Source organism: Neoarius graeffei, chromosome 20, assembly GCF_027579695.1.
Source record: "Neoarius graeffei isolate fNeoGra1 chromosome 20, fNeoGra1.pri, whole genome shotgun sequence".
In the NCBI taxonomy this organism is placed as follows: domain Eukaryota; kingdom Metazoa; phylum Chordata; class Actinopteri; order Siluriformes; family Ariidae; genus Neoarius; species Neoarius graeffei.
Window position 1 is genome coordinate 11,160,013 of NC_083588.1, and position 144,179 is coordinate 11,304,191.

Here is a 144,179-nt window from a genome sequence, read left to right on the forward strand (position 1 = left end):
ATGTACCTGAAGAAAAGACCTTAATATGGTCAATTTTTGAAGGTTTGAGGGAGAAAAGATAGATACCGTAGATAGATAGATAGATAGATAGATAGATAGATAGATAGATAGATAGATAGATAGATAGATAGATAGATAGATAGATAGATAGACTGACTTGGCTAAAACCTTCCTTTCATAAGCATTGATGTAATGTAAGAAGTGACACAGAGGGACAGATGGAAAGAAAGAAGGATGGCAACAAAGATGAAAAAGTGAAAGTCGGGTGGAAAGGGAGAGAAATCAGCAGACAGGCGAACAGAAGTATTGAAAGAGACAAAGAGCGAGTGATTGGGGTGAGAAACATCCTTCACTTTTTCACTCCAACTGAAGGTTATGAAAAATGGATGCTGTGTGTGTGTGTGTGTGTGTATCAGCATGGGGCCATGTCCCAAATTGATGTGAGTAGTTTCCTGTCGCGAGAAGGAGATTAAACTGCATCTGTTCACCTTTCACACTCCACTGACACACACACACACACACACACACACAAGAGCAATCTTCTCAAATGAGACAAAATGTCTCTTAGGATTAAAAGTATTATGAATGTACAGTGCTGAAACAGCTGGAATAATTACATAATACTACATTAACCTCTGGGAATTATAGTGATTATGAGATGACATCTCAGCGCTGTTTATTTCCTCTGATTCAGAAATGAATCGTTTTTGTAACAGCACTACAGCGATGATCGCTAGCAGTTAGCTGAACCATATTTTGAAATCAGCGTCTGGTTTGAGAACGAGAAATGCTCCAAGTGAAAAAGCTGCATCACACTTGACTGTTTATTATAAAGTCATGACAGTAGGCGTATCAGACGCTCGCTGGCCGTGGTGTCAAAATTGTGCATGCAGACGCTCATCTAAGTTTTCAAATCTGCCATTGCTTAACTCCAACTAAAGATGACTGAACCACATCGAGTATATTATGTAAACAAGGATAAGTGAAAATATTAATAAATTATGAAGTTAAATTGAAAATCTTCCCAGTAATTTATAGCAAGAATTGAAATCTTATTCCTTTTTGGAGTGTTCTTTGTTGTACAAAGGTGTTGCAGATTTGGCACTAGCTATATCATCACTGCTTGGGCAGCAGTTGTAGCTCCTCATCACGGTTCATTTTAATTTGCAGATATGCAGTTAATGTGTCTGCAGCCATATTTTTTCTGTACTCAGGATGAATTTTCCTAACCGATGAAAAAGCCCTCTCGCTATCTCCATTGCTTTGTGGGAGGCACAGCAAAGCAGTAAAAAGTCATTTCAGCATTGGAAACCTGGCAACACCCAGAGCAGTTTTTACATCAAAGACCTTTCCCCAATATACATCTATTATTTTCCTGGTCAATAAAAGAAAATCAGAGCACGGCAAACATGCAGATGGTGTTACATTAAATTGCTTCCATCCCCTACTACATGTTTTGGAGACAGGTTACCAACGGTCGTTACTACCATTACTCTTCATTCAATACTTTTCCAGTTTACTGACGACTGATGGTAGTAACGAGTGTTGGTCATCTGTGTCTACATATTATGCCTATCAGCAATTAAAATGTTTAGGGAAGGGAAACCAGAAATTGCTGGGTAACTCCAGTTGCCGTTGTATAAACGGCGACTCCCAGTATCGCCTCCCGAAATTATCATGATAATGGAGGAAGCGTTCCGACATGCAAACAGTAAAAACTTCACGACAGTTTCATAGAAAACTAGTTAAAACCATTTTATTAATCCACTAGCTTGTTGGACAGTTGAGAGTTGTAACCAGACAATGATTTGATATCAAGTTTGCAGCTCAAATCCTTGGAGCTCGTACCCTGTCTTCAGTCGAGGAGTGTGTTTCCCAGTAGGTTTTGTCCTAAAAGTTTATATCTTTGCATTATGTTACATATCTTTGCATTGTATGCTTTTTTACCTGAACGATTTCTTACGTTTGCATGAGTATGCAGAGTAATTATTGTATCGTCCAATAGCAATTATGAGCATCTTTCCTGAGTGTTAGATAATCTAAAACTACCATGGGCCGATATCGATTCGTTCTTATGTCCGATAATATTTGATCATAACTATATAATAGTGATATAAAGTGAAAGCGCTGGTTCACTGCTGTCCACCAGGCACCCAGCAGAGTCACACCAAAATAAATGTCGTGGTGGCAGGGCCGTAACTACCATTGAGGACACCGAGGTCATGTCCTCGGCATTTTTTTCCCACGGTATTTTTTTTTTCCACTCAGAAATGTGAAATTAATATATGATGAAAATCGTTCTGACTTTGATCGGTGGAAAATTCTAAATTCAGCTTGCATCCCCCTGTTCTCATTTGTTTGTCTAAAAATAAAGTCCACATAATCATTTTTAAACGAAGCTGAAATATCCGAAATTGGAAACATTTTTCCAGATTGAATGGAATACTTGAATGATCGGATGATACACGGACCCCTCACGATAGTCAGCTAAGCACCACGGGATATACAAGAGTTGAGAAGTGTTCTCATCAAGGTCCAACTCCGCAGCCAGTCAGTTTGTCAATTAGTCGTGGAATCTGAAAATTGACATAAGATGAAGAATTCTACTACACTAAAACAAACCAAACTCAGCTTTGGAAAGTCAACAAGTGAGAGAAAAGGAAAGAGAGAAGAAGGTGAGTTAATTTTGCCAGTCACTGACAGTTATGTGCCGGAATGCTTATGATCATTAACAGTGCAATTTTAATTAGCATTTCAAGCAACAACAGTCGAAGCCACTTAGCTAGATAGGATTTTCGTTTTCCAGGCGGCACAAACTCTTTTATTCTCTCTCTCGATTTGATTTGGCGCGTTTCAGATCAGAAAAGGCTGGACAGTCGTGACCTGTTGTTTATGAAGTTATTGGGTACTGACGAGACTTGAGCTATTTTGCTAACTTACCAGACTATAGGCTAACGTGAACACAAGACACTATTGTTTTGATCATTGGTTGTATTTTCGAACGGAAATGAAAACGGGTAGCAAACTTATTATGTTCACATTTTATTTACAACATGATGTACCACCTCTGACTGCTTTCTGTCAATCATGAGCAGCCCAGCCGCGTTCACAGCTCCTCCTCCGATCACCAGCTGGAGATGAGCCTCCTCTCGGGAAGTCTTGTCCTGCCCCTCTTATTGACTCCCATCTCCAGTGAGGCTCTGAATGTAGCGTTTTAGTCGGTTTTGTCCAATAACCGTCTAGTATTTTGCTATTGAAAAGGGCATATATATTTTTTAAAAAGCAATTGAAGTCCATTCAGGCTCGGCCAGATTGCATTGTCACTCACTCACGCACAAAATACTTTTGTGATCGTGCAGTTTTGAAATTGTTAAAATAAACATGTTCACCTACATGTTCATCTTGTTGGGCTTGTGATTTTGACTCGTTTCCAAAATGTATGAAAAGTCACCATATTAGGACATTTTTTTTTGGCAAATAAGATGTATCGCAATGTTTGACCTCGGTATTTGAAAAATCCTGGTTACGGCCCTGCGTGGTGGTGGTTCTGGCGCATGGGATGTAGTGTCAAAGAAAGGAATAAATACGTATTCGTAACTGCGATGCATATCTCGTTATTGGTATCACTGTCACAGGACAATGCAGCAATTTATTGACGTGAAATACATGACACAACACAATTCGATGGTTCGTTCACGGTGCGATAATATTATTATTATTCGATTCAGATTGAGGGTGGGACGGTGGTGTAGTGCTTAGCACTGTCGCCTCACACCTAGAAGGTTCTGGGTTCGAGCCCAGTGGCTGACGGGGGCCTTTCTGTGTGGAGTTTGCATGTTCTCCCCGTATCTACATGGGTTTCCTCCGAGTGCTCCGGTTTTCCCCACAGTCCAAAGACATGCAGGTTAGGTTAATTGGTGGTTCTAAATTGACCGTGAGTGTGAATGGTTGTTTGTCTCTATGTGTCGGTCCTGCGATGACCTGGCGACTTGTCTAGGGTGTACCCTGCCTCTCGCCCATAGTCAGCTGGGATAGGCTCCAGCTTGCCCGCGACCCTGCACAGGATGAGCGGTTAAGGATAATGGATGGATGGGTATTCAGATTGATTTTGTTCCCTTGCAAATATTTTGCTCATACACTCATCAGGAGCTCCACAACTGGAGTGAAACATCCAGTTAAATCCTGACATTCTACTATTTCTTTCTCTCCCACATTCTTTCTCTCTCATAAGTTAATAAGACAAAAAGCTTCTTATAATTTGTCTGAACCAACAACAATACTTCCTCTGTGTCAGAAAGAAACAGCCAGCGCTGATTTGTCAGAACATGACTGCCAAAATAGTCGAAGTAAACGTGTTGAAATGTGTGTTTCTTGGAGGAGTGTGTCTTTTCTTTAGGACAGATTGCATTTTTGTGTCTGTGTCTGTGCATGAATTTATCTTTAAAGAGGGATAAGATGTCCTTTCGGTTATATGATCATTTTGGCCATACGGAGACATTTATCCACACCCAGAATATAAAATAAGAGTGAAAAGATCCCCTTTTCGTGACTGAGCTTAAGGTTTGGTACAGGCAAAGCATTATTTAGCTACAAACAAGTCAATGAAAATACCTCAAAAAGCTTTGTATATACAGTATGTGTCATACATGTCAACCTATACGGAATGTCCGTATTTTATACGGATTTGATTCAATAAACGTAGTATACGGGCGTATAAATAAAGTTATACGGATTCTTTAAAACACCTTCAATATTTATTTAGAGCTATAATCAATTCCCACAATGATAAAAGAGCGCATAACATTTACAAACGTACTGTACGCCACAGAAAGCACAGCCAGCCAGTAAAGAGTCTTATGAAATCGCGCGTTATCTTGTGGTAGCGAGACTTCGTTCCACTTTTGATCATGCACACACCGCATTGCGAGAATCCCACCAACCGTGAAGTCATAGACATATAAACATAGACGCCGCATTCTGCGTAGAGTCATACGGCATCCTCGCCGCCATATTGGATGTGGCAAAATGGAGATTCTTCACCCGTCTCTGGTATAGCGTCTAGACAGTAGCCGAGAATAAAGATGCCTCATTCATGTGCTGCGTTTAACTGTACCAACAGGTTTACCGTCCAAACGAGATCACATGGGATTACCTTTCACAGGTGAGACTGGAAAAAATACTTTTCACTGTATTTGGTCATTATAATGTAATTTTACGAACAGATTTTCCTGACTTTGTGGCTAATATGAAGTCTCGTGCATAATAGCCGCTCGGTGAAACCTGTCTCCAAACAACGAAGTATTTCCTTCGTAACTACGCTGATAACACTTTGTGTTTTTGTCAAACATTGGAGCTTTGTATTCATTCTGAAGGTTTATTGTTATTAATATTGAATAAAAAGTAACTGGGATATATCAGTGTTAGTTATCATTCAAATTTTAGGTAAATTATTTTAATTTGCATCTTATACGGATTTTATAAGGGAAATACGGATTTTGGAGGTTGGTTATACAGGTTTGATTGACCAAAGGTTGACATGTATGATGTGTGCGCATCAGTGGGTGCTTATGTAACTGAAGTTTGTCCAAAAGACAGAAGGATGAATAGAATAAAGACATTTGATCAGCCATTTCTGCACTGTGACATTCAGAAAAGCCTTGTAATTATACACTTAGACACACATTTTCTTCCGGATGCATCTTTTCTTGTCTCACCTGTGCATGACTTGCTTCCTGTCGGGATTGGGTCTCTCAAACTGGTCCCTCATACTGAATGAGTTTGAAAGGACCATGCTGTGACATAATCTAAAGCTCAGACACGAACGCAGGTGTGTTTGTGTGTGCATTCGGGGTATTTAGGGGTAGTTGACAGAATTCCTGCTTCGTGGAATTGTGAGAGAGTAGGTACTGCAGCCATGACCACCACCTTTATTCGATGCATTTGGTGATTGTATTCAATTCTGGTCTGCACATCTTGATGTATACACCTAAACTTCTCCAAGCAACATCTTTCCAGAGTCTTATCTACAAATAGGTTTGGTGGTCCTCCGATTACTAACCAGTACTCCTTATTTCACAGTTGGGGGCTGGTCACAGGACCTTGAAGATCTGGCACACCGACTTCCATTTGAATTCAGTTCACCTGGAAGTGGGCTCTATGCAGCCCCAATAGATCAACTTGGGCCCCAGTTTGAGCCCAGCTCTCATAATAGTCACCCCCCCCCACTAGCACTTGTTGCATAATGGCCTGCCTCAACATCACAGTAGCCAGTCCAAGGTATACCATGAACTGTAGAAGCTTCTTAAATGTGACCAGGAGGTAGGTAAAATTCTTGGGGTGGTGAAAATGGTACAATGTGTTTCAGGGTCCATGAACATGTTCCTGGATCCATGGTCTTTGGCTAGCCAGATGACTTCAGGCAGAAGCACTGGACATCAGGCAGTTGGTGGCCCTGGACCCAGTCTGAGGTGGCAAACTGAGCCTTTGAGGGGAACATGTATGGCAGGTCCACTTCTTCAATGCCATTAAGCAGAACTGCCAGTGGTCCTCTGGGGACAACCTGACCTACTCGAGCATAGCTCTTCTAACTGCCAGTTCAGTCTCTCCAGTCAGTCGAGCCTGCATACAGAGCCACCAGTTACTCTCTGGCCAGCTACATATTCTGAAGCGGTTCCCTTGAGCATAACCAGGTATGGCTTGGACTCATCAACATATTGAGGGTATCACAAGAGTAGAGGAAAGGATTATGGGACATTTTAGAACTGGTTGATCCACAACATGCTCATCCAGGATTCTAGCCAATCCTTACTTGAATTCCAGGGTAAGACCACAACCTCCATCCATCCATTATCTGTAGCCACTTATCCTGTTCTCCAGGGTCGCAAGCAAGCTGGATCCTCTCCCAGCTGACTATGGGCAAGAGGGGGGGTCCACCCTGGACAAATTACCAGGTTATCGCGAGGCTGACACAGAGACAAACACTCACATTCACACCTACGGTCAATTTAGAGCCACCAATTAACCTAACTGCATGTCTTTGGACTGTGGGGGAAACCGCAGCACCTGAAGGAAACCCACGCAGACACGGGGAGAACATGCAAACTCCACACAGAAAGGCCCTCGCCGGCTGCTGGGCTCGAACCCAGGACCTTCTTGCTGTGAGGCGACAGTGCTCACTCCTACACCACCATGCCACCCTGTAAGACTACTCATTAACTTTTAAACATGGCAACATTCCAGCTTGCTAATCAGTGTTCCGGGAAAAAGAGAGAGAGAAAACATTGCATTAATACTCTGGGAAAACAGGGCACAAGTGTGCCATGCCAGTCATTACACCTGAAGCTCATCCCAAAAAACACCACCCTCCTGCTGCAAAGTCATACTCAACCACGTCCTCACCTGCTCCACACCGACTGAGTCAATATCAGGTGTTGGTTGTTCGCATTGAGTGAAATACTCTTGTATGGTGTCAGCACATTATGTGACACATTGGTCCTACGGCAAGTGTATCTCAGCCTCATAGTTCTTTGCAGACATGTTCAGACACACTCACAAATGACACACACACAGCTTTGAATCAATGTACAACAAGAGGAAAACCACAAGGACACAATGCATATGTGTTGCAAGTGTGTGTGGGAGTTGATCTGTAACGAAGCATATTTTGAGGCTGTCTTTACTCATTGTTTCTTTCCTTTAATCATGACTTGATAGATCATAATTACACATACACACACCCTGGGAAAATGTAAAAGAACAATGATGGGGAAAATCTTATGGACACAATGTTCCCCTGTATTAGCCAAGACATGTTTGGTGTCTAGTATTTATTTCTAGTTTTACACAGGAGCTATGAGGCTAACATAGCTAATAAGTAACAGAAAACTGGAAGACTCACCCAAAATGCTTTCTGTCGGTGGATGAAAATATTTTCGATGTCTGCCAAAGAAGTGTAAAAAACAAAAACAAACAAAAACCCCAAAACAAACAGAGAGGCAAAAGACCGGTTTGACTGCCTATTATGATTATGATTATTTTCTCAATTCATTCATTCATTCACTCTTTCCCACCCAAAGAAACCATAATCCTACCTTCTTATTTTCCACCGGCTCAGTAGGCCAATGCACAGATCGTTGTGTATCGATATAAAGTCAGCACAAAACAAAAGTACAACCCCGATTCCAAAAAAGTTAGGACAAAGTACAAATTGTAAATAAAAACGGAATGCAATGATGTGGAAGTTTCAAAATTCCATATTTTATTCAGAATAGAACATAGATGACATATCAAATGTTTAAACTGAGAAAATGTATCATTTAAAGAGAAAAATTAGGTGATTTTAAATTTCATGACAACAACACATCTCAAAAAAGTTGGGACAAGGCCATGTTTACCACTGTGAGACATCCCCTTTTCTCTTTACAACAGTCTGTAAACGTCTGGGGACTGAGGAGACAAGTTGCTCAAGTTTAGGGATAGGAATGTTAACCCATTCTTGTCTAATGTAGGATTCTAGTTGCTCAACTGTCTTAGGTCTTTTTTGTCGTATCTTCCGTTTTATGATGCGCCAAATGTTTTCTATGGGTGAAAGATCTGGACTGCAGGCTGGCCAGTTCAGTACCCGGACCCTTCTTCTACGCAGCCATGATGCTGTAATTGATGCAGTATGTGGTTTGGCATTGTCATGTTGGAAAATGCAAGGTCTTCCCTGAAAGAGACGTCGTCTGGACGGGAGCATATGTTGCTCTAGAACCTGGATATACCTTTCAGCATTGATGGTGCTTTTCCAGATGTGTAAGCTGCCCATGCCACACGCACTAATGCAACCCCATACCATCAGAGATGCAGGCTTCTGAACTGAGCGCTGATATCAACTCAGGTCATCCTTCTCCTCTTTAGTCTGAATGACACGGCGTCCCTGATTTCCATAAAGAACTTCAAATTTTGATTCGTCTGACCACAGAACAGTTTTCCACTTTGCCACAGTCCATTTTAAATGAGCCTTGGCCCTGAGAAGACGTCTGCGCTTCTGGATCATGTTTAGATACGGCTTCTTCTTTGAACTATAGAGTTTTAGCTGGCAACGTCGGAATGCACGGTGAATTGTGTTCACAGATAATGTTCTCTGGAAATATTCCGGAGCCCATTTTGTGATTTCCAATACAGAAGCATGCCTGTATATGATGCAGTGCCGTCTAAGGGCCCGAAGATCACGGGCATCCAGTATGGTTTTCCGGCCTTGACCCTTACGCACAGAGATTCTTCCAGATTCTCTGAATCTTTTGATGATATTATGCACTGTAGATGATGATATGTTCAAACTCTTTGCAATTTTACACTGTCGAACTCCTTTCTGATATCGCTCCACTATTTGTCGGCGCAGAATTAGGGGGATTGGTGATCCTCTTCCCATCTTTACTTCTGAGAGCCGCTGCCACTCCAAGATGCTCTTTTTATACCCAGTCATGTTAATGACCTATTGCCAATTGACCTAATGAGTTGCAATTTGGTCCTCCAGCTGTTCCTTTTTTGTACCTTTAACTTTTCCAGCCTCTTATTGCCCCTGTCCCAACTTTTTTGAGATGTGTTGCTGTCATGAAATTTCAAATGAGCCAATATTTGGCATGAAATTTCAAAATGTCTCACTTTCGACATTTGATATGTTGTCTCTGTTCTACTGTGAATACAATATCAGTATTTGAGATTTGTAAATTATTGCATTCCGTTTTTATTTACAATTTGTACTTTGCCCCAACTTTTTTGGAATCGGGGTTGTAGACACTAGTAGTCGGCAGGTCAGGTGAAAATTTAAATTAAATCCAAATTGCTTGAAACTGCTCTCACTGAATTCAGAATTGAACGCGGAACAACATACTTTTTGCAGAATTAAAATATGTTCATCCGTTCTTGAAATATTATAAATCAAAGATTGAAAAAACGGCTTAATTTTTAGAAAACTGCTGTAATATTCTGTCTGAGGATCACATGGTCCAAAATGGGCCTCATTAACTAATGAGATCAAATGTTTTTTTTCTTAATAACTTTTCTATTTTTTGAGATATTTACATGGAAATTGTCATGCACATAGATGGTTGTATACTGAACACAATGTTTGAACAATTAGTAAAAAGACATAATGCAAATTAGTATTTAATGAGTATTAATAATGTTAATTATGTAAAAATGTTAAATAGGTACACTCAATAAAAAAGTAATAAAAGATTATTTCTAATCCCCTCTTTGTGCTCTGTAGGCCTTTGTATTTGTCAAAAGTAGGGCCTACTCATGTTTATATTAAAAAATATAAATGATAATATTCACAGCGTTCAAGGCGAACCTTCGAAAAAACTGTCTGATCCACATCCAGTAAACAATTCACATCAACTGAATTGAACATGACACTTGCGTTTCTGCCTTCCGTTTTTTTAAATCTCATTCTGACCACTAAGATCTCAATATTTTTTCATCAAAACAACTACAGTTATATTCTAAAATAGTTATTTATTCATATGAATCAGTTTCATTTGAAAGAAATAAGTAGGTAAAGCTATGAAAACTCACTTCAAAGTCTTCCGTGGATCATAACGTCAAAACCGGCAGACAGAAAATTTTGCTGAATCCTTCAGAAACAGTGAGAGCGAGAGAACATCCTGATAAAAGTTATCTGATTGATATTCATGAGTAATCCGGTCGGAAACCAATCAGAAGAGAGCGAGAGAGCCCGACCGCTTTCCTGTGACTCAAAAAGAAAAGCACCGGCAGTTTCCTGACGTCCCGCTAGCAGAGAGTGAACTCTGTTGTGCCAACTTCAACCTACTTTTACTCCCAAAGTACTGAACAGATCTTAACGAGATAAATCTCTTTGGAAAGCAAAGATAATAAGCTTTTTAATGATAGTATTCATGATAGAAAATATTCAAGAATTAAGCAATGACAGATTTGAAAACTTAAATGAGCATCTGCATGCACAATTTTCACACCACGGCCCGCGAGTGTCTGATACGCCTATTAGGAGAAGCGAATATGTGGATTCCACAACCTTTATCCAGAGCATGGAAGTTGACGTTTTATGCTATTGAGACTTTTTTTCTCATTTAGATGAATGTTGTCATTTCTGTTTGACATTTCTGAAGTGCTGGATGTGGTTCAAGGTGGATATTTATTAAAAATTCCATAACTTTTCTTGATTTGTTCAAAGCTCCGGTACCAAACAAAAGAAGCAAACATCGAAGTGTAACAAAGCGACTTTTAGGGGGGGAAATGTGATATTTCTTGATTATTTGCCAAAGGCAAAGTGAGTATCAGTGAATAATAACCAAGATGAAGTCGAGGTTATTATTCACCGATATTCACTGAGCCTGAGGCGGATCATTGTTTTTGCATAAATATGTGGTGATTAAAAAAATCGTATTAAAAAAATTTTCATTTCAAACTTTCAAAGCGGGATGCAAACGCAATAATAGCTCACGCAGACTCGTGTCACTTATCTACACCGACTCACGTAAAATACTTTGTTTTGAAATCGATAAAATTAATCACAATTCCACCTTCCCTTTGAATAGTTTTCGACAAAACTTTGTTGCATCTTTAGTGCTTTTAGGAACAGCATTTTCTTTCATCATTTGTAATTCTTCTTCACGTACGGTGACGAAGTGATCGGCCGCCATTTTGCCGAGTCGCTCGAGGTGATTATCGATAGATTGTCCAAATTTCTCAACCAATCAGCGTGCGCAATTTTCTATCACTCTGTACGTATTTATACGAATCCTGTTTATTATCTGTCTGTCTTACTGTTTTTCATGATTTATATGGAGTTTGTGATTCTGTGTGGTTGAGTACAGGAGTGGGAAGCATCGACCTATTGTCCTGCATGCTAATGGGGAAGACATGCGCTGTAATACTCTGTGTTTGTGTGTGTGTGTGTGTGTGTGTGTGTGCACGCTCTGATTGAGCTGAATAGGCTGTCAACAAGAAGGTCACCGGGGTTAGAGGTCAGTCACACACATGGTTCAAGAGGTGATTTACACACACACACACACACACACACACAAACTGAGAGAGAGAGAGAATTTTGTATTAATGGACAGATAATCACAGGAATTGTTTTGAATGAAGGATCTGAACATGGTCCTTCTGAGCTCCGCCCTTTCTTTCACTTGTGACATCACTCTTGGGTTGACACAGTAACTGGAAGAACAGAGGCTTGTCCTTAGTTGAACTACAACACACACACGTATACACACACACACACAAAAGTAGGGTGATGCCAAGGCATTCCTAAAAGTCCCTTGATAACACACACTCACTCTCTCACTCACACACATATGCACACACACAACTGTGCAGTGGTCGATGAAGAACATACACAGTTTCCATGGACACAAACAGGGAAACAGAGAAAAAAGATGAGTATGATCAGAACCAGCTGCTGGCTGCTTGATACAAAATGTGTGTGTGTGTGTGAGAGAGAGAGAGAGAGAGAGAATGAAAATGGAGCCAAGTGCTGAAAGCTGCTTACTGTGCTCTTGGCTCAGCTTCCTCTGCAAACATATTAGTGTTTCAAAAGTAGAGCACATACACAAACTTCACTTGTGTTATTAACTATTCATATTTACACACACACACTTGTCTGCATACTCCAAATCACCTGCTCCGTTTCACTCTGGTACGGGTGTGTGTGTGTGTGTGTGTGTGTGTGTGTGTGTGCCAGCCAAGAAATAGGAGATTATGCGTTACAAGGGTGTAAATACTGTTGACAGATGGGAACACACACACACACACACACAATTTGCAGTGATCATGTACTTTCTATACCGTATAAGCCACACCCACATTAGGAACCACTCTGTAGTTATCTGTAGACAATATCCCACAGAGTTCGACTCATATAACTCCATCTCTCTCTCTGTCTCTCTTCTTGTCTTCCTGTCTCTCTCTCTCTCTCTCTCCCTCGCTCTCTCTCTGCCACGTGCACTCCAGTGCCGAGGAATATAATTATGGCTGCTGCCACAAAGTGGGAGAGCGAGAGAGGGAGAGGGAAGGAGAGCTGTATTTGTTTCAGAAATATCGTTCATAATTCGAGTCAATTATTTATTTATTTAATTGCATTCGTCATGTTTTCTCTGTCCTCAAAAAATGTAACTTTAAGATGTCTTTGTTGTTGTTGCTGTTCTTCTTCTTCTTGATGATTTCTTTCTTGTTCCCATACAAACTGCTGCTGTACATACCAACAAACGTATTCGTAAAATTGTTCGTAGGAGCATTTACTCAAATAATGTGGTATTCGTGAAAATCCAGTTCATTCAGAAACAGTGTTTGTATCCTACGATCACTCCTGAGTTTGCGTTCATTTATGTACACTGAGATTCACACGTGAAACTTGATCGATTGGTGTCAAATTGTCCGACGAGCAAATTTCTGCAAATTTCATTTCATGATAATGACGTCCATTAATCCATAAATGAAGACAAATAAAACTAGTCGTTCATTGCCGTTCACAAAAAATCAATCAGAAAGTTTTTGCTTCAAAATATGATGCTGTGTTCAGGCCATTGTAGGTTAAAAAAGTTGAGGGAAGGAGTAATACTGTATTCTGTTAAAAAAACAAACAAACTTGGAATTTCCAAGATTAGTGTTGTAAATGTAAATAAACACAACTCGAATATTCTCTGAGATTAGAATGTAAATTTGCAAGAAAAACTCAGGAATTTGGAGATTAAAAAGGTACAAATTTACAAGGAAATAAACTCAGATATTCTCTGAGATGACAGTCACATGCTTCCCGGCTGCAGTGCATTCTGAGAACTGTAGTTGGTGCTTTATTCTTTTATATTGTGCCATCGAGGATTTTATTTCCTATAATTCTCGGCTCAGCTGCAGCATCTGTAGGGTGATGACGTGGAGCCAGTGTTGCAAAGTGAAGCGATCTGGTGGCCTGACAAAACAAAACACACACGAACAAACAAAAACATATCCACACAATTTTTTCAGGGTTTTTTTTTCTTGTAAATTTGTGAAATTTTAAACTCTGAACTTCTGAACCTTTTTTTCTTTTTAAATTTATAATTTTATAATTCCAGAGACTACAGTGGTGCTTGAAAGTTTGTGAACCCTTTAGAATTTTCTGTATTTCTGCATAAATATGACCTAAAACATCATCAAATTTTCACACAAGTCCTAAAAGTAGATAAAGAGAACCCAGTTAAACAAATGAGACAAAAAATATCATACTTGGTCATTTATTGACTGAGGAAAATGATCCAGTATTACATCTCTGTGAGTGGCAAAAGTATGTGAACCTCGAGGATTCGCAGTTAATTTGAAGGTGAAATTAGTCAGGTGTTTTCAATCAGTGGGATGACAATCAGGTGTGATTGGGCACCCTGTTTTATTTAAAGAACAGGGATCTATGAAAGTCTGATCTTCACAACCCATGTTTGTGGAAGTGTATCATGGCACAAACAAAGGAGATTTCTGAGGACCTCAGAAAAAGCATTGTTGATGCTCATCAGGCTGGAAAAGGTTACAAAACTATCTCTAAAGAGTTTGGACTCCACCAATCCACAGACAGATTGTGTACAAATGGAGGAAATTCAAGACCATTGTTACCCTCCCCAGGAGCGGTCGACCAACAAAGATCGCTCCGAGAGCAAGCCGTGTAATAGTTGGTGAGGTCACAAAGGACTCCAGGGTAACTTCTAAGCAAGTGAAGGCCTCTCTCACATTGGCTAATGTTCATGAGTCCACCATCAGGAGAACACTGAACAACAATGGTGTGCATGGCAGGGTTGCAAGGAGAAAGCCACTGCTCTCCAAAAAGTACATTGCTGCTCATCTGCAGTTTGCTAAAGATCATGTGGACAAGCCAGAAGGCTATTGAAAAAACGTTTTGTGGATGGATGAGACCAAAATAGAACTTTTTGGTTTAAATGAGAAGCGTTATGTTTGGAGAAAGGAAAACACTGCATTCCAGCATAAGAACCTTATCCCATCTGTGAAACATGGTGGTGGTAGGATCATGGTTTGAGCCTGTTTTGCTTCATCTGTTTTGCTTCACTTGCCATCATCGATGGAACAATGAATTTTGAATTATACCAGTGAATTCTAAAGGAAAATGTCAGGACATCTGTCCATGAACTGAATCTCAAGAGAAGGTGGGTCATGCAGCAAGACAACGACCCTAAGCACACAAGTCGTTCTACCAAAGAATGGTTAAAGAAGAATAAAGTTAATGTTTTGGAATGGCCAAGGCAAAGTCCTGACCTTAATCCAATCGAAATGTTGTGGAAGGACCTGAAGCAAGCAGTTCATGTGAAGAAACCCACCAACATCCCAGAGTTGAAGCTGTTCTGTACGGGGGAATGGGCTAAAATTCCTCCAAGCTGGTGTGCAGGACTGATCAACAGTTACCGGAAATGTTTAGTTGCAGTTATTGCTGCACAAGGGGGTCACACCAGATACTAAAAGCAAAGGTTCACATACTTTTGCCACTCAGAGATATGTAATATTGGATCATTTTCCTCAATAAATAAATGACCAAGTATAATATTTTTGTCTCATTTGTTTAACTGGGTTCTCTTTATCTACTTTTAGGACTTGTGTGAAAATCTGATGATGTTTTAGATCATATTTATGCAGAAATATAGAAAATCCAAAAGGGTTCACAGACTTTCAAGCACCACTGTATCTGAGGTTTTTCTCATAAATTTATGACTTTAATCTCAGAAAATCAGAAGTTTTTTCCCTTGGAATTATTCCCCTCTCCCCCAGCTCTGCATTTCTTTTTTTTCTTTTTTTGTTTTCCTTACTTACAATGGCCCGAACACACCTTCATATCAAAAAGTATTTCCTCAACCAAGAAAAAAGGAGAACGACCTCATAACTGCTATCCGTAAATAACTTGAACGCCTCCTGATCATCGACAGAATTGATTTTAAAGCACCTTTACTTCTTCACAGCTGCTTCCAAATACATTTCAGACTTGTTTAATGCGTAAAGAGTGAACAGAGCCTTTGGGTTAAAGAAGACTTCCAATCGGTGAGCAAAATATGAAAGTATGTACGCCATTATCTGTTGATCTAATCACATGAAATCGTTTTCACTTCTTTTTTTTATTTTTTTACCTGTGTAATATGACGCTTTGTTTTGAACGTTTATGCTTCATTTTATGTCTAATGTAACTTAATTAGGCCTCCTACTATAAACAACATACTGTACAATTCATCATCCAGATAAATCCGAGACGAATCAATGGTTGCTAGGTGCACAGGTATGTGTGGGATTGTGTGTGTGTGTGTGTGTGTCAGAGGTTTATCAAGAGGAGATCTGGCTCAGTTGAGAGAGGCAGAAGAAAGGAGAGACAAGCAGAAAAAAAAGAAGCCCAATCGGACAGAATGGAAAGGATGTAGTGAGGAAAAAATAAGAGAGAAAGAAAATACACAAGAAGAGCCACAGGAAATGAAAGGGGGAGAGAAACAAAGACGCAGAAAGAGAAAAGGCTGAAAAGTGAGAACAGAGTGAGTCAGACAGAAAGAGTGAGAGAGAAAATTCCCCATGTGCATTTACTGAAGATATCTGCAGATCCTTTGTGTGTGTGTTTGCCTAGGATTGAGGTTCAGAAGGTGAATATACTGTCACTGTGCAGTGTTATCACATCAGCCTCACACTCTTGTTACACACACACACGCTTTTGTTTTTTACAACACACATCTCTTACATTTTCACCTTGTCCGAACAAGTCACACAAGCGTTTGACTCCTTTTATTACATTCTACACACAAACACACACACAAAACATTTCATTCATGGTACCTTCGTACAGGGCCACGTTAACCCTTGCCAAGGCCCTGGGCAGACACCCCCCCGAGGCCACACCCCCGCCTGTTGTCAACTGCGCTCAGCAAATTCACCCCCTCAGACGTGCCTGTCTAACTAGACACAGAAACTTAAATAATGACAGTGGCACAATTAGAAATACTATTGAACGATAAGACTTTATATCCATCAACACCTATTTAATCGAGAAAAAGCAATGGTGAAATAGGCAATTGCATGGTGAAAAAATCCATCAGACATCACGGTTAACAAGTCTGGTTAACGAAAGTTTAGCCTCAAGAAGCCTTTGAATGAGTGAGTCAATGAACAACATGTCAAGAACATAACGTAGGCCTACAACAGTTTCTTTAGTCTTCAGAACAAGAACATTCATTTGGTATATAACCGTTCGTTTTCATTTTGGAACCCAGGCGACTTTTAACTTGTGAAAACAAAGAGCGATAACAAAGAAAGAAAAATATCTTGCTTCTCAGAAATAAATCTCAAAATGTTAGGCTATGTGAAACATTTCATCCTTTCACACACGTAATGTCCCAAACAGCAGTGGCACACAGCTTTGCGCATTCAGTTTGACAGCCATGGGTCAACTTACAAGGGCACTTTCCTACTTTTCAGGAAAGCGAAGTCATTAATTAAATCATTGAACTCAAGCTGGCGTAGCGTGTGAAGACATGGTGGACAGTGATCATATTGACAATGACGGGTGATTTATGCGACAGGACAAGGTGGGCTTCCTTACGGGTGGCGAAATGCATCAAAAATGTTATCAATATGATCAAAACTTCTGAAAATATCGTTTCATATTTTCCGATCTCGCTACCGGTACCTCCGAGGCCCCCTAGTGGCCGAGGCCCTGGGCAGCTGCCCATGAAGCCCATTAGGATAACGCGTCCTTGCCTTCATAAGCCCTTGAGAACCCATTCCCCCAGCGTGTTTTGCAAACATCTTTGACAAAGCAGTGTTGGAGAACGGATGAAAAGGCTGGAGTCAAAACTTCTTAGGTGACACTGAGAAGCTTTATGTGATGATGTAACACGGCGTATGAGGGCCGTTGTAGGTTAAAAAAATACAGTGTGTGTACATACTCGTGCATCTCAGAATATTTTGAAAAAGTTCAATATTTTCCATCAGTTATTTCACAAAGTGAAATATATTGTAGAACTCATTATGCGTAAACTAAAACGTGTGACAGTTTTCCGTTTTAATTTTGATAATTATGGCCTCCAGTGGAAAAAAAATGAATAAATAAATGTTGACCACTGTTCTTATAGTTTTATTCAAGGTTCTAAAATTTCACTTCCAGTTGTTTCCTCAAAAGGTTCTGTGGTGTCCCTGTACAGACAAACGGAAAAGATCGTACCGCTCCACACTCCTCCCTCTGAAAAGAATGAACTCCACCCAGAATTATGACATCATCAAGCATTTTGCACATTTCAAAGTTGTTTTTAAGTTTGTGGATGTTAATTTTAAAGATAAAGGCCCTACAACAGCAGCATTTTCCTGTGCATGTTGGTGGTTTTCTTGTAAAGCTTTTTCCTGCAGCTTCAAAGGGTGTAGATTCAAATCTGTGACAAAGACTGACTGAAAAACAATCACCTTTTTTGAGTCTGGCTTTTGACCAAAAGTAAAATCAAGTGGTAAAGATAATAACTAAGAGCCAAAAGTCCAATAAGCGATTGCAGCTCCTGCCCTTCCATAGTGTAGTGGTTAGTAATGTTGGTTGTTGTGTCTCAAGTACCTGGTTCAATTCTAGTTGAGTGCTTACATTTTGAGCAGGCTTTACATATACACAGTTGAAAAGTTATATTAGAGAAGGTATGAGTACGAGATCCTGTGGCTCAACTTGATGAGTGTCACCTCTGGTTGTAGAGGTTGCTGGTTCAAACCCCAGCTAGGTCTCCTGGATAAGAGCTGGTAAGGTTTGGGAGTGATGAGGCCAACTGGAGTTGTGGAAGGTGCAGGTGGGCCGAAGGGCGTTCCCTGAGGGGGGGTAATATCCGGGCAGCTGCCCCCCCCGGGCTCACAGTTGACAAACAGAAGGGGTTATGGAGTTTAAAGAAAGGAGTTCGACTTAGTTTTTGCAGAAATCCTCTATATTGCAAAAACTATCACTTCACCTTTCTTTGAGAGGCTTTAAGCATTTCTTTCTGCTGTACTTTCATCTCTACCACCAGCTCTCCTGCCATCTACTACTTCACTACTCACTCATCCAGTGTGGGGACAAGCTGGATTTGAACCAGCAACCTCTGAACTCAGAGGCACGGCTTTTCCCACAAAGCCACACGCAGACCTGTTGGGGGTCATAGCGCTTTTGTCTTGTAAAATGAGAAGGGGGGAGAAATCCCACTGTGTTTTGCCCCCTAGTGGACAAACAGATACTAGTTCGTTTTTACCCCCAAATCTTTGAATTCAATGAAGAGCCAAATTAATTGGTCACTTTGAAATGAATTTGGTGGACTGGATTTGAACCTCCATTGGTCTGGAGGCCATTTGCTTGACATTTATGATTGAAACAAAATTTGGTATTTCGGACAGACGAGGTTCAACCTCCATTGAGTGTCCGTTTTCCATTGGTCATTGACTATGAGTCCGGCGAAAGACCGAAACAAGACACACACAGATGTCAGGTTTTGAAATTTGAAGTTTACTGATAAAGCATGAGTACATGTCGAACTCTTCTCAAGCAGAGTGTTTACAAACGTATTTTGAAAGAGGAGGTTCGGCCAAGCCACACCGGTTTTGCGGTATGCAGAGTATGTCAGAGACAAAAAGCACAATTTAACACCACCAGATTGTTAAGGCTCGTCAGCAATGGAAGATTAAGGGAATATTAGGTTCCTCGAACAAGATGACATTATTCTGACATGATTATTGACTGCCTCCCTCTCCTGATTTGCCATGACTCTGACCAATCAGACTTCTTTCCTGCCTTATGTTGCGACGAACACAAATTCCCAAATCAAGTCTGACTCTTGACAGAACATGGATTGTGAGCGAGTATTCCAGGACCATTGATGAGTCAGAGCAGCTCAGGAACATGAGCTTGTAGAGAATTTTTTTCATCCCTGACCCCATCAGCAAAATGAAGAGCGAAGCAGCACAGGGTGTCTGAAGTCCAGAGTGAAGTTTGCGCAGTCTGTGATGATTCGTGGTGCCATGTCATCTGCTGGTGTTGGTTTTATCAAGTCGAAAGTGATCAAACCAACTGTGTTTTATCAAGCCCAAAGTCAATGCACCCATCAACCAGGAGATTTTTGAGCACTTCATGCTTCCATTTGCTGACAAGCTTTATGGAGATACCGATTTCCTTTTCCAGCAGGACTTGGCACCTGCCTACAGTGCCAAAACTATGACCAAATGGTTTGCTGACCCTGATATTACTGTGCTTGACTGGCCAGCCAACTCACCTGACCTGAACCCCAGAGAGAATCTATGGGCCATTGTCAAGAGAAAAATGAAAAACACCCGACCCAAAAATACAGAGGAGCTGAAGGCCGCTATCAAAGCAACCTGGGCTTCAAGAACACCTCAGCAGTGCCAGAGGCTGATCGGCTCCATGCCACGCCACACTGATGCAGTAATTTGGGGTAAAGGAGCCCCAAGTAAGCATTGAGTGTATAAATGAACATGTTTTTCAGGAGTTGGACATTTCTGAATTGCAAAAATGCTTTATTGGTTGATCTTATGAAATATTCTCATAAGTTGAGATCCCGGATTTCTGATTTTTATGAGCTAGAAGCAATCATCATCGCAATTAAAACAAAAAGGCTTGAGATGTTTCACTTTACCCATAATGAATATGTTATATAAATCGATGAAAGTTTACCTTTTTGAATTAAACTACAAAAAAAAAGAACTTTTTCACTCTTTTCTGATTGTTCGAGATGCACTTGTGTCAAGTGTATATACACGTATTCCTTCAAAGGTGCCAATAATTCTGCACATAAACACTGCTGGATTCAAAGACAAAAACTAAATCAAGAACAAACAGCTTCAGCAGTAAAGCAAATATGTTTATTAAGCACTTTAATATACGTCAGAAAAAAAAAATCGCTTTTATATAATACAAGAAAAAAAAAGTGAAGTGTAAATGTACATGGTCAAGCTATTTACAATCTCCAATCTCAGACTTCTTCCATCAAACCCCGAGGCTGCGATACTCCACAGGACAGACAGACAGACAGACAGACAGGACATGCATGGTGGAGGAACAGAAAATAAAATGGAGCAACACTGCAGGTCAACAGATGGCTTAGCATTTCTGAATACTGTCCAGAATTCTTTCAAAAGACTCTTTCTCTCTCCTCCCTTCGAATGAAAGGCTCTTGTTCAGACATCCTGAGCTTTCAATGGTCTTTGTTAGTCTTTTCTTCTTCTTCTTTTTTTTTTTTGCTCTCACCTTTCTTTTCTTCTTCAGCTCTCACTGCCAGCAGCGTAAAACGAAGCGCTACACACACACTCGACTCGTATAAATTCGCTCACTCTCCCATTACTGTTTCAACTTTGGCATGATGGGAACACAATTTATATGATGCCCTGAAACCAAAATATGAACATGTTACTTTAATTTTAATGCAAGATAACAGCTCCAGCCTCTTTGCCTTGTTTTTTTTTATTCAAGTTGATAATGTAATGAAGAGAAATTTGTCTATTTCGTCAGCCTGAGCATCATGATACATACAACGATCAGCCACAACATTAAAATCGCCGACAGGTGAAGTGAATCACATTGATTATCTCATTACAGTGGCACCTGTCAAGGGGTGGGATATATTGGGCAGCAAGAGAACAGTCACTTCTTGCAGTTGATGTGTTGGAAGCAGGAAAAATGGACAAGCGTAAGGATCTGAGTGACTCTGACAAGGGCTCATCGATTTGCCGCATGGGGCACGATGGCTAGCGGTTTTTTCTCCAGGAGCTCTTCCGTGGAATTGGACCATACGAGCTCGCCTTTGTACCCCATGCGAATCAATGAGCCTTCGACACCCGTGACCCTCTCACTGGTTCTCCTTTCTTGGACCACTTTTGGCAGGTAATGACCACTGCATATCGGAAACACCCCACAAGACGTGCCATTTTGGAGATGCTCAGACCCAGTCATCTAGCCCGGTGTTTCTCAACTACTGGGCTGTGAAGCGCCATCCGCGATTTTTTTCCAAGTTGAAGCTAAGTTTTAGTCGGGGACAATTTGAGGTTGTTTGAAATGTCGGGGAACTCAACGGATGGATAATTTCCCAACTCGTCGGAAAAATTCTTCTTTGTTTGCGTGTAAGGATCTATCCCATTGAGTGGGTTCTATATCCACTTCTTTTGAGCATACTTCTTGGTTTTAATAACTTGCTTGCTTGCCGTGCACAAACACAGTAATAAGTTCTTGTGTTAATCAACCAGACTCCACTTTTGGATCATTAATCCCTTTTGACTGAGCATACATGGTTTTATGTTGGCTTCTGGTACATCCATACAGTTTTACATCCATACAATACAGACAATTAAGAAGTTAGTTTTTACTGCATTTATTTAATTCCTGGGTTCCCATCTGTCACAGGGAGTGATGTTGCATCCCTTTAATACACTTTACAATTGATTATTACGTTCTAAGAGAACAGATGAGCCAAAATTATTGGGGATCTTTTTTAATGGGCCCCGACTCGTTACAATTTGGCCCTCCTCAAAGTCACTCAGATCCTTACACTTGCCCATTTTTCCTGCTTCCAACACATCAACTTCAAGAAGTGACTGTTCACTTGCTCTCACCCCTTTTACAAGTGCCATTGTAACGAGACAGTGTTATTCACTTCGCCTGTTATGGTTGATCGGTGTAATTGTCAGGACAGACGAAGCCTCGTCAAAGACCGAAAAATTGTTTTTAACTTGGAATTCTCACTGGATACATCAATGTGGACAAGAATAACCTTACTGTATTTTCCGTACTATAAGACACGCTTATTTGAGAAAATAAAATCTAGAAGTTGCGCCATTTCAGAAGTCACACTGAAGGAATAATGTGATGAACAACAAAAACCCAAAATTAGCTTAAAGATATTCAATCGGAGTCTTTGCAATATTTATTTCTTTTCGGTTTGCACTGTAACTCTGAGGCGAATGTAGCTAAACATGCAATGTTGATCAAGCTCACCCAAATATTTTTCAAAGATATCATCCTGAAACCTCATCCAGTTCTTCACAAAGACTTTCACGTAGTAGGTTATCGTACGACAACGAACAAAGCTTATTTACCTCTGCAAAGCAGGTAATGGGTTCAGGACTGTTTGTTTGTCTGACCGGAAGCAGGATTCCGCAAAATCTAGCAGGCTGATTTTCATGAAACTTGGTGGAAAGGTGTAGCACGGGCCAAGGAAGTATCCATTAAAATTTTGACCGGATCCAAATCATAGGGCAGATCCATGAATTGAGTTTCACTTCTGCCAACTTTGTGACATTCGGCATTTGGCCTTCGCAGAAGTCTTCGCTCTCGGAGTGACCTTCTTGACAGATAGGTCTCAATATTAACTTTCTTGTTCAAGTCTTGACTCTGAGCATGTCTTCGCTCCCTCAAGTACATTTATCTCACAGGTATTTAGATTTTACGTTATCAGACGTGGACAAATCCGTAGCCCAGACACTGAACCTATGGACGATTAGGTTCAACAACCAGAGAAAGAAAAAAAAAAACCCTCTCAACATTCGAGGTTTTATTTGCCTGATAATAATTTCCTGATTTGTCCACCAATGATGAACCAGGTGGTTCAGTCCAATCAAGTTGAATATTCGGTTCAAAACCAAACAAAGCATTAGTAATTTGTGCTTGCCATGATGACGTGTGTAAATTCACTTCATTTATTGATTGGATTTTGTGGAGCATACGTTACCTGGTACAGATACAGATCACAGTACATTCTTGAGAAAAAAGAAGGTGTCTTATAGTCTGGAAAATAGATGGAGGGGGGGGACTGAACCTACAGTAAATAATTTTTAGAACAGGAAACGGTTTTGTACATACTGTAGCACCAAATTCTATTCACGTTTAAATATGACTGTAAATAATTCAACATAATAATCAATGGCATTTAAAAAATAATTAAAAAAGGGTCCCACAGGGACTAAATAAAAATGTGAGGCAGGGTCAAACAAAGCCCCGCCCCTCAGGGCACAGCTAATACTACAATAAACATGATATAAATTTAAAATAAGACAATGTCGGTGACAAAGTTGAAAAATAATCGTAATAGCAAATACAAAAACACAGAGCACCATGAAATAGGATGACAACTAAAAGTGACTTTAAAAAAAAATAAATACGATTGACTACTCTGAGGGGGCGTAATTAGTTTTCTGCCATTACTATTAAACGCATACTGACTGGTTGACAGAATCTGTGATACAACAAGATTCGGAAGGAGATCTGCTGTGTTTCTGATTTTTTTTTTTTTTCCTCCAGAGGCGATTATTGATATTCTTGATATTTTCCCTGGTCAGGTGATTCGTTGCTGTCAATTTTGCTTGTTTTATACAGGTAGAAAAGTGAGAAACACTCAAACCAATTTTGTTCATGGAAAATGGAAAAATCAACAAATTAAAAATAATATATATTCAAAAAAACAAGCACCATAAAAATGAAGGAAAAAAGAAAACCGAGCATAAGTGATTAGATTTTTTTTCATTGCAGAAAAAATAAAAAGTGCATACATGGCTTATTAAATAGCAATACATTAAATTAAAATGATGGTGTGCATGAATATGAGTAGGCTGTAACATCGGTAGGCACATAGATATTCAGTTCATATGATTTGCCATATGCTGCATTCAGGATACTTCCCTTGGGTTTCCACAATTTATTTTTTATTTTTCTTCTTTTCATTCTAGCTGAGGTGTTTCACTGAGGGCTGAGTAGCAATGGTTTCTGAGAGCATATGTATACATTTCAGGAGTTAAGTACCCATCTGAGATCAGTTCCTTTCTGATAATTTCATGTTGTATCCAACTTTGTTAGGACATACAGTATCAAATCTGATTCCAGATCAAGCACTTTCGATCGGAGAATATTTCATACATACATCCCCTGACACTTTTTTCCCGATGAAAACAGCTGCTTTGGCACTTTCTCCATAACATCTGGATGAGGGTTTCAGTTTAAGATGCCTGAAACAAAATCATTGGAGTCAGTATTCGGTTGGAAAAAGTTTTCCTGGCACAGCATGTACATTTGTTTAAAAAAAAAAAAAAAAATTGCATACTTCTATTACAGTCACTTCGATGGCTACACAGTTCACTAAAGCCCGATTACCCTGTAAATTATCAATGGCTCAGAGCCATATAGTATTCAAAGACTACATCTACGTATTTTTTAATGATCCGTTTCAAATTTTCAATAAATTATGCAGTGCGGGCAGCGCTAACATCTTAAATAAAATGGAGTTCGGGTCAAGTACTTCGGCTTACCGGTTATAACGGCGTTTCTTTCTTGTAGTTGAACCCAGGGTCTGATCCTTCAATCTGCAGTTTCAGAGCTTGTTTAAGGCTTAATTCAGATTCCCCTAGCGGGTAGTTGTCGAGAACTTCCTGATGTCCCCTGTTGTGCAGAGTTCTGGGTACTGAGACTCTCCCTAAATAGACTTGATTTCCCTGTAGGTGATAGTTAGGGTTGGTCATAATCCCATTTCTCTTTTTCTCAGCACAGCTCTGCTGTTGGATATAATATGGCTCCTGCGACTGGCCAGAGTCCAGAGTATTGGAGCCTCCCAGCACAATCTTGCAATGAGTATCCTTTCCTGCAAAGTTGGACACTTGCTTGTTGACAGCGACTCTTTTATCAAATTGGGTCATCTCGTATTCCAAAACCTGACCGTGTGGAAGGGCGCTGCTGTTTTTAGATTTCTTCTTGTCTCCAGAGCCTTCCTTTCTGGTGCAATAGTTGGTCCCATTCCCACCCTTTCCTCCTTTCGAGGATTTCAGACCTGGTTTCACTTGACTCCAGTCAAATTCACCAGTAGGAGATCCCGGCTGTGGGCCGACGGACTTTGTGGTCGAAGAAGGGGAAACTATAGACTGCCTGCTGCGACTTCGAGGCAGAGAGTGCTGCTGGATTTGCTCTGTGAAGCTAAGTCCGTGGAAACTATCTATGGGCACCGTCTGGGCTGTCGAGGTGGACGAAGTAGTCCTCAGCGACGAGTTCTTTGAGCTTTTCAGGGAATTGTTGGAGAGGGAGGACTTCTGTCTGTCCACTGTGGAGTCTGGAGATTCAGAAGGGGAGCTGAACGCATGAACGGGTCCATTAGATAACCCTCGACCCGATGGTTGAACATCTCCGGCTCCTGTACTGCCAGAACTACTGGATTTGATAGTAAGTGACTGCATCTTTCCTGTAACCGAGAGTGGGGTTTTCTGCTCCATAGTATGTATAGGTGAGGGATTGCAGCCATTCAGACTAGTGGCACCGTATTTTTCTAAAAGTTTGATGATCGTCGAGTGGCCTCCTTTGGCCGCCACCCTCATGGCCGTACGACCAAACTGGTCCGCGTGGTTCGGATCCGCGCCGTGCTCGAGAAGGATCTGTACTACGTCGATGTGACCTTCTTGAGCTGCAATGCCAAGCGCGGTGGCTCCCTGATTGCAAGTGTGATCGACGCGAGTGCCGTTGTCGATCAAAAATTGGACAACTTTTGTGTGACCTTGCCATGCAGCGGACTGAAGAGCGGATCGCTTTTCGTTGTCGCAAGAATTCACATCTGCATGGAAGCTGATCAGCAACCTGACCATTTCCACGTGTCCTTGCCAACAGGAAACATGAAGGGCTGTCCTGCCCTCGGTATCGCTCGCCTCTACGTTCGCTCCGTTTTCTAAAAAATACTCAGCCATTCCGAGCTGATTCTCCAGCGCCAGTATGTATAAGGTCGGGCGGCCGTCGGCGTCTTTGTAGTCTATGTCGGCTCCGTGACTGAGCAAAAGCTCGACGATATCTCTGTGCCCTTCCATAGCTGCGACCCTGAGGGAGTTTCTTCCGTCATACCCTCTCTGATCAATGCAGGACTTGTTCTCGAGAAGGATGTGCACACAGTCATAATGTCCCTCCTGAGCAGCCAGGATCAAGGGTATACGTCCATCGTTATCCACCTCCGAGCATCGAGCACCTTGTTCGATTAGGGCATCGCACACCTGCCTGTGCCCCTCAAACGCTGCCATGTGTAAAGGTGTCCAACCAGCATCATCTCTGTGATTTTCATCGAGGCCTCTGTCCAGCAGAGTTCGGACCACCTCCACGTTCCCTTGAGCAGACGCGATGCTGAGCACAGTCCTTCCTTCGCTATCGATACTGTCGACGGCCGCACCCCAAAAGAGCAACGTATTGACGACAGAAGCATGCCCCATGGATGCTGCAGCGAGCAAAGGTGTTCTTCCGTTATTGTCTGTATGGTCAACGTCTGCCCCTCCTTCTAGAAGCAAATCCACTACGTCCACATGCCCTTCGTAGGCAGCAACCAGAAGAGGAGTCATGCAGTCTTTATCACAGTGGTCCACTTCTGCACCACGGTCAATCAGAAGACTGACCACCGAAGCGTGGCCTTTGCTAGCAGGGACGCAGAGGGCCGCAACAGACAATGCTGTCCTTCCGTCAACATCCTCATGGTTGACCTCAGCACCGTGGTCCAGCAGGTGCTCGACAATCTCTCTGTGTCCCATGTAGGCTGCTGCGATGAGTGCAGTCCTTCCTTCGTTGTCAGCCTTGTTGACTTCTGCTCCATGCTGGAGAAGGTTAAGGACGATATCCTCGTGACCTCCCCATGCTGCAGCCCTCAGGGCAGTTCTGCTGTCAGCGTCTGCACAGTCGACCTTCGCGCCTGCATAGAGGAGTGCCGAGACCACTTCAGAATGACCGCCCCAAGCTGCGGATCTTAAAGCCGTCCACCCGTCATGGTCCGTGTGGTTGATGTTGGCGTCGCAGCCGATCAGGCAGTTAACTACCTTGGTGTGTCCTTGTCTGGCAGCGAGCGTGAGCGGCGTCTGTCCGTGGTTGTCCTCGAGCTCCATGTCGGCACCTCTGGAAATAAGCAGGTTAACTACATCTAGGTTGCCGCTGTACGCCGCGTTAGCCAGGAGAGTTCGTCCGCTGGAATCGCTCTGGTTTACCGAGGCACCGTTATCAAGCAAAGTGCGAATGGAATCCTCTCGCTCCAGCGCTTGCTGAACAATGCACGAAGCATGGTTGTCCTCGTTGCTGATGTGAGCTCCGGCTTTGACCAGAAGCTGCAAGACCTCCTGCTCTTTGGGAATGGATGTAGAAAGAGAGTCTTTTGCAGGTGTGCCATTCCACACCATCCACAGGGCCAAGTGAAAAGGTTCTATCTGCAGGTTGGAGTTGATCAAGTGAAACGCAAACTCTTGCACCTCCAGAGGTTTGAGCTGCTTGGCTCTACAAGTGTAGCTCATCGCCATCATCCGGTGACCTTCAGCGGCGTTGCAAAGGTATTTCTGAGTGCAGTGCTTAACATCAAGAAGCCACTCGGCAAAACTGTAGTGGAAAAGGATCTTGGTACCTCCGAGTCCATCCACAAGCAATTTCGAGAGAATGTCCATCTTTTTCTGAAACTCCTCCATGGTCAGGGTCATGTTTTTAGTCCAGACGGCATGGTACAACTCCTTCACCGTCAAAGGCCTGCACGCGGCAAGAATGACGTTCAGGATGGGTTGCACTTTGGCAAATTGCTTTCTGACGAAAAGTCTTTGGCAGAGCCACAGGTAGAGTCCGTTTAGCGTTCCGGGGATATCGCGGATCTCACGGAGCATGATGAAGTTATCGACCACGCCGTCGAGGACGCGCTCCAGGTACAAGAAACAGCCGCTGCTCTTAATGTGGAGCTGGTTCAGCATTTCTGCTGTCTCCTTGGTCAGGTGTTGCCGTAGTGCCTCCTCCTGGTCTAGCCTGTGCAGGATGTATTGCTGAACATCCTTAACAATGTAAGCCTTGCGCAAGTCATCTAGACTGATTTTGCGGAAACCTGTAAGAGAGGAGAAAGAAAGAAATTGAGTTTCTAAATCAGGGTAAGTATCCTCCGAACAGTTTAACACAGACGTTTTTCAATGACGTTGCGTATTACACAAGATGTTCAGGAGACAGGAGATCTACAGGAGACGAGCATGTTTAAAAAAAAAAAACCTACTGGAATGATCTTGGAAATAAACAAAACATAGTAATCATGCTTGGAAACACCCAAGCAAGTTCATCTGTTCAACAGAACTGACCTATATTATATACTGATCATCGTGTTTTAACTCGAATGCACCCAATGACTCTTCTGACAAGCTGGATTATAACGGTTCCCAGATGTTTACCCATAATAGTCCAACAAATTATGGGACACACACACTCACAAAACACACAAACATGTTCAAACATTACAGCGCTGATAAAAGCAGACCTTCCAGGGCAGACAACACGGTCATGGTCATGTTCAAGATACAAAACACGGTTCCAGTTTGCCCTTAAAGGATGAAAGATCTATTTATAATCACAGGGATAAATGGAATTCTTCTTCTCACATAAAATAAACAGCTCAAGAGCCAGAGCAGTTCCTGTAGCTGAACCGTGAAACATGAAGGAGTCTGAAAAGTTCTTCGATTTACTACACGCACTAAACATGCATTTAGCAATAAAAGCCAAAATCACTATGAACCCTGACGTTTCTTAACCACTATTTCCAGCAACAGAATCGCCATGCTTCAGCAGCTCGTTCCTGATAAGTGCAAAATTCATACTTTTATCTCTGGCCAGGCAAAATGGGAGAACACTTTCCCCGTGGAAGCACATCTCAGCATGTCTGGAAGCCCGAGGGCAATTGAGGCATTTGTGCATGGATTATATTTACTGTTCCCATGGACCAACACTAGCTCAGGCTGGGGAAAAAAATAAATAAGCCATGCATTGCAAACTCCTCCAAAGCTGTGAGCATATTTCTCAGCCCTTGTCCAGATTGAGCTGCTGGGAAAGCAATGAAAGGAATTCTTTGCTTTTAATTAACTGCATGTGTGTGTGAGATAAACTATCAGAACTGTTATATTCTCTGCCAGGAAGCCAGATCTTAAGCTGAGTGTTTTCGACTCGGATCTGACGAATTGTGAGTTTTAAATGTAATCAAGGAAGTACAAACTTAAAATCATGTACCTTGACGTAAATTGTTAAAGCTGTCATAAATATAACAAGACCAACTGTGATCTCACTAACGTATCCCCCCCGCTCTCGCTTATATCAGAATGCAAGCAATCGAAGGAATAGGACGCTCATTATAAATGTTGACTTCAACAAATAATTAACCCTGAAACAACTAAGTAAAGAGCAGTGTCTCTCCCCAGGGATTTCAAATAGCATCCTGGGAAATGGTCATTCTGAAAGAGCATTTTGCTTCTTGAAAGAGCATAAAATCCACCCTAGATGTTTCGTAAATACATTCAGTCGGTAAACAGCAAGTCTGTCGCACATCGACTTCAAAACGGTAGACACGGTATAGAACCCCAAGCTGAAGCTCGGTACCAAATATCAAGCTGTTGTGATTTGTAGTTGCTGAGAAAAATGTTATGAAAAATGTTGTAAATCCATGCTATATGTTTTGTCAATACATTCAGTCGGTAAACAGGAAGTCGATGTGTGACGGGCCTGAAAACGGTATAGAACCCCAAGCTGAAGTTTGGTACCAAGTGGCTATGATTTGTGGTTGCTGAGAGAAAGGGTGTTTCGGACGGACAGAGATAAACCAGTATCCCCCCCCCCCCCTTCGGAGTGGGGGTATAAAAAAGAAGCACTATTCAAACATGCATTGGCAGATTCTCATCTCATTATCTCTAGCCGCTTTATCCTGTTCTACAGGGTCGCAGGCAAGCTGGAGCCTATCCCAGCTGACGAAAGGCGGGGTACACCCTGGACAAGTCACCAGGTCATCACAGGGCTGACACATAGACATAGACAACCATTCACACTCACATTTAGAGTCACCAGTTAACCTAACCTGCATGTCTTTGGACTGTGGGGGAAACCGGAGCACCCGGAGGAAACCCACGCGGACACGGGGAGAACATGCAAACTCCGCACAGAAAGGCCCTCGCCGGCCACGGGGCTCGAACCCGGACCTTCTTGCTGTGAGGCGACAGCGCTACCCACTACACCACCGTGCCACCCTTTGGCAGATTCTGATCGTTTGAAATTTAATATGTGATGGTGGCATGCGAGTTTTGCAGAGTTGCTCTTTATCCTCTCTGAATAACTCGCCTGGCAATATCTCATCACCTGCTGTTGAAAAAAATGCAGACAATAAGTGAAAAATTGGTCGAAGCGGCTAGCTTATTACTAAAACTAATTCTCTTGAAAGGGTTCGGTTTACTGTGTTTTTTTTTGGAGCAATTTTTGAAATGCCTGTTCAACAGAGAAAAGGACTTCGAGCACTTTCAGTTGGACGGGTCATGTTTGCTCTCTTGCTAGCAGTTGTTTTTGTCATTAGATGGGTATTTTCCATGACACGTCCCATCGGACCGTATCCGTTTCCAGTCTCGCTGACCTAGACCTCCACCTCGACCCGAACATACACACTCACAATTCGTGGGACAGAGTGTCTGTGTGTTTGTCTCCAGGAAGAGGAAGAGGCCTTCTAGAGGTAAGAAAAGGAGGTGATGGTTGCTGGCTGACCCGTTCTCTTCACGTTGGCCAGCAGGCTTGTTTGTAACAATTTCCTTGTCTGTATGAAGATGCTGTCTGAATGTTTAGCTTGGAAGTCAGCCATGAGTTACAGGGTTCATCGAGTTGAAGGGAGGATTACAAACTTGGTATAGCTTTCTAGTAAACATTCAAAGCTCCTGAGGCAATAATAATTAATATATACATGACACTGTATGAACTAGCACCGATCTAATGGGACACCGATGTCTCAAGTTTCAACCCGAGACACTTCTGAGGCACAGTGTGTTACGTTCTTCGTGGGCTACCATAAACCAAAGATGCTGACCTACAATTTCCACTTGAGTCATCCACAGCGCCATGGATTACATGAGGCGTCTGAATTGCACTTAAATGCAGCCTGATGCTCGTCACATCCACACCGAACACGTCCAGCCTTTTTTCACTCTGTGCCGTCAAAAGTCTTCAAACCACTGAAGAATTTAATGACATTCGACAGAATAAGTCCAATTGCAATTGCAGTGTCTTGTTTGTTTTTCATCAGCTTTCACAATGTGCAATTCAAGGCGATTTTTTTTTCTATTACATTTTAGAAAGTGCTGGTGTGTTAACGAGTGTGTTTTTTTTTTTTTTTAGAGGTGTGCCTGCCTACAATGAGGTTTCCGAGTGTGTGGATGTCAGAGGTTTTTATTTCTGTTACCTAGCTACCTTGATGAGTGAAGTAACAAACAGCAGACTGGTTATTTTAATCTTTTAATGTAGTCTGGTCGCGATTTGATTTTCAATCACCAAGAGCACAGAGTCTGGGAAACCATCAGCCAAATGACCTTTACAATCACGCGGCAAGACGGAGCATCATTTGCAATCAGAAAACAGCATGTTGGCTCCTGAGTCACAACCGATCGGCGCTATGCGACTGAAATCCAGTTCAACTTTTTTCCCGCAACTGATTTGTTGGGAATCAGGTTCTCGACGCTGGCCATCTTTTGGGGATTCTTCAATGAACATGAACTGCTGAGTTTGTGTTCATTGTGTGTTTGCGTGTCTTTTCGAGACAGTTTCGTGTTCTCCTCCTCCTCAACTCGGTTAACACAGACTTCGGGTTCTTCAAATGGGTGTGTTTCAGCAATAAAGTACTGGGAAACTGAGCTCTAAACCCAACACTCCATATGTTCTAACACACACGTGAAGGGTGAATTACTGAGCTGAGGAATGGAATGAGGTGTGTTCGTGTCGGAAATACTCCACTCCATACTAACATGCTTTACCACCACAGTATAGTCCTGGGTATGACTTTAAAGTACATATCCTGTACCACATTCGTTTTTTTTTATATGAAAGAATGTCTCTTTACACACTCATCCAGAAGGGTAATTTTGCACAAGGCCATCTGTCTACAGCAGAAAAAAATAAAACAACAAAACGCGTCTGGAAAAACCCCAAGGGAGTCTGGAGCCAGATTCGTGACGTTACCTGCGGAAGCGCCAGCAGGCTGCGAGAGTTTGCACGGTTTCAGTGCACAACCTGTGTAGAGCAAGTTTAGCAGCTAGTGATTTTGCATTGAAATATGGAATTGCTGCCTGAGCGCAATGTGGGAAACGATGAGTACTAATCCCATCAAGACTGGTGTTGCTACACCCTCCGACGATACATCTGTTAACCATTTTAATAATTACGTGATAATGTTGAAGAAATTTGCAGAAAACCACCAGGTCGTTTCCTCATAAACAAACCAACGCTGACGTAGGATTCAGAAGGAGGCATCCCGCACGCGACGTCACGAAAAATCAATGTTTACTGGGAAATCCAAATGCCAAGTTTTTTCAGAGGCGGACCAATTCGCCTCAAATGGCTTGATTTCAACTGAATTTTTCTGGTATTGCGCAAGGTAAAAAAAAATTGCACAGAATGCAAAATGTGTCAGATATTTGACCAAAGTTTAATATAAAATAGGAGAATTATATTGATCTTGCTCCTGAATTTACCCGTGATATGCACTTTAAACTGCAATCGGTGGTGAGTTTCAGGTCTGGGAGGACTTGAGTATTGGGGAAAGTGGAGTTGCCCCTTAATCACCATTGCTCCCAGGTCCGCTCTGACCCGGAGTGGTAGCGCCTGCCTGAGTTCCAGCGATAGGTTAAATCGTACATCACCAATAAGGTGCTGGCAGCAGGGCGCTTTTTGGTGCAATATGGCAGATGAACCTAACAGGGTCAATGGCACACAATCAGATGGCATGCGGAAGAGCCACTCAAATGGCCAACGGATAGCATCACTCGGTTAAGTCAGTCATCACTGTGGGGCAACTTCCATACCCGTCAGGTCTGTGGCACTTTTGTGCACCACTTGGCATCAGGTCTGGAGGTCCAGAGAGCCAACACGATGAGGGCATGACATCGTTTGTCTTACCTTCCTGTGCAAGGCGCTTCGCGAGGAGAGGAGAATAATATACGAGAGCTCAAGCGGCAGCCCTGTGATGACCTGGCGACTTGTCCAAGGTGTACCCCGCCTTTCGCCCATAGTCAGCTGGGATAGGCTCCAGCTTGCCTGCGACCCTGTAGAACAGGATAAAGCGGCTAGAGGTAATGAGATGAGATGATTTCAAGCGGCCAGGCATTCCATGGCTATGACGCTCTGGTGCGGGCCTCGCGGCCCATCTGCATTTCTGCGCATCCTAACGAAACAGTCATCGCTAGCGATGGACAGCCGATGACGACGACCACCACAGTGCTGCTGAATTTGAGCATTGGATTTGTCAGAAGGTGTTTGTTCATTTTCTATAACAGCAGCTCTGACAGTAGTTCCGTGATGCACTCGTTTTAACGATATCGTTTCTTGAGTAACGGCTCTTTCAGTGTGACCTGTATGGCAATCTTAGGCTAATCTCATGAATATTTAACAGTTATTCCACGAAATCGAGACATACATGAACTGATAGCTGATGAGACGCGGAGCACCGAGCTGGCTATAAGCCATGTACAATGGCATTGAGTGGAATAACTGTTTTATTCTATCAACGTTCGTTGGATTTCCAGAAACGGAGCATTTTTATTTTTTGCAAATTCGATAAATAAAAAAAAAAAACTTTCTGCAAAAGGTCTGACAAAATTTCCGCTGAGAGTGTAAACAAACCAGCGAAATGACAGTCGCAGTTTGTGGAAAATGCTAGAATAATAATTCTTGAAAAATAAAAAAAGACACATTTTGACCATCAAATACTTCTTTTCCACATTTTGTTGCTTTTTTGTATTTTTGGGGGTTTTGTTTCAGAGTAGAGTTTTTATATTGTCCTCGGTTGCTTCAGCAACATGCTCCACCATTTTGTTTTATTCCACTCAAGGTACATGAGCTGAGAGCCTCGCACTAGAGTAGCCAATCAGAGCTTGCGATTGCTCATATCCAATGAATGTGGATCGAATAAATATTGATACGGTGACGTTTTCCGTCAAGTGACCTTTATGGAAAGACTAAAGGAGTCTCCAGTTTCAGCACATTTTCCACCATGTCCAAAGGCATGAGATTCCATTTCCAGAAAGTCCAGTTTCTTGGTAGCAAGCTGCATTTTCTTGGTCAAATTAACTTAAATGTGAGTGATTCGAGTTGTCGTGCCTGAACTAGCTTGTTTCACGGATGTTCCACAGTGTTAAAAGTAACTAGAAGTGGATAAAAAAAAGTATGCTTCTTGATTGAATTAAAATCTCAATCGTTTCTGTAGTCTTAGAGGAATCAAACACTTGGCTGTTATTGCGTCTCACCGGCCCGTCGTGGATTTTCTTCCTAGAACGGCATGCATCAAGATTTTATTCCTTACATAATAAGAGCGAAGTAAAAACCTTTGTCTTTGGGTTGAGACGTAGTACTACGAGAACGTACGACCTGACTATCTGCAATGCTTTAATGCACAGTTTATCCTCGTGAAAGGTGTGCGTGAGTGGAATCACATTCATTAAAGCGACATGGCTAATCGACTTGTAAGAACTTGACAGCGTGTTAATGACCTGATGAACAGGAAACATGTTATAATGCGAAGCCCAGATGTGCACACAGCGGCTCTTGTAAAATGAAGTCCGCTAAAAATGGCTATAAAAACGGTGTGGAATGAAAGAGTCCTGTTGTGTTCGCGCACCTGAGGACACAGCTGACTAATGCCCTCGAACAGACTGAGACAGGTGAATCCAAAACACAGTGTCTGACTCATATGGTCAGAGACGAGGAGGACAAAGCACGTTTCTTCCCACCATGTTCATCCTCCTCGCATGCTCACCATACTCCTGAATCATCAAACACCACCCACCATCAAACACGGACGATGCGATACTGCAATTATACTCGACTCGCTCCGGGCTTTACATGTGGTGTGGTCCATTCTGAAAACACGAAGCCCACGAAAGGGGATGTTGAAAGGGGAACGCCCACGGCAGCCATCTGTAGGGTCGCTCCAAACTGAGGTGTTGAAAAGCAATTATATCAAAGGGCTCTTCTGAACAAGAGGTTAATAAAGGGACCGAACGATGGACACTCCAACAACATCATCAGCAACAAAAAAACGGTTGTGGTGGCTGGTAAACCGGACTTTGGTGTAGGTCGAGATCAAGTCCAAATCATAATAAGGTCACATTGAGTCATAATAAATCTATCTTTCGGTGCCTTCATGTCTGTGACCATGTGTGGTTGTCCTCCACGGATGTTCACGTAACATGAACGCGTGGGCTACTTGGCAGGGTCATGTGAAATGTACGGAAAAAGGAAAAAAAAAAAGGTTTGTCTTGGGCCTCACTATCGTACAGAGAAAAGGAACAAGTAAATTAAAGGATTGGACGTGATAAAGAGTTGTTTAAACTGTGCTTAGGAACATGAAATTTGTCTTATTAATGGAATGACTATTTCGAGAACTGCTATAACCCTCTTTTTTTTATTTTATATTTGTCTTTTGGGGTCGAAAACGACCATGACTTCAATTTGGTGGGTGGCGATTGTGGGTCCGGAGGTGACCGATGAAACCAGTCTGGGCTTTGAAGGTACGTCCACATGTCGGGCACGCGTGGGTAGGTGTTGTATTAGGGGTGGTGATAGTTCGAGGCTTCCGTGCAGCTCGTTTCTTCTGGGCCTCGGCCACTGGTGAGCTTTGCTCGCCACGCTGGACGATCCTGAGCAAGCAACTCCCAGGAGCCGAGACTGATTTCTAGGGTTTTGAGGGACACTTTGAGATTGTCCTCGAAACGTTTCTTCTGCACCCCAAATGAGCACTTGCCTTGGCACAGCTCTCCATACAACAACAACAACTGTTTGGGAAGTCGACTGTCTGGCATCCTGACAACATGACCGGTCCATCTGGCTTGGGCTTTCTGGGAAGTCCAGCCCATTTTAGGACCTCCGTGTCTGGGATTTTGTCCTGCCACTTGATATGAAAGAGTTTGCTAAATCCTAAGTGATATCTCGCAACATTCATGAAGTGGAAACTAAATTCGTGGATCCGGCCCGTGACTCAGATCCGCTCCAAAATTTACAGAGTTCTTTCTTGCCTCATGCGCCACCATTCCACCAAGTTTCATGGAGATCAGGTTCGTAGGTTCTGCGCAATCCTACTTAAAGTCAGACAAACTGTAACAATAACCTTCAGGGTGGTAAGAGTGGTACGGTATCTCTGCTTCGTGCCAAGCCATTGCACACCACCGTGATTGATTCCTGACTCATAACACACACCAGGTATGAGCTGATATTCCTTCTACATTGTCAGATTGTCAATGGACGTCCTCATAAACAATTCTGAAAAGGTTATAAAAATGGCTGTCAAACTGTCTTGTTAGTAAAGTACCAAAATATTTCGTACTTCAGCCGGTATGTTGAGGCAAACTTAAATATCAATATTTAAAATCATTTCATTTGGACTGTACCGTAGGCGGAGACCTTACTCTGACCTTAATGAAAAAATATCTTGGCTCTTCTATACACACACACACACACACACACACACACACAAAGCGAGCAGCTGCTGTGCTGATTGGAATGAGAGATGGAGTTGTGTGTTCAGCCACACCTGCTGCTGTTTAGGCAAATGGATCCTGAGATCCTGAGCTACACACAGGCACTGTTCAACCCTCACAGTGATCAGATGACAAACTAGAGACAGACGGTGTGTGTGTGTGTGTGTGCCATAAGGGAGCTCAGTCTTGGATGTCAGGGGCGCATTTGGAAGCGGCAGCATCCCAAATGGACCTTGTTTTTCCTCAACAAGCCATCTCAAGGCCATTGGAGCCAGAATGAAAACAGAAACACTATCTCTCTCTCTGTTCCTCCCTGGTCCTTCCTGGCATCTGTTACACATAAATACGCGGACAGAAGAAAAGTCAATGTCCACTCAATGCATTTATTTTATTGATTCCCAAAATTTTGGCCCATCATACTGCTCTAACGAGACTCAAGTCATCCTAATACCTCAGACTTTCTATTCGGAATGAACATCTCCATCATTGAATCCGATGCAATACACATCTTGATGCGTTGCCAGTGTTCTGATACATTCAACATGAACTCCTAACGCAATATTTCACAGTTATTCCACAAAATCGAGTCGTGCATGAGCCGATAGCGAGTCGGCTGTCAGCCATGTACGACAAGATTGAGTGGAATAACTGTTTTATTCCATCCACAATCACTGGATTTTGAGAAAACAGAGCATTGTTTTTTTTGCAAATTTGATCAATAAAAACCTGACGCAAAACGTCCGACAAAATCATTTCTGCTTAGAATGTAAATGAAACCGGTGAAACGACAGCAGCAATTTGTGAAAAATGTGCTAATAATAATCATAATTTTTGGGGGTTTTGTTTTCGAGTAGAGTTTTTATTTTGTCCTCGGGTGGTTCAGCAATACGCACCGCCATTTTGTTTTTCTCGACTCACGGTACACGAGCTGACAGCCTAATAGCAGAGTAGCCAATCAGAGCGTGCGATTGCTCATCTCCAGTGAATGTGGATAGAATAAAATACGATTCACCCCATCATAATGCAGCGTGATCCGACACGATTTGATTCAACATAATATGATGCATTGCAAAAGAATATGGCCGCTCTTCCTCCTCGATGTGACTCGAGGAGAGGGGACTGTTATTTTGAAATCCCATTGGTGCAATGGTAAAGGAGCCACATGGACTTATTTTTAAATCCCACTGGAGCCACGGTGAACAAGCCACCACGACAGCCATGGCTCCAACTCACACATGGCTTGGCCGAGAGACTTGGCAAGGATTGGGCAGTCAATCAATCCATACTTAAAATTATTGGTCACGTTTCTAAATAAATAAATAAATAAATAGAAAAGCACTCGGAGAGCGCAGACCTCCGCCAAGAATCCTTTAAAAAAAATCTGGGATCCAGAAGGTGATCCGGATCACCGCCAAAATTTAATGGATTGTTACTTGTGCCCAGTCACACCTCTGGAAAAAATTTCAGAGCAATCCGTTCATTACTTTTTCCATAATGTTGCTAACAGACAAACAAACAAACAAACAAACAAACAAACAAACAAACAAACAAACGCTACCGAAAACATAACCTCCTTGGCGGAGATAATAATAATAACTAGAATGCATTTCCGGAGAAAATGTGAAAGTGTGCTTGCTCAGGTGCGCCACCATGGCGACCTGGCAAGAGAGGCAACCGCACGCCCACACGACAAGTTTCGTGTCAACACGCGAAAGTTTGGCCAAGACACAAGGTGGATTCTCATACGGAGATGACAGGCTGGCAAGGTTCTTTACAGGGACATCCCAGAGCATCACTAACATGAAAATGTAGATGTAATTCTAAATCCGTAAAGAGATATGACCCAAAACACGGTTTTGCTCATTGTGGCGCCCCCTAGTGGCCAAATGACACCAAATTTGATGAGGGTACATGACCTGGTGCCGAAAGTAATCTCAACAAATATGGCCTTGATACGTCAAAGCATTTGAGATATGAGCCAAAATACATTTTTGCTCATTGTGACGCCCCCTAGTGGCCAAATGATACCAAATTTGACGAGGGTAGTTTGGATGGTGTCCAAAGTCATGCCACTAAATATGGTCTTGATATGTCAAAGCGTTTCCGTGATATGAGCTCACATCCTGTTTGGTGGCTTCGCCATCGATTTTGATTGGCTGCCACGGGCGAACGCTTCGACGTATGAGAGCGAAACGAATATCATTCATTAGGCATAGACTGGAGATCATGTGTGCCAAGTTTCGTGATGATCGGACAAAACATGCAGCCAGGGTCACTCTACCTTCACTTTGGACACAATTCAAAATGGCGGAAAATCTAATGAGGCGGAGAATGACGTCATAGGGAGCGTTGGAATCGTCTAGCTCCAAGGATTCCAACGGCACCAGACTTAAGGATCAAAAGTTACGTGCATGAACGCATGTAAGACTGTGATCAGTTGGTGGCGCTACAGCATGAGACGTACCAACATGAAACTTGAAATCAATCAGGGTCCACTCCTCTAGCAGTGTACCAAGTTTCATGACTTTACACCTTACGGTTTGGCCTACAGAAGGAAAAAGCTGCTTTTTGCGTCGCGCGCCCATTCATTTCAATGGGGAAAAAATGAATCCTTTAAAAAAATCCGGGATCCAGAAGGTGATCCGGATCACCGCCAAAATTTAATGGATTGTTACTTGTGCCCAGTCACACCTCTGGAAAAAATTTCAGAGCAATCCGTTCATTACCTTTTCCGTAATGTTGCTAACAGACAAACCAACAAACAAACAAACCAACGCTACCGAAAACATAACCTCCTTGGCGGAGGTAATAAAGGCGTCAGGCCTTTACGAATAATTATACCTATACACGTATGAATAAATCAGATTTCGTTCAATCGAAGTTCATCCCAAATTGGATCCAGAGCACTTTTGTCATCAGGGCAATCGCATCGTGATTCTTACCATCGCGAGTTTCCACAGTAACTTGCACACGGACTTGTATGGCAGATGCTCCAGCTAATTCGGACCAATAACAACGGATTAAAAATACGTGCTGCTGTTTAACAAAGTCAACCTTTGATATTAACTTTTCCGTTCGGAGACGTCGATTTCAGTCATCGGAGTCTCCGGTATCGCCGATTTGAGGTCATGCTAAAACTAGAGGTTTTCCGCCATGTGAAAGTCTTCAGGACAGACAGCTTTGTTCCTTAATACTGTACTCTCAATTCTAAAATCAATCCTCACACTGTGACCATGGCAACAATTATTAAAACCTAACAAACAAATCTCAGATCGTTTAGCTTTGTCATCACGATGTAATGAAACGAAGCGTTTTAAGTATGTCGAAAATGCAAAAAAGTATTTGAAGGTGATAATTTAAGATAACAAGCTGAATTCAGTCAATCACATTTGAGCATGTCTTTCAATCAAAATGAAAGAGAAAGATGGAGAGAGACTGACTCACTGTACAGTATTGAGATGTTTCTTCTTTTTTTTTTTACTCTTGCTGATGCAAGCACAGTGAAACAGGACAGATTTGCTCACATAACCACAAATTCTGTCAGAAATTCTGTTGCAGAGCAATTTTTCACACATCTCTTTCTCTCTCACACACACACACACACACACACACACACACACACACACACACACACACACACACACACACACACTTCTCTTTCAGTGTCAGCATATTATATTTATTCCATATTCTATAAGTTCTTGTGTATTTAATTCCTTGAAACGTCATTTTCCAAGTCAGTTTTATTCCTGCTGTCAATCAGTCTCCTCGGGGCGGGATCAGCGACGATTGTTGGCTTGTCTACAAGTAAGACCACAGTAATTCCTCTATGGTCAGTCGCAGACATGGAAGAACTGTCCTTCAACCGTAGACCTTCTTCAAAGCGCCAAGATAGTGAGTTGAGTCGAGCTCCAAGCTCTCGGGATAACACTATAAGCCTGTGGGTGCGGTCACGTTAACTAGCTAACGTTCAGTAATATAGCTAGTTAAGCTGGTATAGTGCTATCTATTGTCTTAGTTTAGCCTTGATTGTTTACTCTTGGTTGCAGTGCTTTCCATGGTAGGACCTGGATTACGCAGTGGCCTTTTGTTCAGGGAATATCGAAGGACACATATTGCGTTCTATTTACTTCGGAAGTTAGAGCTGGGAATGACGTCACACCTGAATTGACCGTACTCCAGTACAACAAGTCGGAAAACCGAGATGGGCACCATTTTTAGCCAGTGTTAGCAATACCAGTTGATAATCACGCTTTACATGGTATTTAGGTGTATCCTAGTGTTGTGGTCAAGACCACCTAAACCAAGACAAAGTCAAGACCAAGGCCAAAGTGCATCATCACCAAGACAAGAGCAAGACTTTCAAGGGTTGAGATCAAGTCAAGACCAAAGTGTATCGAGACCAAGACAAGAGCAAGATATTGAGGGGTTGAAATCAAATCAAGACAAAGACCAAAGTGTGTCAAGACCAAGACTTGGACAGATTGAGATCAAGTCAAGACCAAAGTGTGTCGAGACCAAGACAAGACGAACATGTTGAGGGGTTGAAATCAGGTCAAGGCAAAAAACCAAAATGTGTCAAGACCAAAACAAGGCCAAGACTTGGAGGGGTTGAGTTCAAGTCAAGACCAACGCATACTGAGACCAAGACAAGACCAAAATGTTGAGGGGTTGAGATCAAGTCAAGACCAGTACCAGACCAGTGTGTATGAAGAGTTGGGGGAGGGGCGACACCTGTGAACAAAAAGAAAAATTTCAAATTTCCAAGTGACTCACAATCCTGGTTGCATTTGAAGCAGGACAATGTACATCCAATAACAGTAACGATGTTCACAAACAAATCAGCCAATGCACAGGCAATTTAGTGAAATCCCCACGGTTGTGGTCTTGACCGGTCTTGAAATAAAATCTGGAGCCTTCTATATCCGAGACCGACACAAGGCCGAGTAAAAATGCGTCCGATTCCGAGACGAGACCGAGACCTTCAAAAAGTGGTCTTGAGACTGGTCTCAAACCCAAGACTGGTCTCAAGTACGACAACACTAGCGTACACAAACAACGTCGCTCCATGTCCACAGACAGAAGTAGAACAGTACTGTATGTACGACTGATTTAACGAGACAGAAATGCTAATAAACAGTATATTACGACAGCTTTGTATTGTTGATGCGCCGAGCAGCCATCTTGAATTTTGAGGTCAGGGTTGGTGAGGTTCTTCACACTTCCCGAATCAGAAATCTGATCTGTTCCAGTTGAAATTTCCGACTTCCCCGACTTCAAATGGAATGCACCAACAGAGAATACCTCATGGTGTCGATTGGTTAAAAAGGTATGCAGAAGGTCGAACGTTGCGAACAAGACAAAATCGAGCAAAGCAGAAAGAAACGCGACAGATTCATGAGCATAACCTGCCTTTTTTTTTTTTTAAACCAAAAGCCCCACTTGCTTGTTTTGTATTGGCTAAGAAATACCTCTGAGGCTCTGAATGCACAAGTGATTGACAGCAAATGCGACAATAAGCAAAGCCATAAATATTGGCACCTTTGGAAATGCTCGACTTCAAGAAATCATGTCTTACACCAAGACTGCATCATAAGGCTTCTGTCTCATCCCAGAACCAGCATGTATGCTTAATCTCTTCACATGAGCAGAGCGAGAAACTGGAGCACACACTAATTCACGTAAACCTGGCAGTGTGTGGGATTTGCTTCGCAGTGCGAGACAAACACTTTGTTTAATCACTTGTTTTTCCACAGGTTTTGTGCTTGGCTTAAACGCTAAATCCTTTTAATAAAAGCCCTTTGTGCGCGTGCGTGTGTGTGTGTGTGTGTGTGTGTGTGTGTGTGTGTGTGTGCGCAAAATGAACTCTATTTCATATCGAGACAGTTTTATCAGCATGGCCATATGGAGTTTCAGATTTGCCAAATCACACAAGTCAGTCTGTATCATTGTCGATCATGCGTGCGTGTGGATAATACAGTAATCGTGTTCTCTGCCGTTTCCATTCATGTTCAAATTCAGCGGGTGTCTGGACAGCAGGGCGAGCATGCTCGTGTGGGTGTGTGCCAGCAATATGTCTGCAGCTTAACATACACCTGCAAATTTATTCACCTAATGTGAGAGTGTGAGGTAGCTTAAAACATCACCTTCTCCCTGACACACTGGTGTGCTTAATCTCATGCCAATACGCTTTTAGTCCATGCCAGTCACAACTAAAACATATTTGATAACCTGCTATTAAGGACGGGTGCTGGCACGCCCGACATAAGACCACAGGCTCGCACTCGACGACTCCTGCAGCACGACTGAGGCAACACCTCATATACATTTCAGTGATTTTTTTCCAACTAAACCTAATTCCAAAACTGTCTGCCTGTGCAATTTTTTTTCATTAATCCTAAATCTTCCTAAGCTTCTCTTCCCGAGCTAGTCTAATAACATCAGGGCTCAATAGGCGCCTTTGGACCGGAGCAACTTTTTCAAAGTTGGAGGAAGTTCGCCCTTTTTTGGTGTACCCGCACTGCAGGAACTGAGGACGATCATCGTTCTCGGGACAACGTTTTAGCTCCGACTTCAGGGTAGGTACTCTCCAAGCACACGAGGAACCATGAGTGATGCAAGTGGACGCTGATTGGTCGAACACACGAGCCAGTGCAGCACCAACAACCACCATTTTGAAAAATCCGCGTAAAACGAAAGAAAAAAATATGAACAAACGGGCCAATGTTGATGTCCAGGCTTTACTGAGGTCATATGTGATGAAGGAAATACGGCGTGATTTTGATGCATCTAAGCCAAATATAAAACAGAAGGCACTGGTCTAAAGCGGGCCACCTTGCGCAATAAATGCTACAAGCTACGGTATATACAAATGATATCCACCTTAGGAATACGTATCTATTTACCAGAAGGAATCCAAAACGGCGAGGAATTGTCCGAGAAGAAGCGATTTTGGTTGAACTGCTCATTAAGGCTTAATTAGTCCATAACTTCATTAATAATTGTAATTGAGCAAATCTGGGTAGAAGTTATATGCACTCTAGGTACCAGAAAGAATCAAAATCTGTGAAAAAATTGAGGAAGAAGCAGCGATTTGTGTGGAAACTGCTCGTTAGGGCCGAATTACTCCATATCTTCGTTATTAATTGCAATTATGCAAATTTAGGTAGAAGCTATGTATATGCACCCCAGGCAGACCTACCGGTACCTTCCTGCCAAAAAGAATAAAAATCGGTGAAGAATTGAGAGAGAAGAAGCGATTTTAGCTCCCGATCTGACAGAGTGAAGGCCATCATGCGCTTCCTCCGAGACACGGAAAGCGCTATCCGCCCCCTTCTACATCCACGGCCTCACAGAAGCCCATGATTGGCGAGTTTCACTGCGATTGACAGAAGACAGAGTATCCTCCAGGATTCTAATTCGTAACCTTGAATGCTTTTCGACTTAAATCGGTTTGGAGGATATAGAACTTTCACATTATACAGGAAGTCCCTGTCCAAGTTGCTTCTGTCGAAACAACGCATCCAAGCGAGCACGTTAATATAAACCTGTGACAAATCTAACATTTCGCATCCTTCTGTATCTTAGCAACAGTCAGGACTTTTAACAACTAACCAGCATTGAGAAGCCTTCGAAGATGTGTGGTTCGGGATGTTGATGCTGATACGGTGCTGCAAAGACAAGTCGCCCGACCATGACTTATTAACGTACTAGACGTCCGCAGTGCATCATGGGTAATATACACGGTCTTACAGTCACTGAGAATGAGATAATATGCAGTCAAGATCGCACTTTCATATTTAAAAACATTCAAAATGAAAAGAATAACCTTTTCTTGTGTGTGTGTGTGTGTGTGTGTGTGTGTATACACACCTCTGTAATTTACCTGGTCATTAGGCGACTCATTTTAAATAACAGTATTTAGTCATTAGTCTTGCACATAAAGCCATGCACAAAGACACACACACACACACAGGCGTCTGTCATCACAGATACATTACAGGGTACAAGTGCATGAGAGATATGAGGGTTGTAATATTCCCTGTCTCTCACTCTCACACGCACACACGTGCATGCACACACGCACGCACACATACACGAGTATGTCGGGTGGGGGACAGAACAGAAGGATTAATAAGAAGGGACAGATAAAGGAAAAAGGCCGAAATGGAAAAACACAGAACAAAGAAAAAGAGAGAAGAAAAAAAGTAAAAAGGAAAGGATGGATGGAGGGATGGAAAAAATAAGTACGTATGGAAGTACATAAAAAAAAGGGACCTAAATCTGTAAGAATGTCTGGAAGTAAACAGGTTAAAACAAGATGAATAATAAGTCGTCACAGAACCAAGTCTGGAATGACGCAAGAAAAAATAAACGATGCAAGAAAGTGAAAAATAAAATTAAAAATATCTAACGAAGCAAAAAATAAGAAGCTAACTATATAAATAAATAAATTCTACAATTCAAGTCAACAAGTAACAGATGAAATCAGGAAATAAATAGGCGAGGAAATGAGTCACAGTGCAATTTAAAATATAACTGAGTAAATATGAAAGTGATGAAGAGAGTGCATAACTAAGTTAATCAACAAGTAACTAGGTAAGCAAGTACATATAAATAAAAAGTATGAAACAAGTAAAAGATTAAATAAGTAAATAACCAAGTAAATAAATATATGAGAAATATTAAAGTATGTACAGAATTAAAAGTACATAAGTAAATGAATAAACAAGTATTGTCAGTAGGTAAATAAATAAGAATGAATGTTGGCAAGTAGGCAAATAAGTAAGTATGAAAATAACTAAGTACACACAGTATGTAAATAAATAAAAAAAAGTCAGTCAAAAAGTAAAAGACTCAATAAGTATTTGAGTAAGTGTGGAAATATGAAAGTAAGCAAAAATAATTAAATACGCTGGTGAATAGATAAGTAAGAATGTAGGCAAGTAAGGAAATCAGTAAGTACAAAGACGACTATATTAATAAATTTTGAAAAGTAAGTAAAGAAGTAAAAGATGAAATACGTATTTAAGTAAGCAGCTAATTAAAGAGCATATTAGTAAGTAAGTAAATAAACAGGTAAAGAGATAAGTAAGCAAATACATATATCAAATTTTGAAAACTAAGTAAAGAAGTAAACTATTAAATATGAATTTAAGTCATAAAATAATGAAGAAAATAAAATGGGAAGTAAGTCAGACAGTAAATAGGTGAGAAATATGAAAATAAGTCAATAATTAAGAGAATTCATAAGTTAATAAACAAGTAAATAGACAAGGAAGCACTTAAATAAATAAAATAAAAAGTCAGCAAGTAAAAGATGAAATAAGTATTGAGGTGTGTAAATTTGAAATGAAGTAAATATGAGTAACCAAGTAAATAAATAGATACGAATGCTGGCAAGGAAGTAAATTAAAAATTTCAAAGAGTAAGTCAAAAGTAAAAGATTCAATCAAAACTTAAGCAAGTCAAAAAAGTAAACAAACATAAGTCAGAGAGTAAATAAACAAGTAAATAAGTGAGAAATACGACACTAAGTAAATAATTTAGAAAATTTATAAATAAGTCGGTCAACAGATAAGAATGAAGGTAAGTAAGTAAGTAAGCACGTTTATAAATAAATGAAAACGTAAACGAGTAAAGGATTAAATAAGGAAGTGTGTAAATCTGAAAATAAGTTAATAATTAAGAAAGTACATCAGTAAGGAAGCAGATCAACAAATAAGTAGGTAAATAGATAAAGAATGTAGGCAAGTAAATAAATAAGTACATCTGGAAAAAAACAAGTCAAGATATAAATAGGTCTTTATGTAAACAGGAAAGCAAGTAAACAAAAGAAGGTACGTACGTCGATAAATAATTAGGTCAGTGAGTAAGAAAGTGTGAGTTGACCCAAAGTGGCCGACCGGTCAGCTCCTGTTGCGCCCAATATGACCTCCTCGAATCGGAATTCAAACTCAAATCCCCAACACTCCGAAAGTTGTAGACGTGCATCAAAAAAATATTTTAAGTGCAAAGAAATCCACCGAACGCCACTTCCTGTAATTATTCCCCAAACGATAACAGAATGAAGTCTGGAAATTAAATGGCGCTCAGAGAAGGAGGAGGATGAGGACAAACACACACACACACACACAATTTCTGACTGTCTGTTCAAATCAACAAATCCAATATACTGTACACACAAATAGATAACCTCGACCTCCCTCTCTGTGACCCATTTGACTTTAGATGGGTTAACAATTACACACACACACACACACACACACACACACACGATGTGAGAAGAGACACTGCAATTATTCACAAAGTGTTTGAGCTGTGGGCTTCAGCACTCTTATAAACGCTAACTGCTGCAGGGGAAATCGCACTTGAGTCACTTCTCTCTTTCTCTCACACACACACACACCCTGAGGCATCTGCTATGGATACCACACTATGTCTGAGCCTTTTACTGTCGATTAGACTGATAACAAAGGGAGAGAGAGAGAGAGAGAGAGAGAGAGAGAGAAAATTCCAAATGCATCTCCAGCTCAATAAACATGTCATGCTTTTTGGTAACGGCTAACCCTCCTTGTCAGAACGCTTTGCTTCCAAATAAAAACAGACATGAAAGAGAACGTGAAAAGAACTTCTCTCTGTGTAACAGGAAATGATCAGTGTTGTTCCTTTCAGCTGTAATTCATTAACGACAGCACTGCTGACTTTTGAGGCCGAGGCGCGTAAAATAAAGTACGAGAAAGTTTGGCAAGCGAGAATGTTAATTCTACGGATTCTGGGCTGTGACAGAAACATTCCGTCATTTATTTATTGATGGTAAAGTCATTATGTTTGATGATTTTTGCGATCTGCTTTGCCTTGTACAGCACACACACATATTCGCATGACTACTGATGTCAGCTCCACCTGGAATCTCAGCTCGAACAGAAACTGCACTGTGTATGCGTGATCACATACCTCTTTGACAGCCACTTAAATTATCACAACACACTCACACACACAAAACTGCATGATATATGCAAGTGTATATGCTTGACAACCAAATAAATTACAGCTAAGGCATTTAACACACACACACACACACACACACACACACACACACACACTTTTAGGCCAGTTTAACCTCGTTTCCGCCTCCATTCACAGTGTATAATCAGCTCGTCGATCAAGCTGTGCGTAGAATCGGTGCTAATTTGAAAGCAGATGGAACAACTCAGTCAACACACACACACACACACACACACACACACACACACACACACACACACACACACACACAGAGTTTAGATCAAAAAAGAGCCCCTGCACTCTAACCATATCAATAGGTTGGAGGTGTGGTCTCTGGGCCTGAGTCCGAGTAAAGGAGGCGAGGCCTTTGTGTCTGTCAGTCCCAGTAAAGGAGGCGTGGTCTTTGTCAGTCCTGGTCAAGGAGGCGTGGCCTTTGTGCCCGTCAGTCCCGGTCAAGGAGGCGTGGCCTTTGTTCCTGTCAATCTTAGTAAAGGAGGCGTGGCCTTTATGCCTGTCAGTCCCAGTAAAGGCGGCGTGGCCTTTATGCCCGTCAGTCCAGGTCAAGGAAGCGTCGTCTTTGTGTCTGTCAATCCCAGTGAAGGAGGCGTGGTCTTTGTTCCTGTCAGTCCCATTAAAGAAGGCGTGGTCTTTGTTCCTGTCAGTCCCAGTAAAGAAGGCATGGCCTTTGTGTCTTTCAGTCCCAGTAAAGAAGGCGTGGCCTTTGTGTCTGTCAGTCCCAGTAAAGGAGGCGTGGCCTTTGTGCCCGTCAGTCCCGGTCAAGGAGGTGTGGCCAGGGGCGTCACTAGACCCAAGACCATACTGGGGCACAAAAGGGGCACAGGAAATGTATGCGAGCGCGCGAAGCGCGCGAGCTAAAAATTTTGCACTATAGTTATATTTATATTTTTTATATAATATATATTACATTTTATGTAATATATATTATATTTTATGTAATATATATTTATATATTGATATTTATATTTAGAAACGGCCTGCTTAAAACTAGTCACTAGAGCTGTAAAACTCAAAATGATTACGAGGACACTGAATCCAGGTCAATCATTTAATAATAACAGTATGAATATTTGCAACATTTGTGATAATAGCAATGTAATACTTATACTGTTGGTAATATTGTAAAAGAACATATTAACATACAATACAACACCGCCGAGTTTTTAAACTCAACCAAGAGTACTTAATGGCCAACAGTATTCACACTTGATACCTTTTAAATCACCAAACATATCTTTGTAAGCACACGCATTTTCAGCATTGAACATCTCTAAACACAATCCAAAAGCCTCTAAAAGCACCACTGTGTGTGTGTGTGTGTGTGTGTGTGTGTGTGTGTGTTACAAAAATGACAGTGGAATTACTGTCTACTAACCTGTAAACAGTTGAAAAACACGGAGAGATGGTTTCCCCTGCTCTGAATTTCATTGCATCTGAGGGCTGCTGGAGTCTGCGGTCCCCATAGCAACCAAGATGTTACTCATGTCACGCGCACACTTTTTTCACATTGCTTAGTGTGCGCGAGGCCAGCCAAAACTACCAATGTAAAAGCATTGTAGATGGTCTTCTTCGCGCATCGGTTAGCCTACCCCACGTTATGAATTAATTAAATTGCAGCTATTCCCAAGTTTAAAATTCAGAGCGTTTCGTCACTGGATTTTTTTTACTGGGGCACTACAGATCTATACTGGGGCACGTGCCCCAGTAAAATACCCCTGGCGACGCCGATGGGTGTGGCCTTTGTGCCTGTCAGTCCCGGTCAAGGAGGCATGGCCTTTGTTCCTGTCAATCTTAGTAAAGGAGGCGTGGCCTTTATGCCTGTCAGTCCCAGTAAAGGCGGCGTGGCCTTTATGCCCGTCAGTCCAGGTCAAGGAAGTGTCGTCTTTGTGTCTGTCAATCCCAGTGAAGGAGGCGTGGTCTTTGTTCCTGTCAGTCCCATTAAAGAAGGCGTGGTCTTTGTGTCTGTCAGTCCCAGCGAAGGAGGCATGGCCTTTGTGCCTGTCAGTCCCAGTAAAGAAGGTGTGGCCTTTGTGTCTGTCAGTCCCAGTAAAGAAGGCGTGGCCTTTGTGTCTGTCAGTCCCAGTAAAGAAGGTGTGGCCTTTGTGTCTGTCAGTCCCAGTAAAGGAGGCGTGGCCTTTGTGCAAGTCAGTCCCGGGCAAGGAAGTGTAGCCTTTGTGTCTTTCAGTCCCAGTGAAGGAGGCGTGGTCTTTGTGTCTGTCAGTCCCAGTAAAGAAGGCGTGGCCTTTGTGCAAGTCAGTCCCGGGCAAGGAAGTGTAGCCTTTGTGTCTTTCAGTCCCAGCGAAGGAGGCATGGCCTTTGTGCCTGTCAGTCCCAGTAAAGGAGGCGTGGCCTTTGTGCAAGTCAGTCCCGGGCAAGGAAGCGTAGCCTTTGTGTCTTTCAGTCCCAGTGAAGGAGGCGTGGTCTTTGTGTCTGTCAGTCCCAGTAAAGAAGGTGTGGCCTTTGTGTCTGTCAGTCCCAGTAAAGGAGGCGTGGCCTTTGTGCAAGTCAGTCCCGGGCAAGGAAGCATAGCCTTTGTGTCTTTCAGTCCCAGTGAAGGAGGCGTGGTCTTTGTGTCTGTCAGTCCCAGTAAAGAAGGTGTGGCCTTTGTGTCTGTCAGTCCCAGTAAAGAAGGCATGGCCTTTGTGTCTGTCAGTCCCAGTAAAGAAGGCGTGGCCTTTGTGTCTGTCAGTCCCAGTGAAGGAGGCATGGCCTTTGTGCCTGTCAGTCCCAGTAAAGGAGGCGTGGCCTTTGTGCAAGTCAGTCCCGGGCAAGGAAGCGTAGCCTTTGTGTCTTTCAGTCCCAGTGAAGGAGGCGTGGTCTTTGTGTCTGTCAGTCCCAGTAAAGAAGATGTGGCCTTTGTGCCTGTCAGTCCCAGTAAAGGAGGCGTGGCCTTTGTGCAAGTCAGTCCCGGGCAAGGAAGCATAGCCTTTGTGTCTTTCAGTCCCAGTGAAGGAGGCATGGCCTTTATGCCCGTCAGTCCCTGTAACGGAGGTGTGGCCTTTGTGTCTGTTTTTGTTATTTTGGTCCCAGACTGTGTGATTATTGAGTTGTGTGCTACTAAGCTTACCTGTAAAAAGCTTGGTGATACTTTTGTTCTGGCGGCGGGCGGAGCAGATGAGGAGGAGCCAGGGTGGGAGGAGTTCATGGTGGGAAGAGAGAAGCTCGCCGATGCTGCGTGGGTTCAAGGGGCCAGAACTCGAGTCCGTTCCGCCCCCTTTCATTCCCTCGTCTATGGAGTCGACGAGCAAAAACAGGGCCTGAGGAGGAGGAGTGCAGCTCAAAAGCGGCAGCAGCACGCACCTGAGAGAGAGCGAGAGAGAGAGAGAGAGAGAGAGAGAGAGAGAGACTGATTCAAACCAGGAAGTCCATCAGAAAAAGAACACTTCCCTGTTCCGTTACTTTATACTGAAGAGGCTTTTTTTTTTTTTGACAGATTAGCGTAGTTAGCATTTCCTCCACTGACGGTGGCACAGTCATGGGCCATCATTTTCTCTGAATGTGAGCACAAATGGAAAACAAATAGCTCACTCCTTACATAACTAGCTATTTGTGAATTTGCCTCAGGGATGAATAAAGCTATTTATCAATCTCCTGCAACATTAACTTGACAGTGTCTTTCATCCCTAATTTTAGAGAACTCTGAGCTTTCCTGAGCATTTCACAGCAAGCTAACACATGTTAGTACTGATATTTACATCACAAGCTATTTGTGAATTTATCCATTTACGGTATCTCACTGCCTCGCGAGCTACTGCAACGATAGCTTCACGGTGTATTTAATAACTTGTTTTAAGGAACTCTTAGCTATATTGAGCATTTCACAGCAAGCTAACAGATGCTAATATTGACATTTACAAAACTAGCCATTTCTGAATTTGCCTCGAAGGTTTAATAAAGCTATCTAGAGAGCTAACTACTGCAATGATAACTTCACAGTGTATTTAAGAAGTTGTTTCAGGGAACTCTTAGCTATATTCAGCATTTCACAGCAAGCTAACACATCCTAGTGTTGATATTTACATACCTAGTTATTTGTGAATTTGTCTCGGAGATGAGTGAAGCTATCTATCCATTTATCTAGCTAGCTAGCTAACCGCAATGATAACTTCACCACAGTGTATTTAATAACTTGTTTTAGGGACCGCTTCGTGATATTGAGCATTTCGCAGCAAGCTAACACATGCTAGTATTGATATTTACATAACTTAGCTATTTGTGAATTTGCCTCTGGGATGAATAAAGCTATCTTGCTAACTACTTATAGCTTCACAATGTATTTCAAAACTTGTTTCAGGAAACTCTTAGCTATATTCAGCATTTCACAGCAAGCTAACACATCCTAGTGTTGATATTTACATAACTAGTTATTTGTGAATTTGTCTCGGAGATGAGTGAAGCTATCTATCCATTTATCTAGCTAGCTAGCAACCGCAATGATACAGTAACTTCACAGTGTATTTAATAACTTGTTTTAGGGACCGCTTTGCGATATTGAGCATTTCACAGCAAGCTAACACATGCCAGTATTGATATTTACATAACTTAGCTATTTGTGAATTTGCCTCTGGGATGAATAAAGCTATCTTGCTAGCTAGCTAACTACTTATAGCTTCACAATGTATTTCAAAACTTGTTTCAGGAAACCCTTAGCTATATTAAGCATTTCACAGCAAGCTAACATGCTAGTACTGATGTTTATATCACTAGTTATTTGTGAATTTGTCTCTGGGATCTATCTATCTATCTATCTATCTATCTATCTATCTATCTATCTATCTATCTATCTATCTATCTATCTATCTACTGCAACAATAACGTCACAGTGTATTTAATAACTCATTTTAGGAAACTCTTAGCAATATTGAGCATTTCACAGCAAGCTAACAAATGCTAGGCTAGTATTGATATTTACATAACTTTTAGCTATTTGTGAATTTGCCTCTGGGATGAATAAAGCTATATTGCTAGCTAGCTACTGCGATAATAACTTGACAGTGTATTTAAGAACTTGTTTCAGGGAACTCTTATACCCTGTCCACACTAGGGATTTTGTACCGAGACGAAACTACTTTCGTACCGCAACACCTGTCCACACTAGCAACTATACCGGTACTGTAGCGGTATAACTGTATCGGTACGAAACCCACAAATGTATGGGTTTCGTACCGGTACAGTATCGGTACTGTAGCGCTTCGCTGTAGTGTGGAAAGATGAAGCGGTTCTGTATCGATACAAATATAATGCGCAAGCGCAATGAACCATTCCTACGTCTTCCGGGTTATTCATACAATACAATACAATACGCACGTGCTTTCCAGCTGTAAATAAAACGTCAAAATGGCTCAAAACGACCATGGAGCTATATGGAGCAAAGAAAAGGGGGAGAAAGGGAGAGGGGGAGGGAGGGGGAAAGAGGGAGGAAGAAAGGAGGAAGAGGGGAAAAGGGAGAGAAAGGGAGGGGAAGAGAAGGAAAGAGGGAGAAAGTGAGGGGGGAGAAAGGGAGATTCGTTTTCGTTTGTTTCTCAACTGCCTCGCGCGTTTTATACGATTCGACTGAATAAATGACCACCAGAAATACAGACTGTACACTGACAACAAAAAGCACACACACGTTGTTTCATCCGCCATATTCTCGGAAGGAAGTTACTCGGTAACCATGGAAACATTTCGCGCACGCACATTTCAACTACCGTGAAAGAAAATCGCAAACATTTCTCGCTAGTGTGGACAGATGCACTAAACTGTACCGGTATACTTTGTATCGATACAGTTATACCACTTTCGTACCGGTATAAGTGTGAACACAGCATTAGCTATACTGAGCATTTCACAGCAAGCTAACACATGCTAGCGTTGATATTTACATCACTAGTTATTTGTGAATTTGTCTCTGGGATAAATAAATCTATTGCAACAACATCTTCACAGTGTATTTAATAACTAATTTTTGGAAATTCTTTGCAATATTGAGCAATTCACAGAAAGCTAACACATGCTAGCACCATTTTTTAACGAGTAAAAATTTGCTTTCATGACATTTTCTCTTCAGGTGAGTATGGCAAGTATTCGGGGAACACCAGAACCAGACGGAACTTGCTTCCCAACATCAAGATTATGTTTTTCAGCCACTGAAAAAAGGGTCTGTATTAAAACATGCGATGAATCATGAGAAAACCAGAAAAAGTTCCAAGAGCTTTTAAGGACATCAGTGGTGCATCCTTCCCAACATTTGGTTTTCGGTTCCTATGTGTCCTTACCTCATCAGCACACTGACTCATTACAGATTGTCTCTTCAGTCACAGAAAATTATCTTCTTCACCACTGAAAATGGATCAAAATGTAATGCTGTTGGTTTCGCAGCACCGTCCCGTAAAACTGGGATCTTTCCTGCTCTTCTGGTTTGTGTCGGTAATTTGAGGACGTTTAACGGTTCACTTTGGGGTGGTAACAGTAGCCCCAATTCATCACACCACCCTGTCTATGATTATTTTCCCATAGCAGCGTGTCTCATCTTGTTTTATTCCTTACATATCCTATAATTCAGTTCTTTGACTTCTCAGAGAGGCAAACCTCTGGCTGAGGAACATGCTTCAACTTCTCTCTCTCCTTCCTATCCTTGGACATATTGATGGATGCGAGATGAATGCTGAATCAGGAGCGTATCTGGGACATGAAGTAATCAGTAACTCACTCTCCTTCCATCCTCAGAGAGACAGTGAGAGATGAATATGCAGACCATCAGTGAACAAAGATGTTTAGAGCACATGTCAGTACCCTGTCCTAGTTTTGCTGATTTACACGCTTCCACAGCATATGCGTCTTGAAATTTTCCGATTTGTACCAGAACACTTGAACCAGTCAGCAGCCAATTTGAACAGACGGATGAAAAGAGACGGAAACTATCTTGAGTTTATAGACCCCTTTCAAATGACGTCACCGCGCCGCGAGATTTTGTTAGGCGCCATATTGGAAGACCAAGTACATGCACTCACAATATAAAACAAAGTACGAGCGAGAGTAAAGTGACACGATGGATGATAATTCTGGTTATGTGAGTACATTACCAGCTGCAGAAAGGGCACGGTATGTGGAGAAACTGGCTGTGATTGATGGGTTTGACCCATATATGATAAGACTCGCGGCAAGGGAGAATGGAAACATAAGGAGGACCGGACACCAATTCTGCCATCTGTTTGCTACCTAGACATTGTAAACTATTTGTTATTTACACCCAGTGCCTACAATCAGTGTTCGAACTATGCCGATATTTTCGGGGGGCCCCTTTTTTTCCCTTGGGGGTGTGTGCGCTTGCCAGGGGCGATTCTAGCATCTGATCTTTGGGGGTGCTTAGCCCCCAGAGCTGACAGCAGGGGTGATTCTAGCATCTAAGCAAACGTAAACGCTATGTTACATTAAATAAAATTGACTAACACACGGTGGTCTAGCACCGTAGCACTTGTACAGCTCTGCACAAAAGTATCTCGATATGGATAATAAATGTCGTTTTTATCATTCTGTTCATAGACCAGGGAACATCAATATTGCATTATGCATATTATTGTGTTGTGTTTAACAATTGTAACTCCAGTCCGTACCTTCACATCTCGCTATGCCAGTAATACTCAGGTGCTACTTCGAGTTCCTCATCGGTGTGGAATCCAGTTAAAAAAACCACCATGTCGTAGCAAGCACTTGCGCGGACAGGCAGCTCAATCAGAGGGGACGCAAGGAGGAGAGGTATTTTACTGGTCATAGAACTATCACGTAACAGGTGAATTCAAGAAAAAACACACACGCCCGCGCACACATTCATTGCGCAGTGCGCAAGGGCACTTATTTCTGAAAATTACGTCCAAAAGCAGTGTTTGAGGATGCTGAGCTAGGGGGTGCTGAGCTCGTTTTTGGGGGTGCTTGAGCACCCCCAAAAATAGGCTAAACACGCCCCTGGTGCTTGCGCTTGTCTCGGAGCGCGGATCTCCAAACACATGAGAAGCCTATCTTACGCACATATCACGCGGACTCCACACCTCCACACACGCATCGCGTCTGAAGTCATAACTCATCAGGGGAAATCGTGTCCGCATTGGCATGTTCAAAAAACAACCTCGCGTCAACAATGATACCACACGCAAGAAAAAAAAAAAAAAAAAACGGTCAGGCTACTCAACAACCAACCTGGCAGCAGCGAGCAAGCCCCAAACCATCCTAAATTATTATTATTATTAAATTGTAGAAGTCTGGGAGGCTTGCTCCTCATACAGTTATCAACTTGGGGCCAATTTAGCATGTTTTAAATCTGAATTTCTTGCGTTTGCTTACCTCAAAGTGTCCGCAGATCATGCACAGACTTATCCATTATATCCACAGTTTTTTGCCAAGTCTCACACATTTCTTTCAAGTCTACTGTTGGGCCAATAAATCATAAATAAAACAGCTCAAATTTGTTTAAGTTGTTTGCCACTCCACTTTATTCTCGTGGGTTCACATACCGCTGCCGTTATTATCCCCTTATCACGAGTTTGTTGGTCTTCCAAAATGGCGCAGGGTCTGTTTACTTCCGGTTTCGGGTGACGTCTGTGAAAGGGGTCTATAGGCTGGATCGAAATCTTCAGGTGTGTATGTGCAATTAAAATCTTTTGCAATTCAGAAGAAAAAAAAAAATTCTGAAAACTCAAAGTGATGAGGGACAAAACAACACTACCCAAAGTGCACAGCCTGTGCAGGAAAAGAAAGATAAAAAGATTTGGTTTATCACCCAAAGAACATCAGACCCACAGTGAAGCATGGTGGTGGCAGCATTATGCTACGGGGATGCTGCTCTTCAGGTGGGACTTGTCAAGATAAATAGAATCATGAACAGTTCCAAATACCAATCTTTTTCTTTTTTTTGGGGGGGGGGGACGGGACTTGCAGACGCGTGTTAGACAGCTGAGGATGAAGAACCATTCTACCTTCGAGCATCACAAGCCAGGTCAAAATCTATTTGTTTTTCACATGAATTTTGATGGTTGCCATATCACATACAAGGTGAAAAAAAACAAACAAAACAAAACAGGGTGTGTATACACTGTACGTCAACAAATAGTGTTGAATCATGTGACTTACAACAATCATGACAAAAAAACCCACCGCCGTTTTACTGCAGCTTGCCGTACTGATAATCCACCCATTTTGGGGGATTTAGTGATGTCCAATTCCTGCCCACCAGACAGCTCTCCTCAGGCTTGTAGAGTCTGAGTTGAGGACTTGGACTCGAGTCCAATTCGTGGCTTGATTTGGACTTGAGCACTGATGACTCTGACTCGTGCATTAACTGCATTCGGACTCGTAAATTGGAGATGAGGACTCTGATTTTTTCTTTATTTTTTGTAACATGCCATAATAATTTGGCAAAAGATATTTATATCGACATGAATTTTGATACTAATTTCGTACAAGAGAACGCACACACACCTGTTCATACGTCATGTTCAGGAACAAACTAACATTAATGGCGCTAAAATGCCTGGAGAGAACGCCCCTAGGATTGTCTGCTTTGCTTCTACGGACTTCTCGTGCTGTGGGAAAAAAAACGCTCTGCTATGTGATGTGTTCCATATGTATAAGAACTATCGAGGAGATGACGGGGACGACCTCGAACTTCAATGGTCATTTGGCAAGACGACACCCAGAGAAGGAAGTGACACGCTATGTTCATTGCTGTGTTGATAGTGGGGCTTGCTGACCGATGAAATAGCTAGTGTTAACCCTCTCTCATGTTATTTAGTCTGCTGATCGTGGGCGGGGCTTGCTGAGCAATGAACAAGCTTTTTATCTGTAGCCTATTAACTAAAACGGGGCAGTCGAGCAGTCATGCTAGTCCAAAACAGTAGCAGAGACGGTTTCACATAAAGGCAGCAACAGCCACCGTCAAATGGTGCGGGTGGAGTCTTGTTCTCGGACTCGACTCGAAATTTTCTTGAAATGCCTTGGACTTGAACACTGGGGAATCGAGACTGGACTTGGACTCGAGGTTTAGTGACTTGACAACAACACTGGCTCTCTCTATCACACAACACCTACACATGTAACACACTCAGAGGAAAGCACAATCCACCCAGTCCTGGATGCATGAGCTCACGGACGCCCATATTTGATTCGTGCCACTTGTGACTGACGGAGGAGATAGGGTATGACACCCCTTCCTCCCTGAGAGTACGGCCAATTTTGCTCTCTTGGATTCTCAGCCACAGATGGGGATTCAATGTTCGGATGGAAACCCTGTATGTTTGAAGATGGCTTCATTTTGTATTTTCTTTTCCTCTCTCTATGTTTATCACAAAATAAACAATGTCATAAACTACCGAGAATTGTGTCTCTTAGGCAACCGGGGAACATTTTTTTCCCCTCAGTCTCTCTGTGTCTCTCTCTAATCTGCAAATAAGCAACAAGCCATTTTGAGAGGTTCATCCTGACCACCTACACCCCAACACACACCCACACGCCGAGTCAACTCAACTGAGAGTCGGTATTGTCAACATTGTCCTGTTTATATGTTTTTGTTTGCACATTTGCTGTTGTTCTGTTGGCTTATGGCTGCTGCGGCAACAGCGTGAAGAAAATAGATGGTCACTGAGAACGAGAGAGAGAAAGATGAATGGAGAAAGATGGCGACACAAGTAAAAAGTGGGATGAGAAAAGGAAAGAACAAAACGGAGAGTGGAAGACAGAAGACGAGAGAGAGAGAGAGAGAGAGAGACAGACATGATGAGCCAAGTTGGGGAACTGAAGTAGGATGAGAGTGAGAAGGAAGAAAGAACGACAGAGCGAGACAGAAAGAGCTTCCTGCATCCTTTCATCCCTCCTTAACCCCACAGCACATGCCTGCCTCCATCATCATTTCTCTTTTCAGCCTCTCCCTCGTTTTCCCTCACCACCAGCTCTAAATGACAGACTGCAGTGTAACGCTGAGGCTGTTCTGATGCTTCCCCAGCGCTCTCTCTCTCTCTCTCTCTCTCTCTCTCTCATTCCTCCTACTCAGTGGAAAAAGCTCCAAAGGCATCGATTACACTTGATCCCCTTCAACTACGTGGCATTCAGAAGCAAACATGACATACGGATATCTCACACACAGAACTGGTTTATACACCTACCTACTTCGTTCACCATGCAAGAACATTACACAACAAATTCAGCACTGGTACTTGGGGACGATACAAAACACGATTCATTGTTTCCACTTCTGAACTGGTTGAACCGTCATGCCAGGGTACCACGAGTACCAAACAGAGACGTTTAAGTGGCGCTAGAAATGGCGCACGTCATCAATCTGTCAAATTCAATCGTCCGAAGTCAGGTATAATCACTTTCCGATTGAATATGCAGTCTTCAACAGTGCCTGATAACATTCTCACCGAGTACAATGGAAGTTCTTTGTGGTTGGCTGCTTTGTCTCGACACATAAAACCAAAATGTCAAGTCGAAGCTCAATCAGACCTCCAAGTTTTTCTACTGTGGCTTCTCTTCTTAGTGTTCATGTTTTTTTTTTATGTTAAAAGCAATTAGAAGAGCAATTCCAGCGTTATGGACGTGACACTTGAACTCAAAATGGCAACAAATGACCCAGTGCATGTTTTATTGTCTCCCAGTATTTAAACAGGTGTTGCATATTTTAAGGCTGTACCATACTGGAGAAGTGATAGAACAAGAACAATTCCCATAGTACATCTAGGGCATGCCAGAAAATGCCAATAAAAGATGCGTTATGGATGTGACAGAAAAAGTATCACTTTTCTTGGGTGACTGTACATTTTTATCAAACTCTGTGAAATCGTAAACCTAATGTTGAAATAGAGATATCCGTTTGATAGAGGGGTCCAAGGTGAATATTAAAAAAATCTTTGTTTAAAATATTTTGTATTTTATGCAGAGTTTCGGAAGGAAAAGTCAGCGTTATGGATGTGACGAAATTCTGTTATGGATGTGACGCGGGGCAATTCCATGTAAATGTCAACCTCACCATGCAAAAATAAAGCAACATGTAATACATCAAAACCACTCCCAGAGATATCACCTAGGCCTGTATTTTACAGATGTGAATAAGTTGAACCAATTTGTCACAAGAATTGTTCCCTTCGCCTTCACTACTTTAGCTAATGACACGAATAACTTTGATCATGTACAATTCTATATTATTGCCACAAGCCACAGAAATGTATGCTAAAATCCACAAAACAGCAAAACAATAGCCATCCTAAATATTATTTAAGAACTTTGATAGTTTTAGCTGATATTTAGAGAGTTTTTCAAAGGGTTATGGTGGTTAAATTGCTGATTTTCTAAACATATGCCATGTCTATTTCAGACATAAAACTGGAAACATTCCTAAAAAAAAAAAACGTAAGTAAAAACAAACAAGGAAGCAAAAATGTCAAATTTTAGCTCTGTCAAAAGGGCAAAAACAATATTAAAAATTGTTAACCCTTTACTGCATCGTGTTGCCATATGGCAACAATTAATTTATCCAAGTTTTCTAAAAGACAGTACCAGAAAACCTATATTGTACTATTTATTTGAGAAAAGGGGGACCTTTCTTTTGCGATGAAACATAAATGCCGGTCGCGTTTCTCTTTTCGGTCATACTCGATGCCGTTCAGGTGACCCAAGAGCTGTCAAAACTGACGTTCAGCATTTAGACACAAGTCCAACAAGAAAAAAAAAAAAAAGATAAAAAAAAAAAAAAACAGTATCTATGGTAAGTAAACATTTTATTATTATTAAAACAAGTTTACAATCCCAATTCCAAAAAATAAAATCAAATCTGGGACACTGTGTAAGCCTCGAAACTTCTGGGTGTCCTAAATTGTTGCCACGCCTCTTTAAAGTTGACCGTGGAAATTGAGAAAGACGACATGCTTCCGTTTCTCGGCTTACAACTTCTCAGCAAGTCGTGTCATCTCGAAACTCAAGTGTATGTCAAGCCAACAAACACCGGCCTCTTCCTACATGACGAAAGTCACGTGGACGACCGCTATAAATGAGGTTGATTTCAAACAATGCTGGACAGAGCCTATCGATGATCATCCTCATGGTCCTATTTTAATGATGAATGTGACCGTTTAAGGAAAGTGTTCCTACGCCGAAAGTACCCACAAAGTACTCTTAACTGACAATACCATCAAAGGATTTGTCGATTTTAAACTTCGTTAACATCCTGGTTCACTGAGGCTACATCCACACGACAACGGCAACGAGATTTAAAAAAAAAAATAATATCGCGTCCACATGGGCAACGGATCAGTGAAATATCAGGTACATATGGCAATGCAACGCTTGCTGAAAATGATGCAATACACATGCCACACCTCTAGGTGCGCTGTAAGACGGTCCCATCGGAGACACCAGAATAATAGAAGAAGTAAGGACGCATGCGCATAAACTATTATGCGCGAGACTTCATATTAGCCACAGTCAGAAAAATCTGTTTGTAAAATTACGCTATAATGACCAAATACAATGAAAAGTATTTTTCCAGTCTCACCTGTGAAAGGTAATCCCATGTGATCTCGTTTGGACGGTAAACCTGTTGGTACAGTTAAACGCAGCACATGAATGAGGCATCTTTATTCTCCGCTTTGCTCCATCCAATATGGCGGCGAGGATGACGTATGATTCTACGCGGAAGGCGGCGTCTTTAATGGTCCGGAATAAATTGAATGCTACACGTTGATGGATTAATTTGTTCTTCTACGCCCTTTTTGAGGAATGTATTGTAGGACTTAAACCAACATCTGAAGAGGTGAGATCGCTCCTTTTTTTCCCCTATTTTTGCTGGCAGGATTGACTCTGCCCTAAGGGCTATTCTCTCTCTCTCTCTCTCTCTCACTTTGCACCATTACACAATAAATATTCACAGTGAAAATATTTTGTAAGCGCATTTCATGAACCAAGTTATAGGATTTGTTGACAACTCGCATCGAGTTCGTTACACTTCTACCCGGCGTGAAGCACATGTGGTTGTGACGTCATCGTAAACAAATCCATTCTACTCATCCAGATGACTTCGCAACGGCGCCGTTGCCAGATCTTTCCACTCTGGAACCCGTTCTCAAAAGATTTCGTTTTGGGGCACCCAAAACGCCGGTGCCGTGTGGACGCCAGGCCGAAACGATAAACAATTTTATCAGATTCACCTGAATCCGTTGCCATGTGGACAGGGCCTGAAAGTTAAAGAACCAGGCAACAACAGAAGAATCACCAGACCATTCAAGGACTAATGTTCAGCTCATGTCATCAGAGGGAGGTTACAGGACTTGGGAAAGAAGATAAATATTAGATTTCAACGGGTATTCGTGAGCCGAAAACTAAACGATGTGCTGAAGCAGCAAGAGGAAAAACCACCGATTAGAAACAGGTGGGAAATAGTTTCAAATGTGACTGTTGTGATGAAAGTTATATTGGTTATACCCATTGACACTTGCATGAGCGGGTTGAAGAGCATAAAGGTGCGTCTTCAAGCATCGGTAAACACTGTAGGATGGCACACGGGATTGCACCTCAATACATTAAGAAGAACTTTGTCGTCTGAAGAAATCGTCAGAGGAAATTGGACTGTTTGTCGTACAAATGCTCGACATTCGAGAAAGAAGGCCAACTCTCAACGTGCAATCGCACTCCTTACAGGACCAAGCTTTTTTGTTTCGCTTTTTGCTAATCTATTTTTATTTGTTTTGACATGGACTTCGCTTACGAACACACTTTCGGAACACGGAATGGTGTTTGAGCGGCACCGAAATGTCGTGCCCTTTCCCTTAATTTTTACTCAATTTAGTTTTTCTAAATCTTCACTTATAAAGACGCTGTGTAAACGGTAAATAAAAACAGAATGCTTTTATTAATTTGCTAATCTTTTTCAGGGAAGGCCTTCCTTCTTTCAGCAAGACAACGCCAAACTGCTTTCTGCACATATTAAAACTGCATGGCTCTGTAGCAAAAGAGTCCAGGTGCTAAACTGGCCTGCCTGCAGTCCAGACCTGTCTCCCATTTGATGCATTATGAAGCGCAAAATACGACAAAGGAGACCCCGAACTGTTGAACAACTGAAATTGTATTATCAGGCAAGAATGGGACAAGATTTCTCTTTCAGAACTCCAGCAATTGGTCTCCTCAGTTCTCAAACGTTTACAGAGTGTTGTTAAAAGTAGAGATGATGCAACACAGTGGTAAACATGGCCCTGTCCCAACTTCTTTGAAACGTGTTGCGGACATGAAATTCAAAATGAGCATGTATTTTTCAAAAAACAATAATGTTTCTCAGTTTCAATATCTGACACGTTGTCTTTGTGCTATTTTCAATGAAATATCAGGGTTCCATGAGTTGCAAATTATTGTGTTCTGTTTTTATTTACAGTTTAGACAGCGTCCTAACTTTTTAGGAATTGTGGTTGTAGATGGAACGAGTCATTTGTAAAATGTAATTGTTGCCATATGGCAACGACATGCAGAGATTATGGACAGGACTGTGAAAAAGTCTTCGGCCCATGTAAAGAAATGCTGTGGACCAAAAATAGCTTAAAAATAATGAAATGAAATGTTCAACATGGAAAAAAAAAAACCGAACTACGAACAGGAAGCCATAATAAATGGAACAAAGTCGATATTTGGTCTGAGATGACGCTTTGCTTTAAAAAATAAAAATAGTCGTCTCAGGTACAATGTGTGCAGTTTTATGCGGAAATGAGCTGTAGGTTTTACTGAGCATCTTCCAGAACCAGCCACAGTTCTTCCAGACACTTTGACTGTCACACTCGCGTCTTCATTTTGCACCAAAACCCAGCAGCCTTCATTATGTTTTCTTTTTTAATCTGAAAAGTGCTCTCTTATGGAATATGCTGCTCAGATCCAAATATATTTTTTCTGTAAAATTTAATTTTGTGCTGGAAAACAAACATCTAGAACTCTAAAATGTTTTTGCCTCAGACTTTTGCACGGTACTATAAATCACTGAACTGTCCATTCAACACATTGGCATGTAATAGGCTGATATCAAACTAGGATCATCGAAGACAATATTTCCAACTTTTGATAATATTTTGAAGTAAAAAAAGAAAAAACAAAAAAACCTTTGAATTATCTTTGCATTTGTAAGATAAGCATTTTGCCGACTTATAAGACATTGCAAATAAACTCTCAAATTACCACATTATTATTCCCACCACCACACAAATTTTGGTTGGATTTATATTATTTTAGCCGTATAAATATTTGGTGATGAATTTCTTTGAATAATAAGATTTTTAAGGAAAAAAAGTTAATTAAGTTAAAAGTTTCAGGATAAATTAGATTCGACATCACTTTCCACCACTGCACACTGTTGCCATATGGCAACAATTTATAAACTACCTCCCATTAATTTTTAAAAAAAACCTCCCCCCCCCCCCCCCCCCCAATTTTTCCTTTATTTAAGCCATATTAAGGAAGAAAAATACATTTTTAATGTATCGGTAATAATTAATCCAGTAGAGGATTTTACAAACTCAGTAAATAATCAATGAATTGATTTTGTGTCAGTCATATTTCACGTGAAAGATTCCTCGTTTGAAATGATTTCTGGGCCGACTCGTGATGAAGTGAGGGACGGAACGCAATGTGTGGTGTTCGAAGAAAATAATCAATGACAAACGAAGGTGATGCTTCCAGAAATTGATTCATTTCCAATAACTGCACGTCATGAGACCGAACTTCACCATATCAACTCATGTCTAATCTGTTTATTCAGGACATCCACTATAGACCCTTTTCAGTCACGTGACCTTCGTAAATGCGACCGCCATTTTGGACATGTAGTGGACTTCGGCTCGAATCGGTTTGAATGCGAGGAAGGCGACAAACATAAAAGAAAAAGGAGCGAGATGCAGAAAACTGAAAACTGTATTTACTAGTTTACTGTAATTATGATCTGGCAGCTATTTACACCGGATCCAGTGTAAATAGCTGCCGGAGCCAACGTCCGAGCTTGCCGGAGCGCGCTCCGGCCGGCCGCGAGCTAGCGCGCTCCGGAACCTCGGACGTTGGCTCCAGCAGCTATTTACACTGGATCCGGTGTAAATAGCTGCCAGATCATAATTACAGTAAACTAGAATGGAATGTTAACAGCAATGTAATGCCTTTTCTGGCTAATTTTATTCGTCTTACCTCCAACAAAGTGGTCACTACTCAAGCGTTGGTATGCCGCTATCCATCTTCTCCGTCGGTCAGCATCTACCGGGATCCGATAAAATGATAACCCTTGCCTTGTTTGTTGATGGTTACTACATCCAGGTGCACAACAATATAGTGGCATGATGGAAGTCTTGCTGAAAATAAACACTTTCTTTGCTGCCGTTCCTCAATGTTGGCTGTGGTAAACTACTGGTAGTACATGTCCAAAATGGCGGCCGCGTTTGTTGTGACGTCACGTGAAAAGGGTCCATACAAGTCCCCATAATAAAGTGGCTCGCTGGCCATTTTATTAGGAACACCAATCACCAACCTGCTGTTTGATGCAGTTCTCGACAGCAGGACAACGCATCAAGTCATGCAGATACAAATCAAGAGCTTCGGTTCATGCTCACAATGTTCAAACATCAGAACGGGAAGATTTGTGATCTCACAGTGAAGTGTGACTTTCTTTCACTGTGGCATGGGTGTTGGTTTGAGCCAGATGGACTGGGGTTTTCACACACAACAGGCTCAAGAGTTTATACAGACAGAATGGTGCGAAAAACAAAAAACATTATCAAGTGAGTGAGTGAGGGAGCGAGCGACAGTTCTGTGGGTGGAAACAAACACCTTGTTGATCAGAGAGGTCAGAGGAGAAAGGGCCAAACTGGTACGAGCTTTTTTGCCAGGAAGGATACAGAAACTCGGAGCAACTCTTTACAACCGTGGTGAGCAGAAAAGCAGCTCAGCACGCAACAGAAAACAGAAGACCGCATTGGGTTCCAGTCCTGCCAGCCAAGAACAGGAATCTTTAGCCCTATTCGCACAGGATAAGTATTACCTATGGACCTCTGGTAATTCGCAATTACCCCCGCACCTCTGTGTTATTGTGTGGCGCATTCGGACGGGATAAGCAAAAGTCTGTAATTCACTGAATTACTGTAGATTGTGAGTGCCACCCTCTTCTCAACAGGTATTGGTGCTAGCATGTTGGTGGTTTGGGGCTTAATGTGTGGGCGCAGGTGGTCACACAGCTTCTCAAAGGCCTCTTTGGGCATTCGGAAGTTTTGGTACCAGTCTTTCTCCCGAAAGTTCTCCAGCACCTCCACTTCCCAGAAGGACAGGCCTCTCTCCCTGGGTCTTCTATCAGGGTACCAGATATCAGCTATAAACAAGGTTGGGTAGGTGGTTAGAATAAAGGCGCGTTTGGCAACAATCAATACAGTTGTAGCATGTTGGAAGTGCCAACATATTACTGTAGTACATTAATGGTGCATTAATAAGGTAGGATGAAAACACAGTAGGCATAAGAATAGCACTGTATCCAAATTAAGAGAGGGGAAACGCATATGATAGGGATGCAGTATGTTTGCTCCACGCTCTCAAAATGAGAAGGCGGGGTCACTGCAAATGAAAACAGTCTCGAGATGACAATGTAAGTGAACAGGCAGTTTATGGCGCTGTTTACACATAGCCGGGTATTTTGCTAAACGAACATTTGTCTTCCCTCCGTTAACCAAAATATCTTCGTATTGCTGTGTCATGGGGGTTAGCGTGGCTCCTTACCATATGCTGCCACACAAGCCATCCAGTTGAAGATTCTTCGTGCTTTCTTCTTGGAGTTCTTCTTGGAACTGTTTCTGCTTATCTGGTTCAAATACGGGATAGGCCTACTACCACTTGCCCCTGAAATGCTGTTTATCAAAATTTTGCCCGTATCCTCCATTATTCACTCCAGAAAAGTACAAGAGACGCGTGTTTAATAATTACAAACACAGACATGCGCATTCACACGGGACTTGTATTACCACTGGACGTCTGTGTTTTGCCGAAACACAGTAGGTAATTCACGGCGGAATTATTACTTGGCAAATTACGGACATGGCGCATTCGCACGGGACTAAGAACTCAGACATTCTCTGCAATTATTCCGAATTACCAGAGGTCCACAGGTAATACTTATCCCGTGCGAATAGGGCTTTAGAATCAACAACAAGTTCCTAGTAAAGTGGCCGGTGAGCGGACATTGCTCCTCTAGAAGCAATCACATATGACGACAAGCGCACGAATATAAACCTGCAATTTGTATTTATAGAGATCTTGCAGTCACGTGACCGGAAAGTACACAACCCCCATCTTGTCGGTCAAAAACACCGTTGAATACTGCTGCAGAATGGACAATTTCAACTGACGGACTACACGGCTCATTTTTCTAATGAACAGATAACTAGATATATGTCTAAAATAAACGAGCTACAGATTTGTGACCCTTATGGCTTTCCGGACGGAGTTTTCACGACCGGATTTTGAACTGCCAGCGGAATACCCGGACGTGTATGATTACCTCATTAACTTTCCCTCGCTGTTCAGTGGTGAAGCACTGCGTGCTTATAAATCTCTGGAAAGTTTTCTTTACAGAAATTCAGGATTTGTCAGCGACTCAGATGTGGCATCTTGTAAACAAGAAAATGATCCTCACTGGATGGGTAAGTCACTTAAGTATTGAGTATAGCACTGACCAGCCGATTATAGAATAGAACAAGGTAATTCCAAATCGTCCGTCTTGTTTACATGGATCTGGTGTTGGAGAGATAGAGGCTTGGCAGTGGAGATTTGAGTGGCTGTTTTCTGAGCTTAGTCAACAGGCCGGCTCTGCAGCCTCGCTTTTGCTTCGGCTCCCGGCGCCGCCTCCTTCGCTTTGCTTCCGATAACAATCCACGGAGAATGTTTTTTTTTTTTTCTCGTCCGGAATGTTGTGCATGCAATGGAAATCGCTACAAACCGTCATTTTCTGCTGGAAACCAATGTCCAGTAAGTCCATACGGTTGTAGTGGATATTGAAGTCCGGTACAGACGAACAACACGCAAAAATACACACAAAAAACATAAAAAACGTGCACAGGTAGGGAGAGCTTGTAGCCGCAGCCGTTGTAGTAGAATTGTATATAGTAGGGTTTTCCAGAAGAAAAGGTAGAAGTAAAAGCAGAAGTAGTAATTCAACAGTGTCTTGATGTCAAAGGAAAAACCAGACAGAGGTTCTCGTCGATCGGACGACAATCCTTGCGCGTGAACACGGCCTGCTGAGGGAAGTCGGCGATGACGGGCGCCGTATTTGGACAGAAACGCACACATTTGCTGCGCAGATGCTTCTAAACACCTCTCTGCTCATTAGTTATTCAGGCATGTCAGTAAGACACAATCTCGTGTGTGCGCGCGAGAGAGAGAGAGAGAGAGACTGTGTGTGAAACAACGCTCAATGCAGTAACAGTGTGAAGCCAAACATTAACACAGCAGACTAAACACTTTGAGACAGCTCGCCAACGAATCAAAACAAAGGCCTGCCGCTGTTTTTGAAAACACAGCCGAGACTTTGAACACGTGCTTATTTGTTAAGTTAACACACGCAGAAAGTGCAAATAAAACATTACAAACCTACGCAGTGGACTTTGAAGATGCTCACAGCCGGTGTTTATAGCGTCCCTTTAAACCGACGTGTTGACAGACTGTTACTGCTGAAGGGGTCGACTGTGAGACGCATCTCTCTCGCAGGCCTCGTTTTCCTTACCAGTCAACCGTGTTAACGTCAATTTAGATGGAGCTAAAAGCTGAAAAGTGTGTCGACTCGTGTCGTACATTGATATTGATATTTGTTAGCTAACCCCAAACACGAGCATTATGTTTTGCTTTTGCATAACAAAAGCAAAAACTGCCAATTGTTGTTCTTTAACTTATTCCTTTTTACGTAATTAAAATGACTAGTTCACGTCGATTTTGTTTTCTTACTAATAATATGAATAAGCTGGAAAAAATCTCAGGGAAAGTATTCCGTTACAAGAGAAAACACTGTTGTGTTTACGTTGCTATTTTACGTCGCATTTGACGATCCTCTTAAATCATAAACCGAATTTTACATGTTTATAGTGTTATATTTGTAATGCGCTTGAAAGTGATGTCATGGCAACCCTTGCTATTGAAGAACAACAACAACAACACCTTTAGTTAAACCACTGCTACCCCTTTTCCACCAAATCAGTTCCAGGGCTGGTTCGGGGCCGGTGCTGGTTCACAACTCGTTCAACTTGCGAGCCAGCTGAGAACCAGTTTGCTTTTCCATAGCTCGCGGTGCTAAGGGAAGCCACATCACTACGTCGCTGTATACATCAGTTACGTCGTTGTATACGTCAGTTACGTCGTTACGTTTGCATAAACCTTGGCGCGAATATTGAAGCAAAAACAACACGGAAGAAGCAGCAACAACAACAATAATAATAATAATGGATGACTTCACGTTTGTACAGCTGCTGCTTCTCGTCACTTAAAAATGGCGATCTTTCGCAGTCTTGTTATTGTTGTTGGTCTTAACAACTCCGCCCCCCCGCTGACATAAGCGGTTCTTTCCTCTGGCCCAGCAGAGAGTTGGTGCTAGCCTAGAACCGGTTTTTCTGGCCCCAGAGCCAGTTCTTTGTCAGTGGAAACAGAAAACCCGGTTCCAAACTAAGCACTGGCCCCGAACCAGCCCTGGAACTGCTTTGGTGGAAAAGGGGCATGCTTCGTGTTCATGAGTGGAGGGAAAGTAGGGGTGGGGTCAAATCTTATTAAGCTCCACCTACGTAACTGAGAAACTAAATCTTGGCAAGTTTTGGATCAGACGCATCAATTTAGAAACAAATTACGGTAACTTTACACCTTCAAACCAATCAGTCACAAGTATTTTCTGGAGCTGTTGTGTCATACTTAATATTGTGGTTTGTTTTATTCGTCATAAAATGCTCTTGCTGGCAAAATTTTTATATATCGTCAGCATCAAAGTAATTCGGAGTTGTAGCAAAATTCGACCAATGCCGTAAACAGTGCTGGGAAATATGAAGCTAGGTACTGTATAATATCAATGTTTAAAAGAACATTTACAAACGCTAACAAATTGTGTACTGAAAATATAACGCTGTAATTACCTCGCCCGGCACGGAGTCCACCAGGGGGCGAGGTATTGTTTTCGGTGGGGTTTCTTTGTTTTTTTTTTTGTTTTGTTCGCAACATCACGGGAAAACGGCTGGACCAATCGTCATGAACCTTTCAAGAGAGATGAGCATTGGTCTCAATTGGTTTCAGAACTTCCAACATTTTGAGGGTCATCGGGTCAAGATCAAGGTCACCAGAAAGGTCAAAATCTTTTTTTTGTTTCACGATATCTTCCTTCATATTCACTTCAAACCAATTCCAAAATGTTCATCTTTCAATTCTGCTTCCATTGATATGCTACACGATGGGGTATCTCTCATCGTTTTCTTTCAAACTTTCATTTGTCTGTCTGTCTGTCTGTCTGTTAACAATCTAGCGTCTAGACGGTTGCACCGATTGACTTCAAATTTTCAGGGTAGGTGGGCAATTGTCTGTAGATTACCTGATTAAAATTGGGGGGGGTAATCGGGTCAAGGTGAAGGTTAAGGTGACTGGAAAGGTCAACCTTTTGGTCAAAATAACATCTTTTCCATTATAACTCAAAAACGGTTGCCGATAGACAGATCTTTACTATTACGAGCATACAGGAACTCCCATATGGCCTTTCATTTGGCACCATGATCTTTGACCTTGAGTGACCGTGAAAGGTCAAATTCAAGGTCATGTATTTTCAGAGGGCTGTAACTTGAAAACGGTTGATGGTAGACAGAAGTTTACCGTCATCAACTTATAGGAAGTGCCATCTGGGCTTTCATTTGGCACCATGGCCTTTGACCGTGAATGAATTTGAAATGTCAAACTCAAGGTCATGGATTTTCATCGGACTATAACCTGACAGCTGATGACTGGGAAAATATTACCATTATCAACATATAGGTATAAAATAAGTGCGAGGTTTGTTTTGCCTGGCAACACTTGTTTATTACTACATTTAACAATTTTCACCAAAGGCAAAGTGAATATCAGCGATTAGTATAAATACGCAAGCGATTATAGGAAATTCTGCGTGCTGATTGGTCGAAAGATTTGGATTATTCCTTCATCATCACCTGCAATGACTCAGCAAAATGGTGGCTAATTTCTTTGTCCCTGTAAGTGAAGAATAATTTGAAATTATGAAAGAAAACGCTGTTCCTCAAAGCATTAAAGATGCTCCAAAGTTTGGTCTAAAACAGTGTTTCTCAAACTTTTTCAGACCAAGGACCACTTTGTCCCAAAAAAAAATTTCAGGGACCACCTGTCAACCCCCCCCCACACACACAGACCATACAGAGTAGGGCTGGGTATCACCAGATACCTCACGATACGATACTATGGCGATATTTTGCCCACGATAACGATAATATCACGGTACAGCGATTCTGCGATAATCGATATATTGCAAGAAATTTCAACCACATCACAATATCTGTGTCACTGAAGAAAATCAGAATTTATTGACCACTGTAAAATTACATTTCACATACATAACTACACACTCTTGCCAGACATATATTTGTCTCTATTCCACTGCTGGCAAAACCAAGAGTTGCTTCACTACAACATACAGAAAATTCCCATTTCTGTGCTAGTATTCTCAACTTTTCTGTAAGCATGGACACATCAGTGCTGCTTAACAAGCAGAATCAAATTGTTTTATGAAAACTTAAAACTTGCACTGCAGACTGCACATACATTTCAGTGCTAACACTAATATCAATTTGTTCTTTGTAAACTTGAGAACATATACCTGAGAACATTTAACTTGTGCTTATTTTGCAGGAACAACACACTGTCTGAAACACATTGAAAAGTGCAGTGTGCAGCTTAGTCTCCTACTGCGCATGCGCGAAGCCTACTGCGCATGCGCAGAACACATGGATTAGCAAGTTCTCATACAGACCGGTTTATTATTCAAAACAAGGCATTACAAATTATTTGACTCGGCCAAAGACTCGACCAATACGCACAAAACATAAAAATCGGCAAATGCGTGAAATACTCACCGATTTTCTATCAGCCCAGCTGATCGGTAGGACAAAACTACTGTTGAATTTTCCTACCCTCCTGGATTTCGCGCATGCGCAGTAGGCTTGGTAGGACAAATCCAAGAGGTAGGATAACTTTACAGAACACCGGCTCACTGTTTTTTTCTCCTTTCCTTTGGAATCCAAAGTGCCTCCAAACATCTGCCTTAAAGTTCGGCGGCATCTCTAGGTTTACGTTAACAGCCATGCTCGCTTGTTTTTTTTCCTCACTGCAACCGCCGGGAAAAAAGAGAAGACGAAGAGTGCCTTGCAGTGAGGGAGCGGCACAGCAACACCTCGCGGAGCGGAGGTGCGGAAGTCGTACTGGATTTACAACCCGTCTGAAACATGATTTATTATTTGAAAAAAATCAATATTCAAATTTTGAGTATCGATATTGAATCAGAAGACAAAGTATCGCGATATATCGCCGTATCGATATTTCTGCACACCCCTAATACAGAGATGTGTACTATTAGGTGTTTTTAATTGAAAAAATTATGGTTAACTAAATACATTAAAGGCCTATCCATTCCATATCCTCCGTGGTTTTTAAAGGCAAAAGTATTTGTTGTTTCACTTTGAGTAAATTACGAGCTAGTTAGGATTAGCCTATTATAATGTTCAGAATTTTCGTTTGCTTGTTTTCAGGTCTGCCTGCCTGTTTGCCTGTGAGGCAGAGATTTGTGAGGTGACGGTTGCCTAGAGACGAGAGGCGGAATAAGAGCACGTGCACACTACAAGTTTTATGTGGTGCAAATTCAGATGCAGAACGCTTTTTAAATAATAATAACGATGAAATTACAGGCCCGTTTCATGGCCGTTAAAAACAAGATTGGATAAATTTAACTTTCTAATAAATGTTACAAAGCATACGCTAGCTTATCTTGAAAACGCTGACTACATTTGTAGATCACCTCGCGGACCACTTGAGGTCTCTCACTTGAGGACCACACTTTGCGAAACACTGGTCTAAAACTATTCAAAGGTAAGGTGGAACTGTGATTTATTTTATCGATTTCAAAACAAAGTATTTCATGTGAGTCAGCATTTGAAATAAATGATTTTTTTTCATTTGATTTTTTCCAAATAAATCACCCGCGTATTTACACTAAAACAACTGTCCACTTCAGACTCCACTTCGTCTCGGTTATTATTTAAATAATATTGGCTGGTGTTGAGTGGTATATCAGATATATTCCATTCAGCTACTCTGATATTGAACGAGTCGAAGACAAGTAGCTGAATGGAATATATCTGATATACCTCGAGAAAAAAGCAAACCAATATTATTATTATTATTATTAATAAAACACACACTCTTCATATCAGCATTCTCAAAAGCCAACACTAGCTTACCCGCGACCCGGTACTGTTAGCACAACAGTCCAGTTAGCTTCCACCGGGCATAGTAGTATCGTTAGTGAAGGCCGACACTAGCTTACCCGCGACTTGGTGCTGTGCACGAGGCAGTTCAGTTTGCTTCCAGGCAGCGTAGCAGTAGCGTTCATGAAGGCTGACGCTAGCTTACCCGTGACTCGGTCCTGTTAGCGTGGCAGTCCAGTTAGCTCCCACCTGGTGAAGCAGTAATGTTAGTGAAGGCCAACACTAGCTTACCTACAACTTGGTGCTGTTAGTGTGGCAGTTCAGTTAGCTTCCAGCCGGCATAGCAGTAGCGTCAGCGAAGGCTGACGCTAGCTTACCCGCGACCCAGTGTTGTTAGTGCAGCAGTCCAGTTAGCTTCCACCGGGCATTGTAGTAGCATTAGTGAAGGCCGACGCTAGCTTACCTGCGACTTGGTGCAGTTAGCATGGCAATTTAGTTCACTTCCAGCCAGCGTAGTAGTAGTGTTAGCGAAGGCCAATGCTAGCTTACCCGTGACTCGGTTCTGTTAGCACGGCAGTCCAATTACCTTCCGGCCGGTGTAGCCGTAGTGAAGGCCAATGCTAGCGCAGTCAAGTCGAGTATTATTATTATTATTTTCCCTGTGTAATTTACTTAGTTACTTTTAAAATCAACATCGACAGCTACACACAACGGCGCGACCTGGCAGCCAAAATTCTCTCAAAATCCTCTCAAAATCTTCCACTTTTAACGAAGCAAACCTGGCGGCCATGTCCATTTACAAATTGTCACAGTCGCTCGCGAACGCGGAAGTTTTACGTCTCCGAAGCGTGATGTCGTGTTGTCTTAACAACATACAAATTGTCACAATATCGCACGCTCATTCTCCATTGGGTAGAGTGGCGTAATACATGGAGGATAAGCGATATGATAACAATATCGCATGCCATCAATAAACCCGCTAGAAGGGAACAGAACACGTTTTTATTCCATGGAACAAGTAGCCTGGATGTCTAATAATCACCGATATTCACTGAACCTGAGGCGTAGAATTGTTTTCGTATTCATACACAAGTGATTCATATTTTATTTCAAACTTTTAAAGCGGCATGTAAATGTAAAAAAAAAAGGTGCAGCGCAGACTTGTCTCACTTATCTACGCTGACTCACATATTATACTTTGTTTTGAAAAAGATAAAATAAAATCACAATTCCACCTTACCTTTGAATAGCTTTCGAACAAACTTCGGAGCATCTTTCGTGCTTTCCGGAACAGCATTTTCTTTCAGAACTTGTAATTCTTCCTCACTTATGGTGACGAAGCGATTCGCCGCCATTTTGCCGAGTCATTGGAGGCGATTATTGAGAAACGGTCAGAATCTCTCGACCAATCAGTGCGTGTGATTTTCTGTCACCGCCTACGCATTTATGTAAATTCGTATAATGATCTGAATTGATTCAATTTATTTGCTTCGACTTTAAAGGAACAGTCCACTGTACTTCCATAATGAAATATGCTCTTATCTGAATTGAGACGAGCTGCTCCGTACCTGTCCGAGCTTTGCGCGACCTCCCAGTCAGTCAGACGCAGTCAGACGCGCTGTCACTCCTGTTAGCAATGTAGCTAGGCTCAGCATGGCCAATGGTATTTTTTGGGGCTGTAGTTAGATGCGACCAAACTCTTCCGCGTTTTTCCTGTTTACATAGGTTTATATGACCAGTGACATGAAACAAGTTCAGTTACACAAATTGAAACGTAGCGATTTTCTATGCTATGGAAAGTGCGCACTATAATGACAGGCGTACTAACACCTTCTGCGCGCTTCGACAGCGCATTGATATCTGAGATCCGTATCAATGCGCTGCCGAAGCGCGCAGAAGGTGTTAGTACGCCTGTCATTATAGTGCGCACTTTCCATAGCATAGAAAATCGCTACGTTTCAATTTGTGTAACTGAACTTGTTTCATGTCACTGGTCATATAAACCTATGTAAACAGGAAAAACGCGGAAGAGTTTGGTCGCATCTAACTACAGCCCCAAAAAATACCATTGGCCATACTGAGCCTAGCTACATTGCTAACAGGAGTGACGGCGCGTCTGACTGCGTCTGACTGACTGGGAGGTCGCGCAAAGCTCGGAGAGGTACGGAGCAGCTCGTCTCAATTCAGATAAGAGCATATTTCATTATGGAAGTCCGGTGGACTGTTCCTTTAACGAAAAGGATTTTCGAAACTATTGTTACAACTGTTTTTCCCCTCCCCCCAAAAAATGACTATTTTGCTGGCAGTTTCATGAGTAATTCATGAGTAACTATTTCTCATTAAAAAAAAAAAAGTCTTCAAGTATTCCGAGATGACAATTTTGTCATATCATCTGCTCCTCGGACCAAACTGTTTTCCTTAGCTAATTAGTAGCTAAAACAAGTTTTAATCTTATTATAAGAGTCCCTCCGGGTCAGATTTGATCGAGTTTGGTCTTTTTTTCCAAAACATTCTGAAATAATTGAGAATCTTTTGCTTGGAGAGTTTGTGATTTCCTCAGACAGCTGGAGATGTTTAAACAGCGCGAGGTGAACGCTGCTCGTGTTGGGATGAACTGTACCAGCTGGCAGATGGTTTTATCAGGAGCTGTTTGGTTCAAGGACAGAAGTGCAGACAGCACGTCTACCAAATCTCTCACTCTTTCTCTCTCTCAGCCCAAATACCAGTAACCCCAATCACAGCGGGGTCAAAAACTCGGAGTCCACGACCAAGAACGAGTTCAACTTCAGCCGTAATAATACGCCGATCCTTAAATTCTGACAAGATTTCATTTTCACATGAGGATTATAATATCGTTATAACGTCTGATTCATTTTTATCAATTGTTGGAGCACGAGCTACACTACCGTTCAAAAGTTTGGGGTCACTTTGAAATGTCCTTATTTATTTTTGAAAGAAAAGCACTGTTCTTTTCAATGAAGATCACTTTAAACTAATCAGAAATCCACTCTATACATTGCTAATGTGGTAAATGACTATTCTAGCTGCAAATGCCTGGTTTTCGGTGCAACATCTCCATAGGTGTATAGAGGCCCATTTCCAGCAACTATGACTACGTTCAGACTGCACCCTGAAAGGACCCATATCCGATTTTTTTGCCCCTATGCGACCTGTATCTGATTTGTTATTGACAATCTGAACGACACAGATCCGATTTTTTCACATGCGACCCAGGCCGCTTGGATATGTGGTCCTAATTCCGATGCATATCCGATATTTTCACATGCGACTGCAGTCTGACCGGACAGGTCGCATTCATGCGACCTACACGTCATCAACAAGAGACAAACGTCACTATTCTGCGTTGGCTAATCCCGCCTCTTTGGTGGAAAACAACAACATTTGTACAGTTTTCAGAATTTAAATAGACTTTTATAGAATTGATCAAGCTAATGGTGGATTTGGGAGGGACCTGGATGTTAAACCATCCTGTATTACAGGATTGTTCTGGAAATTTCCAGTAATTTGACACCTTCGGTCTCATTAGTCTGCTGCCCACATTAATCAGATTATTGTGCGAGTTCCGCCGCCGCCACAAAAACCACATCGCCAGGTCTCGCCTCATCTCCATGCTTTACTTGCAAACTTGAAGAGTGCGCTTTTTTTTTGTTTACGTATTACGTAGATGTGCTTATTACGTGTCAATTTGCGCATGCGGGACACTTTTGGGTCGTTTTCTGTTCATATTGGAGATCGCATACAAGTCTCATATAACTGGTAATGTGAACGGCCTAACAAAAAAATCGGATTTCACAACAAATCGGATATAGGTCGTTTCAGGTTGCAGTCTGAACGTAGTGTATCACTCCAGTGTTCTAATGGTACAATGTGTTTGCTCATTGCCTCAGAAGGCTAATGGATGATTAGAAAACCCTTGTACAATCATGTTAGCACAGCTGAAAACAGTTGAGCTCTTTAGAGAAGCTATAAAACTGACCTTCCTTTGAGCAGATTGAGTTTCTGGAGCATCACATTTGTGGGGTCGATTAAATGCTCAAAATGGCCAGAAAAATGTCTCGACTATATTTTCTATTCATTTTACAACTTATGGTGGTAAATAAAAGTGTGACTTTTCATGGAAAACACAAAATTGTCTGGGTGACCCCAAACTTTTGAACGGTCGTGTACGTCTACATGGACCTTAATAATCGGATTCAGGCTCGATAGGAATGAAATACCTCATTCGGATTGAGGATTTAAATCGGCTGAAAAGAGGTTCGATAGGAAAATATTCGCCATGTAAACGCTCGATCGGATCGACACCTGAACATCATTTTGACGTTTTCGGATGAGAAAAACATCGCGGCATGACGTCTATCTTTATAGAGCAGAGCACTGCAGCTTTGTGGGATGGTTCGGACGTCAGAAATTTAATTCCATTTATCTGATCGTTTTCTATTTCGCAAATCGGAACGAATGTAAAATTTGTACGCGTGTAAACTTGGCTCCTGTAATACCGTATTTTTCGGACTATAAGTCGCACTTTTTTTCATGGTTCGGCTGGCCATGCAACTTATACTCCGGTGCGACGTATATATGTTTTTTTTTTTTTTTTTCACCGCGGAATAACTGGAGCTGATGCTGAGTCTGACGACAGCCACGCAGAAGAAGAGGAAACGGCGCTTCATCTGCCGCTGGAGGCAGAGTTGTTCAGAAGCGACACCGAGGATGAGGAATTCAGTGGATTTGCTGATTTGGAGTGAAATCATCAGCTTGATAAACTTGATTGACCTGTGTTTTATTATTAATGATAGGGCTATAGTTATTTAAATAAGTTATGTAGTGATTTTAGGCAGTGCTTAATTTGTGAAGTGGGAGGTCCCAGAACGCAGGAGGAGGGTGGGTCCGGCGACTCAAAAAAAAAAAAAAAAAAAGGCGGGGGATGGTTTACTATAACTTTACGCACATGCGCTTATTGTGTGTGTAAAATAATAATAATAATAATAATAATAATAATAATATCAGACATTATGATCTTAGAAAACGCTTTAGTGACAAACAGTTACAGACAGTAATATGTCGTGATATTATATTATAAAATATTAATTTTTATTAGTCTATATATTAAATTATATATTACATTTATCTTCTAAAATAACAGACTGTACTCATCACAACCGGTTTATTTCACCATTGGAGATCAGATCACACAAGACATGAGTTAAATGACTCATTTTAAGGATTTAAGTAGGGGATTTAAAAGCGGTTGTTGTTTTTTTTTCACTAGACGGTTGTTTTTACTACCGTACCTGTCTTTGGAGATGATATACCTATAGCCTACTTGACCTCTGATTTGATGAAATAAAATTCGATAAAAATGAAGAATGACACTCCTCGATGATGACTACAGCTTTAATAACACAGATGAAAGAGCCATGGGGCGATAATAAGCCCTACCGGTCAAAATAATCTAAAAGCAAACTGATTAATGCATCAGTAATAGGCTACTAATATTAGTTATAATAATAATATAGGCTATTAGTAATAACGATAGTGATAGTATTAAAGATAGTAGTAGATATTTAAAATAATCAGACTAGGCTACTTACAGGGCAAAGGGCGCGTTATCACTGCTCAGCTGTTCGTTTATTAAATAAACAATGCAGTCGCGCAGTAACCACGCGCCGCTTATCAGATACAATCACACATTCTATGGATAGAATAACCCTTCAAAAAAGTGCGACTTGGGGGCGTCGTGGCTCAGGTGGTTAAGGCGCCATACCATGAATGCGGGCGACCCGGGTTCGATTCCGGCCCGAGGTCATTTCCCGATCCCTTCCCGTCTCTCTCTCTCCCGCTCATTTCCTGTCTCTGCACTGTCCTATCCAATAAAGGTGCAAAAAGCCCAAAAAAATATCTTTAAAAAAAAAAAAAAAAAAAAGTGCGACGTATAGTCCGGAAAATACGGTATTTCATTCCGACGTGACCAGCTGACACCACGAGCACAGTGTTCACAAATATAAACAAAAAAATATATATATATATCGAGGATGTTACACGGTTGCGTGAAGATATGAAGTTGAACAGATTCACGAGTGACTGAAGCGAACGAGTGATGTATTTTTCAACATGAGAAAATAAGCTTCATATCTTCCCGCCACCATGTAATGTTCTTTATATTATACGGACACATCCATTCAAAAACAATAATAAATACGCAAGTTAATCAAAAGTTAATCTAGTCAGCAGGAAAACACTGAGTGACATCATCAGAGTGAAATATCGACTCGTTCAGTTTCATGCTAGCTGAATGGAATATATCTGACATACCACTCAACGCCAGCCAGTATTATTTAAATATGTGACTCAGAGCCGCGATATATTTCGTCTGAAAAATGCGAGTTTTTCAATACGGGAAGATAAACTTCATATCTTCAAGCCAACTTGTGGTTTTCTTTTAATTATATTGACACAAACAAAAAAGTACCCAAATTTATAAAAACAGTTTATCGATTTCCTCACGAGTGACATCGAGAGATTTATGTCATGGTTCTGGTTTTCCATGTCCCGAATGGAGCTCGTATGAAAACTCCAAGTGGCGTATTTCCCAGGAAAACACTCGTGTCCATATATTTAAATGATATTGGCTGGTGTTGAGCGGTATATCAGATCTATTCCATTCAGCTAGCATGATACTGAACAAGTTGATGACGAGTGGCTGAATGGAATATATCTGATATACCATGAAAAAAGCCAGCCACTATTCTTCTTCTTCTTATTATTATTATTATTATCATCCATACACATTCCTTTCGGGTGTTCAATGCGTCTCTCTCTTTCAAAATTCTCTCAAAATCTTCCGTATTGAATGAAGCAAACCTGGCGGCCAGGCTTGTTTACAAATTGTCACAGTCGCTCGCTCACACGGAAGTTTTACATCTCCAACATGTATGGAATCAATTTTGTGCCAAAATGTTCATACAATACCGGACTTTCGTCTAAACGGGGGAACAGGGGCGCTGCGCCCTCTTACTCTCGGCGTGCGCCCCCTTACCGACTCCGTGAAAACATCCCAGCAACACTACGTGACAATGTGTCTGATCATCAAATATGTTATAATTGCTCCAAAAATATTCCAATCATAGTAGATACACCGCCAGACGGTGCAAAAACAATCCGAATTGGCGTTTTCCAGACTGAGGCGCCATGTTGTTTAGTTGTTTACTTGTTGCGGCTGCTCTCGCAAGATTTGACATGGGTTACATACAAGGTCGGCTGACTTGTAGAGCAAGATTTCTCGAGACTGAATGACCTTTCACCCACCGGCGCGGGAGCTTTTGACAGAAGTAGTTCGCGAGTTGTTTTTGTTGACACTTGGGCATTTAAAGATGTCGTCCCGCGGCACGAAGCAGAAGAAAGCCAAAGACTGTCCGGGGCAGAAGAAGATTACTTCTTTCTTTTTCAATGTTGACAGACAATTTGTTACAATTTCCCTCTCAGATAGCCTCAGAATCTCCCATTGGAGCATTTTTCAAAGGCTTTGCACGGCGGGGGGGGACAACCGGCACCATCTCCCCCCCGCTTCGCTCCCTCGCCATGGTGAGCGCCCTCATACTAAATTTTTCTAGAAAAAACCCTGCAATACGTTTAAAATATCAAACAAAAATGATAAATCAAAATTTAAAAAAAAATTTAAAAAAGTCAATTTTTTTTAGACTGGCAAACAAATTATTCGTGTAATCGTGCAAAATATATCAGTCTATTACTCTTCAGAAACCTTTTATTTTTGTTCCGCGTCTTTCTCGGTTTTGTTTGACGTAATTTATTTTGGTTGCGATTCCAGCTTACTCGTTTGCGCTCCCTGACTTTTTGCTTGCGGTTTTGGCACAAACTTCACGTGTGGGTGGGCTGTCCAGGAATCCATTCCCATTGGCTAACTTGTGTTTGACTGACAGCTCCGCTCAGCGATTCCCCCGGAGGCTGTTGCAGCCATTCCCTACTCGGATTCTGGCGGACTGTTTGACGAGTGACCGATCCATCGACGGTAAACTAGACAGGGGCACTCTAACGAGTGCAAACCCCGCCTTTTCCCTATTAAAATACATTGGGCGAAAATTTCGAAGTTCTGCCATGACCTTGACCTTTGACCTTCAAAATTTAATGGTTTCCTTCCTGGGTGATTGGCAACACATGTACAAAATTTGGTCCAAATCGATCCATTGGTTCTTGAGATATCTTGCAGACACACAGACAGACAGACAGACAGACAGACAGACAGATACACACACACACAGACTGACGCAGGTGAAAATAATAACCCCTCCGACTACTGTCGGCGGGGTTAACAAGGATCGAGTGGACTTCAGTGGCGACTACGATATTGAATTAATTCAACAAAGTGTAAGTGCGGGACAAATGTGTTGTATGTGTTGCAGTAGTGCACAAGTCCACTCGATCCATGTTTACCATCAATGGATCGGTCACTCGTCAAACAGTCCGCCAGAATCCGAGTAGGAAATGGCCGCAACAGCCTCCGGGGGAATGGCTGAGCGTAGCTATCAGTCAAACACAAGTTAGCCAATGGGAATGCATTCCTGGACAGCCCACCCACACGTGAAGTTTGTGCCAAAACTGCAAGCAAAAAGTCAGGGAGCGCAAACGAGAAAGCTGGAATTGCAACCAAAATAAACTACGTCAAACAAAACCGAGAAAGATGCGGAACAAAAATAAAAGGTTTCTGAAGAGTAATAGACTGATATTTTGCACGATTACACGAATTTGTTTGCTAGTCTAAAAAAAAATTGACTTTTTTAATTTTTTTTTTTTGAATTTTGATTTATCGTTTTTGTTTGATATTTCAAAAGTATTGTATGAACATTTTGGCACAAAATTGATTCCATAAACATGTGACGTCATGTCTTGACGATCATGCGATATCGTAAACCATATTCAATGCTCATTCTCCATTGGGTCGAGTGACATAATACACATAGGATAAGCGAGATGCTAACAATACTGTATGCTATCAAACAGGCCTGGAATTTCGTCATTTTAGGGGCAAGACCTTTTGTGCTGTCAATTTTTTGAGGGCACGAAGGCCAAAAGCCAGGGCACCAAGGCCATAAAATAAAACAATGCTTTTAAGTTCACGTCGATAATGAATTTAATTTAAGGACTAACGACTCTCCTGAGGAAGATTGGAGTCTCAGTCGAAACCATCAAGCAGGTATTAAGAAACGTCTCCTACACTATTATGCCTGAAGATAAGAAAACATTGAACACATCTAAACTTACCAATCCATCACTCACTTCAAAAATTGTAAAAATCTTATTAAACCTATATCCTCCCATAATTTTTGTTCAATTGACACCGAATGTGCAAGAGCATCTTCAGACTGTACTACTACGCAGATTTTTGATTAATCAAAATTGAGCCTGGAGTCCATCAAAATGTTTGACTGTAAATGGAACATATACTAGCACGCAGGCTACTGATTAACCCATAAGAGCCCAGACCGATTTCTCAATCAAGGAAAATTATTCATCTCATTCATCTCATTATCTCTAGCCACTTTATCCTGTTCTACAGGGTCGCAGGCAAGCTGGAGCCTATCCCAGCTGACTACGGGCGAAAGGCGGGGTACACCCTGGACAAGTCACCAGGTCATCACAGGGCCGACACATATGCCACTTTTCCACTACCAACGCGGCTGAGTTGGGCTGAGTGGGGCTGTTGGAGTTGCATTTCGACTACAACCGCGCTGAACCGTGCTGGCTGGAAGTGGGTGGACACATTGGGTGGAGTTAGCGAAAGTGGGTGGACGTCACGTGATGTCGTTAGGCGGCGCAAACAGTGACATCAGTGACCTTTTAAGCGGTAGTCTCACGACCCGGATAGTAAACAATAAACATGGAGGACATGGAGTCGTTAGTGTTGCTGGTCTTGGTGCTGTGGCTTGTTGTCACCGACAACGCCAACAAATACTGGCAAGAGCGTATAGATGAGGCGAGGCGCATAAGGCTTCATAATTCTCGTAATTCGTAATTCTTCTTCTTCCGGGTTTACGGTGTTTACAGATCCCAGCGTGCTCGCGGGGCGTGTGTGGGCATGTGAGGACACGCCTCCTCACCAATCAGTGCACAGGGGAGTGTCTCCTCACGCCCCTAACCCCACTCGGCTCGGTTTGGCTCGCTTCAGCCCCACTCCAAAACGGTGCGAGTTTTGGGTGCTAAGTAAGGCTGAAGCGAGCTGAGTCGTGCTGCTCTGGGGTAGTCGAAACGCGAGCCGTGTCGGGCTGAAGTGAGCTGAAAAAGGGTAGTGGAAAAGGGCCAATAGACACAGACAACCATTCACACTCACACCTACGATCAATTATGGCTACGTTTACATTAGACCGTATCTGTCTCGTTTTCTTCGCGGATGCACTGTCCGTTTACATTAAACCGCCTGGAAACGCCGGGAAACGGGAATCCGCCAGGGTCCACGTATTCAATCCAGATCGTGTCTGGTCCGGTGCTGTGTAAACATTCAGAATACGCGGATACGCTGTGCTGAGCTCTAGCTGGCGTCGTCATTGGACAACGTCACTGTGACATCCACCTTCCTGATTCGCTGGCGTTGGTCATGTGACGCGACTGCTGAAAAACGGCGCGGACTTCCGCCTTGTATCACCTTTCATTAAAGAGTATAAAAGTATGAAAATACTGCAAATACTGATGCAAATACTGCCCATTGTGTAGTTATGATTGTCTTTAGGCTTGCCATCCTTCCACTTGCAAGTGGTAAGTGATATGCGCTGGGATCACACACACAGCGGCTCAGTCCCGAATCACTGCTCGTGCACTTCACTCGCGCGCTCTGTGAGCTGCACAAGGCCAGAGTGCGCACCCTCCAGAGGGCACTCGCTGTTCAGGGCGGAGTGATTTGGAGCGCAGGATGCCTGCGGAGCCGAGCGTATCCGTGTATTGGTATTGCTGTGTGCACGCAAATCGTGTATTGGTGTTGCTGTGTGCATGCTAATCGTTTTAAAAACGTTAATCTGATGATCCGCTGATACAGTCTAATGTAAACATGGGCTTAGAGTCACCAGTTAACCTAACCTGCATGTCTTTGGACTGTGGGGGAAACCGGATCACCCGGAGGAAACCCACGCGGACACGGGGAGAACATGCAAACTCCGCACAGAAAGGCCCTCGCCGGCCACGGGGCTCGAACCCGGACCTTCTTGCTGTGAGGCGACAGCGCTAACCACTACACCACCATGCCGCCCAGGAAAATTATTGAGGAAATAAAATGAACTAAACAGACGACAAAGAAAACATTTCTGACCTTTTATTTTTTAAAACAGCACTTTCATGCCTCAAGATCTGAAATATTAAATTGCAAATTCGCAGAACACTGCAACACTATTACACTGTCAACCCGAAAGTTCATTCTGTGCAAACAGTTTGAGTAAATAACACTTTTAAAGATTAGTTTTATTGGATTACTGAAACAGTACGAGTATATGAAGAGTATACACGGATTAAAGCAAAAATTATTTGACTGAAAATTTACGGGGGGGGGGGGGGGGGGGGGGGTTATGGGTGGATTTCGATGAAATTCTGAGAATGGTTAACTTAGAACTGATAACTTTATTATCAATTAATTAATGGATTAATATATTCAATTTATTGCACTCTCTTTCCATTGCTTCCGTATATTATTTTTTTGTGGCAAACCACACAAATGCAAGCGCCTGGAATGTAGTTTTTTGCACCATGAACTAAATGGCTTTCCGTTTTCACCTATTTCATACAGCCAAGCCCACCTCCACTTGTTTTAACACCTTTATCGATGGCAGACACATCAGTGCCTTCTTTCATGTAAAGCGCATCCATGCTGCCGAAACCGAAAGCAGAATGACATGCTCCTCTATGCTCGACGTCAATATAGAAAAAAGTTTGGATCTTCGCTTAAATTAAAATTATAATTTGACCTTACTTTGTGTTGAATACGACTTCAAAAACAATTCAAGATTTTATTAAGAGAAATACTGTGGCCAACACGAGTGTTAAGTTACTTAAAAGATCGCGTGAAGTTGGCTGCTATCTACTTTGCGTTCGTTCTCATTTCCCTCCATCATTTCATAGGCCAGAAACAGATGTTTTGACGTAATTTAACTTATGGCCCTTTTCCACTACCCTTTTTCAGCTCGCTTCAGCTCACTTCAGCCCGACACGGCTCGCGTTTCGACTACCAAAAACCAGCACGACTCAGCTCGCTTCAGCCCTGCTTAGCCCCTAAAACTCGCACGGTTTTGGAGTGGGGCTGAAGCGAGCCAAACCGTGCCGAGTGGGGCTGGGGCGTGAGCAGACACTCCCCTGTGCACTGATTGGTGAGGAGGAGTGTCCTCACATGCCCACACACGCCCCGCGAGCGCGCTGGGATCTGTAAACACCGCAAACCCGGAAGGAGAAGAATTACGAATTACGAGAATTTCTGAAGCCTTATGCGCCTCGCCTCATCTATACGCTCTTGCCAGTATCTGTCCGCGTTGTCGGTGACAACAAGCCAGAGCACCAAGACCAGCAACACTAACGACTCCATGTCCTCCATGTTTATTGTTTACTATTCGGGTCGTGAGACTACCGCTTAAAAGCTCACTGATGTCACTGTTTGCGCCGCTTAACGACATCACCTGACGTCCACCCACTTTCGCTAACTCCACCCAATGTGTCCACCCACTTCCAGCCAGCACGGTTCAGCGCGGTTGTAGTCGAAATGCAACTCCAACAGCCCCGCTCAGCTCGACTCAGCCCCGCTCAGCTCGACTCAGCCCAACTCAGCACGGCACGGCTCAGCCCAACTCAGCCGCGTTTGTAGTGGAAAAGCGGCATTAGTAGGCTATGATTATTATTTAACCGTAGTCTTCTAGACATTTTGACTGTTTGGGGCATTGAACGCTGGTGTATGATTTTCAGGGAATAAAGTTTAGCGCATGTCTGAGCATCATTGCGCTCGCAGCCTCCAACTCCTCAAACGTCCTTTAAATTGTGATATAACGTCGGCTATAAGGCACAGTTCTAACATACCTTACACATTGGCCTAACGAAAATAATAATTGTTGGGGCGTCTGCTGATTTGTTAGCTATAAATTTAGGTCTAATTACTTCTGACAGTCTGCAAGCATTGCACCGTCGGGTCTTCAAGTCTGGCTGAAGCAGAGGAGCGGGCTTTCCGGGGTTTATTTTTTCGTTTTTTTTTTAACATGCTCTATTTCTATATGTCCAGGTTCGAACTAAGTAATTTTGGCAAGATTTAATTTAATACAAAACAGAAATGGTCAGACACAAGCACGCCGAGCACATGGGAATGTATTTTGCCAATTTTGACAGCGCATGTTTTTTTTAACGCCGCGCCGTAGACAGCGAACGTTTAAACATGATCAAACATAGGAAATGAACGACACAAAGCATGGCTCAAAAACAAAAAAGTTAAATAAATCCTGCTGATAGTTGATGGTGTTGCAACACATCAGTGTTATAACCCAATCTCTACCCAACCACCCGTCATTTTAATTCTCCTCGGATCAGCGCCGACCTCACATTTGGCCTTGGGAGAGTTCAGTTGACGGAAATCCGTCACACGACGGAAAACTTTAATCCATGAGTATATGAGACAGTCATTGGGTGTACTCATTTTTATATTTTTAGCATAATTATTACTGGGGGGTAAATGAATAAAAGTAAAGACGCCAAAAACAATGAGATAAAATCTCTTGCGATGGTGATCTCGTCAAGATGGCAGCAGTTACACTTCGGTTAAACAGCAAAAAGAAACGTACAATACTAGTAACAAAACAATGCTAACTGCATAGATTAAAAAAGTGGCTATGAACAGACAACAGCACATATCGCGTATCATATTACGGCAGGAACATCTATGACCTTACGCTTAAAGCTGGACAAAGGAAAAACTTAACAGCAAGCTAATTAGCATTTGTTAGCGGCTACAGTCGGTACTCGGCACGTTAAAAGTGGGTCAACGTTGTAGCGACACAACGTTACTCTACAAGCAATGCTTATTTAACGGTAACAAAACTTAAGCCCTATATGTTGAAATTCCTATCTTATTCGTTCGTTAATTTATCACACAGTCTTACCTCAGTCAACTTCTTCCCTCCTGTGAAAATTCAACGTCTCAGACGCGGACACAAGTGGGCGGGGGATGCGTTTGATTAAGTCTCCTGGTTGGCTGGTGATAGATTGGTGTCATTATAGCACGTCGGAGCGGTTCATGCCAGGCTCGAGTCCGATCCACCACTGATGAGTTGCCCAATAAGAATCCAGAATGTCATCGAAAGACGTATTTTTTTTCTCAATAGACGCAGGTGATGTTAAAGCCTATTGGCAGTCACGAGGCAGACTACAAAACCGCAAAACCGCAGGGCATCAAGGCCACTGTGGCCTTACGGCAGTTATTTTTTTCCAAGGGCACAAGGTCAAATTGAGAGGGCACGAGGGCCATAGCCCTTGTGAAATTTCTGCCCTGCTATCAAACCAAATGAACGAAACCCGCTAGAATGGAATATAACACATATACGTTATTTACCAGCTGGGAGGTCCGTATCGTGAAATACCGTGACCGAGGTCTTGAAAGGCCGAGGTCAGTATTCAAGACCGAGGTCACGGTATTTCACCATACGGACCGACCTTAAGCTGGTAAATAATATATTGATTTTTTTCTTTACCAAATTCTAACAGAAAACGAGAGTGTCCGAAAGGGAAAACCGAGCCGAGCCGCCATTTTGAATCCTCATTCACGGCTGTAATGCAAATTGCTTCCTCCTCGGTATACAAGTGCACTTCCATGGCAGGAAAAAACTACATTTTGCTGCCTATGTAGTCCCCTATTTATACAAAACTGAGTCATTCAGGATTCAGCCATGTTTTTGCTTGGCGTTAGCAAGTTAGAGGTTTTTAGCTTTCTCCTGAAATGTTTTCTTTTATTTCTTCTTCCTCAGGGTAGTAAAACTCGCTTTCGCTGTGAACACTGTCGTTATCGTTATCCATGCTGTAAAATTAATGCTGTTCTCCTGAGAAATGCTGGCAAAAATTTATAAGATTTTTGATAATCTTATAAATAAATCTTATTAAAAAAATGTTGACAAAAAATGCTACTATATTTGTTGTTGTTGTGAACGAGCAAGTCGCCAGAGGTCCGTAACCGGGGTCCGTACTAGGGATGTTAACCGATGACCGTTTGACCGGTGGTTGACCGAATCAACGTCAACTGGTTAATTTTTTTTGGTTGTCGGTTAAAAAAAAAAAAATCCATCGTTTTGAAGCTGCCGATTTTGGAGCGGACAGCTGACAAATCAGAAACACCCATTCAGTCATGTCCCACCCCAGTTAAAGACAGCTGACAAATCAGAAACACCCATTCAGTCATGTCCCGCCCAGCTGCCACTCGGTGAAAGAAAAGTGTAGACACCGGCTTTTTAGCTTACAAATTACTATTTTTTTTTTTTTAATTATTAGAAGGCACATGGAGTTTAGTCCTGCCTGGCCAGTGCATTCTGAAAGTATGTTTCAGTCTGTAGCCAACAATGCATGTTATTGCAGATCATATCTCTCCACACAAACTAAAGGCGCAGATGCCGACTTTTTTTTTTAAATCGCGCAGATACGTTTTTTTTTTTTTTGGGGGGGGGGGGGGGGGGGGGGGCGCGTTGGAGTGTCCGATTGTAATTTCAAGGTGGATTCTGTATTAAAATTACTAAATAGGCGGGTGCCGTTGCAGTCCATGAGGCGTGGGGGGTGTGAAAGAAGGGCAGTGGATCGGGGGCCTGCGCGCGTTTGCGCGGAAGCTGCGCAATCAGTAGATCAGAATGCGCACATTAAATTTTGCGCGGGCGCGCGGCTTTCTGATTTGCTGTTTTCTTCTCGTGCTTGTACTTCCTGTGTTTCGTGGACTGTGGCGGCATTTGCTTATATGCAGAATTTGCTTTGATGAAGTTGTGGTCGGACCCTCCAACGCCCCTCCTTGGGAAAGGAAGGTCGGATCTGCGCGATTCAGCCGTGGAGAGGGCGGCATCCGCCAAAAGGCGCGCCGTTTGCATCCCTGTAATAATTCCAATTCTAGAATTTTAAACTCATAGGTTAACCGGCTTTAACCGGCTAATGAGGCTCGGTGGTCGGTCAAGATTTTTTTTAGTTTTCGCCATCCCTAGTCCGTACCGTAGGATACAGACCTGCTCGCTAGCCAATCAGAGCACAGGATTTGATGGAAACCACACCGCGAAAAAAATGAATGTTTTTATTCCATTGAAAAAGTGTCCTGGACGTGTAATAATTTCTAATATTGCACTGTATGCACTTTATAAAATACAAAAAACCCAAAAACATACATACGTAACTCGGCGAGTTCTTAATGTTTTTATCGAGCTGTTTATTTTGTATTTTTGGAAGAACCATTTCTTTATTTGTACTCATTTTGTGCGCATACAGACTCGCTGCTCTGTGTTGATATAAAAAACAACATAAAAACAAGTCATTACTGAAGATTAATGGAGCAGAAAACAGTTGTGCATTCAGAGTTTTACATACACTGTGTCAGAGCTAATTTATGAGGGTCTAATAGACGGGTAAAGACTGCTGTTTCACACGTGAATTACGAACTCACTCACACACACACACACACACACACACACTGTCCACCAGAGAATCATGAAGAGCAGGATTGGAGGCGCATCCACCGTGAAAAGCGTCTGCACCAACCAATCACAATCAGAACCGGTGCGTTCATCAGTCTGAAGACTCAGTACGGTCGAGCCCGCTTTGTTTCGTCGTCGTTCTTTCCTCGCTTGACAGAGTGAAGCTCTGGAGTGTGAAGGCAGCATGAAAACATTTCCTTCTGCCTGTTTTTTCGAGCAACCAATGGTGGCTAATATTACGCTCCAACAGACATCAGTGACGTCCTGAAGGTGGATTCAAAGTGACGGAATCCCCAACGTCGAGGTTGTGGAATATACTCCATGACAAATGTCTGTTCTCATAACTCGACGATACAGTGTAGAATTAGCATCACAGCTAGCCACTGAACTCTGCTTCCTAAGCGTTTTCTGTCAAACTCTTATTTTCAGTGCTGTTTAATCCATGCCCAAGATTGCTATCGTTGATTTCGTTTGATCAAAATAACTCGAGCCGCACTTCGGCTCGGATTTTACCTCAGCGAAGGTTGGTCTGTCGAGGACAAACCTGAAACAAAACACATCCCAGTCGGATTCTTCAACTCGAATCGGGTATATAGTGTGATATCACGTCATCTCAAACAACTCTCGGGACACAGCGATAATCCAGTCCAAGTGTCACATGACTCTTCCAAATCTTTCGTTTTGTGGGAACTTTACATTTGGACGTTTTCAAGTGACCATATTTTGGCAAAGAGCCTGATGAATCAATAACTCTGTTGACCATTTACTCGACTCTGCCCTCCTGTGAGTGTGTGTGCGTTAAGTGACACCAGATGCTCGGACAAAGTGGTGTGTGTGTGCTTTCTGGAGCACATTCCAGTCTGAGGTACTCCAGCTGACCCAGTGCTCCAAAACAAGTCATGCGAGCTCTTTGTGTGAGTAAGAGTGTGTGTGCGCGCGTGTTCAAATTGTCCAGACCAGGTCAGTTGGCATAACCTGACTCCTAATCTAAGTAACGTGCATATTTTTAGCTTGACATTGCTCGTGCTTGCTCATACGTGTGAAGTAAGGGTTTATTGTGTAATGAAATAAAGCTTATCAGTTACATCCCTTTTTTTTTTTTTTTTAAAGCAACTCTCCTTTCTGATCTCGTTCGCACGAACCGGATGCTACTTGTGAACTGAGACGCAAGTTGGGTTTCCATGCCGCATTATCTACTCGTATGTTATTAGACCAACGGTAGTCTCATGTTTTGGATACTTTTCTGGCCACGAGCTTCAGAATCATTAAGACTTCTTAATAATCTGTTGGATCGCCACGCTTCTGATATCAAAGAGACGTCTTACTAGCGTGTTACTCACCTTTTAAACACCTCGCTCGGGTTCCTCTCACACTCTCCAGGTTTCAGCGCGTTCTGAAGGGCGGGGTCACGGATTTTCTCTTCGTACTGCGGTACGAGTCCGCTTCTGCACATCTGCGTCACCAGGCCTCGTATGAACCCGCTCACACACACGGTGTCAGAATCGTCGGCACGGCAGAAATGAAACGCGAGGCAGAACTGGCTCAAACCGCGATGATTGCCGTGCTGCGAGCTCGGCCACAGCAACTCCGTGCAAAGTGCCGTTTTGCCGCTTCCTGGTCCTCCAACCAGCAAAACGCCCCATGATCCTGATTTCCCCGCACCTGACGAAGCGCCACCCCCTGTGACGGGCGGACCTTCCCTTCCTAAGCCACAGGAAGTGCCGGTTTTCTCCTGGAGGCAGTGCTGGATCTTGTGGAAAACCCACTCTCGGCAGTAGAAGCGCTTTCCCTGCAGTAAACTCGTCTGAGCCATGGTCATGGATTTATGGCTAGCTAAGCACACACCAACCCATGACGCCACATACGCGTGCTTCCAGGACACATCGGGTTATTCAGTGACGGTGCTTCTTTTTTTTTTTTTAAACGAAAACAAAAATCAAGAAGAGAAATGGCTCAAAACATGGCGGGTTGTTGAAGGTTCAGCCTCTGATCCAAATTCCACAAATTTCCCATTTATGGGGCATGTTGAAAAAACGTTGACATTTGTGATGTCGGAATTATTGTGTTCTTGGAAATCGTGTTTAATATCCAGTTCCTGAAGGGTTCATGGGTTCATCCCAGGAGTCATTTCACCGTTGGCTTTCTCTGGAAAAAAAAAATCAGAAAGCTTTAGCAGAGTCACAAAAATTGATTCAGAATGTAATCTTAATCCTTACATTCATCATACAGTCTTACTTCTAGCATTGGGTTTCCTCACAACCCTTGCTAACTGCTATGGTTCTCTAACTGCTAGCTTGCTCTTCTTCCATCCATCCATCCATCCATCCATCATTTCTACCGCTTGTCCATCAGGATCATTGGGGAATCTGGAGCCAATCCCAGCTGACTTTGGGCAAGACACAGGGTTCACCTTGGCAGGCTCGCCAATCTATATGCCAATTTAGAGTAGCTTGTTGGCCTAACCGGCATATCCCTGAACTCTGGAAGGAACCCATGCAAGCACTTGGAGAACATTACAGGCATTTCACAGATGCTCTTATCCAGAAATACTGGAGAGCAGCTGGAGGTTTGGTGGCTTGCTCAAGGGCATTTTAGCCATTCCTGCTGGTCCAGGGAATCGAACCAGTGACCTATTGATTGCAAAGCTGCTTCTCTAACCATTAACCATGCAAATGCTACACAGAAAGGCCAAGTCAGCAATGAGGTTCGAACCCAGAGCCTTCGTGCTGTGAGGGGACACTGGACCAACATGCTGCCCGAGCAATAAAAGGGTAAAAGAGTGTAATCGGTCCTGTAGTTTGTTCCACAGCACATTAGATCATTTTAAATCCGACTCTTTCACACTCAAATTACTTAGAATCAATCCTGTAGTTCAATGCAATGCCAAGAACGTTTACATCATGGAAAGCAAGTGGCACACTGGATATTTTAACGGTGCTGTAATGGTGTAACCTTTAAAACCTGGCACACAAATATATATTCACATGAAGATTCTCCATTATAATGGTTTCAACGCCAGTCAAATGATATTGCAACACACTGACGGTATGGACGCTCCAGTTGATTCACCATGGAGCTTATACTGGAGCCGTACACCACAAAACTATCACACAATAGATATTTCAATACCAAAAAAACCCTTTACACCAGGGTTACAAGTTCTCTGATATCTTGATTCTTCGATCTAGTGATGCTTCGAGATATATACAGGGACGGATCCGCACCGATGCAACAGAAATATATGTGCACCACTTGGCATTGGTCACGGGGCGTTTGTTTCCTTTACCACTAGCCAGCTACATGGGCTATAGCCGTGCTCAACCAACAGACAAATGGTTCAGGATCCGACCACCTGAAATAAGCGGTGATGCTTACTTGACCTGACCTACTTACCTGTACTCTCATGATGCTTTGTATAGCGTGACTTGAGACAAAGAATTTAGGTCAAACCAATAAAACACTCCAGAAAGGGGTCGAAATTTGAATAACGGGCCGAGCCGCAGTCCTAACGGGCTGAGCCTGGGCTGTTTCGAAAGGTCTCAAGGAGAAGGAGATGCTTGTAAAATTTGGCGGGGCTCGGACTTTCGGTGGCCGAGTTATGAAGTTTTAAATTCCGGTGTGCAAGCATGGCTCACTGAAAACTTTAATACGAGCCCTGGCTTCAGCCGCGCACACACGCCGGGATTTAAAAATTCACAACTCGGCCACCAAAAGTCCTTCCCCTGCAAAACTTAACAGGCACCTCACTCTCCCCGAGATCTTTCGAAACAACCCAGACCCGGTCCACGACAACCGCAGCTCAGACTGTTATTAGCGGCGGATTTTGAATTTTGACCTCTTTCTGGAGCGTTTAATTGGTTTGACCTCGATTCTGTGTCTCAGGTCACGCTGTACAAAGCATCGTGAGAATACACATAATGAGGTCAGGTATGACCGAAAAACAGGCAAATGGCGGGCCAAGCCATGGTCGTAGCGGGCTGTGAGGAGCGTGCCCTCTTCGGAAAGGGCTCGGTGTGCTCTACGCCCCTGTGAAAATCCATCGCGATCTGGTAATGGTGCAGGATCCCTGAGAGTACGGGTAGTTAGGTCAGGTAAGCATCACAGCTTACCACAAGGGGTCAGATCCTGAACCATGAGTGAAAATATTTCTACAAACGTGCCTCTGTGAGATCCTTGGGTTGGATCCGTCCCTGTAAATATATATATATAAGATTGATATGACGATATTATGATCAGACACTCTGGTGTTATCTGATACACTGGATCAACACGCTAACATTACAAGGATATTGGATGCGACGGATACTTTGCTACACAAATACATCTTGAATTTAAAGTGCAATCGTTCTGGTCATGTGTAATCGCCTAAGCGTCCTTCGAAACCTCTTTTATTCCCTATATTCAAATCAAGTCCTTCCCACACCATGTGGTGCATAGGGCGGCGCCGATCTCCGTTTCCATAGCCCTCGGCCTCACGCCTATGACATAGGGCGCAAGTCCTCTGGCGAGAGTTTGACTCCCCACTCGCATCTGTAGGTCCCATTTTTATGATGGTCTTTGGTATGACCCGACCGTGAGTAGAACTCGCGATCTCCCGATTGAGAGGCGGACACGCTCACCACTAGGCCAACAAAAGATATATCACAAGCCATTTCCATGATATCAATCACAACAGCCTTTCTAGGTTTGTGAACAAGTTTTTCTGCTTCCAATAAGTTTGTCTCATCTCATTATCTCTAGCCACTTTATCCTGTCCTACAGAGTCGCAGGCAAGCTGGAGCCTATCCCAGCTGACTACGGGCGAAAGGCGGGGTACACCCTGGACAAGTCGCCAGGTCATCACAGGGCTGACACAGACAACCATTCACACTCACGGTCAATTTAGAGTCACCAGTTAACCTAACCTGCAGGTCTTTGGACTGTGGGGGAAAACCGGAGCACCCGGAGGAAACCCGCACGGAGCACATGCAAACTCCACACAGAAAGGCCCTCGCCGGCCACGGGGCTCGAACCCAGAACCTTCTTGCTGTGAGGCGACAGTGCTAACCACTACACCACTGTGCCACCCCAATAAGTTTGTCTCATCTCATTATCTCTAGCTGCTTTATCCTGTTCTACAGGGTCGCAGGCAAGCTGGAGCCTATCCCAGCTGACTACGGGCGAAAGGCGGGGTACACCCTGGACAAGTCGCCAGGTCATCACAGGGCTGACACATAGACACAGACAACCATTCACACTCACATTCACACCTACGGTCAATTTAGAGTCACCAGTTAACCTAACCTGCATGTCTTTGGACTGTGGGGGAAACCGGAGCACCCGGAGGAAACCCACGCGGACATGGGGAGAACATGCAAACTCCGCACATAAAGGCCCTAATAAGTTTGTAATTATTTAAAAAAAAAAAAAGTGAATGAACATCTTATCAAAGTGTACTGTGACGTCATATATGATATATCGTCATATCGCCCGGTCTGAGATCGCACATATCGAAATCGCGGTAATCGATAATCGTGACGACTTCTCATATCAAAATCCAGAGAGAAGAAAAGATAAAAATTTTGAGATCAGATGCATTTGTGAGGCTTCCAGCTCTTTACTGTAGCGTTTACTGATCCGCAGAGGGGCTGGAGGGGAAAAAAAGGGTTTTGTAAATAATTGTTCAGCTCGTGCTGCAATTTTTTTTTCTTTCTGAGCCCGAATGAACCGCCCGACGCTTTTCCTCCTCTCTCTCTCTCTCTCTCTCTCTCTCTCACTCACTCTGCGCTTCTCATCATCCAGGCGAGATGATTCAAAAATCCGACTCCGGAAAACAGATCCGTCGTTATTTGTTCGTGCAAAAAAAAAAAAAACAAGAAGAAGAAGAGCAACACCGACTTTCCCCCTGCGCTGCTTCTCGCCGCCGCCGCTCGCTGTAGTTGTTGCTCCGCTCTTTTCTTCCAGCGGGACACCGGAGCGCTCGCGCATACAAAACAGACACCGAGGTGGGCTGCCTGCCGTGTTGCCAGATCCACTGTTTTCATGCTTGAGTTCTCTGTCTGACTGCTCGCAGGTATATCCAAAATATCCCATTCAGCTCCTTGTCTTCGACTCGTTCAATATCATGTTTGCTGAATGGAATATGGGGCGGCACGGTGGTGTAGTGGTTAGCGCTGTCGCCTCACAGCAAGAAGGTCCGGGTTCGAGCCCCGTGGCCGGCGAGGGCCTTTCTGTGTGGAGTTTGCATGTTCTCCCCGTGTCCGCGTGGGTTTCCTCCGGGTGCTCCGGTTTCCCCCACAGTCCAAAGACATGCAGGTTAGGTTAACTGGTGACTCTAAATTGACCGTAGGTGTGAATGAGTGTGTGAATGGTTGTCTGTGTCTATGTGTCAGCCCTGTGATGACCTGGCGACTTGTCCAGCCAGTCAGCTGGGATAGGCTCCAGCTTGCCTGCGACCCTGTAGAAGGATAAAGCGGCTAGAGATAATGAGATGAGATGAGATATCCACCATGTGTTAGCATTTAGCAAATCCTCCCGACCTCCCGCTGACAACATAAAAATCTCCCGCCTGCCCTTACGACATATCTCATCTCATCTCATCTCATTATCTCTAGCCGCTTTATCCTTCTACAGGGTCGCAGGCAAGCTGGAGCCTATTCCAGCTGACTACGGGCGAAAGGCGGGGTACACCCTGGACAAGTCGCCAGGTCATCACAGGGCTGACACATAGACACAGACAACCATTCACACTCACATTCACACCTACGGTCAATTTAGAGTCACCAGTTAACCTAACCTGCATGTCTTTGGACTGTGGGGGAAACCGGAGCACCCGGAGGAAACCCACGCGGACACAGGGAGAACATGCAAACTCCGCACAGAAAGGCCCTTGCTGGCCACGGGGCTCGAACCCAGACCTTCTTGCTGTGAGACAACAGTACTAACCATGACACCACCATGCCACCCTGTCCTGTATATATTATATTATATTATATTATATTATATTATATTATATTATCACATCACACACATCACATTATCTCTAGCCGCTTTATCCTTCTACAGGGTCGCAGGCAAGCTGGAGCCTATCCCAGCTGACTACGGGCGAAAGGCGGGGTACACCCTGGACAAGTCGCCAGGTCATCACAGGGCTGACACATAGACACAGACAACCATTCACACTCACATTCACACCTACGGTCAATTTAGAGTCACCAGTTAACCTAACCTGCATGTCTTTGGACTGTGGGGGAAACCGGAGCACCCGGAGGAAACCCACGCGGACACGGGGAGAACATGCAAACTCCACACAGAAAGGCCCTCGCCGGCCCCGGGGCTCGAACCCAGGACCTTCTTGCTGTGAGGCGACAGCGCTAACCACTACACCACCATGCCGCCATATTATATTATATTATACAAGCAGGTTACCTGGCGTTGCCCGGGCTTTGCAAAATTCTGGGTTGCCCCCAGACTTCCATGTCAAATTTGGTGAAGATCTGTCGAGAAATGGTGACGTTAGCTCAAGACAAACAAACAAACTTTGCTGCTTATTATATTATATTATATTATATTATATTATATTATATTATATTATATTATATTATATTATATTATAACAATGGTTTTCCTGGGAAATACATCACTCGTATTTTTCACATGAGCTCCATCCAGGACATGGAAAGCCAAAACGGTGACATAATTCTCTCTATGTCACTTGTGAGGAAATTGATTAATTGTTTTGATAAATTTGGGTACTTTTTGTTTGTGAATGTATCGATATAATAAAAAGAAAATCACATGTTGGCTTGAAGATATGAAGTTTCTCTTTTAGTGTTGAAAAGCTCATATTTTTCAGACAAAATACATTATGGACCTGAGTGACATGTTTCCCAATATTTCACTCCAATAACGTCACTCCCAGTGTTTTCCTGCTGACTGGATGTGCGTTGTCAAAACGGCGAACCGGTTCAAAATTAAAATTCTTTTGATTAACTTGTGTATATTTTTTGTGGATGTGTCCATATAATATAAAGAACATTACACGGTGGCTCAAAGATATGGAGTTTATAAACCTCAATAAATCCTCAATATATGAGACATCAGTGAAATGGTCTACTTATAAAAAACGATTCTTGATCGCAATACAGTTTCATTAAATGTCTCGTGATATGTACGATCCATAGAATGCATTCTATGTTATTCTTATTATTATCATCTCATCCAGCTGACATGCGATGAGCTGATGACATCATGCGTTGTCTGTCATCTGTCATCGTCTACATTTCACAAAAATCGCTTTTTCTCTCTGAGTTCTTCACTGATTTGTATTCTTTTTGGCAGGAAGGTAGGTCTGCCTGGGGTGCATATAGTTTTGACCCAAATTTGCATAATTGTAATTAATATTGAAGATATGCAGTAATTAAGCCCGAACAAGCAGTTTCCACACAAATCGCTTCTTCTCCCTCAATTCTTCATCGATTTTGATTCTTTCTGGCATGAAGGTACGGGTACCTAGGGTGCATAGAACTTCTACCCAGATTTGCTTCATGACAATTATTAATGAAGTTTTGTACTAATTAAGCCTTCATGAGCAGTTCAACAAAAATCGCTTCTTCTCTGTCAATTCCTTGCCATTTTGGATTCTTTCTGGTAAACAGGTCGGTATTCCTAGGGTGGAAGTAGCTTCTATAGATAGCTTGTATAAAGAGTGTATCTAGTTTGCAACATTTATTGCGCAAGGTGGCCCACTTTAGATCGTTCCTTCTGGACTAGACAGGGCTGGAGTGAGCTACACCGTCATTGATGGTCTCTCTCAAGGTGTTTGTTCCATCAAAACTAAAGTTTTGGGTTGTTTATGGTATCTATACTCTTTCTTTCTTTCTGTCTGGGGCACTGGGCTAGATGGGGTCAGAGTGTGCTACACTGTCATTGACGATCTCATTATTATTATTATTATCTCATCTGACGGCGGCATGGTGGTGTAGTGGTTAGCGCTGTCGCCTCACAGCAAGAAGGTCCAGGTTCGAGCCCCGTGGCTGACGAGGGCCTTTCTGTGTGGAGTTTGCATGTTCTCCCCGTGTCCGCGTGGGTTTCCTCCGGGTGCTCCGGTTTCCCCCACAGTCCAAAGACATGCAGGTTAGGTTAACTGGTGACTCTAAATTGACCGTAGGTGTGAATGTGAGTGTGAATGGTTGTCTGTGTCTATGTGTCAGCCCTGTGATGACCTGGCGACTTGTCCAGGGTGTACCCCGCCTTTCGCCCGTAGTCAGCTGGGATAGGCTCCAGCTTGCCTGCGACCCTGTAGAAGAAGAAAGCAGCTAGAGATAATGAGATGAGATGAGATCTCATCTGACCGACAGGTGATGAGCTTATGCCAGCATGTGTTGTCGGGCGGTGTCCACATTTCATGAAAATCGCTTCTTCTCTCTCAATTCTTCACTGATTTTCATTCCTTTTGGCAAGAAGGTAGGTCTGCCTGGGGTGCATATAACTTCTACCCAGATTTGCTTCATTACAATTATTAATCAAGTTTTGGACTAATTAATCCTTCATGAGCAGTTCAACAAAAATCGCTTCTTCTCGGACAATTCCTTGCCATTTTGGATTCCTTCTGGCTCTAGCAAATAGGTCGGTATTCCTAGGGTGGGAGTAGCTTCTATATATAGCTTGTATAAAGAGTGTATCTAGTTTGCAACATTTATTGCGCAAGGTGGCCCACTTTAGATCGTTCCTTCTGGACTAGACAGGACCAGAGTGAGCTATGCCGTCATTGACGGTCTCATTATTATTATTATTAGTAGTAGTAGTAGTAGTAGTAGTAGTATAGGTAATTGTATAGGGCAGAGCAAAATTAAGGATTAATAATTTCACGAGTGATTTCAAAGTTTTGAAAATTCAAAACTTTGAAATCACGAGTGAAATTGATCCTTAATTTTACGAGGAACCATATGATTACTTGTTTATAATATATCGGGCCAAATTCATATTTGGGAAGCCATTCAAGTTCACAACATTTGTCATTCACGCTTTCTGAACCAGTCAGGGCGCGAGACTATCTTGCACGTATGAATCAGTTTCTAAAGCGTCTTTCATCATGACACGGCAACACGACATGAGGATTTTGAACGTGGTTTGCAAAATTTTATTGGAACTTCTTTACAAAAGCCATTTTGTTGACAAAATTTGCTCATTTTTGTAACCGCAACCAAGCAACGAACGAGCCAATAGCATTTCAGCAGTGTTAAGGAAAAAAGCCCTCCTTGATTGACCAATCAGAATTGAGTAATTTGGCCCTATGTATTATTATAATAATAATAATAATAATAATTATTATTATTATTATTGGGCGGCACGGTGGTGTAGTGGTTAGCGCTGTCGCCTCACAGCAAGAAGGTCCTGGGTTTGAGCCCCGTGGCCGGCGAGGGCCTTTCTGTGCGGAGTTTGCATGTTCTCCCCGTGTCCGCGTGGGTTTCCTCCGGGTGCTCCGGTTTCCCCCACAGTCCAAAGACATGCAGGTTAGGTTAACTGGTGACTCTAAATTGAGCGTAGGTGTGAATGTGAGTGTGAATGGTTGTCTGTGTCTATGTGTCAGCCCTGTGATGACCTGGCGACTTGTCCAGGGTGTACCCCGCCTTTCACCCGTAGTCAGCTGGGATAGGCTCCAGCTTGCCTGCGACCCTGTAGAACAGGATAAAGCGGCTAGAGATAATGAGATGAGATTATTATTATTATTATTATTATTATATTAAAAACTTTTGAAGGAGTGAGATTTGCGTAAATTTTTGGATGAAACTTTCTGCCATTTAATACAATTTAAATCTAATTTGAAAACAATATATTTTGCGTTTTGGGGTTATTATTATTATTATTATTATTATTATTATTATTATTATTATTATTATTATATCAGGAGCCCTTACATTGGGAGTTTACACGCATACCTGGCAACCCTAAATACACGTCACTACTGGAGCCGGAAGTAAACTCCCAAATGGGAAAATGAATAAGCTTACTTGAATTCAAATTTGATTCACGAAGCCAGAAAGTTCCTGGATGAGCAAAAAATTAATAAAATAAAAATAAATGAATAAATAAAGTTTGCATACTCCAAATGTATCTATATCTGGCATGAAATTATTTATATTTTTCCTGATATTTTTTTTTCCGTACTCGACTTTCAAAACTATATTTCCACAGACCAATCAGAGACCGTCCTCACATCCGGGTCCTGTGGATGTCCCGCCCCGTTATAGGCAATCTCACCAGATAGACCCATACTGTCTGGAGTTTCCTTCTCTAATCGAAGAAAGCTTCTTTTATTTCATCTCTTTAATGCAGAAAATGTTGCTCAGGAACGCCATGACTGATAAAGACGAGCAATTTGAGAGTTAAACAGCATTTAATACACAATAAGCTCTTCAGGCTGGAGAGTGGGATTATGGGATATGTAGTTTTTTTTACTGCTAATGCACAATGCCATGGTCAAAGGAGAAACAAACAAACAAATAACAAGAAACTGTCGTGTAAAAATCCTTCGAGAAAGTTCACTTAAGCACGATATTTTGTAAGTTACGGATATGACTTATCCATATCTTTCTCGGCTGGTCGCAAATTACAAATGATTGAAAGTGAGTTGTAAACAAAACCTGTGATTGAGGTGAATGGGGGATTTATGACAGGAAGCAAGGCATGCTGGGAGTTTGGAGTTTGACCAAATATTGTATGACATAATTCTGTCATTAATCATAAGAAAAAAGATGCAAGGAGTAGACGGAAAGAAAGTTGGTGAATTCAAGTACCTGGGGTATACATGTCAACCTATACGGAATGTCTGTATTTTATACGGATTTGATTCAATAAACATAGTATACGGGCGTACAAATAAAGTTATACGGATTCTTTAAAAAAACTTCAATATTTATTTAGAGCTATAATCAATTCCCACGATGATAAAAGAGCGCATAACATTTACAAACGTACTGTACACCACAGAAAGCACAGACAGCCAGTAAAGAGTCTTATGAAATCGCGCGTTATCTTGTGGTAGCGAGACTTCGTTCCACTTTTGATCATGCACACACCGCATTGCGAGAATCCCGCCAACCGGGAAGTAACATTTTGTTTGAAACGCGTATTTCCACCTGAGCGACTTTCACTAGCGACTGAAAAGATTCTGAATGGGCACTCCGGCAAGATCAACACAGACACTTGCTGTGACATGCAGAGTGCTAAAAAAGCTGTCATGGAGTACAATTCAGGCCATTAGAGTGACACTTTGTGTTTTTGTCAAACATTGGAGCTTTGTATTCATTCTGAAGGTTTATTGTTATTCATATTGAATAAAAAGTAACTTGGATATGTCATTGTTAATTATCATTCAAATTTTAGGTAAATTATTTTAATTTGCATCTTATAAGGATTTTATAAGGGAAATACGGATTTTGGAGGTTGGTTATACAGGTTTGATTGACCAAAGGTTGACATGTATGCTGGGGTCAACTGTGCAGGAAAATGGGGGCTGTGATAGTGAGGTGAGAAAGAGAGTGCAGGCAGGGTGGAGAAGGATTTCGGGAGTCGTTTGTGATAGGAAAGTCCCAGCAAAAGTGAAAGGTAAGATGTATGAGACAGTAGTAAGACCAGCTGTGATGTACGGATTGCAGACCATACCCTTAACGAAGAGACAGGAGGCAAAGTTGGAGGTGGCGGAGTTGATTTGCGATGGGAGTGACGAGGTTGGGCAGGATAAGGAACGTGCACATCAGAGGGACAGCACATGTGGAGAGCTTGAGAATTAAGCTAAGAGAGATGAGACTGAGATGGTATGGGCACATCCTGAGAAGAGATGCAGAGCATGTTGGAAGGAGAATGTTGAGGATGGAGCTGCCAGGCACACGAAAACGACAAAGGCCAAAGAGGAGATACATGGATGTGGTGAGAGAGGACATGAAAGTGGCAGGTGTGGTAGAGAAGGATGTGGAAGACAGGGAGCAATGGAGACGAAAGATCCACTGTGGCGACCCCTAACCGGGAGCAGCCAAAAGGAGAAGAATAATTATGAAAAAAATAAAATAAAATTGGAAATAGTTTCCAATATTGGACATTATGGTGCACTATACAGGGGTTTAAAGCCTATTACATTCTTCAACACTTCTACATTGAGTATAATATTATTTAGTTTCCAGTCAGACAATGTTTTCTTTTCAGAAAAGTTCTCTGAATTCAGAAAGCATTTGGCAGAAAACAACAACAACAACAACGACCTACCGTATCAGTTCTCTTTCGGCATTCCTGTATATATATATATATATATATTTTTTTTTTTTTTTAATGGACGCTGTCTTTAAAATTGAACGTGTTGCATAAGTATGAACCTTCCTTGAACGTTTCCACATTTTCTAGCATTGCAACCTGGAATTGAAATGGACTTAGTTGGGGTTATGTCATGAATCTGAACAAAACAGCCAAAAAGTTTGCCATGGACACAAGTTGAGGTTGTCCACCAAAAATCAGTGACTGGGTTTGGAGTGAATTAATCAGACAAGCAACCAAATTCAAGGGGTGAATACTTGTGCAACACATGGTGGATATCTCATCTCATCTCATTATCTCTTGCCGCTTTATCCTGTTCTACAGGGTCGCAGGCAAGCTGGAGCCTATCCCAGCTGACTACGGGCGAAAGGCGGGGTACACCCTGGACAAGTCGCCAGGTCATCACAGGGCTGACACATAGACACAGACAACCATTCACACTCACATTCACACCTACGGTCAATTTAGAGTCACCAGTTAACCTAACCTGCATGTCTTTGGACTGTGGGGGAAACCAGAGCACCCGGAGGAAACCCACGCGGAGATGGGGAGAACATGCAAACTCCGCACAGAAAGGCCCTCGCCAGCCACGGGGCTTGAACCCGGACCTTCTTGCTGTGAGGCGACAGCGCTAACCACTACACCACCGTGCCTCCCCATGGTGGATATGACTCTTCATATTCTACAGTTCATGAAAATTATGAACAAAATTAAGAAGAAAAAAAGATTAAAAAGTATAAACAATAAGTAAGCTTCAAGTGATCTCTTATTTCTGGAAAATGACGAGTCACCGGCGGCACGGTGGTGTAGTGGTTAGTGCTGTCGCCTCACAGCAAGAAGGTCCGGGTTCGAGCCCCGTGGCCGGCGAGGGCCTTTCTGTGTGGAGTTTGCATGTTCTGTCCGTGTGAGTTTCCTCCGGGTGCTCCGGTTTCCCCCACAGTCCAAAGACATGCAGGTTAGGTTAACTGGTGACTCTAAATTGACCGTAGGTGTGAATGTGAGTGTGAATGGTTGTCTGTGTCTATGTGTCAGCCCTGTGATGACCTGGCGGCTTGTCCAGGGTGTACCCCGCCTTTTGCCCGTAGTCAGCTGGGATAGGCTCCAGCTTGCCTGTGACCCTGTAGGACAGGATAAAGTGGCTAAAGATAATTAGATGAGATAATGAGTCACCAGTAGAGCTTATTTTTCTGGAAGCTTTGTGGAATATTAATTATCCACCAGTACTTGTTTATGAACCGCGAGTTGGCCTAGTGGTTCGCGTGTCGGCCTCTTGATTGTGAGTTCTACTCACGGTCGGGTCATAACGTAGACTATCATAAAAATGGTACCTCCTGCCATCTGGCAAGGCACGCTGCAATACAGATGCAAGCGGGGAGTCAAACTCTTCCGGTTACCAGAGGACTAGCTCCCCACTGTAACCCTAAAATAGGTGAGAGGCCGAGGGCTAGAGAAACAGAGGAGTACTTGTTTATGCTATATAAGGCAAGGTAGAAACAACAATTTTGTTCATGACATTTCAATCATTTTTCAGATTTTCTTTTTGATCGATAAACTGCATCTATAATGCATCATCTCTTATTTTATCGCCATCGTAAACATAAACTGAACAGAAAAAATGAATGTTTTTCACTTTTTATCCAGTCATGGCAGCCAGTGCATGATACTTTGCATGTACGTTTTTTTGTAAAAGTATTTTTTCCCAAAAGCATCTTTAATTTGAAGCGAACTGACATCTCAGATCATCATTTTTGGTTTGAGCTCATTTAATCTTCTGCATATTTCATTGCGATGAATTTTATTTGCATAAATAAATGAAAATTTCGGGGAAGGATTCCAGTACAAAAATACTTGTAAGTATAAACCAGCAAGCAATTGGCAAAAACTGATTGTGATATTTATTGTTTGAAATGATCCAATTCATTTATAGTCTTGAAAAATTAACCTTGAACGACTTCTATATTTATATTCACCTTTATTTCTCTTCAGCGGGATCCAAAATTTATTTGATAATGAAATTCTGAATTGACGTTTTGAGTTGAAAGTTTTAGTGGCAGCAGTGGGATTTCACTCTCACCTCATGTGTACCAAAATAAAAGGAAAGCGATGCAGCAGCGCTTTAGTCTTTTAGTCTGTCCAGCTCTCTCACCGCCTCTTGCCATCTTCTCTTTGCTGTAACTTGGCACAATTGCATTTGAGAACTTTGACTCCAAAGTACTGTTTTGTCAAGACAAGTTTATTTGTATCGCGCTTTTAACAACAGACATTTTCACAAAGCAGCTTTACATAAAATTATAGACTTTAAACGAGCTAATTTTATCCCTAATCTATCCCTGATGAGTAAAGGCCTCTGCATGCTCTTGCAACAAGGCTTTCGCAGATAGCTTTTCGCAGACAGTTGTAATTTATCGTTGAGCGGGGAGTAATAGGCGTGCGCGATGTTATTCACCGCCACAATGCAAGGGGGTGCGAAGTCGCGAAATCGCTAGGAGTACTTGGTGGGTGTGGTTAGTGGAGTGTTTATCCTCTGGTTACTTATAATGACTAGAACTGGAGTCGTATAGATGTACGTACTTCCTCACTTCCTCGATCAACATGTCTGTGAAGATTCTCAATCATCCAGGTCATAGTAAACTGTGGGTGGTAGAAAAGTCCAGTTGCCCTTTTCTACCACCCACAGTTTCCTCGATCAACCGCTCTTCGTGCTGCTCCATCTTCGCTCGTGTTTTTAAAAATGTCAGTCGTGAAAATAAACCAAACCGGGAAAGTAGGGAAGCGGAAGTGCGTGTACAGCGGATGTAGAGTGGACCAATCAGAGCCCTCTTGTCTGCGACGCTGTCTGCGAGGCTGTCTGCGGTGGTCACAATTTTTGGGAGGTGCACGCAGAGCGTCTGCGAGGGGGGGGGGCTTCGCAGACGCCATCTGCGACGCCATCTGCGAGGACTGGGTTGTCAGCATAAATTGGCCTTAAGCCTGAGGAAAAACTCCCTCAGGTGACATGAGGAAGAAACCTTGAGACGAACCAGACTCAAAAGGGAACCCATCCTCATCTGGGTGATAACAGATAGCACAATTATAAATAACTTGCTTTTATAACTGTGTCCTATGTATATAGTCACAAAGTACAACTGTGTCACCAGGAAGTTCATTATAGTTTTTACATGAAGTCTATTTTGTTGGCGTTATCAACTGTTCATTGGTAGAGACTTGAGTGCAAAACTCTTCATGACAACTATAGTCCTAAAGTTATCATATCTGTTGTTGTCCTCAGCCATCATAGCAAAACTGTAACTGTCCTCCACAGAAGCAATGTGATGAGACTCCAGCCAGATGTAGGGCATCAGGATGGATCAAGCAGATATTGCAGTCTTCACTCCCTTTACACTTGATTTCTCATTAATATGATGCTGAACATCACTGGAAAACAGTGAGAGAGGAATGAAGCTCGCAGCAAAATTGGACCTTTATTTTTGAGATAACGGAAACGTTTACCTCCACCAACTATGTTGAAGGAGGTTATGTTTTTGCATCTGTTTGTTTGACTGTTCCCAATGCAACTCACAAAGTAACAAACAGATTTTGATGAAATTTGGAGGAAAGTTGGGCTATCAGCCAAGGAACAATTACTTAGCTTTTGATGCAAATCTGGATATGTACGTGGATCCAGGTTTTGTTTTGGTTTTTTGTCTTTTCCCAACATAACTCAAAAAGTAGTGAACAGATTTTGATGAAATTTGGAGGAAAGCTGGGCCATGGGCCAAGGAACAATTAATGGGATTTTGATCCAAATCCTGATTTGTATGTGGATCCATGATCCAGATTTGTATACAGATTCAGGATTTTTTATTTTTGTCTGCTCCCAACATAACTCAAAAATTAGTGAATGGATTTTGATAAAATTTGGTGTACAGCTTTAGTATTCCCCTAAATTCACGTGATTTGATTTTGATGTTGATATGTAGCTTGGCAAAGGTATGCACTCTACCGAGTGCCCTTCTTGTTCTCCGATTTACAGTAAACACCATTATAAGTGCATTAGCTACAAGGTCTCACAGGAATAATAAATGAATACAGTAAAGCACCAGAATCACTAAAGACATCAGAAATATTTCAGTATAAACATTTTCATTGTAACTGTCGTACTACTGAAAATACGCTGCTCTGTACATTCGATTTTGTGTTCCCTTAGTTCCATTATTTCATCAAGAGTATAATCAATTCCATAACACTCTAATTACACTCCCTATTCTTCATTAATGGGTTTTGTTTGATTGCCTACAGTGTGATCATGATTATATTTGAACCATTGCCCAAGACCTCATTTGCCAAAAATCTCAGATGAGCTCGAACTTACTGCATCTGCTTTGTCATTTGCTCACTTTGCCTATTTTCAACTGTTTCTCTCTCTCTCTCTCTCTCTCTCTCTGTCTTTTTTAACAATGCTGTAAAACACCCACAAGACAATTTAGACATCAAGCTCAATGCTTGCCATGATTTGCACGTACCAATTCAATTTCTGCACCGCAACAGCCATTTTAAGCTCCCAATCCTTAAACCAAACTGGAAACCCACTTGGCTGTTTCCCAGGCTATCTGACCCAATCAAGGGAATTTGGATAATTACTGCAATTTTCCCTTGTCTTTGTGGCCAGAGGAGAAGAGTTGCCAAATTTGAACACTAAACTACATCTCAAAGTGGGTGAAGGTTTCAATCCTACTGTGCTAATCAGCCGCCTCTGAGAAAATGGAAGACCTCCTGTGGGGTCTACTTGGCACCTACACGCCAACGTATCTCATTATAACTAACAGACCTGTGATTTTTCTTCCATTTCTGTCGGTGAGGGGGAGATCCTGAGTGCTGTGATTAAGTAAAATATAAGCTTGCCACATTTTAGGCTCGTTCTGCATGCTAAGCTGTTTACATCCCAGCTCTGAAGATTTCTGCTTAGTCATGGGGCAGCACTTAGGATACCGCAATATTAGAGATGCTTTGACGAAATCAAAAGTGAATCAATCAGCCAAGACATCGTTGGTTTGGTCTCTAATTTGGTTTAGATTTGGGGGTTTCTGGCTGATCTGATACTGTCGTAACATTGTCGATATAGTGAAGGGTTCTGGAGGGAGACCTTTACTGAACCATTTATGGAAGGAGTCTCCAATATCAGCACTTTGTAACAGTCGGTAATGTTTCCGCCGAGAGAGCGAAACAAAAGGAGTTGGCAAATATAAATGATTGTTTCAAGCTAAAATAAGTGATAACAGGAACTAACTTGTTTCATGGATTTATCACGACATCTGCAGGTAACTAGAAACAGACAAAACACTCTTCTTAAACAGAAAGATCTGGCTGTAGATTCGAGAACATAATTGAGTGATACTTGTGTCAGAGCCTGTTCCATAATGTTTGGTTCCAGAATAACTGCTTTTGTCCTTTGGAAGTTTATTCTTTATCAGTGAGCCATGTTGTCATACTTTTATTACCCAGATGACCACGAACATGAAAATAGGTCTGTGTGTTATATTAGCAAACAGATGGTGCCCTAGTTTTATTAGATAATAGATGATTGCTGGTGCCTTTTTGTCCAGCTTTTCCCTGCTGGGTTGGGGGGAGGGGAGGGGCAGGCGACACACAACACTCTTGTGATCTTCACAACAATAGAATAAACCAAACTGGACATTTTCATGAGGACAGCACAAATAGTCACATGACCATAGCCATTGACCTGACTGTACCTTCTTTACATAGGAAACAAGAAGTCATTTTTCTATCAATTAAGTAGTAGTAGCAGTCGTAGCAGCAGTAGTATCACCCTTCTAGGCCATCAACAGTTAACTTCCATTAAACACGGTTTTGGGCCATCTTCTCCAGTCTTTTCAGGTTGTAGCCCTCTGCTGCCATCTCTGCCTCCATCTCTCTTCTCCATGTATGCCTTGGTCTTCCATGGTGACGATTTCCCAATGGGTTCCATGCTCGTGCCTGTTTGGTGATGTTTTCCTTTGGCTTTTGTGGCTGATCCATAACCACTTACTTCTGCTGATGATACTTTTAGCTGGATCTCAGCCCATTCTCTCCCATAAATCTTTGTTCCTGATGGTTTCCGGTCACCAAATTCTCAGAATCTTTCTCAGGCACTTGCTGATAAATGCTTGGACTTTCTTTAAGATGGTCCTTGAAGGCGGCCAATTTTCAGATTCATAAAGGAAGACAGTTTTGACATTCGTATTGAAATCTGCAGTGTGGTCGATGTTATGTCCCTAGACTTCCATATCTTCTCCAAGATGTTAACTGTTGCTTTGGCTATTTCTATTCTGGCTTTAACGTCTTCATCTGTTCCTCCGTTAGTGCTAACGGTGCTTCCCAGGTACGTAAATGATGGAACATCTTCAATGGCTCCCTTCTCCAACATTATGGGATTGTTATTGGTGGTGTTCATTCTCATGGACTTTGTTTTACCCTTGTTAACAGAAAGGCTGAGCTTTACTGCCGATTCCTCCACTTGGGTGATCTTATCTTTCATTTGAGTGTAATTAAATTCTGTAAATTAAAGTGTGTCAAAAATATCTGACATCATGACAGACAGACTACTGTATATTTAGTTGTGATAATCTTTAAAATGAGAAAGGAATGTTAATGACCACTCGATAACACTGTAGTTTGCTGTAAATGACACGCGTCATTTGGCCGAGTGATTACTGTTTCCACCTCTCGACCGGGAGATCACGGGTCAGACCAAAGACCATCATAAAAGTGGTACTGACTGCCATCTGGCGAGGCATGCCACAATACCGTACAGATGTGAGTAGGGAGTTAAACTCTCACAGTTACCAGAGGACTGGCACCCCATTGTAATCCTAGCTATGTAGTAGGTGTGAGGCCGAGGACAAGAGAAACAGAGATGGGTACAGCCCAGTGAGCCTTAAGGGCATGGTGAGTCCTGGGACGGGAGACTGCTTGGAAAGACCAGATCCTGGCATGGGAGGGGCTTGCTGTAAATATGTAAATGGCTGTTTTTAATCTTTACTACTCATTGTTTGATTTTGATGTTGAAGTAATTGTTGGACCAGAGCCAATCAGTGGGCCTATAGGCACTCGGTTTGATTTTGAGAATGAGTTTCTCCAATATAAATTTCATTTCAGGCAACTGAAGGCTACTACGTGCTTCCTCCACTGCATCTCATCTTGATACTGCTGCAAATGCTACCTCACACAATGACCACTTACCACACTCAGAGGAAAGCGTAAATTGCCCTCTTCCACATATGTGAGCTCAAAGATGCACAGGATTGGCTTTCGTCTCTGATTGACGGGGGTTAACCAGAGTCATGTTATCCCTCCCACCCAGTTAGAATGCATGGGTAATTTTGCTTTCTTGGCTTCCAGATCAAAGAATCATGATCAAAATTCACATTCTATTGACTGGACACCATTCCGGAGCCTAGTCATTGATTTTTCATCATTTTGCAAGACAGCTAATTGGCTAACATTACATTAGACTCAGTAGAACTTAGCCACACTCCAGGCTACCAAGCAGAGTATAAAACCTGACCAATATAATATGAACAGCAGAATACAGTAAGCGCTAAAGACACTGTTAATAGGTGACACATTAAGCTAAAATTTGCAGACATTTGTACCTCTGAGAAGTCGGACACAAAAAGTTGAACGGACAGAATTATAGGTTAAAAAATGCAGTTTGCATAATTTAGCTAGCTGTACTTTAAGCAACATCACAAAAATATGAGTGATGTTACCTTTTCTGCTCACTCATTCTTTATTTCCAATCAACAGACCAAATACTGCTACAAACCTCAATGGATAAAAATTAAACATATAGAATATGATAAAACAACATGTATAACATTATTCAGCCCAAATAATGTTACTTGATTTAAAAAAATAAAGATGTTGTTGCTTCGCTCCTGGAAAGTTAGGAGAAATGTATAGTTAGCGAGCTAATATCTTTGCTAGTGACACTAGCTACTTGAAAATGTCAGCCTGGTGAAACGCAAAATTTTGTAACAAAATTCTGAGTCGACTTTTTTAGTTTGAACTGCTTTCATCGACATGTTGGCTTCAGTTTCCAAAGCTTCAATGTTCGTACTAATACTGCTGTCCTATCAAATCCCTTGTGCGCCTGATCTTTTAGGTCACTAGCTAGCCGAGCCTGCACTGTTTGTTGTCTCCAACTATTGCTGTGTCGGAGTTCTCATTAATATGTTTATAATGGTTGAAATTTTATCTCCAATTAAACAACAATGTAAATGTGCTACCAATGTTCTTCTGAGACATCAGCACAGCAAACAACTGGAAACGTCAACCAACAAATTAACACCAGACTCAGGAAACACATGACATGTTTTATGCAGTTCTCTAATCAGTCAATCCCTTGACAGCAGCGCAAAATCATGCAGATACAAATCAAGAGCTTCAGTTCATGTTCTCAATTTTCAAACATCAGAATAGGAGAAATCGTGATCTCGAAGTGTGACTTTCACTGTGGCATGGGTTTGAGCCAGATGGGCTGGTTTGAGTATTTCAGAAACTGCTGCTCTCCTGGGGTTTTCACACACAACAGTCTCTCGAGTTTACACAGAATGGTGCGAAAAACAAAACACATCGAGTGAGCAACAGTTCTGTGGGTGGAAACAAACATCTTGTTGAGAAGAGAGATCAGAGGAAAATGGCCAGTGGTGGGTTTCTCAAAAGCCTCTTAACGTTAAGAGCATCTTAACTAGGAGAGAGAGTGTTCATTGTGCCGGTCGCTTAACCATTTAACAATGATCTTTGTGCTACGAAGCTTTTGGGAAACTCGGCACAGGTTGGTTCGAGCTGCCAGGAAGGATATAGTAACTCATAGCAACTCTTTACAACTGTGGTGAGCAGAAAAGCATCTCAGCATGCAACAGCAGAAGACCACATTGGGTTCCAGTCCTGCCAGCCAAGAACAGGAATCTGAGAATCAAGAACAAGTTCCAACTGTATTAAAGTGTCTGGTTAGTGTAATATTGGAGGTTTTCTTGAAGAACTTTCCCTAAAATACAGATTTTAGTTACATTAAACTCCTTGCACTGATGTGAAAGGATATCATAAAAACAAATACCCAATCAGACTGTGAGTGAAGAGCAATCAGTGCAAATCAAAATTAAATGTCATTATTATAATCACGGGGCGGCACGGTGGTGTAGTGGTTAGCGCTGTCGCCTCACAGCAAGAAGGTCTGGGTTCGAGCCCCGGGGCCGGCGAGGGCCTTTCTGTGTGGAGTTTGCATGTTCTCCCCGTGTCCGTGTGGGTTTCCTCCGGGTGCTCCGGTTTCCCCCACAGTCCAAAGACATGCAGGTTAGGTTAACTGGTGACTCTAAATTGACCGTAGGTGTGAATGTGAGTGTGAATGGTTGTCTGTGTCTATGTGTCAGCCCTGTGATGACCTGGCGACTTGTCCAGGGTGTACCCCGCCTTTCGCCCGTAGTCAGCTGGGATAGGCTCCAGCTTGCCTGCGACCCTGTAGAAGGATAAAGCGGCTAGAGATAATGAATGAATGAATTAATATTATAATCACAGAGCTGATGCACAATAATTGAGAGAGAATGCGTGATTTTGGCCACACAAATCAATCACTGATATTTTGAGACTTGGGAACTGTAAGGTGCTATCTAACTGTTTTCAAACTGTAAGTTACACACGAAATGTAACTTTCTACATCACTATATTGCTAAAAACACATTCCAAATAGTTGTGCGCTTTGCGCATGGTTTAATATCCAAAACTCATGAATGTTTTTCTTCAAGAATGTTCATGTTTCAAGTTTAAAAGGTCAAGGTCTCAATTAGCTTGGACATGAGTGTTGTTACAACCCATGATTAGCATGACTAGCATGATTAGCAAAGCAAATGTTGTGAAAAGAATTATTAGCTATGTTAGCGAGCCAATATTCCCTGCAAACATGACCTAGGTATGTAGATTGGTTTAAAATTAGCTCATCCCAACTGCGTGAGCCTTTATTTATTGACATAAATAACATCAACCTTGTCAGATTTAGCCAAAATGCTAAAACGGATTTTGAGTGAATGGTGACTAGCCTGCTAGTTTTTGGAACTGGTTAAATGAGAGATGTGGGTCTGTGTGTTTGATAGAAAGAGACTGATACTGTTTTGAAAGTTATTTTCTGCAGAGATAATAAACTCTGAGCCGACAATTAGGAAAATAAATCATGAAATCATTTCTTTGCTGAGGCGTCCTTGAAAATGGCAGAATGGCAGAATGGCATCGTGAAGGCAAAATGCCGCAAAAGGTAATGACGAATTGTGCCTTCACTCAGACGTCAGACTAAATGTCCTTTCGATGGGAATATGAAAGTGTTTTCACTGTGATTTTATACTGATATGAGGTGAGCAACATCCAAAATCAAAAGTCATGGCGAAGTCCAGACTGTCTTTGTCTGCTTGCAGAGACGAGACGAATAAGAGAATGGAAAATGTGGCGCTTTAGTCACCCAGATGAAAGAAAGGGTGGCGGGGGAAGGGCTCACGTACACACACACACACACACACACACACACACTCAGTCTGTGTGGGCGTGTTTAAGTGTGACCTTAATACTGCAATATAAACACACACACACACACACACATACACACACACAGGCTTTCAATTTACATAACTAACCCTGAGGTCAGTGTTACATTGTGTGTGTACTGGGAAGGAGCATGTTCGGGCAAATCGAAAGTCGAAAAATGTGTGTTTTCCCCAGTTTTGAGTGTGTGTCTGGTCGTGTTTAGACATTCCTGTGATGTTTCTACGTTTTTTTAACAAACAAACTTGATTGTAATTTAATATGCAAATTTCTAGTTCTATAGCTTTATAGTATTAACATTAAATCCAAGTTTCGCAATCAACTATAGATGATGGTGAATATGTTTAATTTATCATGAGAACGTTATCATCAAACAGTCATCGGCCACTTTATTAGGCACACCCATACACCTGCTGTTTTATGCAGTTCTCTAATCAGCCAATCCCTTGACAGCAGCACAATGCATACAGTGGTGCTTGAAAGTTTGTGAACCCTTTAGAATTTTCTATATTTCTGTATAAAGATGACCTAAAACATTATCAGACTTTCACACAAGTCCTAAAAGTAGATAAAGAGAACCCAGTTAAACAAATGAGACAAAAAATATCATACTTGGTCATTTATTGACTGAGGAAAATGATCCAGTATTACATCTCTGTGAGTGGTAAAAGTATGTGAACCTCTAGGATTAGCAGTTAATTTGAAGGTGAAATTAGACTCAGGTGTTTTCAATCAATGGGATGACAATCAGGTGTGAGTGGGCACCCTGTTTTATTTAAAGAACAGGGATCTATCAAAGTCTGATCTTCACAACACGTTTGTGGAAGTGTATCATGGCACGAACAAAGGAGATTTCCGAGGACCTCAGAGAAAGCGTTGTTGATGCTCATCAGGCTGGAAAAGGTTACAAAACCATCTCTAAAGAGTTTGGACTCCACCAATCCACAGTCTGGTGGGGTTTACATTAGACCGTATCAGCGGATCATCAGATTAATGTTTTTAAAACGATTAGCGTGCACACAGCAACACCAATACACGATTCACGTGCACATAGCAACACCAATACATGGATACGCTCGGCTCCGCAGGCATCCTGCACTCCAAATCACTCCGCCCTGAACAGCGAGTGCCCTCTGGAGGGTGCGCAATCTGGCCCTGCGCAGCTCACAGAGCGCGCGAGTATAGCGCACGAGCAGTGATTCGGGACTGAGCCGCTGTGTGTGTGATCCCAGCGCATTTCACTTACCACTTGCAAGTGGAAGGATGGCAAGCCTAAAGACAATCATAACTACACAATGGGCAGTATTTGCATCAGTATTTGCAGTATTTTCATACTTTTATACTCTTTAATGAAAGGTGATACAAGGCGGAAGTCTGCGCCGTTTTTCAGCAGTCGCGTCACATGACCAACGCCAGCGAATCAGGAAGGTGGATGTCACAGTGACGTTGTCCAATGACGACGCCAGCTAGAGCTCAGCACAGCGTATCCGCGTATCCGCGTATTCTCAATGTTTACACAGCACCGGACCAGACACGATCTAGATTGAATACGTGGACCCTGACGGATTCCCGTTTCCCGGCGTTTCCAGGCGTTTTAATGTAAACGGACAGTGCATCCGCGAAGAAAACGAGACAGATATGGTCTAATGTAAACTTGGCCTCAGACAGATTGTGTACAAATGGAGGAAATTCAAGACCATTGTTCCCCTCCCCAGGAGTAGTTGACCAACAAAGATCACTCCAAGAGCAAGGCGTGTAATAGTCAGTGAGGTCACAAAGGACCCCAGGGTAACTTCTAAACAACTGAAGACCTCTCTCACATTGGCTAATGTTAATGTTCATGAGTCCACCATCAGGAGAACGCTGAACAACAATGGTGTGCATGGCAGGGTTGCAAGGAGAAAGCCACTGCTCTCCAAAAAGAACATTGCTGCTCATCTGCAGTTTGCTAAAGATCACGTGGACAAGTCAGAAGGCTATTGGAAAAATGTTTTGTGGATGGATGAAACCAAAATAGAACTTTTTGGTTTCAATGAGAAGCGTTATGTTTGGAAGAAGGAAACCACTGCATTCCAGCATAAGAACCTTATCCCATCTGTGAAACATGGTGGTGGTAGGATCATGGTTTGGGCCTGTTTTGCTGCATCTGGGCCAGGACGGCTTGCCATCATTGATGGAATAATGAATTCTGAATTATACCAATGAATTCTAAAGAAAATGTCAGGACATCTGTCCATGAACTGAATCTCAAGAGAAGGTGGGTCATGCAGCAAGACAACGACCCTAAGCACACAAGTTGTTCTACCAAAGAATGGTTAAAGAAGAATAAAGTTAATGTTTTGGAATGGCCAAGTCAAAGTCCTGACCTTAATCCAATCGAAATGTTGTGGAAGGACCTGAAGCGAGCAGTTCATGTGAGGAAACCCACCAACATCCCAGAGTTGAAGCTGTTCTGTACGGAGGAATGGGCTAAAATTCCTCCAAGCCGGTGTGCAGGACTGATCAACAGTTACCGGAAACATTTAGTTGCAGTTATTGCTGCACAAGGGGGTCACACCAGATACTGAAAGCAAAGGTTCACATCCTTTTGCCACTCGCAGATATGTAATATTGGATCATTTTCCTCAATAAATAAATGAATGAGTATAATATTTTTGTCTCATTTGTTTAACTGGGTTCTCTTTATCTACCTTTAGGACTTGTGTGAAAATCTGATGATGTTTTAGGTCATATTTATGCAGAAATATAGAAAAATCTAAAGGGTTCACAAACTTTCAAGCACCACTGTAAAATCACACAGATACAAATAAAGAGCTTCAGTTCATGTTCACAATGTTCAAACATCAGAACGGTTAAAATTGTGATCTCAAAGTGTGACTTTCTTTCACTGTGGCATGGGTGTTGGTTTGAGCCAGATGGACTGGTTTGAGTATTTCAGAAACTGCTGATCTCCTGGGGTTTTCACACACAACAGTCTCGAGAGTTTACACAGAATGGTGCGAAAAACAAAAAACCTGAGTGAGTGAGCAACGACAGTTCTGTGTGGAAACGCCTTGTTGATACGAGAGATCAGAGGAAAATGGCCAGATTGGTTTGCGCTGCCAGGAAGGCTGTAGTAACTCATAGCAACTCTTTACAACCGTGGTGAGCAGAAAAGCATCTCAGCATGCAGCAGCAGAAAACCACATTGAGTTCCACTCCTGCCATCCAAGAACATGTTTCTATGAAAGTGGCCGCTGAGGGTAATGTGTGCTAACTGTCCATTTTGCTATTTGGCTCACTAGCTAGTAGTTTTGTAGCTAATGCTCACAAACCACTGAATGAATCTTGAAAAAATACGGGATAAGTCCAGAACGCCAAAGATGGTGGTTGTATGCACATATCCCACCTCTCTCCCCAAAAAGAAAAAAAAATCTGTAGAGTCGGGAAACATACTGTATTCAGCCAGTCGTGTTGTTGCTCTTCTGCAAGCACATGCATAGTCGAAGTACAGCAACTTTCTTGCAACCTTGTGTATCTATCGTAAAAGTATAGCCTTTGGGAATAAAATCATTTTAAACCTTATTCTGGGGTAAAGTCAGCAGACTTTTTCAGCATTGTTTTGTTTTTAATCATATTTGACTGGTGATTTTGTATCTGCAGTTTTTATGCCCTGGTGGCCATTGAAAGTGCAGTTATGGCTCTGTCCTCATTCATTTAAATAGGGGCCTGATCTTATGAGCTTGAAATAGCTGCCCGCATGAATTACCAAGATGGCTACTGAGTGGCAAGACTTGCCTTGAAGAACTTTGGCTAAACTTAACATGAATTAAATGATTCGTAATGATGCGAAATCTCATCTCATCTCATTATCTCTAGCCGCTTTATCCTGTTCTACAGGGTCGCAGGCAAGCTGGAGCCTATCCCAGCTGACTACGGGCGAAAGGCGGGGTACACCCTGGACAAGTCGCCAGGTCATCACAGGGCTGACACATAGACACAGACAACCATTCACACTCACACCTATGGTCAATTTAGAGTCACCAGTTAACCTAACCTGCATGTCTTTGGACTGTGGGGGAAACCGGAGCACCCGGAGGAAACCCACGCGGACACGGGGAGAACATGCAAACTCCACACAGAAAGGCCCTCGCCAGCCCCGGGGCTCAAACCCAGGGCCTTCTTGCTGTGAGGCGACAGCACTAACCACTACACCACCGTGCCGCCCCTGATGCGAAATTATTATTTCAAATAATACAAAAACAAACACAAAATAAAGCTCGTTACATGTGGAACTGTGGTCCTGTGAACCCCAGATAACTGCCGGGGTGGAGAGAATCCCCTAGATACTGTTTAGTGCACATGTGCATGCCTGCCAAACTTGAAGTGAAAACCGACTGTGTTTGCAATAAATACCACTGTCATACAACCATATTTCTCTGGAACGTTCTTATCAAGTGTTTTCTGGGGGAAAAAAAAACCTTGGAGGTCATCAAGGGTTCAAAGAACCACAGTTACATCTGTGATTTGCATCCTATTTCACCCTTCTTAACTACTTGGGACAGTGAGAATCACCTGCATGACATATGTTATGAGGAACCAACAAACTTCAGGGTTAACTGGAAAGGTGCTCAGAGATGGCCACTGCACTCACACCACTGGGAGGGGTGATGTTTCTTTTGTAGTACATTGTGACATCCAGGTAGTAGAATCTCAGATTTCTTGGAGCAGCATGTCTCGAAGTAATGCCCAGGAGGAGATCCTTGTCAGGTGGCGTTTCACAGTAGCAGCTGGACCCTTTTCCACGAATGTAAATCAGGTGCTAGTTCTGGGCTCGTGCTTGTGCTGGTTCAGAGCCAGTTCAACTTGTGAACCATCGAAGAACTGGTTTGCTTTTCCATCAGAGGGTCACATCATGACGTCACTGTATATGCCTCTGCTCTCCCAGCAGCTAGCCCTGCTAGCCCAAACTGCTTAGTGCCACTCGCCCACCATATTAGCACTGCTTGGTGGAAGAAGGGCTACTATAGGCCATGGTGATGGTCCACCACTCTGTGTTCCAGTCTGTGTCGATACAAGGGAACTCCCCTCCCCAGTCTTTCCTCTGATGCAGATGAACAGATGGTCTGAGGAGCTGATGACTACTGTTCAGTCTACGTAATACAGTAGGGCACATACCGGACACAACAAGGAATACTCTGCAGGTTCTCCCTCAATTGATAGATTTTAGTTATTGCAGAATCAGCAGGCCATGCGTAGTGAGCTGATTGCGAGAGCATAAAGCTCTCCCAGTCTTTGTGATGAAGTGATTTCTAGTTTTTAGAGGCACCCATTTCAGTTTGCCATCTTCCCTCTGATCAAAGGGAAGGGTCTGAAGGGACCAGAGCAGAAGAGAGTGATCTCACACCAGGATTCTGGGGAATCGGGGTGAATGGAGGCACCTCTCCCCTTTCAGAAAAGTTGTAATCAGTTTATGAACCCCTGAGAGATGCCATGTATGGTGCTGTGATGTGATGCAGTGGCCACATCACACTGTTTGGTAGTCCCTGAAGAAATGTTCGGAAATGGGCAGTACAACAGATCTTGTCAAAGGCATACACACCATTTTCAGGACACCTTCCACCAAAGAGTATGCTTGTGTATACTTGATGCTTAGTATCAAGGCCTGGTACGAGACACTCTTGCGTTCAGGAGTGGTTCCTGGACTGCGAGATTGCAATCCTCAGTTTGTGAATGTTGGGCCAAACCAACAGGCACAGGTAACCTGATTGGGGGAAGTCAATCTCTTTGTCCGTCTAGAATAGCAAGTCTGCTGGGGTTCTGAGCCCAAGTGAAAGCAGCAGTGGAAACCAAATCTTTGCCACCCACCTTGGGGCTATAAATGGTGGTAGAGCAGGAAGGTGTCCAGTGGATGGTGAGGCCGGTGCATCCTGTCTCAGCACTCTGTCCATCCCGACCAGGGAGAACCACAATCAGCAATGGCACGAGCAAAGATGTCAACTTGTGCCTTTTCCAGACCAGGTGACCACTTGTGGTCATGGGCGCAGATAGAGGGGGGGGACGGGGGGATTCGTCCCACCCAGATTTAAATTCACCTCGTTCGGTCCCCCCCACTTATAGGGAGGAAAAAACGTCTATGCTGTCTTTCTTTGCATAAGGCAAACCTCACGGAAAAATCAAAAGACTAATTACCATTCGGTTTATTGAGGTGCACAGCAGTACAGACATAGTTGCAACTGCGCAGACTGCACAGGTTGCGAGCTCGAGCTTGGTTGCTATGGTTACCCACAACAAGTTTGACAGGCATATCGGGGACAGCTCCTCCTAGTTCAGGACCCCAACACGGCATGATGAAGGGTGCCAAAAGGCAGAAAACGATTGCATCGTTTTTTCAAAAAAACGACTGTAAGTAAACTGTGCCTTACTTTATCATATCACCTTGCAATTTTTTGATAGTCTGTTCAAAGTAATGTCGTAGTGAAAGTAAAATCATACGGAGTAGAGATGCCTTTCTGGTAGCCTCCTTCTTTCGGTGGCAGCCTGTAGATACAGTGCTCAGAAGGCAGTTTTAATGTTTAATCTGGCGTTCCCTGCCATAATTTCAGCGAGCATATTGTTTCATAAGGAAACTTTGCAAAGAGTTGTTGACTGACTGCCGCTCACGCAACACACAGGCATAGTTAGAAAGTCAGGATGCACTGGTTTACACTTTACACACACACACGTAGCCCAGCCTCTCGCTATGTTTAACAGTTGGAACTTAGCGATTTTAAAACTAGTTTTGCAGTTTTGCAATTTCTGTGCGTGATGATAATGTGTAAACTTTGGATTTCCATAGGCTATGTTAAAATGTTATCATTGTCCTGGCCTGCAGGTAGTTCCTGGTGATGGCAGTGAGGGAGGTGAAATAACATGTATACACACTACCGTTCAAAAGTTTGGGGTCACCCAGACAATTTTGTGTTTTCCATGAAAAGTCACACCTTTATTTACCACCATAAGTTGTAAAATTAATAGAAAATACAGTCAAGTCATTTTTCTGGCCATTTTGAGCATTTAATCGACCCCACAAATGTGATGCTCCAGAAACTCAATCTGCTCAAAGGAAGGTCAGTTTTATAGCTTCTCTAAAGAGCTCAACTGTTTTCAGCTGTGCTAACATGATTGTACAAGGGTTTTCTAATCATCCATTAGCCTTCTGAGGCAATGAGCAAACACATTGTACCATTAGAACACTGGAGTGAGAGTTGCTGGAAATGGGCCTCTATACACCTATGGAGATATTGCACCAAAAACCAGACATTTGCAGCTAGAATAGTCATTTACCACATTAGCAATGTATAGAGTGGATTTCTGATTAGTTTAAAGTGATCTTCATTGAAAAGAACAGTGCTTTTCTTTCAAAAATAAGGACATTTCAAAGTGACCCCAAACTTTTGAACGGTAGTATATATATATATATATATAATCTCATCTCATTATCTCTAGCCGCTTTATCCTTCTACAGGGTCGCAGGCAAGCTGGAGCCTATCCCAGCTGACTACGGGCAAAAGGCGGGGTACACCCTGGACAAGTTGCCAGGTCATCACAGGGCTGACACATAGACACAGACAACCATTCACACTCACATTCACACCTACGGTCAATTTAGAGTCACCAGTTAACCTAACCTGCATGTCTTTGGACTGTGGGGGAAACCGGAGCACCCGGAGGAAACCCACGCGGACACGGGGAGAACATGCAAACTCCACACAGAGAGGCCCTCGCCGGCCCCGGGGCTCGAACCCAGGACCTTCTTGCTGTGAGGCGACAGCGCTAACCACTACACCACCGTGCTGCCCCATATATATATATATATATATATATATATATATATATCTACAAAATGGAATCATTTGCTGACAGCTCAGTCCCCCCCAGTTCAAAAATCCTATCTGCGCCCCTGCTTGTGGTTGCGGACACCAGAAGAGCATACACTGCACCAACACCAGCGTAATGTCCCAGTACCCGAGTTGCACCGAGTGAGGCAAGCCATGGCTGGGCCTGCCGAAAGTCTTTCAACCTTGTGCTGATGACTGATGCATTTGGCGGTCACAACACTGTTGACCAATACGTGGTAACGTCACAGCACCAGGAAGACAAACCTGAGGGCCAGATAGCCGATAGCTTAAAAAGATGTCCATGTGGTCCAACGTGTATGAGACAAGAAAAGAATGGAAGAAGGCTTTATACCAGTGGTATTTATTGCAAATATTGGGCCATGTATCACTTCATAACTTTGTTGGAAGGTCTGTATGTGCACATGCACAAGAAGGTGTGATTGATATGTGAATCTCTTTCTGTCTCTTTTTTCTCCTATCTCTACCAGTTCATTCCTCTCTCGCTGTCTCTATTTCTCAGTCTCTCCCTCTTTGTCTTCTCCACTCCCCCCCCTCATTTTTGTCTCTTTCTCATCTCTTTTGCCTCTCCCACCCTTGGCCTTTCTTTCGATATCCCTATCTCTCTGTCATTTTTCTTCCCAAACTGTTGATTCTGTCACTTTTCTCTGCTGCTCGGGCAAGTTCCATAGCAACAGGAATTCTGGGAAACCTGTTTTTCACATGTTCACCTGCCAAATCCAGGTGTAGAGAAAGTCTACCCCCCCCCCCCCCCCCCACACACACACACACACATACACAGAAAGAAAGACAGACAGAAGGAGAGATTTAACTGACATGCATAGGGGCAAGACATGGATCTGCAGTGACAGGCGACTTATTCATACCAGACTGTGGTGTGTGTGTGTGTGTGTGTGTGTGTGTCAGTGGCGGCTGCTGGTTTTTAAAACAGGGGAAGCCCATTTTACGCATTCACTGTAAAACCTGTAGGCCGGATATCAAAGCATAGAAAGGTGTGCCCCATTAGCATAGTGAATTAGACAACCCTACCTAGTGGCAGAAAGTATTTTTGCTTGTACATTTCATGTTATAGTCTGGCTTGCCAGGCTAGTGCCTCATATCCTTAATCAAAAATATCAAACATCCAAAAATCACTGGCTATTCAACGAAGAGCCTTGAACATCATACCCTGATATGCAACACAGAGTCTTTAACACAACACCCAGCTGTGCAACACATCCTTGAGCATCTTCTGCAACACAGTCTGGAAATTCATAACCAGGTGGGATATGCAACACACAGAACCTTGAATATTATACCCAGGTATAACCTATAACACAGAGCCCACCATTCTCTTAACATTACTGAACAATATACACACTTCAGATTCATGAACATGAACACTATTTATACACAAATTCTGCCCTCCACTCCTTTTCCAGAAAATGGTCTGTGACCCTGTCATACTAGCTGGTTGTGCTTTCCAGAGACTTTACCAATTTCTGTTAGCAGCTAGCACTGCAGATCCCAATAAGGCTCAAGCTAGCCTACAACCAGATTGAACTAAAATGAAATAAACGACTGAATTCACGAATGATCAAACTGATAGAATGGATGAAAGTTAACGGAGCACAACGAGTAATATTTACATTTATTTACAGAGTAATGTACAGAGACATCAATGAGAAGAACCGTTTATATGAAAAGAAATTCGGACAGCACTTTGGCACACGACTACACTTTCTCGACATCCGCTAGGGACTGACTGATCATACTTCCGTGTTCCTCGCCGAAGTACCGCCCTCCTCATGTCTTTCAAACACTACCTCCAATCATCCTTTATCAGCCCGGCTTCTTGTCCCTCCCACTGTCTCGTTTAGTCCCAGAGAAGCCCGGCTTCCCTGGAAGTGACGATTTTGTTGATTTTAACCAATAACAACTAGCCGAAATTGGCTGTTCAGAGCCGTCTCGTAGACTGCAACGGATACCCGGCTGCCAGTCAGTGTTGCCAGATACTGCTGACGTTTTCCATCCCAAAATATGTTCAAAACCCGCCAAAATGCACTTAAAACCGCCCAATCTGGCAACACTGGTGCCAGTCCATAGAGCCCATTGAAATAAGAAAGGTTACAGCCTGGCAGCAAAGGTGATTCTCGTAGCGACCTGCAAGTTCGTCAGACATCACTCAAATAAGTTACAGGATAGTTATGAACATAAATACAATCTTGGGCATATATTATGTTATGCAAGTTATTGTTTTAATGAGAATTCAACGTCGTAGACGCCGCAGTTTGGGGAGAGAATTTTAGGGGAAGCTCAGCTTCCCTTGTTGTCTCTGAGAAATCGCCCCTGGTGTGTGTGTGTGTGTGTGTGTGTGTGTGTGTGTGTGTGTGTGTGTGTGAAAGAGAGAGAGAGACAGCCTCTTTGGTCAGTAAAGAATAGAAGAGCAGTTGATTACTAGTGGTTAAACTTGTTCTTTGCCTCACAGTTATCTTACTGTTGCTTGCCGTACATCTGAACAAAAATAACTAGCTGTCTCTTCTGTCCAGCCACATAAGCCATGCTTTTCAGAGTCCATTTTTCTCCCCTAGATTTCGTGTGCATTGGGGGTAGTTTAAGCCAGCTTCGGTGACACATCCATAAAACTTCATCAGCAGTGAATGAAGCAAAAATAAATCCAAATGAGGCTGATTGCTTTCTCAATCGCGGATTTATCCTTTCGATTCCTTTAGAGCAGAAACTAACATGAGATAAACTGAGCAAACATTGTCCGATCGCAGTCACTCCAGGTTACTGCTAGGAAGCAGAAATCTTTCGCTCTAATCTTCAAAACTGTGACCAGCTGTCACTTGTCCTCCATATTTTTTTTTTTTTTGTCAAAACTTTCATGGAACTCAAGTCTAGTAAAGAGAATTATGCGACAGCTTCGAAAGCAAACCTTCTGCCCAAACATCTTGTCTATGAAACGCATCCCGAAACACAGTGGAGTGATGGTAAGCTTGAAGCGTCCACATTGGCAATTTATAATATTTGTGTGGGTTGAAAAACACCATGCTTCGTTTACAAAGTCAAAACTTCCCTGCAAAGTTCAACACCCACTCAGACAAGTTCTCGTTTTCTCTCTCACACCCATACTCACAGATACACACCCTTGTTACATAAACAGAAGGTCATAACTCTGGTGTGGTTTCTTTTGTCTCGGTAAGAAATGAGAGAGAAGGGAGAGCGAGAGAGGTTCAGATTTTTGAGTCTGGAGTAAAATTACACACCACTTCCAAAGATGGTGGTGTGTGTGTGTGTGTGTGTGTGTGTGTAAGCCCTCATGGCTTTTTGGAGGTGGGTTTAGAAATGTGTGGCTGCTTCTACACTTTGTAAAGAACAGAGCGAGGGAGGGTGCATGCGTGCGTGTGTGTGTGTGTGTGTGTGTGTGTGTGTGTGTGTGTGTGTACAGTAAGTGTGTAGTAAGTACTGTATATTAGAATGGGACTTTTTTCCCTCGTTTTGAAATGACTCTCGATGGAAACAACATTTAATCAAGTATTTGGATCTCCTCAGAATTATTTTGAAAAAAAAAAACTAAAACCATCTAAACCTCCGGTGTGAATTGTTCTTTTGCAGTAATTCCAGTTTTGAGGTGTCTTGGATGTGTCTTTATGAGCTTTGCACATTTTGATTTTCTCCCAGTCCTCGATGCAAATTTTTTCCAACTCTCCCAGATGTTGGTGGATACTAATTTCTAGGTCATGCCACAGTTTTTCACTTGATTTGAAGTCTGGCAACTCTTTTACCTTCTTTCCTCCCCTTTTATTCAAGCAATTCCTTTGTAAATTTTTGCCTTGGCTGGACCAGGTTCTCCTTAAGAAGTTGCTTGGATTTGGCTCTATCCATGCTGCCCTTGATGGCAACAAGATTCAACATAACCAGGCTACATGGACCATAGCGTCAAGTTGGGTATAAGCCCTGTACAACAAGATTGACTGGAATAACTGTTTAATTCTATCCACATTCACTGGATTTTGAGAAACAGAGCATTTTTATCTCATTATCTCTAGCCACTTTATCCTGTCCTACAGGGTCGCAGGCAAGCTGGAGCCTATCCCAGCTGACTACGGGCGAAAGGCGGGGTACACCCTGGACAAGTCGCCAGGTCATCACAGGGCTGACACATAGACACAGACAACCATTCACACTCACATTCACACCTACGGTCAATTTAGAGTCACCAGTTAACCTAACCTGCATGTCTTTGGACTGTGGGGGAAACCGGAGCACCCGGAGGAAACCCACACGGACACGGGGAGAACATGCAAACTCTGCACAGAAAGGGCCTCGCCGGCCACGGGGCTCGAACCCGGACCTTCTTGCTGTGAGGCGACAGCGCTAACCGCTACACCACCGTGCCGCCCGAGCATTTTTATTTTTTGCAAATTTGATAAATCAAAACTTTATACAAAATGACCGAGAAAATCATTTCCACTAAGGCGGACTTCTTAAAAACCTATCGATGGCTGCACGAATTGATTTTATTTATTTATTTAGAAAGTGCTGTCTTGGTGTCATGCCGAGGTATTTAGACATTTATTTTAACTTTTCCTTGGACATTTCAGTTCTGTAATTTTCAAACTTCCTTGAGCTTTTGAACCAGTCTAAAAGAAACCTCAACAAGTGTTGATGCTTAAAGGAACAGTCCACCGTACTTCCATAATGAAATATGCTCCTATCTGAATTGAGACGAGCTGCTCCGTACCTCTCCGAGCTTTGCGCGACCTCCCAGTCAGTCAGACGCGCTGTCACTCCTGTTAGCAATGTAGCTAGGCTCAGCGTAGCCAATGGTATTTTTTGGGGCTGTAGTTAGATGCGACCAAACTCTTCCGCGTTTTTCCTGTTTACATAGGTTTATATGACCAGTGATATGAAACAAGTTCAGTTACACAAATTGAAACGTAGCGATTTTCTATGCTATGGAAAGTGCGCACTATAATGACAGGCGTACTAACACCTTCTGCGCACTTCGACAGCGCATTGATATCTGAGCTCCGTATCAATGCGCTGCCGAAGCGCGCAGAAGGTGTTAGTACGCCTGTCATTATAGTGCGGACTTTCCATAGCATAGAAAATCGCTACGTTTCAATTTGTGTAACTGAACTTGTTTCATATCACTGGTCATATAAACCTATGTAAACAGGAAAAACGCGGAAGAGTTTGGTCGCATCTAACTACAGCCCCCAAAAATACCATTGGCTACGCTGAGCCAATCTACATTGCTAACAGGAGTGACAGCGCGTCTGACTGACTGGGAGGTCGCGCAAAGCTCGGAGAGGTACGGAGCAGCTCGTCTCAATTCAGATAAGAGCATATTTCATTATGGAAGTACGGTGGACTGTTCCTTTAAAGATGAAGCATGTAAACAAACCGGCAAAATGACAGGAGCAATTTGTGAAAAATGCTATAATAATAATAATTCTTGAAAAAAAAAGATACGTTCTTACTATCAAATACTTTCATTCCATATTTTGTTGCTTTTTGTGTTTTGGGGGGTTTTGTTTTCGAGTAGAGTTTTTATTTTGCCCTCGATTGGTTCAGCAACATGCTCTGCCATTTTGTTTTTCTCTACTCACAGTATATGAGCTGATATCCAAGGAGTAGAGGAGCTAATCAGAGCGCGTGTACAATATGTAGCATAGTATTGATTTTAGTCAATAATGCTGGTGTTATTAACATATAGTATATTTGTAATATACTGTATTATTAGTAATGTTTTTACAAAATGTAAAATATTTGAAATTATATGATATATGATAACATTTTTGTGCTAGTGTATGCACACACACACACACACACACACACACACACACACACACACACACACACACACACACACAGAGTGGTGAGAGGTGAGCATTCTTTCATTGTTTATGATTAGGTTGGAAAGTGAGCTTGACGTCCAGACACTGTTATGACTGCAGAGACTGTGATTGTATCAGACAGATCTCTCTCGCGCGCACACCTTCACATGCACGCACACACACACACACACACACACACACACACACACACACACACACACTGCAATGCCCCCTATATATTGCATTGTGTTGTGTTCATGGTGCAAGAGACAAATAGATAAATACTATTTGAGCAGTGTGTGTGTGTGTGTGTGTGTGTGTGTGTGTGTGTGTGTGTGTGTTGCTAGACCCACAAATGCAGTCGGATGGTTCAGGCGAGGACAGCAGCCTTTGGAGTAATTGCATTTTCGGCTGCATTATAGTTTAAGTCATTATGCAGCTCTTCCTTTCCAAATCCCCACAGAGACAAAAACATGGCTGTAGAGCAAGAATAGACTTAAGTGCCTGTGCGTGCGTGTGTGTGTGTGTGTGTGAGAGAGAGAGAGAGAGAGAGAGAGAGAGAGAGAATCTCCTCCATAACTAAATCACCATGTCTATAATGAAACTATATATGTAAACAAACTAGTGAAGTATTAAGAACTGAGTTTCTGCATCAATGAACACGCAGATGAATCAAAGAGTTTAATTAGACTCACATTCATAAATAACAGTGCACCGCTAATCCATCCATCCATCCATCCATCCATCCATCCATCCATCCATCCATCCATCCATCCATTATCTGTAGCCACTTATCCTGTCCTACAGGGTCACAGGCAAGCTGGAGCCCATCTCAGCTGACTACGGGCGAAAGGCGGGGTACACCCTGGACAAGTCGCCAGGTCATCACAGGGCTGACACATAGACACAGACAACCATTCACACTCACATTCACACCTACGGTCAATTTAGAGTCACCAGTTAACCTAACCTGCATGTCTTTGGACTGTGGGGGAAACCGGAGCACCCGGAGGAAACCCACGCGGACACGGGGAGAACATGCAAACTCCGCACAGAAAGGCCCTCGCCAGCCGCTGGGCTCGAACCCGGACCTTCTTACTGTGAGGCGACAATACTAACCACTACACCACCGCTAATCTAATTAAACTAATTTATTCGTCAGACCATTCATGTCGCTGTGCCCTCACTTCCAGGAGCGATTGCTGTGTTTTGAGGAGAATAACTTTTGGAAGTGCAGACACAGCGTCAACAAGTTTTGGAGCTGATTATACAGAATGTGTTGGTAAATCACAGATTTATACTGTAGTAATGCATTCAGAATATATTACTGCTGTTTCTGTAGTCTGGAGAAGAACGAGAAAGCAATGCTGAGATGGATGTGTAGTGTGAAGCCCGATGATGTGGTCAGCTCTAGCTGTCTTTGTCGGAGACTTGGCCGAGCGGAGCTTGATGCCAACCTTCGATAAAAGTGCCAACAGTGGTTTGGCCACATCTGTTGGAGCACCTCTTGTATTAAAGGGTCATATCCCAGCAAGTGGACGGATCAAGGAAAAAGGGCTGCCCCTGCAAGACCTGGTGTGAGCTGATCAAACAGGACCTCAAGAAGTGGTGCCTTACACCCAAAGATGCTTTCGACAGGGACTTCTGGAAGAAGGAATTATGGACTTGCCGTGTAGCATCCAACACCGGTGGTGTTACGTGACATTAAACCAGATAGTGAGTGAGTGTCGTCACAACTCAGTGTCACAGTAAATTACCAGTAAAAAATTTTTGGGCACACTTTCGAATTCAATGTTTTTTTTCCCATTATTCTTCATTAAAAGTCACTTCATGTCTTTCAGTAATGATGGATGCCGTTTCTCTTTACTTTGTTGAGCGCTTCTTGACATTATATGGATTACTATTTGTTGAATAGGGTTATTTACTGTATTTTTATGATTTACTATTTACTGTTTTATCTCAAACACATGAAGAAGGCAAGAAACTTGTCCACTAATTAACTTTTGACGAGGGACACCCGTTAATTGAAAAGCATTCCATTTGACTACCTCATGAAGCTGGTTAAGGTAATGCCAATCGTGTACAAAGCGTCATCAAGAAAAACGGTGGCTCCTGTGAAGAATCTTTAAAGAAAGATGAAACATATTTTGTTTTTCTAACACTTCTTTAGTTTACCACATCATTCCTTACATGTTCCATTATGTTATTTCAGAGTTTGGATGTCTTCAGTATTGTTGTGCAATGTAGAAAACAGCCAAAATATAGAAAAAGACGATGAATAAGGAGGGGTGGACAAACTTTTGATTGGTGGACTTTGACTGGAATGGACTAATAATGTTGTAAATGGATCAACAATTGTGTTACTTGACAAAGAAAAGTGTGTCATCATTGATTTCGATATCGATATTGTGAAACTTTGTTGAGGAGATGTTTGTGTAAGATCAATGAATGGAGTCTCCAGTATCAGCAAGATGTTTTCTTCACAGTGGAAGACTTTCTTTGATTTACTTCCAGACAGAGGAGATATTGGTGAAAGAATAACTGTCAAGAAAGTACCAGTCGAAAGTTTGTACACCCTGACTCGTTCAGAGATTTTTCTGTATTTTGACTGTTTTCTACGTTACATTACAGGCATTGAGCAGACGCTGTTATCCAGAGTGACATACAACATACCCAGAGCAGCCTGGAGAGCAATTGGGGGTTAGATCCCTTCCTCAAGGGCACTTCAGCCATTCCTGCTGGTCCAGAAACTTGAACCAGTGACCTTTTGGTCCCAAAACTGCTTCTTGAACCATGAGTCCACCCTTTTCTATGTTGTATAACAAGACTGAAGACATCAAATGTATGAAATAACATATGCAATTATGTGGTCAACAAAAAAAAGTGTTAAAAAAACAAAATACGTTTCATATTTTAGATTCTTCAAAATAGCCAGTGTTTGCCTTGATAATGCTTTGCACACTACTGGCATTATCTTAACCAGCTTCCTGAGGTAGTCACCTGGAACACTTTTCAATTAACAGGTGCCTCGTCAAAAGTTAATTAATGGACCAGTTTCTCGCCTTCTTTATGTGTTTGAGGCCATGTACACACGTAGCCGGGTATTTTTAAAACCGAACATTTTCCCCCCCTCCGTTTATAAAAAAGTTTTATCCACACCACCTCGTCTTCGAAAAAAATCCCTTCCACACATAACCGAACATCTGCGTTTTCAATCACATTCATAAGCATTCCAAACCTGTAGATGGCATTATTTCCCCAAATCCTACCCCCTAATCACATCAGCAGTAGTTGGGCTTCTAAAATTAAACATGTAAATAGCACCTGCACAATAATTAACGCTTTCAAGGCACTACTCCGATCCATTACTCTTTGTCCATGCTTAATCTGGCTTCTGCAGTAAACAAAGGTCGCACGTTTGACGTCAGGGCAGATTTGTTGTCATTTTTTTGGCGCAGATTGTGACGTTCTAAAACGCAAAACTCCGGTTATCTCTGTCTACACAAAAAGGCATACACGGAGTTTTCAAAAATCTTCACTTTGCCCGGAATTTTTTTTAAATATTCGTTTTTGATGTGTTTTCATGTGGATGACAGGCCAAAACGTAGAAAAATATCTTCGATTTAGCAGATACCCGGCTACGTGTGGACGGGGTCTGAGATTAAACGATAAAAATACAGTCATTAGCCCCATTTCAGACCCCAACTGTCGTAACCCATATTATGTCAAGAACCGCAACTAAGTAAAGAGAAACGCCATCCATCATTACTTTCAGACATTAAGTGACTTTTAATTAATGCAAAATAAAGAAAAACCACTGAATTAGAAGGTGTGTCCAGACTTTGGACTGGTACTGTATCTGTTATCATTAAAATGATCTTGAGCTTGCCTCGTGGATGGTCCATGAACAAATTAAAAATTGTAATAATAACACTTCAGGGTTGTAAGACTATACTTTAACGTCAGAATGTATCACACCAACCCATCGTTGATTATTTTCCTAACGCAGCGCACCCTTTACTTTCTAAATGGTGTTCAGTCAGGGAAATCTTTGCCATCTCTACTTCTGTCGGCAGCTCTGGTTCCCGAATCTGGTGTTGTTTAGGGTGATAATCAGAGGTGGACAATAACGAAGTAAATTTACTTGAGTACTGTACTTAAGTACACTTTTTGAGTATCTGTACAGTACTTTACTTGAGTATTATTTTTTTTTGGAAACTTATGACTTGAACTTCACTACATTTGAAAGACGAATATCGTACTTTTCACTCCACTACATTTCTATCAAGGTCCTCATTACTATGAAGCAGCTTTGAAAGTGGATGCTTTTTCTTTTCTTTTCGAAAACGTGATTGGTTTTTTTCTTCGCAGGTGACACTGAGACAGCCGATCAGTAAATCACTAGGGTCACGTCACGTCCATAGACTGTATAAAATCAAGTTCGATGATTTCTCCGCAGCATTATTTGAACACGATCAGTTGACGGCAGAACGGAAGGAGGCGGTTCTTCTGGAGAACGCACGCACTCATGGCTGTACCTAGAACCCATGTTTCAGTTTTCCGAAAGGATTAAAGATTCGTTTCATTTTAAATGTTTGGTTCGTTTGCCGAAAACGAACCACATCACGGCCTACAAAAACTCGCCGTCCGACCTGTGGAAGCACATTGAAGTCTGTAAATGTTTTATTCCAAGAGAAAGCTTGCAATGAAGTTGTCTGTGCTTTTACAGCTAGCGATAACGTTGCAGTGGCGATGCAATCTGGTTAGTCCAATGACTTTCTATGGATTTGCCATAGCTTTGTCCATGGCTAACGTTAACACATAGCTAGTTAACTTGGACACTGTTAGTTAGCATGTAAAAACGGAGTTACGCTAACATGAATACTGTTAACTTAATCCTTTCAGAAATGTTTTAGCATAATTTTGCCAAATAAACAAAATGTAGAAATCTTTCTTTTCTAGTAACATTTGCTACCCAATATGATTTAGAGTTTGAAAAGCGTTTGCTAGCATGTCGGGTGGAGCTTCACTGATGAGCGAGCTTAACGTTAAACCACCATGACGGCACAGCATGTGTTCATTTTGCAAATCCAGTCGGTTGCTTCAGAGGCATTCGATACTGTAAGCGTTGTGGCCATAATACAACAATGCAGTGACAGAAAATGTACTTTTAATCTTTAAGTATTTTTAAAAGCAAATACTTCAGTACTTGAACTCAAGTAAAATTTTGACTGGACAACCTTCACTTGTATCGGAGTAACATTTGACCAGTGGGATCTGTACTTTGACTTAAGTAATGAAGTTGGGTACTTTGTCCACCTCTGGTTATAATAGCACATGATGCTGGTAGAACCCAGTTACTACTGGTTAACAAATGTTAACCGATGTGTTCCTGTATTTGTAAAAGAATGAAAGAGGAATAAAGAAGCCTAATTAAATGAATAGAGCAGGACTGCACTGTTACTGGTTTGTTCAGGAATGCAAGAATTCATATGTTGAACAGTTCACTAGTTTCTGCTTAAACAGCTGTTTCTGTCATAGATAGAGAGATAGATAGACAGACAGATAGGAAGCTCCAGCGTCTGACAGCGGAGTGGAACACCAAAACCTTACCTCAGCATTACTGTCCGAGAAGCACACACTCATCTTCATCTCTGTCAGGGAGTAAACACACACACTCGCCTCTCAGCAACCGATGGCGGCACAGTGATATAGAAGTCTTTAAAAAAAAAACACACACACACACAGCTGATATCTCCATCAATCTTCAACACTAGCTTTTGGATGAGATCTTTATTTTGTACATTCAGTGAATTTTGATTCATCATTTTGAAGATTTGTTCAAGTCAGCACTCGTTCACACAGATAGATAGATAGATAGATAGATAGATAGATAGATAGATAGATAGATAGATAGATAGATTTTCAGCAACTCATATTGACACATGTATCAAATGTCAAATACAGACTGTTTTTCTGTCTCCATTTTGATGGGTTTATTACAGGGGACATGCCATACTCTTCACTTATTTTATGTTATATGAGTATTTGATACCAGGCTGCACGGTGGTGTAGCGGTTAGCGCTGTCGCCTCACAGCAAGAAGGTCCAGGTTCGATCCCCGTGGCCGGCGAGGGCCTTTCTGTGCGGAGTTTGCATGTTCTCCCCGTGTCCGCGTGGGTTTCCTCCGGGTGCTCCGGTTTCCCCTACAGTCCAAAGACATGCAGGTTAGGTTAACTGGTGACTCTAAATTGACCGTAGGTGTGAATGTGAGTGTGAATGGTTGTCTGTGTCTATGTGTCAGCCCTGTGATGACCTGGCGACTTGTCCAGGGTGTACCCCGCCTTTCACCCGTAGTCAGCTGGGATAGGCTCCAGCTTGCCTGCGACCCTGTAGAACAGGATAAAGCGGCTAGAGATAATGAGATGAGATGAGATGAGTATTTGATACCTTCGATGCTTTTGGAAATTTTGTAAACACTCTGGTTCTTTTTTTTCTCATAACGTCTTAACCTTGTACTGTATTAGCACGAAAACCCTATTGGATTTTATAAGGCAGGTTGATTTTGCAGCTGTTTTTAAATATTAAATATGTAAATAGCTTCGCTCTGATTGGTGAATACAGTGTGGGAAATAAGGAATTTTAAGCAGACTGTCATAGGACAGACAAGTCTGAAATGTTGTCTGTCCATCTAAATTTCAGCCTGTCCGAATAACAGGTCAAAGGCCCAGAACAATGCAGCCGGGGGTCTGGGGCCCTAAGGTGGGCCCTTGAACCTGAAAGGCTTTAGATGCCTGGAGATGGCTTCTCAGCTATTTCCAGGCACATTTGTGTTCTTCAAAGGCCTTATTACACTCGACATTAGTTGCTAATTGCACTACAAATTGAATATAATTTGCAAGAAAATGTTAGAAGATTCAAGAAAAATATGCTTAAAGTTCTACCCAAGAAACAGTAGCACACACAGGTTGCTTCCATGTCTGAAAAAAAAAAAGTACGGGGGGCCAAGGATGTTCCAGTTGGTTCCAACTTACTGGTACTCATATATAGGTACTATAATAACACTCATGAAGCATTCTGTCAACAATGACTTTTTTATACTATGTTTATAATAAGTCTATAAAAAATTTAGGAATTAACAATCCAACTATTCTTACATAATCGAGTTAAAATTGAGAATGAGATTCCAAGTAACTTTGTCACAAAATGACTTTTAAAATGACTCAAAACGAGACACAGTGATATCATTCGGCATTCAGACTAAAATCTGCTGGACTACAACTTAGAAAATAGAAGAAAATAAAAACTCTATTAAAATATAAAATTTATATTTTAATAGTTTTTATTTTCTTCTATTTTCTAAGTTGTAGTCCAGCAGATTTTATTCGTAATAAGAATGAATGAATCGTAGTCATATGCTTTGTCGGATGTAGATTTAATCTACATCCGACAAAGCATATGACTACGATTCATTCATTCTTATTACGAATTAAAAAATGCACATAATAATAACAACATAACCATTGATTGACAGTTTGGCACTTAACGTAATACTGTACTGTAAAGTTTCATGTAAACTGTGGATCAATCAGATACTGTCAACCCTAAAACACGAGTTCAAGTGCATCGTGCAATAAAAACAACAGTGAATACTGAGCGTATTATTATTGTCTTATTTAGTGTGCGACTCAGGGAGAGGGAGGTGCCTGTGAATTTTGATGAGGCTAGGACCTTTGGTGGCCGAGTTATGAATTTTTAAATCCCCCACACACGAGCAGCTGGAGCCAGGGCTTTTGCTAAAGTTTTCCATGAGCCGTGCTCGCTCCTGACATCAGATTGGGTCGTGTTTGGCTCGTTTGAAAGGTCTCGGGGAGAGGGATGTGCCTGTAAAGTTTGGTGGGGCTGGGACTTTGGGTGGCCGAGTTATGAATTTTTAAAAGCTGGCTTGAATCAGGACTCGTGTTCAAGTTTTTTGGGGGCACCAGGGCGAATAGTGGGCCGTGCCTGTGCTGGTTCTAAAGGGCACGGGGAGTGGGACGTGCCTGTACATTTTGGCAGTGGCCGAGTTATGAATGTTTCAAGTTGGTCCCGCGGGGGCCCCGTGTTACGACATAATGTATTCACCCAGTGTAACATCTGGAAGAAAATTAGAAGTAGATTAGACCCATAGCTTTACAATTTTTTATGGGCCATCCAATTTGATGCTTCTGAAATTCAGACGGACACATTCAAACTATTTTTTATCAGCCATCCGGTCCGATGCTTTTGAAATACAGACAGACAAATGCGAAAATTACCGGTAAATGTCCACTGGTCCGGTCTTATTTCCCACACTGTGAATATCGAATCGAGAACTGTCATCTACACCCATGGAATGGTTTTGCTACGGTCTTTAAGTTGCTGTTTTTATGACGACATCCCGATGCTTATGTACGTATGAAACACATATTCCTGAAACTATCGTCGATACATATAATATTTACAGAGCTTGTCTGCTCTGCTCTGTATAACATCCCTAACTTTGGGTAAGCTACTTTGCCAGGCTAACTCAAAATAGCAACAGATAACCGCTTGAAGTGGTGAAAAAGAATCCTTGGTAACGTTGCTTACAGGAGCTCACTTCAGTGCATGGAGGCTAACAAATTTATCAAAATCACACAAAAGGGAGGTGCTTCTTATGCTAATACTCTGGTCAATTCAGATAATGTAGCCTCGCAAACTACATAGGTTTGATCTAAATTTAGCATCATGGAAAGAATGTTAACATCAGCTAACCAGCTAATGGTACCTCAGGGCTTTGACTGGTTGTGCAAGCGAACTAAGGTTCAATCCAAAAGGGAAATTTATGACAATATCCAATACAGTGTTTAACGTTTGCCTTTTTGGAAATTTTGAACGTTTTAGTTATGGCTTGTGGGATGGCGGTCGACTCCAGCAGAGTTGGCGCGGCTCCACCTTCTGGATCCAGATTCTAGAAGTAGTGTCCAGTTTGAGGTCATATGTTAATGAGGGGTGGTACCATAAAAAATAAGAGAAAGAAGCATGCACTTTTGTACCTGGCCTGTTCTCGCCACATATTCTCTTTCAGTGACCGTTACAGACTGGAAAGGTCAACTTTGAAAAGCACAGTACATCCCCAAGTAACATCCATCCATCCATCCATCCATCCATCCATCATCTGTAGCCACTTATCCTGTTCTACAGGGTTGCAGGCAAGCTGGAGCCTATCCCAGCTGACTATGGACGAGAAGCGGGGTACACCCTGGACAAGTCGCCAGGTCATCATAGGGCCCCCAAGTAACATCAGCATGTTTATTAATAAGATTATTATTATTATTACCTCCACCAATTCTGTTGGAAGAGGTTATGCTTTTGCCTCCATTTGCTTGTCTGTTCCCAATGTAACTCAAAAAGTTGTGGACGGATTTTGATAAAATTTGGAGGAAAGGTCAGCCATGGGCCAAGGAACAATTGCTGAGATTTTGATGCAAACCTGAATATGTGGCTTGGCAGAGGTATGCACTCTACTGAGTGCCCTTCTAGTTATTATTCGATTCTTAACGTGTTAGCTTTTTTTTCTAATATTTTGTTAGAGATGTTGTATATACAGTCCTTATTGCACTTATAGTGTAACAATGTAATCTTAAAATGTTTGGTAGGTTGGGTGTGGGAGTGTGTGCACTCAAATTTCAGAAAACAGCAGTTTCATTTCCATGCCAGAGGCCACTTTGTTCCTTGTGTGTGTGTATGTCTGAACAGTACAGGAAGACTTCCATTTTTCTCATGTAATTCTATACAATGATCTCATTAGTTAGAACACGTGTACAGTCATTTTACACCGTTTCTCATGATGGAGTTAACCACAGTTGCCTCAGTCCATATTCAGGTGGAGCAGAGAAACACTGATCTGCTGCAATTAAATATTAGATATCCAATTTAATTCGGAAATGAGAGGCAAAAGTTGTTCCTGGATTTTGTCCTCCTTTCACATTGGTCTTACTTGACAGACTCTAAACTTTGAACTGATCAGGTCAAGGCTTGGATTGCATAAAGAGTAGCTCAAACTCAGATTTGCATCAAAATCTAATCAATTGTTCTTTGGCTCATGGCCCGCCTTTCCTCCAAATTTTACCAAAATTCGTTCAGTACTTTTTGAGTTACGTTGTGAACAGTCAAACAAATCCTGGATACGCATACATATCGGGATCCTGGATACTTATACATATTCAGAGTTGCATCAAAATCTAATCAATTGTTTCTTGGCCCATGGCCCACCTTTCCTCCAAATTTTACCAAAATCTGTTCACTACTTTTTGAGTTACGTTGAGAACAGATAAAAAAAAATCCTGGATCTGCAAACATATCGGAATCCTGGATCCGCATACATATCCGGACATGCATCAAAATCTAATCAGTTGTTCCTTGACCCATGGTCCACATTTCCTCCAAACCAAATCTTATCAAAATCTATTAACTACTTTTTGAGTTACATTGGGAACAAGCAAACAAACAGATGAACAAGCAAATGGAGGCGAAAACATAACCTCCAATAAAGCTGGCGGAGGTAATAACACAACACTTTACAACAGTGTAAACATCCAGAAACGTTTTCAGGTGATGTATGTCTTGCCATGAAATAAATTCAACTACACTTACCTACTACATTTGATCTGTAAATTATGAGTGTAAACTTAACTACAGATCGCGAGTGATAAACAATCTAGCTAGTTAATTTGAGTTCGCCACTTCACAGCTTCATGGTCCTTATTTTACTACCGAGTTTGGGTTACTGTCGACATGGAGTTTCTCATGTTCTTCCCAGGATCTCCATTTTTCTCCCAAGAACATGTCGATAGGTGGACACTAAATTTTTATGAATGAGTGTGTCAATATATAGTAAGGTAAAGTTGAAAAGATATTCCAAAACCACATTCGGTAGTTTCACTGGTAGTCGCTCACTGTATATTTTCCTTGTTAAATAACAATAAACACTTGCTAATCAATTTAGTATAATGCAGAGCATCTGCCATGTTAGCACCACAGTGTCAAAAATGATGAAATAAGTTGAAATTAATGTGAGATTTCTCTCATATTGAATCACTTAACACGCTCCTTTATGTGTAATTGTGACTGACGCAACTGCTTTTATCCAATAAGACTAAATATGATTTATGTTAGTAAAGAATAATGCAGGAATGGTTCTGATGGTTCTGAGGAAAGTTCTTGGTAGTCGAGTCAAGACTCCTGGATCACACACAGCTACTCGTTTTCCAGCATTGTGCGTCATTCTCTCAATCGCCCTTGAATCCTGTCAGCAAAAAAGCCACCAAATATCCAAAAGCAACGCGATCGTATTACAGCACTAAGCATTTCTAAATATACCCTGTGTTTAAAGACCAATGGCTTTCTGCACGTTCGATGGCATATTTTATCAGCATCACGTAATAGGCATGCAGAATGGCCAGCCTGTGTGTCTTGAGGTCTGTTAAAAAGCAGAAAGCCAAAGTTCTCCTTTTACAATTGTGGCTTTTTCCACTTTATCCCTTGTGGTCTAAAAAATAGATATAAAGTCCAACTTTTCAGAGGAAAAAAAGAAGTCAGTTAGCATAACAGAGCTAGCATCTGGGTTAGAAATGGCAGAACATCCATCACACCAACTCCTACACCGTCATGGGAGTGTCTGCCAGAGCTAACTTCCTGGAGCTAATGGATTTTATGTTTTCTTTTTTGCTAAGTTGGAGAAAAGAGCTTGTTGTTGCAGACCTGATTTGTTCCCTACTTAGCAATATTGTGTCCCACTGGCCCAGAGGGACTTTTTAGATTTCTGTCGACTCTTGCCCTGTAATTGGGAGCACTCCTGATAACAGGTATATGCAAAGACTGGCCTGTCCATGAGGCTGTATAAAGGTCCTTGCTAATGTTAGGAAATTTAGCTAATGTTTAAACCGGAATTGAAAATGAACTGTTGAGAACTGTGGCTTTCTCTCCAGCAAACTTAATGAAAACCTAACCCAAACCCTAATCCGAACCCATTGGTATTTTTGAACTCACTTTGTACCAAAATTTGACTGATGTTTCCACCTAGTTATGAAGATACCTTCTTATGCAAAATCAAAATGGTATTTTTCTGACATCAAACGGGAAAAAAAAGGGAAGTCCTGTCCTGTTTTGCATGGCTGTCCACTGTGGTTGTGTCCAAAACTCCATATATACTGCATACTGGTACAGTATACACTGGGTACTACATGCTGGTGGCAGACTTGCGCTGAATCCAAAAACTTTTGACTTCTGAAAAACATGTTCATGCAATCAACTTATTATTATTATTATTATTATTATTATTACATTTTATTATCGTGCTAAATTATAATTATCCATCCATCCATTATCCGTAACCACTTATCCTGTGCAGGGTCACGGGCAAGCTGGAACCTACAGTATCCCAGATGACTATGGGTGAGAGGCGGGGTACACCCTGGACAAGTCACCAGATCATCACAGGGCTGACACATAGAGACAAACAACCATTCACACTCACATTCACACCCACGGTCAACTTAGAGCCACCAGTTAACCTAACCTGCATGTCTTTGGGACCGCAAGCTAGCCTCGTAGTTAGTGTGTCCACCTCTCGACCAGGAGATTGTGAGAGATACTCCCGGTCGGGTCATACCAAAGACCATCATAAAAATGGTACCTACTACCATCTGGCAAGGCACACTGCAATACAGATGCGAGTGGGGAAGTCAAACTCTTGTGGTTACCAGAGGACTAGCCCCCACTGTAACCCTAGCTGTATAGGCAGGGGGCTGAGGGCTTTTGAAACAGAGATCAGTGCCGCAACCATACGCATACGCACGTCTTTGGGGAAACCGGAGCACCCGGCAAAAACCCAAGCACACATGGGGAGAACATGCAAATTCCATACGGAAAGGCCCCCGCCGGCCACTGGGCTCAAACCCAGAACCTTCTTGCTGTGAGGTGACAGCGCTAACCACTACACCACCGTGCCGCCCCGACCTCAATTATAATTATTGATTATTATGTTCTAATTCTATTATTTCATTTCATTATTTATCTTACCTTTTGTTTTATGCACTTTGTATAAATTTGGTAATGTTGCATGAATTATATTTTGTCAAGTCAGAGTTTGTCGTTTCCCAATTTCTGACATCTCATGAACGCAGCATTGCATGCAGAATTCTCAACCTTGAAATCACCGTGTTGCATCATGGGATGCAGGAGCTAAAGAAATCTACTGTCTTCTGGAAATGTTCACTCCAGTAATATATCATCCAGGCAACTCATGTACTGGAAAATTTTCATTTTTCAAGTTGGGCATATGACTTTGAGCATTATTTTTCCACTAAAGATCAGTATCCGAGCAGGATCCATGGAGTACAGAGTTTCAGATTAACAGCCTGTTAATCCCTGATTTAAATATTTAACATCTTCAACATTACAGATTTCAATATTTAACCACTATTTAAGCAGTGATTAGGAAAATTTCAAGAATTCTTGCAATATCATGACTTGTGGGTGAGTTTTTTTTGTTTGTTTTTTTGTTTTTGTGTGTGCTTGTTTTCTGATCACAAAAACCAGGCTCATAGGCAGGTTCGATTCCCAAGACCAGGAGGAATGGTTGAAGTGCCCTTGAGCAAGGCATCAAACCCCCAACTGCTCGCCAGGCTGCTTTGGTTATGTTGTACGTCGCTCTGGATAAGCGAGTCTGCTAAATGCCATGAATGTAATGTAATGTCTTATCTCATCTCATTATCTCTAGCCACTTTATCCTGTTCTACAAGGTCGCAGGCAAGCTGGAGCCTATCCCAGCTGACTACGGGCGAAAGGCGGGGTACACCCTGGACAAGTCGCCAGGTCATCACAGGGCTGACACATATGGCACTTTTCCACTACCCTTTTTCAGCTTACTTCAGCTCGCTTCAGCTCACTTCAGCCCGACACGGCTCGCGTTTCGACTACCTCAGAGCAGCACGACTCAGCTCGCTTCAGCCCTGCTTAGCACCCAAAACTCGCACGGTTTTGGAGTAGGGCTGAAGCGAGCCAAACCTAGCCGAGTGGGGCTAGGGGCGTGAGGAGACACTCTCCTGTGCACTGATTGGTGAGGAGGAGTGTCTTCACATGCCCACACATGCCCCGCGAGCACGCTGGGATCTGTAAACACCGCAAACCCGGAAGAAGAAGAATTACAAATTACGAAAATTTCTGAAGCCTTATGCGCCTCGCCTCATCTATACGCTCTTGCCAGTATCTGTTGGCATTGTCGGTGACAACAAGCCACAGCACCAAGACCAGCAACACTAACGACTCCATGTTTATTGTTTACTATCCGGGTCGTGAGACTACCGCTTAAAAGATCACTGATGTCACTGTTTGCGCCGCCTAACGACATCACGTGACGTCCACCCACTTTCGCTAACTCCGCCCAATGTGTCCACCCACTTCCAGCCAGCACGGTTCAGCGCGGTTGTAGTCGAAATGCAACTCCAACAGCCCCACTCAGCTCGACTCAGCTCGACTCAGCCTGACTCAGCACGGCACGGCTCAGCCCAACTCAGCCGCGTTGGTAGTGGAAAAGCGGCAATAGACACAGACAACCATTCACACTCACATTCACACTTACGGTCAATTTAGAGTCAGACACTGCGATTTTTTCAATCGCGGTATTTAGCTGCTGCTCACACTGTACGAGTGAATCGCAGGGGTAAACAGCACGCAGCTTACGATTCCTGTTCTCACACTATACGATCCGATGCTCGGATGCAATCTGACTGCTCACACTGTACTTCCAGATTCTTGTGTCTGGAACTGCAACGTGAATAGTGTTGTGACGTTCGCGAACGAACCGATTCTTTTGAACGGCTCCTAGGCATGAACGATGAGAACCGAGTCTCGAGCTGGGGGAGCCGTTCTTTCTGTCGTTCTTTTTCTGTACTGTGTTTCAGATAGTTTATAATGTTGTTGTGTGATATTAATGATAATATTGTGGGAAAACTACTTTGCACGGACGTTCATTTAATTTATTCTATAGTCATTTTGTTTGTTCTATTTTTGTGTATTTTATTTATTTATCTGTTTGTCTAGTTGTATCTATTTTGTATCTCAGACTTAAATATTTTTGTAAAACAAGTGTTTTTCTAGGCGGCACGGTGGTGTAGTGGTTAGCGCTGTCGCCTCACAGCAAGAAGGTCCTGGGTTCGAGCCCCGGGGCCGGCGAGGGCCTTTCTGTGTGGAGTTTGCATGTTCTCCCCGTGTCCGCGTGGGTTTCCTCCGGGTGCTCCGGTTTCCCCCACAGTCCAAAGACATGCAGGTTAGGTTAACTGGTGACTCTAAATTGACCGTAGGTGTGAATGTGAGTGTGAATGGTTGTCTGTGTCTATGTGTCAGCCCTGTGATGACCTGGCGACTTGTCCAGGGTGTACCCCGCCTTTCGCCCGTAGTCAGCTGGGATAGGCTCCAGCTTGCCTGCGACCCTGTAGAAGGATAAAGCGGCTAGAGATAATGAATGAATGAATGAATGAATGAAGTGTTTTTCTATAAAATATTCTTGCGTTCTTGATAACTATGTTCTTGAGTGGGTTCTTTTTTTTTTTTTTTACAGAAAAGCCGTTCTGCATGGACATTCATTGAAGCCCTCATTGTTTTTTAATGGTTATTTATGAGCGTTTAGGGGTTACAATAATGTAAGTCTAGGTTGCTTTATATAAAAGTTATGTCCAGAAATATTGATGTCACTGTCTAAGCAGAGGGATCTGGCTTCTTTAGACACTGGCTTCTTAAAACTGAATAAATATTTAAAAAAAAAAGAGCCAAATGAGCCAGTCTTTTGAACGGCTCTTTTCAAAGAACGGATCACAAAGATGCGGATCCCATCAAAGAGCCATAAATCCCATCTCTAAACGTGAAGAAGAAGAGGAGACCAGAAGTGCTGCTCAGT

General features: G+C 42.4%; 1 protein-coding gene across 4 annotated transcripts; it reads right to left on the reverse strand.

Annotated features, from left to right (window-relative positions):
• Positions 1-20,825: 20,825 nt before the first annotated feature.
• Positions 20,826-96,621, reverse strand: ankrd50 (ankyrin repeat domain 50). 4 transcript variants are annotated; one of them, XM_060901233.1, is made up of 5 exons: positions 96,545-96,621; positions 92,008-92,812; positions 51,569-51,801; positions 25,276-28,829; positions 20,826-24,975 (listed from the first exon to the last, which is right to left on the reverse strand). In XM_060901233.1, exons 2-4 carry the CDS (start codon positions 92,484-92,486, stop codon positions 25,279-25,281), a joined length of 4,263 nt encoding a protein of 1,420 aa, XP_060757216.1. In that variant the 5' UTR covers positions 92,487-92,812; positions 96,545-96,621; the 3' UTR covers positions 20,826-24,975; positions 25,276-25,278. The 4 variants fall into 4 exon arrangements, with proteins under 4 accessions (XP_060757216.1, XP_060757215.1, XP_060757217.1 ...); XM_060901232.1 differs by having other exon boundaries at positions 96,428-96,614; XM_060901234.1 differs by lacking the exons at positions 92,008-92,812; positions 96,545-96,621 and adding an exon at positions 88,115-88,495.
• Positions 96,622-144,179: the final 47,558 nt, after the last annotated feature.

Bases quoted from the DNA above. Each gene is read 5' to 3' on its own strand.
- ankrd50 (XM_060901233.1), bottom strand. From the start codon at position 92,486: ATGACCATGGCTCAGACGAGTTTACTGCAGGGAAAGCGCTTCTACTGC. The intron at 51,802-92,007 runs GTGAGTAACACG...GCTCTCTCTCAG, and splicing joins CCGAGCGAGGTGTTTAAAAG to GTGCGTGCTGCTGCCGCTTT. The intron at 28,830-51,568 runs GTAAGCTTAGTA...CCTCTCTTACAG, and splicing joins TATCACCAAGCTTTTTACAG to GTTTCCGCAAAATCAGTCTA.